This window comes from Nicotiana sylvestris, chromosome 7, assembly GCF_000393655.2.
Source record: "Nicotiana sylvestris chromosome 7, ASM39365v2, whole genome shotgun sequence".
NCBI lineage: Eukaryota > Viridiplantae > Streptophyta > Magnoliopsida > Solanales > Solanaceae > Nicotiana > Nicotiana sylvestris.
The window spans coordinates 159,320,673-159,464,851 of NC_091063.1; the positions used below are offsets into that span (position 1 = coordinate 159,320,673).

Here is a 144,179-nt window from a genome sequence, read left to right on the forward strand (position 1 = left end):
ACAGAAGAAAACCAGCTTCCTTTCCTCCCCATCTTCTTTTCATTCATCAATTTGCCCTATAACACAATTCATTACATTAATTATTTAATCTACATCAAAATGTATCACAATTTTTGTGAATTTTTTGTTATGACCGAGAAATCCATCCGAAGCCGACCCTTTGGGCTGACCACAGTCTTTGAAACTCGGGATCTTTACATGAATAGCTGACCATATTCACTGTTTACTTTTTCTAGCCATATACATAGATTATACACGATTATACATATATATTACACATATTATGCATATATTATACCTCCACTTACTATTTCTAGTTTAAGTGGTTGAGTGGGCGGCTATTTGGGTTAATTCTTCTTGAAACTCGGGGATGATCGGCCCGACCCTCTACCCTTCTCCACTTAAATATCAGAGCTAGTTACCTTGGTGTAGGGCTCACAAATTTTCTGAATAAATATAAATCAACTTTAATTGTGACTATCTATAGAGGGAATGGAGATTTGGGCTTACAATTTAAGATCTGTGAATTACTTTCATTGCTAACAAAAATCCCAACTGTTTAAAGTGTTTATATCAGCTCAATCTAATTCAAACGGTATAGTAACTACTAACTCAATTGGACAAATTAAGCTTCAAAGATTTATCTTTCATTGTAATTTTTCAGAAGATAATGCACCAAATTGCAATAACCCAACCAAAAATATACAAACTAAAAGACATTTGCATAACGTCACTACAATCAACTTCCTTTTCAATAATCGGCCAAAGATCAAACACACATTTATCAATTAAGCTAAATTATAGAGCTAAATTACAAGAAAACAAGAAAATATAGAGCTAAATTACAAGAAAGAAGCATACATTAAACTTGAAATTGGTGAAATAAGAAAAATATGCAGTAAAAACTGGAGCTTGACAGATCTAAGGAAGCTTACATTTCTTTGTTGTGCTCTTGAAAGAAGTTAACTTTATTTCAGAATATATCTCTAAGACCAAAGTAGAGAAACAAAAATATGAGAAAATAGCTTGAGGTCTTTGGTGTCACCCCTTTTGAGGTGACTACTTGTAGTGAGAAAAAGAAGAGAGAGAAAGCAGATCTATTCTTGGGTAAAAGAAGAATTGAAGATAATATGAAACAGCATATTTGAGAGAAAGAAACAGTTGGTTTGTGACCCCATCTTTGGGAGCTCGAAAACTGGACCCCACTTCATATTATCATATTAAATTAGTGTAATGACTGAATTACCAAAAAAAAAATAAAAAAAATGGGAAGTGTACTCACTTTTTTTTTCCATTCGGTGTTCGATGTCCGCATTGGAGCCCGATTATATCCGGATTTGCGCCGGGTAGGGTCTCATTTGGGAGGTAACGCTCCCTACCAAGAATTTTTTCATATCCAAGGTTCGAATCTGAGACCTTTACAGCTTGTTTGGATGGTTGTTACCTATTGTATCGTATCGTATCGTATTATTATTTTAAATATAATCTTTTGATTGTTACTTAAATTTTATGGTATCGTATCGTTAAATACGCTGTTACGTAACGATGAAATGTGTCACTTTATGTAACGACCGATTTGGTATGGTCGCGTCGTTTCCTTGGGTTTTTCTCTCAATCTCACCCTTCATTAGTATTAAATAATTTTATTCTATCATTTACCCTATCTTTTTATATACCCTATCATAATTTTTCTTTATAATATTGCAAGTTTATTCATCATATTACTGGTGCGTGATACCATGAAACGACGATAAAATGACACAATCCATTCAAATATTGTATTCATCAAACGATACAGTACAATACAATACAATACAATACAATACAATACGATATGACACATTATGAAACGATACGTAAAACATCCAAACAAGCTGTTAATTAAGGGAGGAACAGTCTTATCTACTGCACCACATCCTTTGGTGGTAGAGTGTACTGACTTATTACGTCTCTATAGCATCTCTTCATTCAAAGTAGAAGTATCTAATAGGGAGTATAATTTATACACGTACTATATTTGTTAATTTTATACGATATTTATTGGCGTGCGAACAGATTTCTACATATACGGTCTAGGAATTTTTTATAATGGAGGTCTTTGGAGAAAAAAAACATACAAATTTGGCATAAAGCTATATTAAGAATATTTGTAGGCTAATTGAGCCCAACAAGTCAACAACTGGTATTAGAGGTTGCCCAAGTTCGACGAGACGAGCATGGAAGAACCTTTGGTTGTGAGAAAACAAAATTTTGTTCTTTTTATTTGTTAATGGACAGTGACTTCTTTAAAGTGAATAACGTTCCAATCAGAGTGAAGCTGACGTTTTACCAAAAAAATATTTGGAAATGTCTACTCTGGGACAACTATAACAAAACATTAAAGTTTTTGAAATAGCAAGAACCAACTTATTTGGACCGTTAATAAATGGAAATTTTACCACCTATAGAATATTAAATAAATACCATTTTAAAATATTACATCCTATAAATATCTTTTATAGTTTATAGCAAAAAATCTAAATATAGTTTCATCCTACAATTAAGGCACCATATATGCTACAAAATATTTTTCTCTCATTTTTTATATTTTCTCTCACCTAATTAGCGTATATCTCCTCTGACCAGCTTTTCTCTCTCTTCTTCCATACACTTTACCCTCTTCTCCCACAAACCTACGTTTCATAAATCTTCTCCCACCCTAAATCTCTATTTCTCCGCCATTGTCACCTCTACTCTCTTCTCCCACATACCCACGTTACTCAAATTCTTTGTCCTCTCTGTATTTTCACAGCATAATCAATCTTTATTATTATTTGGCATACAAAAACAGATCCATAAAACAACAAATTTCAGCAAGAAAAACGGAAGAAATATAGAGATAGAGAAAGTAGAGGAGAAAGAGATCTAACCGTCAATCTCAACGATAGAGTTTTCAACCTTGATTTTGTCGAAAGCCATGTTTACAGATGAAAGAGGTGAAACTGTATTCACATGTATTCAGCAACATTCATTTATATATTTTAGATGTATTAAAAAGTTGTGATTATTCTCTTGTATTCAGTTTTAATCAGTTGTAATTAACTATTTTATTCAGCAGTAGTTAGTTGTATTCAAGTGTTTTATACAACTGTATTCAGTTGTAGTTAGTTATATTCAACTATTTTATTCAGCAGAAGTTAGTTGTATTTTGTTGCATTCAAGAGTTTTATTCAGCTGTATTCAATTGTATTTTATTGTATTCAATAGAAAAAAAGGAGAAGAGAATTGAGAAGTTCGATCAGATGTGTTGCTCTGGTTTTTCCTTCTTTTCATGTTTTTGAGTTGCTTTCTTTGAGCAAAATACAAATTAGTGTGTACTCGTTTTAGTTTTTTGAGTTAAATTAGGAGACTATCATGTGATTTGATTTTCTTCCGTTTTTAACAAGTTTAAGTTCCCAGAATTAGCGCAAAAAAGTTACTGTATTTCACTGAAATTTTGCTTGAATACAGTTAAATACAGCTGAAAATTCGCTTGAATACAGTTAAATACAGATAACACTTAGCTGAATTTCCCGTTTTTACGCCTATTTTTTTTCTTGTATTAATGAATATAACCGTTTAAATACATGAAATACATTGTATAAAAACATAAAAGATATCTATAGAGCGTAATATAGCAAAAGGTATCTATAAATGGCTAATTAGGACTAAAAGATGGTGCTTTGTGAAAAATTCTCTTAATAAATATAGACGTAAAATTGGAGTAAACCCTTTTTTCTTTGTTTTATTGTTTGGAAAAAAGGGAGCAAATGTGTGATGACCACTATTTGTAATGATATGTAAAATTAGTAAATATAAGTTAAATCATAAGTGATAACATTCAAATTTGATGATTAGTGAAAAAAAGAAAAAAAAAGAACTTAACACTCTGTTTGAATCATTGTTCCCCATCATTTTATAATGTATTGTGCTATTTTATAACGTTTTTCCTGGACTTTGCTAGAGCATTTGATTTGGTGATAGCAAACTCGAGTTTCCCAAAGAAGAGGGAGCACTTGGTCACCTTCCGAAGTTCGGTGGCCGAGACTCAAATTGATTATTTACTCTGCAAGAAGTCCAATAGAGGTCTTTACATGGATTGCAAGGTCATCTCGAGTGAGAACCTCTCAACCCTTTATAGGCTCTTAGTCATGGACCTTGAGATCACGAGAAAGAGGAGGAAAAGGGCGATATGTAGCCTGATAACTAGGGATTATAGTTTATTTTACACTCCTTCTTACTTGAGCTTTGATTAAAAATGTATACAAAATAATCCCAAAGGCTTACATGTTGTACTTGTTTGAATGGTTTGGTCAAAAAGGTGACAATTAGTCAAAACTAGCTCAAAAAGGAGTCCAAGCACAATGCAACAAATCCACTACGGCCGCATTCCATTTAGTGCGGTCCGCAGTGAGGAGATTCAGAGAGGTGCACATTTTGGAACCTCAAGCACTGCGGACGCAAAGCATTTTGTGCGGACTGCAGTGGCCTCATCACGGCCGCAATCAAGTTTGTGCGGTCCGCAAAAATGGGGTTCAGAGAATTGGGATTTTGGAGGTAATCGCCAATGCGGTCCGCGGTCCTTTTTGTGCGGACCGCAGTTGAAGCCACCGCGATCGTGGTGCATTTTATGCGGCCCGCGGTGGACAAGTTCAGAGAGCGGAGTTTGAAGCTAAAAAGCCTCACTGCGGCCGCACTCCATTTCTTGTGGTCCGCGGTACCCCCGCAAGGGTATTTTTGTCCAGAAAATTCGGCCTAGTATAAATACTTTTTTCCCCCATTTTTAGGTCATCTTTTGTAATCTAACTTTCAGCTGAGCACGTGAACGGTGGTTTTTGACTAGTTTGAGTAATTTTATAGTGGGTTTATCATTGAATCTTCAATTATTAGCTTGTAATTAAATCTTATGGGTTGTTCTTCATCTATTTCTTTATTTTCTTTCATTATTATGAGTAGCTAGACCCATTAGCTAGGGTTGTGGCTCAACCCTAGTGTGGGTATTTAATGGGTCTTTTAATTTAAGGCTTAGATGTTTATGGGTAGTTGGTATTTGGACTGATTTGTATTTTTCATGTTGAATTAGTGGTTGCAAACACTAATTTGTGCCTATTTGATTTGGGTTCTTCTTGAGAAAGAGAACTTGAGTCTAGGAAAATCATTCCAACAAGGAATTGGGGTGTAATCAAGAGATTGATAGCCCAAATTAAAGGGTTAAACCTAGAAATATTAATACCCAACTTGAGCCTATATTGCTTGCACAATTTGGACACTCAATTGGTCTTGATAAAGTCAATTAGGACAAGGTCACTCAAGCTACCGAGAGGTATAGAGTGAGTAATTCCGTGCATTGGCTATATTACAATCCCTAACATAACTTCTTTGCCTTAGGCTTTAGATCCCGTCAAGTATTCACCTAGGAGAAAGTCACTTCCCTAGTGCCTCTTTAATTAATTAGAAAACCCTACAAACAATCAATCTTAGTTTAATTTAGCCTATCATTAGCATAAATATTAGAATTAACAACCAACTAAAAGATGATTGGAATAGTAATTAAGAACACTACACATCTCTAGTTTAGATAGAAATCCAATTCTCACTTATAGCTCCCTGTGGATTCGATCCCGACTATCTCGGGTAAAACCTGCTTCGACCGCTCTCGCCACTTTGTAGTGGTGTAGGGTTGGCTCCGATCACTTTTTGGCGCCGTTGCCGGGGAGCTAACGGTTTTGGATATCTATCTAAATAGTTTTGTGTATTGTTATTCTTTCCTTATGCGTTACTAATTTGTGTGTATCGCAAACTCAGGTACAAAATGGCTGCAAACAACGCACCTCTTGGAGACCTTCCACCGGGGAAGGAGGTAGATGACAATATTGATGATGAGGTTCCTATAGTACCTCAAGGACAAAGGAGAGGCCACCAGGCCAATGACAATGTTCCAGACCCTCACCCGGCACCTCCAAGAGTGGCTCTTCGGGTGCTTCCAAACCAAGGCTATGTTATTGCAATTGTCCCACCCCGGATCCGGGCAGATAATTTTTAAATTACAAATGTGATGCTGACATTGTTGGAGCAGCGAGGGTATTTCACGGGTGCTCCTCATCAGAATGCTTACAAATATCTTAAGGGTTTCATCGGTACCTGTTGGGAGAGCAAGCAAACTAATGTGTCAGAAGATGCACTTCGGTCGAGATTATTCCATTTCTCACTTAGAGGGAAGGCATTGGACTAGCTCGAAAGGCTTCCCAACCATTCCATCACTACTTGGGATGAGTTGGCAGATAAATTCATTGCAAAGTTTTTCTTGCCGGGGTACATGGCGGCATTGAGAGATGAGATCTTAGCTTTCAAGCAGAAGCCCACGAACCATTACATGAGATATGGAGAGATACAGAACCATGGTAAAGGAATGTCCCAACAATGATATGACTGAGGCAATGATACAACAGACATTTTATCGGGGCATTAACACAACAAATCAGTACATAGTGAACCAACTTGTTGAGGGTAATTTCATGAAGCTGTCTTATGATGAGGCTTGTGACATTCTTGACGAGATGACCGACACGTCCTCCGCTTGGCAAAGTAGAGCCAATATACCACAGGGTGACCCCACGATCACTCACTTGCACAAATAGCTATATGATCATAGGCAGGCTATAGCATAGCTGACAACAATAATGAACCAACTAGCAAAGGCACAATTACAGCAGGTTCAAAATCCACGCCAAGTAAATGTTATGGAGGGTGTCAACATGCTAGTGAACAAAAGAAGACAAAGATGTCAACAGACCCAAAGGAATTCGGATCAATATGACAATGATTGTGGTAGATTCCAAGATGATGGTTATGATGGGCAGAATGAAGAAGTGCAATATGTGAAAAATTACCAGGGTCAAAGGGACAATTCTTCCAACCAACAACAATGGAGACCCCAAGGCAATTGGGACAATCAACAACAACAAGGGAATATTAATTGGCGAAACAACAATCGAAATTCCAATTGGGGCAATCAGAACAATCAGGGTAATTGGAATGACAACAACAACAACAACTGGAGTGGTAACAACAACCAGGGTGGTTGGAACAATGGCAATCAAGGAAATATGGGGTAAGGCTTTCAAAGGCCCCCAATGTATCAACAACCGAACAATCCACCTCCATTTCATCCCAAGGTCCTAGTTCTTCCAATAATAGAATGGGGAGAATTGAAAAGATGTTTGAACAGATATGAAAAAGAATGTGGACTCTGATGCTCAGTTGGCTTCCCATAATACTTTAATCAGAAACTTGGAGATTCAATTAGGCCAAATCTCACAATCTTTGAATACTCGCCCTAAGGGGGCTCTACCAAATGATACAGTAGTTAACCCGAAGGGTGGGAACAATCATGTTATGGCGGTAACTACAAGAAGTGGACGAGGCGGTGATTTGCATGCCTCCAAACAAAAAGAAATTTTGAGTGATGAAGTTGAATTGAAAGAGAATGAGATCCCTTTGGTGGTTGAAAATGTGATTGATAAAAACGTGAATGATGAAGTGAGGATTGATATTCAAGATGCCGAGGTGGAGACTCAGACGTGAACCCGTCTAGGGAACACGTAATAGACATGCCGGAAACGGTTGTGCCTAAAGCCAAGGCTCCTTTGCCAAGGCCACCTTTACCTTATCCTCAAAGGCTCGAGAAGCAGAAAAAGGAGAATCAGTTTAAAAAGTTTATTTACATGATGAAGAGCTTATCCATTAACGTGCCTTTGATGGAGGCTCTAGAGCAAATGTCGGGTTATGCTAAATTCATGAAGGACTTAATGACAAAGAAAAGATCCATGGATTATGAAACTATCAAGATGACCCACCAAGTTAATGCAATCGTGCACTCAATGACCCTGAAGTTAGAAGATCCCGGTGCTTTCACCATTCCTTGCACCATTGGGAGTGCGGACTTTGCAAAAGCTTTATGTGATTTGGGGGAAAATATCAACTTGATGCCTTACTCAGTTTTCAAGACTTTGGGTATTGGGCAACCGAGGCCGACTTCCATGAGATTGCAAATGGCAGATAGAATAATGAAGAGATCTTTGGATATTATTGATGATGTGCTTCTCCGGGTGTACAAATTTACCTTGCCAGATGATTTTGTGATCTTGGATTGTGAGGTAGATTATGAGGTTCCAATCATATTGGGAAGACTTTTCCTTGCTACTGGGAAGGCCTTAGTTGATGTGGAAGCAGGGGAACTCACCTTCCGGGTGGGTGATGAGAAAGTGGTCTTTCATGTGTGCAAGTCTATGAAGCATCCCAATAGTTCTAAAGTGTGCTCTTTTGTGGATCTTGTCATGGCGGTGATAGTTGATGATACTAGTGCAATGATCAATGTGGAGGACCCTCTAGAGGCGGTATTGTTGAATTTTGATGTCAATCAGGATGCAAGTCGGGTGGACTGTGTCAATGCTTTACATGGAATGGGCTCTTACTCTTATGAGCCTAGGAAACTCTCTTTGGATCTTGAGAATAGGAATACTCCACCAACAAAACCTTCAATCGAGGAACCTCCGGTGTTGGAGTTGAATCTGTTGCCTCCACACCTCAGGTATGAATTCTTAGGCCCTACTTCAACTTTGCTAGTTATTCTTTCCTCTTATCTTACTAATATGCAGGTTGATACCACATTGGTGGTGCTTCAAAAGCGGAAGAAGGCAATTGAATGGACCTTAGCTGATATTCGGGGGATAAGCCCCATATTCTGTATGCAAAAGATTATTTTGGAAGATGATGCAAAGCCTTCCTTGGAACATCAAAGGAGGTTGCACGAGGCAATGTAAGAAGTTGTGAAAAAAGAGGTGATCAAGTGGTTGGATACCGGGGTTGTGTACCCCATCTCTGATAGCTCTTGGACTTAGCCGGTGCAATGTATGTCGAAGAAGAGTGGTATGACCGTGGTTACAAATTCGCAGAATGAGTTGATTCCAACAAGGACTATCACCGGGTGGAGGGTAAAGGTGGACTACCTCAAATTGAATAAAGTGACCCGCAAGGATCACTTTCCATTGCCTTTTCTTGATCAGATATTAGATAGACTTGCTGGACATGCCTTTTACTGTTTCTTGGATGGGTATTCTGGGTACAACCAAATCTTGATTGCTCCGGAAGATCAGGAGAAGACCACATTCACTTGTCCATATGACACCTTTGCCTTTTCTAGGATGCTTTTTGGGTTGTGTAATGCACCGACTACATTTCAACGGTGTATGATGGCCATTTTCACCGATATGGTGAAAGATATTTTGGAGGTGTTCATGGATAACTTTAGTATTGTGGATAGCTCGTTTGATGAATGTTTGAAAAATCTTGATAGAGTGTTGGCCCGTTGTGAAGAAACCAATCTTTTGCTTAATTGGGTGACATGCCACTTCATGGTGGAGGAGGCATAGTTCTTGGGCATAAAATTTCAAAGCATGGTATAGAGGTGGACAAAGCAAAAATTGATGTGATGTCAAGGCTCCCTCCCCTACCTCTGTCAAGGGAGTTAGAAGTTTTCTTGGGCATGCGGGGTTCTATCAGAGATTTATCAAAGACTTTTTGAAGGTAGTGAATCCCTTATGTAAGTTATTGGAAAAATATGCCAAGTTCGTGTACGATGAGAGATGTATGCAAGCCTTTGAACTTCTCAAGCACAAGTTGACCACCACTCATATTATTACCACACCTAATTGGAGCTTGCCTTTCGAGCTTATGTGTTGTTAGAGATAGCTATGTAATTGTCCCACATTGGAATAGGAGTAGTATCCCCTTTGTATAGAGTAGCTACAAATAGCACCTCTTGTACTGCATCACACACAATATATATCAATATATATCATATTTTCTCCCGTGCCCTCTCACATGGTATCAGAGCTATCGTGAGAGATTTATCGTTGTGCATAAATTCCAGTGATTCCGGGAAGTAAAATCAGTCACCGGAACCCTTTTTCCGGCGACTTTCAAAGTTGTTTTGCGTCTGCTTTGTCTCGGTTAGTGTTGTGCACAAAATCCAACACTACCACAAGAGTAGTCACTGTCCGGCGACCAAATCCCAGTGAAAATCTCCGGCGGTACTGTAGCTGTCCAAAGAAAAATTTTCGGCAAAGTTCCAACGTTGCGTGGGTCACCTTCCGGTCATTTTTTGGTGACGACTCTTCAGGACAGATTGTTTCCCTTGCAATTCCGAGCCTACCCATCCAGGTTACACCAAATTCCGACCACTTTTTTATTTTTCCGGCGTGAATAGTGATTTCAAAAAAAAAAGATTGGACTTCCGGCCATTTTTTGAAAAAGTTCCTTCAGAACAGTTGGGTCTTCTGGTAATTCCGATCCTACCCCTACTATTTTTTATTTCATTCCGACCACTTTGAATATTTTCCGGCTGCAACAGTAACTTTCCAACTGCTACAGTAGTTTACTATTCTGGTTCAGTGTTCCTTACTCTATTTTCAGTGGATTACAGTTGATTATTTCTCTTATTTGGTAATAATTTACAAGATGTCTTTGGGAATTGATGTTTTTGGGTCTAAAAGCATGAGTTCTGGAAACTCTAATGTTATGATTACCTCGGAACCTTTAATGGGAGGTTCAAACTACTTAGCTTGGGCTTCATCTGTCGAGTTGTGGTGTAAAGGTCAAGGTGTGCAAGATCATCTGATTAAACAGTCTAGCGAAGGAGATGAAAAGGCGATAGCGCTTTGGGCAAAAATTGATGCTCAATTATGTAGCATCTTGTGGCGTTCTATTGATTCTAAGTTGATGCCTTTGTTTCGGCCATTCCAGACATGTTATTTGGTTTGGGCAAAGGCTCGTACGTTATACACTAATGATATATCTCGCTTCTATGATGTGATATCACGGATGACAAACTTAAAGAAGCAAGAATTAGATATGTCTACTTACTTGGGTCAGGTACAGGCAGTCATGGAGGAATTTGAGACATTGATGCCAGTTTCTGCTAGTGTGTCAAAACAACAAGAGCAGCGACAGAAAATGTTTCTAGTTATTACACTCGCTGGACTTCCTCATGATCTTGGTTCAGTACGAGACCAGATTTTGGCGAGTCCGACTGTCCCTACAGTTGATGAATTATTCTCTCGATTACTTCGCCTTACTGCAGCACCAAGTCACCTAGTGATTTCATCACAGATACTTGATTCCTCTGTTCTTGCATCCCAGACAGTGGATGTTCGGGAATCTCAAGTTGTGGAGAATAGACGAGGAGGCGGTCGTTTTGGGAGATCTAGACCCAAGTGTTCTTATTGTCACAAACTTGGACACACTCGCGAAATATGTTATTCCTTAAATGGCCGTCCACCCAAAAATGCCTACGTTGCTCAGAGCGAGACTACAAGTAACTAGGGCTTTTCTGTATCTAAAGAAGAATATAATGAGCTCCTTCAGTATCGAGCAAGTAAGCAAACATCTCCACAAGTAGCCTCAGTTGCCCAGACTGATACTCCTATTGCTGGTAATTCTTTTGCTTGTGTTTCCCAGTCTAGTACTCTTGGACCATGGGTCATGGACTCAGGCGCTTCTGATCATATCTCTGGTAATAAATCACTTTTGTCGAATATTGTATATTCACAGTCTCTTCCTACTGTTACTTTAGCCAATGGATGTCAAACTAAGGCACAAGGAGTTGGACAAGCCAACCCATTGTCTTCTATCACCCTAGATTCCGTTCTTTATGTTCCTGGTTGTCCTTTTAGTCTTGCATCTGTTAGTCGTTTGACTCGTGCCCTCAATTGTGGTATATATTTTATTGATGATTCTTTTATTATGCAGGACCGCAGTACGGGACGGACAATTGGTACAGGTCGTGAATCAGAAGGTCTTTACTACCTTAACTCGCTCAGTCCTTCCACAACATGTCTAGTTACAGATCCTCCAGATCTAATCCACAGACGTTTAGGACATCCGAGTTTATCCAAACTTCAAAAGATGGTGCCTAGTTTATCCAGTTTGTCTAGATTAGATTGTGAGTCGTGTCAGCTTGGGAAACATACCCGAGCTTCCTTTACGCGTAGTGTTGAGAGTCATGCAGAGTCTGTTTTCTCCTTGGTTCATTCTGATATATGGGGTCCTAGTAGAGTCAGTTCAACCTTGGGATTTCGTTATTTTGTTAGCTTTATTGATGATTACTCAAGATGTACTTGGCTTTTCTTAATGAAAGATCGTTCTGAGTTATTCTCTATATTCCAGAGTTTTTGTGCTGAAATCAAAAACCAATTTGGTGTCTCTATCCGCATTTTTCGCAGTGATAATGCCTTAGAATATGTATCTTCTCAGTTTCAGCAGTTTATGTCTTCTCATGGAATTATTCATCAGACATCTTGTCCTTATACCCCTCAGCAAAATGGGGTTGCAGAAAGAAAGAATAGGCACCTTATTGAGACTGCTCGCACACTTCTAATTGAGTCTCGTGTTCCGCTGCGTTTTTGGGGCGATGCAGTTCTCACAGCTTGTTATTTGATTAATAGGATGCCTTCATCTCCCATCAAGGGTCAGATTCCACATTCAATATTGTTTCCCCAGTCAGCCTTATACCCTCTTCCACCTCGGGTTTTTGGGAGCACATGTTTTGTTCATAACTTAGCCCCGGGGAAAGATAAGTTAGCTCCTCGTGCTCTCAAGTGTGTCTTCCTTGGTTATTCTCGTGTTCAGAAGGGATATCGTTGTTATTCACCTGATCTTCATAGGTACCTTATGTCAGCTGACGTCACATTTTTCGAGTCTAAACCTTTCTTCACAACTGATGTCACTTCTGCTGACCACCATGACATATCTGAGGTCTTACCTATACCGACTTTTGAGGAGTTTAGTAATCCTCCTCCACCTTCAACCACAGAGGTTTCACCCATACCAATTTTTGAGGAGTCTAGTGTTATCCCTCCTAGTTCCCCAGCCACAGGAACACCACTCTTGACTTATCATCGTCGTTCGCGCCCTACATCAGGCCCATCTGGTTCTTGTCCTGCACCTGACATGGCTCCTACTGCGGATCGTGCTCCTAGTACACCGATTGCACTTCGAAAAGGTATACGGACCACACTAAACCCTAATCCTCATTATGTTGGTTTGAGTTATCATCGTCTACCATCTCCCCATTATGCTTTTATATCTTCATTGTCCTCGGTTTCCATCCCTAAGTCTACAGGTGAAGCATTGTCTCATCCAGGATGGCGACAGGCTATGAGTGACGAGATGTCTGCTTTACATACAAGTGGTACATGGGAGCTTGTTCCTCTTCCTTCAGGTAAATCTACCGTTGGTTGTCGTTGGGTTTATGCAGTCAAAGTTGGTCCCGATGGCCAGATTGATCGACTTAAGGCACGTCTTGTTGCCAAAGGATACACTCAAATATTTGGGCTAGATTACAGTGATACCTTCTCTCCAGTGGCTAAAGTGGCATCAGTTCGCCTTTTTCTATCCATGGCTGCAGTTCGTCATTGGCCCCTCTATCAGTTGGACATTAAGAATGTCTTTCTTCATGGTGATCTTGAGGATGAAGTTTATATGGAGCAACCACCTGGTTTTATTGCTCAGGGAGAGTCTCGTGGCCTTGTATGTCGCTTGCGTCGGTCACTTTATGGTCTAAAGTAGTCTCCTCGAGCCTGGTTTGGTAAGTTCAACACGGTTATCCAAGAGTTTGGCATGACTCGTAGTGAAGCTGATCACTCTGTGTTTTATTGGCACTCTGCTTCAAGTCTATGTATTTATCTGGTAGTCTATGTTGATGATATTGTCATTACAGGCAATGATCAAGATGGAATTACTAATCTGAAGCAACATCTCTTCCAGCACTTTCAAACTAAGGATCTAGGCAGATTGAAGTACTTTCTAGGTATTGAGGTTGCTCAATCTAGCTCAGGTATTATTATTTCTCAAAGGAAATATGTGTTAGACATTCTTGAGGAAACAGGGATGATAGGTTGCTGACCTGTTGACACGCCGATGGATCCAAATTCTAAACTTCTGCCTGAATAGGGGGAGCCGCTTAGCGATCCTGCAAGCTATAGGCGGTTGGTTGGTAAATTAAATTATCTCACAGTGACTAAGCCCGACATTTCTTATCTTGTGAGTGTTGTAAGTCAGTTTATGAATTCTCCCTGTGATAGTCATTGGGATGCAGTTGTCCGCATTATCCGGTATATAAAATCGGCTCCAGGTAAAGGATTACTGTTTGAGGATCGAGGTCATGAGCAGATCGTTGGGTACTCGGATGCTGATTGGGCAGGATCACCTTCTGATAGACGTTCTACGTCTGGATATTGTGTTTTAGTAGGAGGAAATTTGGTGTCCTGGAAAAGTAAGAAACAGAATGTAGTTGCTCGGTCTAGTGCAGAAGCAGAATACCGAGCAATGGCTATGGCAACATGTGAACTAGTCTGGACCAAACAATTGCTCAAGGAGTTGAAATTTGGTGAAATCAGTCGGATGGAACTTGTGTGCGATAATCAAGCTGCACTTCATATTGCATCAAATCCGGTGTTTCATGAGAGAACTAAACACATTGAGATTGATTGTCACTTCGTCAGAGAAAAGATACTCTCAGGAGATATTACTACGAAGTTTGTGAGATCGAATGATCAACTTGCAGATATTTTCACCAAGTCCCTCACTAGTCCTCGCATTGATTATATATGTAACAAGCTCGGTACATATGATTCATATGCTCCGGCTTGAGGGGGAGTGTTAGAGATAGCTATGTATTGTCCCACATTAGAATAGGAGTAGTATCCCCTTTGTATAGAGTAGCTATAAATAGCACCTCTTGTATTGCATCACACACAATATATATCAATATATATCATATTTTCTCCCGTGCCTTCTCACATGTGTGACGTGAGCGATGTTGTGGTTGGGCGGTCTTGGGTCAAAGAGTGAACAAAATGTTTCATCTGGTGTACTATGCGAGTAAGACAATGAATGATGCTCAAGTGAACTACACGGTGACTGAGAAAGAGCTTTTGGCTATTATGTTCGCAATGGAGAAATTTCGGCTATATCTTATGGGTGCCAAGGTTATAATTCATACCGATCAAGCCGCACTCTGATACTTGATGACGAAGAAGGATTCCAAAGCTAAACTAATGTGATGGGTTTTGTTACTTCAAGAGTTTGATTTGGAGATTGTGGACCGGAAGGTTAGTGAAAATCAAGTGGCGGACCACTTGTCCCGCTTGGAGGAGGAGGGGAGGCCTCGTGATGGCCTAGAGATCAATGATTCATTTTTCGACGAACAACTCCTTTCTGTGTCGGTGAATGGTATGCCATGGTTTGCGTACGTTGCTAATTTTCTTGTGACTGGTATAATCCCGTGTGAGCTCTCTTCTAACCAAAGGAAGAAGCTCAAATGGGATAGTTTGGACTTCTATTGGGATGAGTCGTACTTATTCAAGATCTGCATAGATGGTGTGATCCGAAGGTGTGTCCCGGAGGAGGAGCAATTGAGTATCTTAGAGGCTTGTCATTCCTCACCCTATGGTGGTCATCATGGTGGGGTGAGGACCGCCTCGAAGGTTCTTAGTTGTGGGTTTTATTGGCCAACTTTGTACAAAGATGCGGGTGATCTTGTGAAGAGATGCGATGAATGTCAAAGAGCGGGTGAAATTTTGAAGAAAGATGAGATGCCTCTTAATACTATTCTCGAAGTTAATATTTTTTATGTGTGGGGCATTGATTTTATGGGCCTGTTTGTTAGTTCGTGTGGGAACACATACATTCTCGTAGCAGTTGATTATGTTTCAAAGTGGGTTAAAGCCGTGGCTTTACCCAACAATGAGGCCTGAAGTGTGTTGTTGCATTTCTCAAGAAGAGCATTTTTAGTAGGTTTGATACTCCTCGAGCAATTATAAGTGATGGGGGGTCTCATTTTTGTAATAGAGCTTTTGATACCTTGCTTTCAAGATATGGTATCAATCACAAAGTTTCTACTCCTTATCATCCTCAGGCGAGTGGCCAAGTTGAAGTCTCAAACAGGGAAATCAAGAGTATATTGTCAAAGACGGTCAATGCAAATAGGACCGATTGGTCAAAGAAGTTGGATGATGCTCTATGAGCTTATAGGACTGCTTACAAGACTCCGATTGGTATGCCTTCATACCGGTTGGTGTTTGGGAAAGCTTGCCATCTGCCGGTTGAGTTAGAGCAAAAGGCCATGTGGGCTTTGAGGAAGCTGAATCTTGAATGGAATGTGGGAGCAAATCTTTGTATGGAATAGCTTAATGAACTTGATGAATTCTGATTCCATGCCTACTCCAGTTCGTTCTTAAAAAGGGACAAGATGAAGTATCTTCATGACAAATATGCTCGCAGCAAGGAGTTCAAAGTGAGGGATTTGGTTCTCTTGTTCAACTCCCGGTTACGTCTATTTTCGGGAAAACTTAAGTCGAAATGGAGTGGACCCTTTGAAGTGGTGGTTGTGACTCCTTTTGGTGCATTTGATTTGAAAACCAAAAATGGAGAGGTCTTCAGAGTTAATGGGCACCGGGTCAAGCACTATGACAGCCACGTGGTGGCACTGATCGATCTCAAGTGATTTGATGGTAACCTGCGTCGTACCGCGATGTTAAATCAGGAGCTTCTTGGGAGGCAACCCGTGTATCTCTTTTTTTTTTTGTTTTTCTTTGATTTTCTTTATAGTATAGGATTTTCTTTGGACTAACTAGTTGTGAGATGTGTGTAGGATTGTTTTGATATAGTGCAGGACCAATTTAGGAAAAATGTGCACTTTCTGAAGTTTGCATTGCGGCCGTATTGCATTTTATGCGGACACAAAGACCTTAGTGCGGGGGCAGCATTTCAATGTGGTCCGCAGAGTTAATTGGTCAAGAATAGGGTTCTCTGAAGTTTGCCACCGCGGCCGCAATGCATTTTGTGCGGTCCGCGGTGGACCATTGCGGCCGCATTGCATTTCTAGATATCCGCAGTGGACATACCCTCAGTGATTCATACTTGTGAGTACCGCGGTGGGTAGGTGAAGCGGGCCCAGGTCCTTTTTCTATAAATAGGACTTGAGGCCCTCATTTAAAACTTTTCGATCCTTTGCTCTCAAATAGTAAAAAAAAATATTGTTCACCCAAGCCCTAATGGCACGAATTCAATCACTCACTCTCATTCATCTGTGTTGCATCTCACTACTGGTAATTTTAATTTTTTTTCTTAGTTTTTAACTTTGTTATTTTCTTTTAATTAGTTAGTTTTTGTTCTTTTTCTTCCTTGTTCTTTCAATCGATGCGTAGGTTTTACTTTATAATGTTTAAATTAGGGTTAGTTAATGAAGAAAGTTGATTAAACACCTAGGGAATCAATAATATGTGATTTTAGGCTAATTTTGAGATGAATATTTGAAACCCTAGGTTGGTATTACTGTTCTTGGCTTACCGCGGTTCGCAGTGGTATTTTGTGAGGTCTGCGGTGCTTCTTTGCGGTTCGCAATACCATTTTGTGTGGACCGCGATGGTATAACTTCAAAAAGTTGAAAGTTGAGGACCGCGGCCGCGGTGGATTTTGTGCGGTCCGCGATGCATTAATACGCACCACGATACCATTTTGTGCGGTCCGCGGTGGCCTTTATCAAAGAGTGGGTAGTCTGATCCCCACCTCAGTGCGGACCGTACTGTGATTTTGTGCGGTCCGCAATCTGCAGTCTGCAATTATTTTCTTCTGTGTCTGCAATTGTTTCTTTTCTGATACTGTGATGCTAACAAGCTTCAACTAAATTCCACTTGTAGACAATGGTTCAATCATGAGGCGGTGGTGTCACACCTCCTTTTTACACTCGAGAGGGGTATAAGGGAGTTTTTCCAATTAAAGTGACATTATTCGATATGAGATTATTTTTATTTAATTTTTTCAGAGTCGCTACTTGGAATAGTTTTTTTGGTGTCCCAAGTCATCAGTTTATTTTAAAATTCCAAATCGAGGAAATTTTGACTTTATTTAAAAGTCTGCAAACCAAAAATTTTAAGTAAGGAATTCTGTTAACCCGGGAGAAGATGTTAGGCATTCCCGAGTTCCGTAGTTCTAGCACGGTCGCTTAACTATTAATAATTGGTCTATTGTCTGATTTACTACATGTTTTAAACCTATTGTGTATTTTTAACTTTATCACCGCCTTTAATTGTTTAAGAGATTATTTCAAGGTTATTTAAAACACATCGTAAGCCACGCTACATGAAATGCGCCCGTGATTCACGACACGTTCTATTTAACCTTGTTAGAGGCAAGATTCGGGTCACATAAAATGTACACTACGATTTTATTATTAAAAATCACAACTATGTTACGGGAACCATACCCATAGCTATGATGAATTATTTAAATAACGCGCCCAAAGTAACTACGACGATTCAATTTCAATAGCAACATTCGTGAGGGCCATGGATAATTTAATTTATTTATGGCACACCTCAAAACCTTTTTCTATAAGTGTTAGTTCTTGAATCTAATCTTAAGAGGGCCATGGATTATAAATTTTGTTTGGTATGACACGCCTCAAATTATTTCAAAGGGTTTTATTATTCGAAGTTGTTATAATCGGGTTACATGAAATGCACCCCCAAATTTGGATTTATGTATTATGATTATGCCACGGGAACTGTACCCATAATCACGATGGTTTATTAAGCGCGCCTAAAGCATTTCTACAAATAATTGATTAAGGCGTAATTTTGAAGTGTACCTAGAATTGTAATTATGTCTCTAAACTTAGTACCATCTGTCATGTAATTAGGTACAAAGGTTCAATACTATGTGAGACAAGATATGTATTAAAAATGCAGATTATTAGGACGAACGTTACTGCCTCAAATTAGGCTGAGTACATAACCAAATAAATTTGATAATCCAAACCTTTCCTAAGGCGAATTATATCATGCTTATGCCGTGAAAGTACTATGTACTTCAATTCCAAGAGAATCATTTGGCTTTAACCTCAAATAATTGTTTTTCCTAGTGTTAGCGGAAACGTAAAAGAAAGAACACAAGATTTAACGTGGTTCGGATCAAAATAATCCTACGTTCACCAGAGAACAGTTGCCTTTTTAATATTAACAAAGGAAGAGAAGAGTTCTCAATTACACTTAAGAGAATTTATCTCTTAACTCTCTACTCACTACAATGTGTTGTATTATTTTTGGGATGATTTCTACAAGTGAATGAGTGCATCTATTTATAGAGGTAAAGACCTCCTCTTGATGTCATTGGTGACATCAAACTACCTCCTCTTGATGTCATGGGTGACATCAAAGGAGGAAGCTTCCTCCTAGTATCCACACCAACTCTTTCCACCAACTCTTCCAATTGGCATGCCATTGTTGACTAAACATAAATCAACATTTTCAGCATGCCATTGTTGACTAAACATAAACCAACATTTTCAATCTCCACATTGGTTTGCGTTTCGAGCGTGTGAACAACTCTGGCCAAAACTTCTAAGCTTACTGGGCAACCCCGTTGTAAGAAACAAGAAGAATCAAACTATTGTTGAACATACCACATCCACCTAGCAACTGTTCTCTTCGGAGTTGCATCAGTTGATGCACACCCCCGCCAAGTCCTTGCAGTGTGTAAACTTAGCAAGCGGGACTATCTTGGTCAACATGTCTGCAACATTATCGTCTGTGATAACCTTCACGACCTTGATAGTTCCCTTATTAATAACATCTCGAATAAAATGAAATCTGACATCAATGTGTTTAGTGCGCTCATGAAATCTCTGATTTTTCATTAGATGAATAGCACTCTGACTATCACATCTAAGAGTTGATTCCAGCTGAACCAAACTCAATTCCGCTACTAAACTTTTCAACCAGATAGCTTCCTTTACCGCCTCCGCTGCTGCCATGTATTCTGCTTCTGTCGTAGACAAAGCGACAATCGACTGCAAAGTCGACTTCCAACTGACGGCACTGCCAACGAGGGTAAAGATGTATCCAGTTGTGGACCTTCTTCTGTCAAGATCTCCTGCATAGTCAGAATCCACATAACCGAGAATTGAAATACCTGTACCACTTTTTCGAAAGGTCAGACCAACACCAGAAGCTCCTTTGAGATATCTCAATATCCACTTGACAGCTTCCCAATGCCTCTTTCCTGGGCTGGACATGTATCTACTTACCACACTTACAGATTGAGCAATATCTGGACGTGTGCATACCATAGCATACATAATGCTACCAACTGCACTGGCATAAGGAATCTTTGACATATGCTCCACCTCATCCTCGGACTGAGGCATTTGTAACTCTGAAAGTTTAAAATGAGGAGCTAATGGTGTACTTACAGGCTTGCACGTATGCATATTGAATCTCTTGAGAACCCTTTCAATATACCTCTTCTGAGAAAGATGTACAACACCGTCTTCTCTTGAAATCTCCATACCAAGGATTTTCTTTGCAGCTCCTAAATCCTTCATGTCAAATTCCTTACTCAACAGTTTCTTCAAAGCATTTATCTCTGTAATGTTGTTAGCAGCAATAAGCATATCATCAACATACAACAGTAAATAAATCATTGAGTTACCAGACATCTTCTTGTGATACACACAGCTATCAAATGCACTCCTTGAGAATTCATGTGTAGTCATGAATGCATCAAACCTCTTGTACCACTGTCTAGGGGATTGCTTCAAACCATACAAAGACTTCTTTAGTTGGCATACGTGATCTTCTTTTCCCTCAGCTAGGAAACCTTCAGGTTGATCCATATAGATTGTCTCTTCTAGATCACCGTGTAAGAAAGCAGTTTTGACATCAAGCTGTTGAAGCTCCAAGTCAAATTGTGCAACCAATGCTAGTAGCACGCGAATTGAGCTATGCTTCACGACCGGAGAGAAAATCTCATTGTAGTCAATTCCCTCCTTTTGGCTGAAACCTTTTGCAACCAATCTCGCCTTGAACCTAGCATCTTCCACTTCAGGAATTCCCTCTTTCTTTCGGTAGACCCACTTGCATCCAACTGTCCTCTTCCCCTTTTGTCTTTTCACTAAGACCCATGTCTGATTCTTGTGAAGAGACTCCATCTCTTCAGTCATGGCTAACCGCCATTGTGCGGCATCCTTGCAAGAAGTTGCTTCAATATACGAGGAGGGCTCCAGATCTTTAATCTCTTCTTGTGCAGCTACGAACGCATATGCAATCAAGTTTGCTTGATTTATAAGGCGTTCCGGTTCTCGTGTCTGCCTCTTCTCCCTCCCCTTCGCAATTGTGTATGGTTCATTGACAGCAAGTTCTTCAACGCCTACATCTTCTGACTCATCTTTAACCTGAGTCTCTTGATCCTTTTCCTTGGCAAGCTCCACCGGAAGCTCCACCTGCTCGTTGTTCTTGTTTCCTGAAAACTCCACGGAAACTTTACGGGGATCAAGTATAGAGGATTCATCGAAGGTGACATCTCTACTAACTATAAATTTGAGTAAAGACAAACACCAAAGTTTGTACCCTTTTACTCCATCCACATACCCTACGAATATGGCCTTCTTAGCCCTTGGTTCAAGCTTTCCTTCATTAACGTGATAATAAGCTGGACACCCAAATACTCGTAAGTATGAATAGTTAGAGGGTTCACCTGACCATACCTCATTCGGAGTCTTAAAGTCAATTGCCGATGCTGGAGATCGATTGACAATATGAGCAGCAGTGTGAACTGCTTCAGCCCAAAATACTTTGGACATTTTGGCTTGTAGGAGCATACAACGAGCCTTTTCAAGAAGAGTTCTGTTCATTCTCTCGGCAACTCCATTCTGCTGTGGGGTATGCCTGACAGTCCTATGTCTTGAGATCCCATGAACCTTGCAGAATTCATTAAACTCTTCATTGCAAAACTCCAAGCCATTGTCTGTGCGAAGATACTTGATTTTCCGCTCCATTTGATTTTCAACCAAAATCTTCCACTCTTTAAATGCTTCAAAAGCATCACTTTTTGCCTTCAAAAAATACACCCAAACCTTTCGTGAGAAATCATCAATAAAAATGAGAAGATACCTCTTTCCGCCCTTCGATGGAAGTTTAGAAGGACCCCATAAATCTGAATGGATGTAGTCTAGCACTCCTCTTGTCTTGTGTTTGCCAGTGCTGAAGCTGACCTTCTTCTGCTTCCCTAGAACGCAGTGCTCACAGAAGTCAAGCGTGCTGATCTTCTCACCTTCCAAAAGTTTACGATTGCTCAACATCTCCAGTCCACGTGCGCTCATATGACCCAGTCTCATGTGCCATAGTCTTGCCTTGTCATCATTAGATAACTGCACTGTAGATGCATTTGCAGAGCCAACAATGGTGCTTCCGGCCAATGTGTAAAGGCCGTTCTCCAGCTTGCCTTTCAGCATGACTAAAGAACCTTTAGTCACCTTCATAGTTCCTGCTTCGCTCATGTACCTGTAGCCTTGTTCATCCAGAGTACCCAAGGAGATCAAATTCTTCTTCAGATCAGGAACATGACGGACTTGTGTAATAGTCCTCACGATTCCATCATGGCAGCGAACCCGAACTGAGCCAATGCCAACTATTGCACAAGTTGCATTATTGCCCATTACTACGGTTCCTCCACTTTTCTCGTAGCTGCTAAACCAGTCTTTTCGGAACGTCATATGCAGAGTACAAGCAGAGTCTAACACCCATTTGTTTTCATAACTACTATTATTATTACACGATGTTGTTAGTACATAATCATTATCAAAATTATGTACCTGTTCAACTGTAGATGCACTCGCCTTTTCCTTGGACTTTGACATTGGGCAATCTCGTTCAAAGTGCCCCTTCTTGCCACAACCCCAACACTCTGTATTCTTCTTGTTCACACGAGACTTTGATCTGTGCTTTGATTTGGTCTTTCCCTGTTGGCTAGTCCGGCCTCTTACAAAGAGGCCACTTGCCTGGTCATCTCTATCTCCTTCAATGTGCCTCCGCACATCACTAGAGTTAAGTGCCTGCCGCACTTGCTCAAGCTTGATAGGCTCCTTGCTATACATCATTGAATTCTCAATATCACGATATCCTGAAGTCAATGAAAATAGCAAAGCACATGCAAGCGTCTCCTCCTCCCTTTTAATTCCTGCAATCTGTAAGTCCATGACAAGTTTATTAAACGCATCTAAATGATCTTGTAACGAAGTACCTGACCCCATCTTAAATGTGTGAAGACGCCGTTGTAACAACATTCTTGTTGTCACTGATCGGTCTTGGTATAGCCCTTCTAGCTTTTCCCACAACTGTTTGGCCGTCTCTTCGGTACCCGTACTCACTTCACAAAGCACGTTAGGTGCAAGGGATAGTTGGATTGCACTCAATGCATCCCCTTCAATCTTCTCCTTGTCGGGAGCTGATATATCCGTAGGATACTTTCCGTCAATAGCATGGATTGAACCTTCCCTCCGCAGTAACGCCATCATCTGGATCTTCCAGATATTGAAGTTGTTGCGTCCATTGAATCTATCAATTTCAAACTTCATGGAACTCATATTTGCTTGTTCTTTCTCCTTGGATCGTTAAAGAATCATGTCGCTCTGATACAAATTGTTAGCGGAAACGTAAAAGAAAGAACACAAGATTTAACGTGGTTCGGATCAAAATAATCCTACGTCCACCAGAGAACAATTGCCTTTTTAATATTAACAAAGGAAGGGGAGAGTTCCCAATTACACTTAAGAGAATTTCTCTCTTAACTCTCTACTCACTACAATTTGTTGTATTATTTTTGGGATGATTTCTACAAGTGAATGAGTGCATCTATTTATAGAGGTAAAGACCTCCGCTTGATGTCATTGGTGACATCAAACTACCTCCTCTTGATGTCATGGGTGACATCAGAGGAGGAAGCTTCCTCCTAGCATCCACACTAACTCTTTCCACCAACTCTTCCAATTGGCATGTCATTGTTGACTAAACATAAACCAACATTTTCATCATGCCATTGTTGACTAAACATAAACCAACATTTTCATCTAGTATATTAATAGATCTCAAAAAGTCATTCAAATTTTCAATTACTAAGTGTAGTTCAGTAGTAATTATTTAAAAATGGAAACGAATAAGACTGTATATTAGTACAGGTATACTATATATCCAAATCTTATTTTTACTGTGTCCATTTCAGTAGTGGTCTTCTTCACCAATTCACAAACACAAACAAATCAACCAAAATGAAAATAGCTATTGCACATGAACATGATTGCATCAACGAAAACTTTAACATAAATGAATGAAATCAAGAGTCTCAGACAAACAACAAAACATGCATAACAACTACACAACATACATAATTATCAAAACTTAATAACTAGGAAGCAGAGCGGAAATTAAGATTAGAAAGAAATTGACATCAAAGAGGATAGGTTTTCCAATTACAGCAGTCGTATATGAGTGAAAACCCGAACCGAAAAAATCTCGACTGAAAGTGCACGGGTTCGGAAAACCTCAACAATCGAGCAGCAAATTTCGACCTGAAAAACCTATTGGAAATCCAGATTTTTCAGAAACCTTTTCTTGGTTTTTGGATCTAATTGGTTTGTTTTCAAAAATGGGTGGCTGATTTCTCTGGCGTATTGCCTCTGTTGGTTTCCGGCGGGTGGTCGTTGGGTGGTGAGGTCTGGCTTGTGGCGGAATTGGGGGGAAGTTCGACGACTGGCCTCTCTTTTGAGAGGTTCATTCCTTGGGGTCTCTTCAGGGTCCTAAGCTTTTTGGTTTTTTGATCTTTTGATTTTTGGAAGAAAGAAGAAGGGGTCAAGGTTGTCGTTCTTTAGAAGTCCAAGAAGAAGTTTTTTGGTTCTTGGTTTTGTTTTCAAAACGAAGAAGAAGAACTCTAGCCTTGATGGAAAACGGCTGATGTCTCTTTTAGGGTCTAGGGGTTTAGGTTAGGGTGTAGGTCTAGATCTCTTTTTATAGTCAAAGTCTAGGGTTTTAGGGGTATTGGGTTTGGGTTATTATGGGCTAGGTCCGAAAATTAGGCCTAAAAATGGGTTGTTTGAGCCCAAATTTATTCTTTCTCGGTGAACGAGACTAAAAATACGACCTCATTTACTAATTAATCTTACTTAAGTAAAATAACCATTAAAATAAGACTAATCGTTAAAACAAACCTATTTTGTATTTTCAAAATATCATACTAAAAGATAAAAAATGGAAAAATCATTGTAAAATTAAGATAATATTCCCGAAACTATTTTTGTATTTTTGAATTTTGATAGACAAATTAAAAGTAACTAGATAAAAATATTAATTATCTAAATAAGAGAAAATATTTTTGTAATTTTCATTTTTTGTGATAAAATAAAGCAAAAAGAGTCAAAATTAGTTGAAATAACTGTATTAGGCCTAAACTAAATATTTACACGCTAAAATCTATAAAATCTTGGGGAGGGTCAAAAATCACATATCTACAGGTGGTAGAAAACAACAAGGAAAAGGAGAGTCCTCCCGGGGTAGAAGAAAAGGCATGATCAAATTGACTCCCCAAGTCCGACAAGCTATGAAAGATACCAGAAAGACAATAAGGGCTATTAATAGAGCTGCTTCCTATTCGGGAAGTGAATATGTGCCCTCTCGGGAAGCATCCAACTCAGACTACATGCCAAAATATGTTCTTGACTGGCCGGAGAGAAACATATTGAGAGATCCACCTCCAGGCACCCCTACTGCCCAAGCGTTAGTGCAAATTTCTTGTGAGTCATCTGAGGGCTCAGGTTCGGGTAGTGACAATGCCTATTCTACCTCACCTACAGCTTCAATATCCGGTGAGGATCCCATAGAAGAAGAAGGAGGGGGTGAGCCCTAAGTAGGAGGAGTAGAGAGAACCAGAAAACCGGAAGCATGGCAAGATAGATTCATGAGTGAAGTGGCCTACCACAAGTTCAAAGAATGGTGGCCCGAGAGGAAGTTGATACATGAGCGGAAATTCATTACAAAGGACCTTTTGCCTCATAACCCCAATGTGTTGAGGCAGTTCAGAGAGAGAGCCGACTGGGACTATTTCATAGGCCACGTGGAGGATGCCAATGAGCACTTAGTCAAGGAATTCTACACCAATATGGCCCACATCAAAAAGGGCACTACAGTGACTAAGGTGCGAAATTTGAAAATAAAGTTTGATAGAAAAATGATCAATGGCTACCTGGGCTTCCGAAGAAGGATGAGACATTGTACTTAGAGAAGGTAGCTTCGGGGAGGATGCCCATCCGTGGTTAGCAGAGTACTTGGCAATCTCAGGTACCACCCCAGCATGATTGACAGCGGGAGTAAAAATTCTGAGGAGAACTCTGACTTTCGAAGAAAAAGGATGGGAGACATTTGTTTGTAGCAGGCTAGACCCCACCACTCACGACAACTCTCTTCCTATCTCCCGGGCTATATTGTGGCGTCTATCATGGCGGGGTACCCGATCAACATCGGGAATGTGATGTCCAGGGTGATTACATGGGTGGTGAACGAAGGTGATAGATCCTACCCCTTCCAAAATTTTCTGACTATGTACTTCGAGGATCTAGATATAGAAAAAAGGAGATTTGATGTGAAGGTGAAGCCGAAGGAACCCTTTTCCTGGTACATCCTACAGGGTGGTGACAACCCTAAAGGCAAGAATCCCAAGGGCAAATCCACTACTTCTACTGGCTAGTCTGAAGAGCCAGTAGTAGTAGTAGTGGCTCCTACTCAGCCTCCTTCAGCTACCTCAGACATGGCCCCAGGACCCTCCACTTCTAAAGCTACAGATATTCCCTCATCTGCATCATATCTTTTGATTGCCTACCGCTTGAGACAAACCCTCACCAGTATCAACAACTGGATGCAGGCAGCCTCTTCTATGCTGTCTGTACTTTCTATGTCGATGGTAGGCCAGTCTGCACCTCCTCAGCCACAGGTCCCACAGTTAGTGAAGGACACTCTCAAGGAGATTCTGGAGAACTAGAAGAAGCTCTTAGTGAACCAGCAATTAATATTGGACACTGTGGGTTCACATGGAAAAGCATTGAAGGATTTGACCAAAGAAATAAAGAAACTGAGAAAGACTCGGTCATCCAAGGAGTTGATGAAATATTTGAGGGTGGAGGTGGAGAGATTAAAGGCTGATCACTTGCCTTTGGATCTTTTATTGCATGACCTGACTCCAGCAGCCTAGCATGAGCTGGAGTAGGAGACAGAGAGGCCAGAAAAGAGGAAGAAGGTGATTCCCTGTGCTGATGATGATGTGATAGAGTTGGAGGAGCCCGCATGGAGGTTCCTCTAGCCAGCCTCAGGCCCTAGTGCAGGCCCAGGACCCAGTACAGACCTAGGTCCCAGTGGAGACACGGGTTATAAGGAGCCAGTCACAGGTTCCCGAGCATTCCGAGGACCCAGGGACCCAGACTCATGATCCTATGCAGACGGAGGGCCAATAGGGAGTTTCTTTTTATCCTCTATCTTTTACTTTGAGCTATTTTCAATTAGTTAGCATTAAGGACAATGCTAGCTCTCATTTGAGGGGGTAGCCCTATTTGGATGATTTGGGTTGTATATATGACATTATTTTCTTTTATTATGCTTTCTTTTTACTTTGGTATGTACATAATTTTACCATTCTAGTTTACTTTTCGTACTTTGCAACTTTGGTCTATATATAAAGTTACTTTTTGATATATATATTCATTCCCCCTTATATATATTTATCTAAATTCCCTCTTGTACATATTCATTCTACTTTCCAAATTTTCTCTTTCATAGATTCTTATTTCATTTTGATAGTTTCTTATTTTGAGTTTTGCGTTCAATAAGCCTTTGGTTTTCTTAACGCCACGATTCTTTCCAAAGGTGGAATTTGTGTGAATCGGGTGGCTCTTCCCGATGATGGATGGCATGACTACCTTCTTAATGATTCAAGTCTATTTTCTTTTTGTTCTTTTTGTGTAAACAATAGCTAGTGAGTAATGGTGCCTCAAGCAAAGCTTCACTTGAGCCTAATACATTTGCCTTTGATCCTATGGTAAAAAATAAATTGTTGTGTATAGGATGGTAAAAGTTGTGACCTTGAGACTCTTGTGTTGGTCGATAATCATCAAGTAGTTTTTAGGACCATTGTATTGCTCAAATCTTAGCTAAAGTTGTTGTGGGCCCCCCACTTGATCTCTTTAGCAATCCTATAGCTTGTGTGGTGAGAATTTGAATTGCAACCCAAGTCCCGAGCCATTAGTCTAGAACTTGCCCTGAATATTTGTTTAGGCAAAATTTTAAGTGTAGTTTGACTCGAGATATGATTATAGGATCTCCTTGATCCGAATGATGTCTTGAAAACTTCTATAGCTTACCAATGTTAATATCCCTAGTCAATCTTTTTGAGCTATAGATCTTTTTCTTTCAAAAACCACGATACAAGGCTTTACCCATTCTAAAAATACCCTCTCTTGGCACCCTATCTTTCCTTAGCACACGGCAAAAGCATAAGTTTGGGGGGAGAGACGAGGAATGCAACAAATAGGTAAAAGGTACAAAATGAAGAAAAGGAAAGGTAATGAAAAAGAAAGAAAATCAAAAAGACAAAAAGAATTATCAATGTAGAAAAAAAATGAAGGGATTCAATAAAGTAAAGAGATGAAAGGTGTGGAAAGTTGAAAAAGGAGAAAAAGGTTTGAAATGAACAAGAAAGAGTGACAGTGTGTCTCTATAACCCCTAATAACTCAAAAAGTCAAGAGAATGTATGCCAAAATGAAGCAAATGAAGTTCTTAAGGGAAGATGGAACCTACCTAGACCAAATATTTCCTATCCTAAACCAAAAGCCTTCACTATATCTCCATAAAAGCCCTATATGATCTTGAGTTGAATGGAGCTTACATTAGTGGTGACTCACATAAGGGGCAAGTTTACGATACTTAGGGCCGGACTTGTGACCTTTCTTTGAGAAAGATGAGTGTGTTTCCACTATCCTCGTTCTGAGTGCTACAATCTAAAAGTGAAGTTTGCTTAGGGAGAGTTGATGAGTATGAGCTTGGGTTCCACAATGACCAAAGTAGTAGAAAGAGTTTCTTTGATGGGTTGAGTCAACTCTTGATGCTCTTGTGTCGCACTAAATCCATGGTGTTTAGAAGGTCGAATGTTGTTAATGATTCATTTGAATTGAGGACAATTGTTAGTCCCAATTGATGCTAGATGAGGTCACTTTAGATCAGTTGAATTCTCTTGGATTTACTCTTAAGGAGGTGAGTCTTATTTTGTTTGCTTGAGGACAAGCAAAAGCTTAAGTTTGGAAGAGTTAATAACTAGGGATTATAGTTTATTTTACACTCCTTCTTACTTGAGTTTTGATTAAAAATGTATACAAAATAGTCCCAAAGGCTTACATGTTGTACTTGTTTGCAGGGTTTGGTCAAAAAGGTGACAATTAGTCAAAACTAACTCAAAAAGGAGTGAAATATGCACAAGTACCAAGAACAAGTCTAAGCACAATGCAACAGATCCACTGCGGCCGCATTCCATATAGTGCGGTCCGCAGTGAGGAGATTCAGAGAGGTGCATATTTTGGAACCTCAAGCACTGTGGCCACAAAGAATTTTGTGTGGACCGCAGTGGCCTCACCGCGGCCGCAATCAAGTTTGTGCGGTCCGCAAAGATGGGATTTAAAGAGTTGGTATTTTGGAGGTAATCGCCAATGCGGTCCGCGGTCCTTTTTGTGCGGACCGCAGTTGAAGCCACTGCGACAGCGGTGCATTTTATGCAGCCCGCGGTGGCCAAGTTCAGAGAGCAGAGTTTGAAGCTAAAAAGCCTCACTGCGGCCGCACTGCATTTCTTGCAGTCCGCGGTACCCCCGCAAGGGTATTTTTGTTCAGGAAATTCGGCCTTATATAAATACTTTCTTTTATCATTTTTAGGTCATCTTTTGTAATCTAACTTTCAGCTGAGCACATGAATGATGGTTTTTGACTAGTTTGAGTAATTTTATAGTGGGTTTATCATTGAATCTTCAATTATTAGCTTGTAAATAAATCTTATGGGTTGTTCTTCATCTATTTCTTTGTTTTCTTCAATTATTATGAGTAGATAAACCCATTAGCTAGGGTTGTGGCTCAACCCTAGTGTGGGTATTTGATGAGTCTTTGATTTAAGGCTTAGATGTTTATGGATAGTTGATATTTGGACTGATTTGTGTTTTCCATGTTGAATTAGGGGTTGTAAACACTAATTTGTGCCTATTTGACTTGGGTTCTTCTTGAGTAAGAGAACATGAGTCTAGGAAAATTAGTCCAACAAGGAATTTGGGTGTAATCAAGAGATTGATAGCCTCAATTAAAGGGTTAAACCTAGAAATAGTAATACCCAACTTGAGCCTATATTGCTTGCACAATTTGGACACCCAATTGGTCTTGAGAAAGTCAATTGGGGCAAGGTCACTCAAGCTACCGAGAGGTATAGAGTGAGTAATTCCGTGCATGGGCTATATCACAATCCCCAACATAACTTCTTTGCCTTAGGCTTTAGATCCTGTCAAGTATTCACCTAGGAGAAAGTCACTTCCCTAGTGCCTCTTTAACTAATTAGAAAATCCTACAAGCAATCAATCTTAGTTTAATTTAGCACTATCATTAGCATAAATATTAGAATTAACAACCAACTAAAAGATGATTGGAAGAGTAATTAAGAACACTACGCATCTCTAGTTTAGATAGGAATCCAATTCCCACTTCTAGCTCCCTGTGGATTTGATCTCGACCATCTCGGGTAAAAACTGCTTTGACCGCTCTTGCCACTTTATAGTGGTTTAGGGTTGTATCCAATCATAGCCAATATAGGATCAAGCGGGGAGCCTTGACGGAAGCTAAAGCGCAGGAGTTGGGGGTCAAGCTGGTGACGATAGGGGCTTGAAGGAGTAGCACGGACTCAAGTGCTATGTGGACCACGACTATGCAGTGCATTAGGGAAGCCGCGAGAGAGGTATTAGGGGTCTTAAAGGGTTACTCTAGTGGTCACAAGGGAGACCGGTGATGGAATGGAGAGGTGCAAGGAAAAGTGAAAACCAAGAAAGCAACGTATTTGAAGCTAGAGGAAAGTGTAGACGAGGAGGAGAAGAGGGCGAATAGGGAGAATTATAAGGTAGCTAAGAAAGAGGCAAAGCTAGCAGTTATGGCTGCCAAGACTGCAGCTTTTAGTCATTTGCATGAGTAACTCAAGGGCCAAGGTGGGGATAAGAGGTTGTTCTGGTTAGCCAAGGCGCGAGAAAGGAAGGCACATGACTTGGACCAAGTGAAGTGCATCAAGGACGAAGAAGATAGAGTTTTGTTATATGAGGGGCTTATCCGTCGTAGATGACAGACCTACTTCCATAGTCTCTTGAAGAGGAGGGTGACATGAGCATTGTACTGGGTGATCTAAAACTCTCCGGGAGCCGTTGTGACTTTGGGTATTGTAGGCGGATTAGAGTTGATGCAGTTGAGGGAGCTATGTGTAAGATGAGCAAAGGCAAAGCCCGGGCAGGATGAAATCCCGATGGAGTTTTGGAAGAGTGCGAGCAAGGCAAGCTTGGAGTGGTTCACTAAGTTATTTAATGTCATTTTTAGAACGAAGAAGATGCCCGAATAATGGAGGGGGAGCATAATGGTTCATGTATACAAGAACAAGGGTGATATTTAAAATTGCAATAACTATCGGGGTATCAAGCTGCTTAGCCATACTATGAAAGTCTAGGAGAGAGTGGTAGAGCTAAGGGTGAGGAGGAGTGTATCTATTTTCGAGAGTCAGTTTGGTTTTATGCTAGGACGTTCGAAAACAAAAGCCATCCACCTTATTAGGAGATTGATAGAGTGGTATATGGAGAGAAAGAAGGACTTGCATATGATGTTCATCGACTTAGAAAAGGCGTATGATAAAGTTTCGAGGTAGGTTTTCTGAAGATGTTTGGAGGCTAGAAATATACTTGTTGCCTACGTTAGGTTGATTAAGGACATGTATGATGGAGTAAAGACCCTAGTGAGGACGGTGGGTGGAAACTCGGACCATTTCCCGGTTATGATGGGGTTGCATCAGGGGTCGGTACTCAACGTACTGACGCACCACATCCAAAGGAAGGTTCCATGATGTATGTTATTTGCAGATGATATTGTATTGATTGACGAGACACGAGACAGTGTCAATGCGCGATTAGAGGTATGGAGACAGACCCTGGAATCTAAAGGTTTTAAGTTGAACAGGACCAAGACAAAATACTTGGAGTATAAGTCATTGGCGAGACTCAAGGAGGGGAAGGGGAGGTGAGGCTGGACTCGCAGGTCATCCCTAGGAGATGAACTTTTAAGTACCTTGGGCCTATTATTCAAGGGGATGGGGAGATTGATGAAGATGTCACACATCGTATTGGGACAAGATGGATGAAATGGAGACTCACTTTTGGTGTTTTGTGTGACAAAAAGATGCTACCGAAACTTAAGGGTAAGTTCTACAGAGTGGTGGTCAAACCAACGATGTTGTATGTGGCTGAGTGTTGGTCAGTCAATATCGCTCATGTCCAGAAGATGAAGGTAGCAGAGATGAGGATGTTGAGATGGATGTGCGGGCACACCAGGTTAGATAGGATCAGAAATGAGGTTATTAGTGCCAAGGTGGGGTGTGGCCCTTATTGAGGACAAGATGCGGGAAGCGCGGCTTAGGTGGTTTGGTCATGTGAGGAGGTATGAGAGGTTGACATTGGAGGGCCTATGAAGAGGTAGAGGTAGGCCAAAGAAGAGGTGGAGAGAGGTGATTAGGCAAGACATGGCGCAGCTTCAGCTGACCGAGGACATGACCCTTGATAGGAAGGTATAAAGGTCGAGGATTAGGGTAGTAGAATAGGTAGTCTAGAGTGTTCATAATAGTAGTATTGGTACGCAGTCTCGCTTTCTGTTGGTAGTATGTTTTTATGACTAACTGTTATTTCCTTTATTATTGATCACCTTACTATCTTTTGGTTTTTATTCGGCTTTAAATATCCTTTTGGTACTGTCCCTTCTTGTCTATATTTTCATTAATGTGGTGCTTATGTTTTCCTGAGCCGATGATCTATTGAAAATAGTCTCTCTATCCTCACAAGGTAGGAGTAAGGTCTGCATACACACTACCCTCCCCAGACTCCATAATGTGGGATAATATTGGGTATGTTGTTGTTGTATTGTATTATATTGTATTATATTGTATCGTATCATTTTATGAATACAATGTTTGGATAGATTGTATTGTTTATTATTGTTAAATAATTTTTTGTTGTTTGGTTCAATTGTATCATACTGTACCGTAACTGATAAGTTTACTAAAATACTCTCAATTATTTAAATATTAAATTTATCAAAAATTATGCATAAAAATAATTTTAAAAAATAAAACAGAAGAAGGCAAAATACCTTAAGAAAGCAGAAGAAAAGAGCGAGACAGAAGAAGGCAAAACAAAGGAGCACAACTAATTAGAATTCAGTTAAAAGCAAATTAGGAGAAAAAATAAATAGAACGCGGCGAAACACCTTTAATGTCGGCGGCAGAAGTTCTGGAAAAAAAAAATAAAGTAGGTTATAGGTTGGAGATATGGAGTTAAAATAGCAAAAAAGGTAAAGGGTAAAATAGAATTGTGGAGTAATAAGTTAGGGTATAATTGAAAAGAAAAATAGGAAACAATCCCACTACACCAAATCGGTTGTTTAATAAAATAGTCCCTTTTATTATTCCAGGACAATAAATTTAACAATATAATACAACTAATTTTAATGAAACAATCAAAATAAATATTATTTTAAGATAACAATTTAATACGATACAACGGGGAACAACCATCTAAACAAGCTCTAAGTGAAAACTAATCGTTGAATGAGAGGATTATTTAAGTTCCCATATGGGGAGACTAGACTTTTGTTTTTTGGTAAATAAAAACTTTTCTATTTATTCTTTGCCATGCCAACAAATTGTTCCATATAGCACCAGTATAAGTACAAGTAAATAATAGTTGACTTTAATTTATTTTTAAGCAACAAGTTGGAATATTTAATTCTACCCTAGTGGGACTTAAAATGGGATGACTGCACTTTACATGATGTAATAAAATAGACATTTTTTTTGGTAAGTACAAAATGTCTTTTGGAACTAAAATCTTATATCAGAGTTTCTAGTTCTATCGTGTTTAATATCTTTTCAAGAAAATTCAAGTTATATATATTGACACTATAAATTTTTTTAGGAATTTAATCTGTGATAGTAGGTTAATTATTATTTTTATCATATTACTTAAAATATGTGGTTAATCACCTAGAACATTTTTTGTTAAAGTTAGCTTTTGTTAAGTCATGTAACTTAAATAGTAAAATAAGTGTCAAAAGTAACAATTATTTGAGAAGTTTCAATTGAAATGCCAGGAATGGAATGTATTTCTATATCTGAAACAAAATTGTAATTGACAAGAAAAAAGACGACAAAAAAAGGATAAAATAATAAATATTACAAGATAAACGAAAATTATGGCAAAAAAAATCCTGAATTGCTAATTGATTATTGTTTTCTCTTATTATTTTTCCTTGTGTTTATCAAATAACTCTGATTTATAATCATGTTGAAAGTGGGAGATTCCATAGCAAAATTTTGGAGCAATCATTTGGAGGAATTCCCATCAATTTAGTTTCGTCTTCAAGAACTTCCTTTCTCACAAATTTCAGAGAATCCTGCAAATAAAAAAAATAAAAATTAGCCACAAAAGGAATCAACATTTTCTTTTCTTGAAAAATTTTAGTCCTCAATAATTTATTTGATTTAAGGTTTTTTTATTTGTTTGGATAATGTTTATTGTAGGTTATTATTATTATTATTATTATTATTATTATTATTATTATTATTATTATTATTATTATTATTATTATTATTATTATTATTATTATTATTATTATTATTATTATTATTATTATTATTATTATTATTATTATTATTATTATTATTATTATTATTATTATTATTATTATTATTATTATTATTATTATTATTATTATTATTATTATTATTATATTTTCAAAATATTTAAGTCGATCAAACTTCGAAAATTGAAAAACCTTCGTACCAAACACACCCTAAAGAAAGTGACAAAATCATGAAGTTTAGTTGTAATTTAATTTTCAGAACTTATTGTTTATTTTTTGGTAGAGTTAATTGTTCTTTTATTTTCGCAAGCACTTATTTTTTATGACAAGTTTAGGTAGAATTAGTTGTCATATATTAGTAATTGTATGTTTAGGTGTATTGCCTGTGTTTGCTTATGTAGCACTTGGCTGTCTATTCTCAACTAATGATGGTGATTAATGGAAGCTTGTTGAGGTAACCACTTCAACTACTAATTTTAATTTTCTTTTTTCTTCTGCACACGCAGGACACTTGTATACAGGGGCGAATCTAGGTGGCCGGAAGGTAGTTTAGTCGAACCCTTTTTGAAAAAATTATACTTTATATATAAGATTAAATTTTTATTTCATATGTATATATTAGATGTTAAATCCTCTTTAGCTTCTTCACGTGTTCATCTTTTTTATTTTTTAAGTTCTTTTGGTAAATATTCTGCTTCCACCAATGCTTGCATATAGATGGAGGAAATGAAAATTTAGGTAGAAAAAAGTCATTTTTCATATTTCAATTTAGAAGAGAAATTTAGTGCAAGATATCTATTTTCTTAAAATGGAGAAGCAAGAATTTACATAGTCACCCCCAACTTGTTTGGTATTGAGACATAATTATTGTTGTTGATGGTATTATTCATTTTCCTTAAAAGAAAAATGGAACTCTAAATTGAGACCCAATTTTATCCTACTTGTTTATTTTAATTGGATTTCTTGAGACCTAAGAAAGTATTTTCGAATTAATATCACTGTGAAATCTTACATAAATAGCCGGATTGATTCTCTATTTATTTTTCTAGCTGGTATATACTGATTATACACGATTATACGCACATTATATATGAATTATACATATATTATATATCTGTCGGTTATTTTTGGTTTAAGTGAATGGGTGGGCGACTATTTTAGTTTAATTCTTCATATTTTATATTATAAAAATGACTTTTCCCAAAGTGAATTAACTTGAAAATTTGTGTAGTAAATACTAGTATTTACCTGAGAAGTGTCTTGAATAGAAGAAGTGCGACCCCATCTTTCTGGATCCCAAAGAATTGAACTGTTAAAAGCAACACTTGAAACTCTAATTGGAGGCCTTTCATCTGTTGAATTATTTGCTTTCTTCAAATGCCACCCCATAACTTCAGATGAATCACAAACTGGTCCCTCTATTATCACTTCCTTCTTGTTTGCAGATAATAATGCCATTGGCCATGTCCCAAATCCCCTACAATTTAAACCATAAGCCCTAAAATCAAATATTTACCTTTTTTGGTTCTCAAAAACCGTTATGTGAACCATACGCCCTAAATCAAATATCTTTTTGGGTTCTCGAAACTGTTATGTGACACGGAGACAACATGTTCAAGCTATGCAAACAACTACTAACAAAAATATAAGATAAAGTTACGTATAATAAATTTAATGTTGTCCGACCCTTTCCTGGACGCGTGTAGTTTAGTGCACTGAGTTATCCTTATTTTATTCTCAAACCAAATTTCTAATAAAGAATGTATTAAGAGTAATCAGACTAAGTGAACCATGTGTTTGTATAAGTTGTCAAAGATTTTCTTGGATTCTTCCTCTATAAAGACATATTATAAGATGCTTACTTGTTTTAAGAATCTCTATGTTAACACTTAGCGTTTAAAAAATTAACCAAAATAATATGAAATAAAAGAGTTTGGATTTGATAAACTTATTTTATTAGTTAGGCTTGATTTTAACAAATTAGATAATTAGCTAGCTGCCTATAGCTGTTATGAATTATGATGCTTGTTTAAGTAGTAAGACCTATAAGAGCCAAGAAAATGAGCCCACTAAGTTAGGATTTGGTCAAAGACTAGTACTATTTTTTCATGTTATTTAAATCTGTGGGGCAAAATTTCCACAACTAACACTTACTAAATGCCTTGAGATTATCCAAATGATCTGCATTTATCTTATATACACTGACGACATAAAAAAGTTTATATACTGTTAGTTCACTTAAATTTAATGGTTATAGATAATCGTCTATAAAAAGTGCGACTAAAAACCTAGAAATTAAGGTATATTACCTAGTATAATATGTTAAAACCTGAATGATTATTATTTTATTTCGAGAAAACTAAGTTAAATCAACAAATAGACTCCTACATACAAAAAATAATCTTGGAATATTTATAATGAAAAATGATTTTATATACTTTAGAGATTATCCAAATGATCCACGTTTAATTTATATACACAAATGATGTAAGAAACTTCTACACTGTCAGATCACTGAAAAATTAACCATAGATAACCGTTTGTAAAAAGTACAACTTGTACCCTGAAAATAAGATATGTTTCCTACTATAACATGTTAAAATATACTATCGTTATAATTTATATTATTTATAATGGAAATGATTTTTTAAAATGTGGAGGAGTGGAAATCAAGAATACTTACTCAATTGCTCGAAGTTGATCAAAGAAACTGAGATCATAGACATTTGATAGGCTAGCAAAATGAACAATCCCACTTAACTTGTGATGTTCAATGTGATTAAGAGCCACATTTCTTTGATGATCCACTTCTTCATGTATATTTGTGAAATTCTCCTTAAAAACCAAGTGTCTATACATAATTCCTGTTTTCCTAAGTATTTCTGATACATTTGAATCCTCATTTTGTTGCTCCACAACCACCCATAAAATTGGTTGTGGAATTAATCTCAATGTGTTTGATAATCTCCTTAGTAGCATTCCTCTATTTTGATCTTTCGCGCTCGTTGGAGTGACAATAATTAGTAGCCTTCTCGGATTCAAGAACTCTCCATTTGCTTCTTCTCGTTCTTGATCTTGATCTTGATCCTGATTCTGTTCTTGTTCATGTCGCTCTTCTCCTTCTTCTTCTTCTTCTTCTTCTTCTAAGACCTTTTCTGAATGTCTCGTATCGTTTAAGTTAGACCATTCTGATGCTATTGTTGTCGTTGCTATTGTTGTTGTTGTTTCGTCTAATAAAGGTTTATTGAAAGTCTCACTTTCTAATCTTGAATGGTACAACATATTTGGTTGTGTTTGATTTGATTGAGTAATTTTAGGAATAGCACTATTCCTAGTGGAAAACAATGAACCTTTGCCTGTTGGAGCAAAGCCAGTGAAAAATCCCATAACAAAACAAAGAAGAAAATGAACAATTGCTTTCTTCCATAGTTGCACTTTTTTCTTTGATCTTTCTATAGACACCATGATTTAAAATGTGAAGAATCTTGATTTTCTTCACTAAGATGAAAAATAGAAGGAAATGATGATGTAATGGGCAAGAAAATGTTGTAACATGGAAATTATATATAACTAGTATAGTTGAGAAATGAGAAGAAAAAAACCTTTTTTTTCCTATCTATTTGGTGGAAAAAAATTATATAGGGAGCTAACAAACATATAATTGAAGGTGTTGGTTGAATAAAACAAAGTGTTAGTTGTTTTCTCAATTTTATTTATTTTATTGGGTGAGGGTTTTTGCTTAAAGAAGTCATGCTTGAAGTAAAAGAAAGAAGAAATAAAGCAAGAAATCAATCATATGCAGAAGGAAATAAGTTGCTTTCTTTACCAAATAGTAGTTGAGATAGAAAGCTCATACACCTAAAATGTTAAGTTTTAGGAAGCAAGAAATGATTTTCCTATTTGAAACGGCATGCATCTGCTATTTATTTTATTTTTTAAATTGAATTGTTTAAGCAAGTCGGTGACCATATTAATTTCTCACACTCACCTATATCGTAAGTCACGAGTTCGAGCAGTAAAAACAACTACTAATATTGCATTAGGGTAGGCTATCTATAGGGGCGTCAAATGGGCGGGTTAGGCTGAATTTGGGCGGGTCAAGATGGGTTAAGTCAATAAATGGGTCATTGCCCAACCCAGCCCAAAATGTACTCGGCTAAAACGGGTTGGGTCAAGATGGACTAAACAATGGGTCATAGCCCAACCCGCCAACTTGATCCATGTTTTAGAACCATGCTCAAAAGCCTTTTAACTTAAAATCTTTAAGTTAAAAAATATTTTGCGGGTGGGGGGTGGGATTGGGTGGTGCAGAAAAACGAAAAATACCAAAAAAAAAAGAAGTAAAATTGAGGGGGTTGGGGGGGGATAGTGCAGAAAAACAAAAAAAAAAAACAGAAAAGAAAAAAAAAAAAAAAAAAAAAAAAAAAGTAAAATTGGGGCAATTAAGTAAATTTTAGATAAGTTGGGTTGAGATCTCTTTGTTTTGGGTGAGTTTCATGGGTTGTATTTGGCTGCTTAATGGGTCAGAATGAGCTATAACAAATAATGGGTAACTTGGGCTCAGCCCAAATAGACCCATGAGCTAAAATATTTGTAGCCCAACCCATTAATCTCTGGGCGGGTTGGATGGGATTGGGCTCAAATTGCCACCCCAAGCTATCTACATCACACCCTGGGGTACGACCCTTCCCCAAACCATGCGTGAACACAGAATGTTATGTTTAACTCACCTATACTATATATTTTTGAAGGAAACTATCAATTATTACTCACTTAAAGCAGTTGGTAAGTTTAGTTCATGAAGTCAAACTGATGTTCAATCTATAATATAGAATCGAATAAAATCCTATTTTGAGTTTGAAACCTGAAAAAAGAAAACTAGTTAAGGATTGGGCTCAAATTTCTGTATGGAATATAAGCAAATAAGGTGGCAAATATCAATCCTCTTGAAAGATTAAATCTTACTTATTAGGCTCAAACTTGGGTAGGCATTAATTTGGATCTTCGTTTGATTTGTTTACAGTTCCGAATGATTGAAATAAATTTTAATGTAGCAGTGTTTCTTTTGAAGCCAAAAAGAAGTAAAAAGATAATCCATTTAAGACCAATCATCATTAACAGATTAATTTTTTTTAATCTTATGTGTGTCGTGTATACCCAACTTCTGTTTGAAATCCATAGGATAGAAGTAAAACAAAGACGAAACATTTGATAAAGAATTTAACAGAAAGTTCTTGTTAAAGTATATCAACATTGATTCTCGTAAAATATAGAACTTCTATGGCGGCAAAGTAGGTGTTTCAGAGACTAGTGTGCGCTACTAATCCGACGGATACCTATTATCTTCCACCAATACAAGTATTGAGCATTGCCGGAAGCAGAATTTTCACTGAGAGAATTTGAAAAATAAATCAAAAATAAATACACGAAGAAATTAAGGGATTCAACATATAATATATGTGCAGGAAAAAAAATTGACCTTATATACACAATATAATTTCGAGTGAAGGGGGTTCAACTGAACACTCTTTCGCCCACCTAGCTTCGCCCCTGATACTAAGTAGCTCTCTCGCACCAGAGCTTAGGTGCAGATGAGAAGAATTCATCTAGCGTTGCCCCCCGGGAAGTCGAAACTTGGTTCCCAAGGTTGTTCCTTTGGAGAAACTTAGGAGACAATATTTATGTTGTAGCTTACTCCAATGTAGTAATGGTTAATGGAAACTGAAATACCCAATAATCTGACCCTGACAACTGCTCAAGCACATATATTTTACAACATTCATACAAAGTTACTCTATCCTTCGGGGTAGGGGTAAGGTCTGCGTACACTCTACCCTCCCTAAATCCCACTTGTGGGATCCTACTAGGTGGTTGTTATACAAAGTTAGATCTTTTTCGCCTAAGCTTCTCAAGCAATGGTTACTTGGTGTTACAAACAATCTCCTCTCTTTTCCTCAGCTCTTTTTCTGTGATCTGGAGCATGTAATAGGCAGAGCCCACAACTTTCTTAAAAGGATTAAAATGGTACTTTATTCTTGAAATGCTATTGTTTTGGTCCAAAAATCTCATATTCTTTAGCAGAAGAGTAGGGCTTCAATTTTGAAGTTGTAGGTCCAGTTAACTTCTAAATTGCTTCTGAGTAACAAAGCATTCTCCGAAAAGTCGCATATTCGGATTACCATATCATAATCAAAAGGTAGAATAATTTGAGCGACCAGACTTAACATACATATAGCCAATAGAGCCATTATGAAAAGGTCTACCATCTTCCAATAAAATCCTAAATAAACAACAATAATTTCAAAATATATTCAGACACGTCTAAAGTCTATACTCCAATGTCATTCAATCAACACAGCTTGCTTACAACAACAACAACCACCACCCTAGTGAATACCACAAGTGGGGTCTGGGGAAGCGAATGTGTACGCAGACCTCATCCCTATTTTATGAAGGTAGAGAGGCAATCACCAAATGAATCCTTTTACGTCGCTAATCATGTGTTTTTTCAGGAACTCAAATTACTTCCTCAAAAAGGCTGAAATGAAAGAAAAAGATTTCCTTTAATGATCATCCCTTTTGTTGAGCTTTGGTTCCCAAGTCGAGAAATTGTCTTATCATCTTGAAAAATCAGCTAGTGATATTCTGTACATGAAAAATCAGCTAGTGGGAAGTTGAATACTAACAACAACAACAAACCCAATGAGTTCCCATAAGTGGGGTCTGGGGAGGATAGTGTGTATGCAAACCTTACCCCTACCCTGGGAGGGAAGAGAGTCTAACCCCTCGACTAAACACACATGAAAAGAATTAGTGGCAACAAGTGGTTACAACAACAAGGTATAACTAAAGCGAAAGAATGCAATCAAACAATAGATAGTACCAGCAATAATAAAGAGATACCATTCTAATACTACTGCTATCGATCTGAGAAAGAAAATGGGGAACGCGTGGCTACCTACTAACCGTCCACCCTAATTTTCAACCTTAATACCCTTCTATCAACCCTGTCAATTATTGTGACAATGTGCTTGGCCGCATAGATTATTACTACTCTACTAGTTTTCTCTAACTTGTAGCAACTCCAAATCAATCAAGACAACTGATGAAAGTTTCATAATAATGAGGTTAGATTGACATTCAAAAACAAATGTCATTGTTTTACCAAACATCTCATTGCAATAATGTTTCTTGATAAAGCATGTAATAAATCTAATTAACCCACAGAATTCGAAAAAAAATTGCATGCAGAAATTTGGCATGGCATCAGAGCCTAAGTACGAGGAATCAACACACCGCACTGCTATTCTCAAACTACTATAATCAAGATCTTCATATTCACCAAAATCATAAAGAACAGTTGCGATGGCTAAGTATGAAGAATCAACAAACAGCACTGCTATTCCGAAAATGCTAAAATCAAGATCTTCATATTCATCAAAATCATAAATAAAAGATGCATAGGATAACAAAACTATCATAAGAAAGTGCTATAAGATGTACCATTATAGGAGAAAATAAGTACTTCACAAGCATAACGATAATGTGCTTCCCTCCACCTCAACACTGCTCAAACTTTAGGTGGCCAGGATTTGACTACACTGCACAAGGTCTACTGTTATAGCATCAAGATTCATGGAAACTTTACCTAAAGTGGAGTTGCTGCGTGACACGTTTTAGCTCTGGTTCATCTTGTAACTAGCACGTTGATCTCTCGACGGTGGCAACTGAGACAACACCCAATCTGGTGAGTTATCGACCCAAAGCCCTATACCAGTATTCTTGTGCTTAAAATCAGGTGCTTTCTGATTCGACTTAGTAGCTCTATTATCCCACCATTTATCAGGATTTTCCAACAAATCTTTCCAAGAATCCACCTCCTTTCCTACTCCTTTAGATTTCGGAACATATACATCAAATTCAAGTCCTTCAACTCCCTCAAGTACCCACCTCGGCGCATTCTCAAGCCACAATGCAATACTACTATTATCCTTCTTCTTGAAATCAGGGTGCCTTGCTTTTACAATCCCATCTAACTTCGCCTTCCGACAATCCCACCATTGTTTCGGATTCTTGATAAGGTCCCTCCATTCATCACCTCCCTCTGACTTGCTCCCACCCGAATTAACAACAGAATCATCATTTTCCAAAGTAGACAAGCAAATATCTTTCTCATTATCAGAATGCTGCTGCTTAGTACTACTTTTCGGATAAACAAACTGTCCCCTCTCCTTTCGGGGAGCTATTTGTTTCAGACCTTGAACAAAGTTAACATTTTCAGCAACAATATGAAAAGAGAACTCATATTTATCCATTATTTCACAAGGCAATGGATCCATAGAAAATTTCCCAGATACATAAACACAATCATTTTCCTTCACATGACAAGCCACAACATGAGCTAAATCACCAACAAACACAACAGGAATCATCAAAATAGAGTTATTATTATTATCATTATTCTCATGAGCAAGAACAGTACCAGCACAGTAATTCCCATCAGGGGAAGTTTCAAATTGAATTGGGGTTTGCACAAAACCAACAAGATTGACTAAATTAGCAACTTTTGATTGGTAAGGGATTTCACTAGGCTTTGGCCAAGAAGATACATTTTCAGCTTCATTAGTTTCAATTTTTGGAGGGGTAAGTGAGTAAGATGAAGAGGGTTCTTGGGGTTTTGGGATTTTGGATTTTCTTGGGGTTGTTGTTTTAGAGGCAAATCTTGAAAAAGATAGAAAAAGTTGGTATTTTTGGGGATATGAAGAGGAGGATAAAGCTCTATTTGCTATTGTTTTTGTTAAGAAATTCATGGTTGAAATTGGGTTTTAGAGAAATTTTGAATTTTTCATATAGTGATTAGGTTTTGTGTGAATCTTTGAAGATGGAAATGATTTTACGGGAAGAAGCAGAAGGGTTTTGGGGTGGCAATACTGGGGTTTAATGTTTTGATCCAGTGAATTGGATGGTTTGCATATTTATGATAGCCTCCCTTAAGTTGCGTATAATTACAATACTATTCCTTTTAGTTTATTTTCTTTTTTTCCTTTGAAACTATCAATTGTTTTTGTTTATAGTACTAATCAATCAAGTATTAAAATTTATATTCAAGATTAACAAAATTTTACGTATTCTAATCATAATTATTTGGGCAAGAAAACTTATGGTTGACTAATCCTGACATAAATAAATACAAGTTATGTCTGTTGTTGGTGAACATATTTCTTTTTTCACTTAGGATAGTGAACATATTTTAATTCGATGTTCTAATGGATTTAACGTTCAACTTCGAGCAAAGCGTATCGTGTTCTTCAATTATAACCTTCTATTAGTCCTTACCCTAACTACTTGCACCTTGTGTTTATATTAGCCCAATGAATACATGACATATGTATTACTAAACCATAGCTAATTAATACATATTCTTGCCTTAATTTATAACTTTAATCATGGTAATTTAATCTGGTTTGATATAAGCATTGGGAGTGGTTAAATTTTTGCTACCTCACAAGATATGCTCATTTCTTCATGTTGCATAGAATGGTTTCCAAGAGATGAAAGACAACTCACCGAGCTGTTTGTACAACATTTGTAGTTCGAATGGAAAAGAAATTATTTGAATTTGAAGTTGGAAAATATAGTTTGTGAAAGTTAAAATTACATAATTGAATTTTTTGGAAAACCAGAATTCTGTAGATAGAAGATATATGACTTGTGAGTGAAGTTGAAGATTTATAAAACTTCACTGAAATACACCTTCAAACCACTATTTCGAATTTTTCAACCTGGAGAATTCTTTTTACAAGTCTTGCTGGAAAAAACTCAAACACCAACTTTAAAAAATCATTTGCGAGCGAAACTGAAAAACTCCACACACTAACTTGAAGGAACTCCATTACTTAATGAGGACCAAGGACTAAAAGAGTTTTTTCGTCGACCAAAAAACTCAGCTCAACCAGCCAATAACCAATAAAAAAAGACAACATTCATTTCTTTACCATTTAAGTGAAGATGTAACAAGAAACACCAATCCAAATTCATACATAACATAAATTACAAAGAATCATACATCAAAATTATATAAAAAAATTAGGAGCTTTGATATAATGGTGTCAAAACTGGGAGGTTGCTTCATATATCTGGCTGAGTTGAAATGGTTTCTCTTTGTGGCCTGTGTTTCTTCCACTTTTTCTTGGTCATTGACATGATCCACTCGGGAACCTCACCACCAGAAGAAGTAATAACATTTGCTATGTTCCTCAAAAAAGGAATATCTGCTTCAGTATAAAATGTAATAGCCTCTCCTCTCCTTCCTGCTCTTCCGGTACGTCCTATTTACAAGAAACACAGTGTAGTTTTCAGTGAACAGTGGAAACTGTTGTAATTCATCGTAGGACTATGACGATTGATGATCAACATACCAGTGAGCCCACGCAAAATGTTTTGCGGAAGTCATGAATTTATTAATCACTATATAAAGTGGTAAAAGTGAAACGTAGATTGGATCTTTACCAATTCTGTGAATGTATGCTGCAGCAGCGTCTGGAAAATCATAATTTAATACGCAGTTGACCCCTTTGAAATCCATTCCCCGGGACACCACATCCGTGGCAATTAGAACCCATGTTTTTCCAGCTCTAAAGTTATCAACAGCATTTTCTCTCTGCATATAATTGAAGTGAGTAGGAACCAGAATTAGTGTCCAATACAGCAGCACACAAAATTAATCAAGCAAATATAAACCATGACCCTGCACTTAAAAATCCACATAAATTTTTCTATCAAACTTCATCAAATAAATAATACCAAAAAAAGGTCCTGCAGTTAAAACCAACCCCAGAAATATATAAAGAACTTAATTCCCATATTTAAATCAAAGGTCTAAGGTGGCTCATTTATTTGGAGCAATGCATCCATAAATAACTAGAAGTTCCTCCTACGTAGGTAAAATTGCAGAGCAGGTATCTCCATCTTTCCTGATGAAATCAGCTCTCTTCTTTAGGTGGTCAAGTCAACATCAGACTCTAAGCTCCAGTTTTCAACCTTGATTTCAAACAAGGAACCAATAAAAGCAACCAAAATAACACTCTTGTGATCCTGGCCATCCATAATCCAGCGGTCAAAGAACGAATAGACTGATAAATGCTTAGTTGAAATGAACATAATAATTACAGGCAGTCTCAAGATTATCTTCCTCTTAAAGTGTGTTCTGATTTTAGACTAAAACAGACATCCCCCTCTCCGTGATGAACCACCCGTTGATGTAGAAAATGCAGAAGACATGCCAGAATTACCTGTGTCTGAGAAAGATCTGAATGGATAACATCAGCTCGAAAATCTTCCAATTTTAGTTCGTCATATAGCTCCTTTGCGCGCTCCTTGTTTTGAACGAATACTAGCACCGGTGGATTCAAACTCTACAAATATAATAAAACAATAATAAGATGAGCTTGGTATATGTTATTACTTACCAAATCATTGTAGATGTTGATCATAGATCAGCTTAACAGAACAGCAAGAAGATAGCTACCTCAATTAGCACAAATGATAAGATTTCCCAAATGATCACAATATGATACCACAATATAGAAGTACCAAACTTAGCCGTGAAAATGCAATTGAGCATTGAATAGAATGTGATTCGAAGGAAACAAAAATAGAAGTACCGCATTGAGATTGCCCCTTGAACGCTGATATTGACAGTTTATACACAAATCCAACACACTTTGACGGCAAAAAGGACAATATTTGTAACTTAAAACATATATGTTTAGCTCCCTTAGCTTTTTGGTGTAAAAAGGAAAATGTACAAGTAGATAGGATGGTTAATTTCCTCGGTCCTTTTCACATGTAGATAGTCTGATAGTGTACCAAGATGCATTTTGTTGGGGTTATAGTACTTACTCATTGCACTCTCTGGGTGCTATTATCATTACTTTTTAAAAAAAATTAAAAAAAAAAACAAAAAAAAACAAGCACCTAGAAGGTACTGTTCAAATGTGTATTTACAGAGAATTCTAAGGTGAATCCCTTCCTATTCTTAAAGGGATTCTACAAGCTCTATCATTTGCTTCAGCTTCATTTACAGAGTTCATTTACTAAGAGGTAGAGGTAGGTCTAAGAAGAGGTGGGGAGAGGTGATTAAGCAAGACATGGTGTAGCTTCAGTTGACCGAGGACATGACCCTTGATAGGAAGGTATGGAGGTCGAGGATTAGGGTAGTAGAGTAGGTAGTCTAGAAGGTTCATAACAATAGTATTGACGCACAGTTTCGCTTCCTGTTGGTAGTAGGTTTGTATGACTAACCGTTGTTTTCTTTCATTGTTATCACCTTACTGTCTTGTTGTTTTTATTCTGCTTTTATATGGCTTTTTCGTACTATCCCTTCTTGTCTATATTTTCATTATTGTGGTGCTTATGCTTTCCTGAGCCGGGGGTCTATTGGAAACAGTCTCTCTATCCTCACAAGGTAGAGGTAAGGTCTGCGTACACACTACCCTCCCCAGACCCCACAGTGTGGGATAATACTGGCATGTTGTTGTTGTTTACACCAAAAGTGCTTCTGAGTAGATTTTCCCTTTGTCTTCAAAGCATCTGTCATTTCTTTCTCTCCAAATAGTTCACCATATACGTGCAAAAATAGTATACCACCACTTCTTCTGCTTTCTACTTCTTCCTTTAACGTTCCATCACTTTAAAAGTTCACAGTAGCTCTAGGCATAGTCCATTTAAGCCCCACCATGTTAAGGAACAGCTGCCACAATTGATCAGTAACATGACAGTGCAAAATAGAGGATTGACATTCTCAGATTCTTTTCCAGAAATATAACACTTTACACTGATTACTTCCTTCCATAGTGCATGTTCTTCTGAAGTGAATCTCCACAATCATTTCATCATTAAACTGCAGTTATGTTGTCTTAATTTCGATTCCAAAACCCCTTACTTCTAATTAAGTGTAAGTGAATTCCATTTAACAAAATGGGAAGTTTTATTATATATTGCCCTGCCAAAGAAATCCCTTCTTAGCTTGCCCAACCTCTTCTCCACTTTGTTAAGGGAAATAAGGACATCACACATGTGGGAAACGAATCAAGGACCTATTATCAGCAGCAACCAACACCCCCCCCCCACACACACACACACAAATGATAAGTATCAACTTTTCCACCTTGCCAACCTCTTTTCACATCTTTCTAAAACTCCCTGCCAAATGTCTAAAGCTTTGTTCCTAGATCCAACGGCAATAATCCAACACACCTTTTTTATTCTTTATAAGCTTTTGCCGCATCATATAGCCAACTGGATGAGCTTTGTTGCAAGCAATATATTTTTAGGCCGCTTTTGTGTATAACTCATGTATACGGGGATTTTATTCCTTTCAAGGTAGTAATACTCCTTTGCCTATCAAACCGAAAAAATGAGTCGCTTACGTAACAGTAGATGGTAGCAAAATGGTAATTTAAAAGCAGCAAAGAAAACAGGAGTTTCATATCGTGTGAGAAAAAAGAAGAAAAATGTCCAAATCATCAAACATTGAGATCCTCAAAATATTCAACAAACCAACTGGTGTCAGCTTAGTGCCCATCTTCTGGGAATGTAAAGATCAAATAAGCAGAAAAAAATATCATGAAAAGACGGAGGCACATAATGCCCGTACAATATACTGGAGTACTTCAAAAGTGATAATTAGACAGCAAATGTAATATCCATATGCAAATCACTCATGCCCAAGGACATGGCCCTTGATAGAAAGATGTGGAGGTCGAGCATTAAGGTTGTAGGTTAGGAGGTAGTTGAGTATTTTTCTACTTTGTAGAGGTGTTAGACTAGTCTGACAGGGTTGTCTTAGACGGCTAGTGGTTAATGTTGTGTTCACACTATTTTCCCATTTTTCATTGTGTCAGGCCTTATCTACTGATTGTTGTTAGTGCTTTTCATCTATTCTCTGGTCCTTATGTTGTTGTCATTATTTCTATTGTTTTCTGTTGATAGTACTGATATATTATCTCTCTTTTCGTCTTCTTGAGCCGAGGGTCTACCGGAAACAACCTCTCTACTCCCTCAGGGTAGGGGTAAGGTCTGCATACACTCTACCCTCCCCAGACCCCATTTGTGGGATTTTACTGGGTTGTTGTTGTTGTTGTTGCAAATCACTCATGTATTTTTGTTGTGCAATTATGGTGGAGGCAACCTCCAATCACTGCAAAAGAGGTATACAACCAATTCAGACAAATAAGCAGCATGAGGATCATACCTCTGCAAAGCTTTGACGAAGAGCTAGAAGTTTTCCTTCTTCACTCCCTACGAATACCAACTTTTGCTTTATTGTTTCGGAAGCAGAATTTCTGCAGAAATGCAAAGCAGCCAAGTAAGCATTCGCCAACACAGAGAGACAGAAATAGGAGAGAAAGGACAGAAGAGGCCGACGATTTTTCTTCTTCCTCACCAAGAAACAACAGAAAAAAGTGTACAAGCAGCCCAAAATAACTGTTCACTTCACTGCAGTTTTAAAATACATCTGACAAAGGCCTATTAGTACTTACTTCCTACCAATAATGACTCGAACAGCATCATGCATTATTGTACGCGCTCTGTCTTCAACTATATCAGGTAAAGTAGCACTGAACAACGACCGAAGAATTGAAGGATTTGTGCACGCGTTCACCACAAAATCAACCTGCTCTAGCAAGCCAGGCTCAAAAAGCTTATCCGATTCATCTAAGACAAGAAATTCAACCCTGCACCAAAAAGGAGTTGGTGAAAAGGCATACTAATGCAGATTAAAAAATGGACTATATTTAGCACCAAATTCTAAATAGCAACATTTTATACGTCTACACAGTAAAAGCCAAGGCATATACTCCTCTACATCTAATTCGGCATGCAAATATTCAAATCTCAGTGTGATTGTGCAAATATAGTAGTAAAACAAAGAGAAAATCTTTGAAATCATTGCATATCTACACTAGACCCTGAGCTTCACCAATTGGGTTTTATTATGAATTACAGTTCAAATTATGCATTCATCCTGGGATCTACCATCTCATCGCCCTCTAGAATCTTCTTTAACAAGACTCCAGACTGATCTAATATCAAGAAGATTATACTTTGAAATGACAACACTAGCACATGGGAGTTTGACCACTAGAAAATAAGGAACGTACCTTCTTTTTTATCAGAGAGGAACATACCTACTTAAATCAAGCTTTCCTTTGCGGATAGCAAACTGTAAGCGCAATGGTGTCGAGATGAGTATATCACATCGCAATTTAGAAAAGTCTCCACTTTTAGCGAGCTTTTTAGTCATCAACCTGATGTAGAACTTCTTCCCTTTAGCCAACTTTCTGCATTCTCTTGTAGTCTGAGCAGCTAACTCTTTTGTAGGGGAAAGAATTACAGCTCGGACACCATCATTTGAAGTATCCTGATCAAGAAAGATGGCTGTCAGATGTCCAACAACTTCTCATAGAAAATGATATTGATCACAAAATATCATAACAATGCCAATATATATACCTTGAGTTTCACAAGTATTGGAAAGACAAAAGCAAATGTTTTTCCAGAACCAGTAGGTGCACAAGCAAAGCATTCCCGTCCCTTATGAAAGTCAAATATGATAAAAGACTGTTAAAGGAAAAACAAGAAAGATATATAGTGGCGGGATCAAGGAAGATCATACAGATAAGAGGACTGGAATAGCCTGTCTTTGGATTGGTGTTGGTTCTTTGAATCCCAGTTCTGCCAGGTTGCGTAATAGATATAATCGACATTTATATCTGTATAACCATATACAAACAGAACATTGGTAAAAGAGAGGACAGAGGGAAAGTCAAGTGCAGGCAACAAGAAATAGACTGATAAACACAGAGAAAGCAACTTGCTCATCACAACAAATTTTGTGTAGAGTGTTAGTAGATAGTCGAGCATTCTTGTATTCTATTATTCTTAGATTTCTATTACTATGTCTTGTTTCTTTTGCTTCGTTTTCTTATTATTTTGTTATTGTTACTGCTTGTTGCTACTCCTTTCTTTTCATCTTCGTTGAGCCGAGGGTCTATCGGAAACGACCTCTACCTTCTCAAGGAATGGTTAAGGTCTGCATACACACTACCCTCCCTAGACCGGACTTGTGGGATTATACTGGGTTTGTTGTAGTTGTTGTTGTCTCTCATGAAACGGAATGTGAAACAAAGAAGGATACTCCGAAAGGAGAGTTAGGAAAGAGGTTCCATTCCAGAATTGCAGAATCCTACCTCATTTATCACCAATGGTCTATTCCCCCAAAAAAGCACAGTACACAGGTAAAGATGACAGGACGAAATAAGAGTAGCCCTTGAGAATAAAATCATCTAATCATGCATGATATATTTCAAAAACTCCTGCCATGTATGCTCTTTAAGATGAGCCTTCCAAATTGAGGCCTCTTCCCCAACCATTCCCCAGGCAAAATGAGAACAAAAATTGGAATGGAGAAGAACAGATACCATAATTGCAGGAGAAACAGCAAAATCTTCATTAGCCTACTTTATTTCGCATGCAAATATCAATTAAAAAGAGCTTAAAGTGTTCATCAACATCCTGTTACATCGTATTCTTGCTTTACACACATCACAACAAAATGCTTTAACTCACATAAAATTAAATTGAAGGAGAAATAGAAAGTGTCAACCAAAATGAATGGACTAAGGCTTTGTTGGGTGTTTCACTAAATGTAACTTCCTTAACTTGATCGAAGTATTCCACGATTAGATATCCTACTGTAAATAAGTAAGCATCTGAAATATTTGACCATAGTGAAATTTGAGACCATCAAGAGCAACAATGATGGTGGGATTAAGTGTCTCCAAACTAAAAATCAACAAAAAGCGTGACAGAGTACCTTGATCTTAATTCTGCAAAACTGTGCAATGGCGAAGGGACATTACTTCCAGAAACATGAATGCCGTGTAACTTCCGGAAAAGTGCATCCCTCTGAATCCAACAAAATCATAGGAACAAAGGAAATACATCTCTTAAATAAAAGTTCATAGTAATTCATGAACACAACAAAACAACTTCCTACCAACTGCCACTGTAACAAAATAGGAAGCAAACGAGACAAACCTCCAATTGCCGATGATATTCTTTTTTTCCCTCAAGCAGTTCATTTGCAGATTGATCATTCTCTTCACTGGCAGCTTCCTTTTTCAATTTCGAATTTTTGAAAACGGAGAATCCGTCCACTGAGTCTAAAACCAATGCCACGAATTAGGACAAAAGGCAAAGCAGCAAACTTTAGTACCCAATCTATACTGGGAACAAAGAAATAAATAAGAAGCTCAAATAGATGACAAAAAAGAAAATTACCAGGAACTGTTCCCTTCTCCTTTCTCTTCCTCTTCTTACCAACACAGGTATTTGTCGCATCTTCCATTTCGGATTTTTCATTCTCAACTAACTCCAGCTTCTCTAATGAGTTGTCACTTGTTTTATGCCCCTATTTTAAATATAAAAGAAATCTTCATTTGCAAAACATAACAGAGGCACACTATGACCCACAGATATACACAATAAGAAATAATTAAGCTCTCAAAAAAAAAAATGAAACAACAAATATGCAAATGCTATTGCTACATAGACACACTTAAGAGGAACTCGGAATTCCTTTTATTCTCTTAAAACACACAGTCAAAATTCGTTTGCAATGTAAAATCAACAAAAACTGGAACAAAAATATTAACTAGGTTTCTATTATATGCATAAGATTACACAAAAGTAAGAACGTTTTCAATGTAAAAATCAACTCAAACTCAAACGCACAATTGCAGAATCATATGTAACAAAAATTTAGCTCTTTTATTCGGATATTTAGGACGAAACTAAAAAAATTACCTTAAACCTGTCAAAATCGGTGGCAAACTTTTTACGATTGAAAGTGATGCCGCCGAACAAAAAAGATGCATCTTTTTCCATAACCCTAAACTGCGGAGAATGAAGCTATGAGTGAAACTCAGCAGGTGTTTGGTTGAAGAGGAAAATAGGACCTGAAGTTAACGAGGAAATAAAATAGAGGGGATGTAAATGAATTGCAGAATGAATATTTGGGGCAAACCCTACAACTTGTATTGGCAGCTGATAATTTGGGGACTTCAGTTCAGGGGTTTAGAACAGTAGTTTATTTAGATGCTAAAACCCTACGAGAGGAAAAGAGAGAAATAAAAAGAATAGAGTATAATTACAAATTTACGTAAATTTTCTCTTTACAGGAGTTAAAATAACTTACCAAACGTTCAAAATATACTTATTTTGAAACCACTTTTGGAAAAAATAATTCTTCATAAATTTACTTTGGAATAGAGCAGTTTATGTTCATCAATTCATTCATAAAACGCTTTTGAATGTTAGTTAAACGATTCGTATTTGGCTGATTTTCTCTAAAATATATTTTTAAATATTTAAATTATGAAAAGATGATACGAAAGCTTGGCAAAACAAGCTTATATTAATTTACGAGTAGAGAATTTTAACCTTTGTGACTTATTTTTTACTTATATTTTGTGGTAAAATTATATTCTCATTTCATTGTATTATGAATGTACTATATGATTCATGCTTCTTCAAATAGTTTTGCAAACTTATAAAATTAAATGGCTGGAATTATCCAATTAAACGAAAAGTGTTGATTAATTATGTAAAAAGTACTGTACTAAAGGTATTGTACATATCTTGGACAAAAAAGCTACAAGAGAAATGACTTTTAAAGTTACTTTCTAATATTTAATATTTTTTTCATTTATAGTATTACTCTTCATGTTGAGCCTTAAATTAAATGATTCAGTGGCATGAAAGAATTAGATCATAATATACTTTTGTCAAACAAAAATATAAAATAAGGGACACTCGCATAATATTTAATACAAGAAATGTTATGTGTTGCAAGTGGAATCTCAAATGATAAATGTATAATTGATAAGTTGATTTTTAGCCAAAGTCTCTTGTATTTTTATAGGATTTTATGCCCCATTTATTGGAAAAAGAGACTAATTATATTTTGAATGGTTCGATTTCATGTAATGAAGCATTAAGTACGCTTAAGGAATGGAAAGGAATCAAAAATATCAAGAAAAGGTCAAGTCCAAGTGAAAAATAAAAGAAAAGCTGAAGTTTGAGCTTAGCCTTGCGTAGGCAAACTTGTGTAGGCTACACAAAGGAAGAACATTAGAAGTGAAGCTTTAAGGGCATTATGTTTTTGCGTAGGCGGAAAATCTGAAGTGTTCAAGCTTGCGTAGGCTACGCAGTTAGCCTATGCTCTTGCATCCAGCCTATGCAAGTGATCGAAGGGCAATTTTGTCCACTTTTGGGACTTAGTATAAATAGTTATTTTAAGTCATTCTAGGATATCTTTTTGGCAAGAATATTTGTGCAGTAACTTTTGGGATTTTGGGTGACTGCACCACTGTTATATACAATCTTTCTTTCCTCTTTAGCTATTATGTTTAGATTTTCATCTCTTTTTGTATTTTCCTTCAGTAATATGTCTAGCTAAGTTTATAAAGCTAGGATTATGAACCTTAAGTTGGGTTATTAACCAACAACAATGGTTATATTGTTTATATTAATAACCCAACAATATAACCAACAACAATGGTTATATTGTTGGGTTATTAGTATAAATTTTAGGTTTGATTAAGCTTTGTGTTATCTAATTACTCTATGCTTTATTGATCGATTTTGTGATTGCAAACACAAAATCCATGCTTATTTTGTTTGTTCTATCTTGAAAAAGTGGAATTTAGCTTGGGTATAAAGTAATTAGCTAAGAATAAAATGGGTTAATCACTTGATTAATGAAATCTAGCTAAGAATCGTGTGATTTCTACTTGTGTTAATTAATTGCACATAATTGAGCTTTGGTTGTCTTGGAAGAGCCACTTGGGGTAGAAACCTCGTAAGTGTTGGAAAACATTAAGTTGGTAGAACAAAAATTGAAGTCATAACATATGCTTAATTAACTAGAGTTGAACATTTGTATACCCAAAAGCATAGCCTACACAAAGGGGAAGCAATCCTATCACATTTCTCTTACTTGTTACAACTACATCTTACTTGCATTATAAGTATTCGATAAAATTCCTAGACTAGTTTACATAATAATTTTAGAAATAATTGAACAACCATTCTTTGTTTGAAGATTACATTAAGAATCACCAAATTTATACATATTTGGACACTCTAGCATATACCTACTCCTTGTGGGATTTGACCCCAACCTTATTGAGTTTATTATTGCTAGCGATCGTGCTACGCTTCATTTAAAGGTGTAAGACTGGACGTCATCAATTTTTGGCGCAGTTGTCGAGGAGTACGGTGTTCTTGTATTACTTTATTATTATACGTTTTCTTGAGTTCTTGTCTTTTCTTCGTGATACCTTGATTCATGTGTGCTTGTTGTAGGTTACCAATAGCGAACAACAATGACCTTAGTGATTTTCCTCTTGGGGCCATTAATGAAGATATGGTAGATAAAGAAGCGGCTTCGGTTCAAGGAAATCGGCATGGTCGAGGGCAAAACCAATACCAACCTTCGCCGCTTCCACCACCACTACCTCCACATGGCCAGTCGTCTCAACAACTTGCCGCACTAAATGATGGCTATGCAAGTGAAATTATCCCACCTCGCATTAGAGCGGGCACTTTTCAAATTACAAATGTCATGCTCACCTTTCTTGAGCAAAGAGGCTACTTCACCGGAGCACCTCATCAAAATACATAAAGCACTTAAAGGGACTTGTATATGCTTGTTGGGGAAGTAAGCAAACAATTGTGTCCGAAGATGCGTTAAAGTTGAGGCTATTTTCTTTCTCCCTAAGGGAAAAAGCCTTGGATTGGTTAAAACACTTACCAAATCAGTCTATCAATACTTAGGATGAGTGGACGAAGAAGTTTATTGCCAAATTCTTCTCACCCGGGCACATGGCTATTTTGAGGGATGAAATCTTGCCATTTAAGCAAGAACTGAATGAGCCACTAGATGAAATTTGGGAACGCTATAGAGCTATTGTGAAAGAATGTCCTAACAATGATATGACGGGGAACATGTTGCAACAAACCTTCAACCGTGAGATTAAAATAATCAATCAATGTGTAGTGAACTAACTTGCCGGTGGAAACTTTATGACCATGCCTTACCCGGAAGCTTGTGCCATACTTAATAAGATGGCAGAGACATCATCTGCTTGGCAATTCCGAGCAAATGTGCCTCAAGGGGATCCGAATATGATTCACCTCAAGGATCTAGCCAAGAACTAATCAAAATCAATGAGGTAACTTTTAAGGATCTAGCCAAGGACAATAGAGGCCGAGTAATAACCAAGGCACTTGGGACAATAACAATCAAGGAAATTGGAGGAACAACAATCAAGGAAACCAAGGTTAGAGTGGCGGTAATCAAGGTAATTGAGGGGGTGGATCTTCCCAACAATATCAACAAAGATCCTACCAACTTCCTTCATACAACAACCAAGGTGACTCTTCAAATCATTACCAACTTTTAAGGATGATGAAAAGGATGCTCAAGAAACAAGAGCAATCCGATAAAGAAATACGAGAAATGAATCAAGTGGTGGCTTCTCATACTACTTCAATCAAGCAAAATGAAACTCAATTGGGTTAAATCTCTTCTCAATTGAATGTGAGACCACAAGGATCATTGCTTAGTGGCACAATCCCAAATCCAACGAGAGATGAGGGAATAAAGCGTGTGTTTGTCGTTTCCACAAGACGAGGCAAAATCCTAAAGAAAAGATCTATTGTAGTTGAGGATTATGATGGAAAAGGGGAGTTGCCACTCAAATATGCTTTTCCTAAGGTCAAGAGTCTCAAGGCTCCTAAGGTTTCTCTTCCCAAGGTTGATGATCCTCCTAAGTTGATGAAGTTCCTAAGCAAGATGTACCTCTCATGGTCAATGAGACACCTGAGGTGATGAAGTTCCCAAGAGTGAGGTACCAATAATAAGTCAATTATTATTGAAGAGGTGCACCAAGTACCTCTCAAAATGCAAAGGAAGTCCCTTGAAATGAGAATAAACAAATCAATAAGGCAAGCAAAGGAAGCACCTAAGGTGTACAAGCAATTACTGAGACCGCCTTCTCCGTTTCCATAAGATTTGGAAAGAAACAACAAGAAGGTCAATTATAAAAGTTCTATGATATGTTGAATCAAATCACCATCAACGTGCCTTTTGTGGAAGCTCTTGAAAAGATGTCGGGTTATACTAAATTCATGAAGGACTTGGTCATTAAGAAGAAGAATATTAATTTTGATATCATCAAGGTCACCCACCAATGTAGTGCAATCATCTCACAAACTGGGGTTAAGAAGATGGAAGACCCAGGGGCTTTCGCTATTCCTTGTGCTATTGGGTTGACAAGCTTTGCAAAAGCTTTGTGTGATTCAGGGGCAAGTAACCACTTGATGCCTTATGCCGTTTTCAAGAAGTTGGTCTTGGGTGGTCCAAGGCCTACATCAATGAAGTTATTAATGGCGGATCGCACTTTGAAGAGACTATTGGGCGTTATTTATGATATCTTGTCAAAGTGGATCAGTTTTACTTCCCCGTAAATTTTGTGATTCTTGACTGTGAAGTAGATGTAAAAATCCCAATCATTCTTGGTAGGCCTTTCTTGGCTACCGGGAGGGCCATATGTGATGTTAAAGCAGGAGAGCTCGAATTTTGGTTAAATGTTGAAGAAATGGTCTTCCGCATAAAAAAATCAATAACATCCACATGACCATGGAGTGATATCTGTGATTGATGTGGTTGATAAAGTGGTAGATGAGCATATGCAAGACATTTATATGGATGAAGCTTTGCATACTGTTCTACTCAATTCGGAGAATGATTCAATTGAGGGTTACATTGAAGCCGTAATGGCTTTGTAAGGACTTGGTTCCTATTCTTACAAGCCTGTAAAATTGTCCCTTGATTTGGAGAACCGGGTTACTCCTCTTACTAAACCATCTATCAATGAGCCACCAAAGCTTGAGTTAAAGCCCTTGCATTCATATTTGAGGTATGAATTTCTTGGCCCTAATGAATCTTTGCCCGTTATTATCGCATCATCTTTGTCTAGTGTGCATGTTTATTTATTGCTTGATGTGATCAAAAAGCACAAGTTGGCATTATGATGGACCATTGCAGATATCCAGGGATAAGTCCGTCCTTTTGTATGCACAAGACAACTTGGAGGAAGGGTGCAAGCCAAGCGGGAACACCAAAGAAGGCTCAATCCTCCTATGCAAGAAGTGGTAAAGAAGGAAATCATAAAATAGTTAGATACCAGAGTAGTGTATCCAATCTCAGATAGCACTTGGGTGAGCCCGTTATAATGCGTGCCAAAAAAGGAGGGATGACAGTGGTTCTCAATGATAAGAATGAGCTAATTCAAACAAGGACCGTCATCGGATGGAGGGTTTGTATGAACTACAGGAAGTTGAACAATGCTACCCGAAAGGGTCACTTTACACTCCCTTTTATTGACCAAATGTTAGATCGGTTAGCGGGAAGGTCCTTCTATTATTTTCTTGATGGTTACTCGGGCTATAACCAAATTCAAATTTCCTTGAAGTCCAAGAGAAGACGAATTTTACATGTTCTTATGGCACCTTTGCCTTTAAGAGGATGCCATTTGGTCTTTTTAATGCTCTGGCCACCTTCCAAAGGTGTATTCTCTTGATGGGTGTTTGGCTAACTTGGCCAAGGTGTTGAGATGATGCGAAGAAACAAATCTTGTTTTGAATTGAGAGAAATGCCACTTTATTGTAGAAAAACACATTGTGCTTAGGCATGATGTGTTCAAAAAGGGTATTGAAGTTGATTCGGCAAAGATTGATGTTATGGGTATTCATAAAATCTGAAAAACCGAACCAAACCGACCAAAAAAATCGATATTTTCTAGGTTTGGTATGGTTTTGGTTTTGAATATTAAAAATTGATCAAATTTGGTTTGATTTTGGTTTTAATCATAAAATAACCGGAAAAACCGAACCAAACCGACTATAAAAGTAGCTATTTAAATTTATTATTACACCTATATATATGTATATTTTTATATAAAGTTTCTAAAATTTTAGAGTACATATTAGTCATTTGTATTTTTAGTCTAGTTTTTTGCTATTATAATAATCTAATTCGTTGCATTTACATTCTAGTTTGATTGGTAGTTTTCTTTTGCTAAATACAAGAATTTATTTCATGTTACAAATAATCGATTTATAATTGAGTACTTAAATTACTCATCACTATTTGATTCAATTATCATTAATATATCTTGGTAAATGATAGATTTCTCAAAGAACAATTAATTTGTTAGTGTTAAGTTGAAAATATGGTTGCCGGAATATGTGTTTGGTAGTGTATGTATCATATTTAAGAAAAAAAATCGATAAATAATAGAGAAAACCGAAAAACCGACAAAAACCGAATCGATAAAAACCGACTTAATTGGTTTGGTTGGTTCCAATATTTGAAAAACCGACTTACTTGATTTGGTTTCTTTTTAGGAAAAAACCAACCCAAACTGAACCATGAACACCCTAATTGATATTATTGCCAAGTTACCTCCGCCAAATACCGTGAAGGGTGTAAGAAGTTTTCTAGGGCACACGGGATTTTACCTGAGGTTCAAAGACTTCTCAAAAGTGGTGAACCTATTGTGTAAATTATTGGAGAAATATTTCATGTTTCACTTTGATGAGGCTTGTATGGTTGCTTTTTGAGGAACTCAAGTGGCATTTGACAACCGATCCTATCATTCAAGCTCCAAACAGGGAGTTGTCGTCTGAGTTGATGTGTGATGCAAGTGATGTCGTCGTGGGGTTGTGTTGGCCCAAAGAGTAGGCAAGCTTTTCCATCCTATTCACTATGCTAGAAAAACAATGAATGTCGCTCAAATGAACTATACGGTAACTGAAAAAAAAACTTCTTGCAATTGTTTACGCTTTTGACAAGTTTCGTTCTTATCTTGTAAGTTCAAAGGTGGTGGTCTATTCTGACCATGTTGTAATCTGGTACCTTTTGGCAAAGAAGGAGTCAAAACCAAGGTTACTTAGATGGATATTACTCTTGCAAGAGTTTGACTTGGAAATCACGGATAGAAAGGGCACAAAAAATTAAGTGGCGGGCCACTTGTCTTGTCTTGAGTTGGGGGGAGGGAGACCTTTGAAGGTCGAGGAGATCAATGAATCCTTCCATGAGGAGCAAGTCTTTGCAGTCGCAATTGTTGTGGATGATGAGTTGCCATTGTACACCGACATGGCCAATTTCTTGGTGACTGGGTTACTATATCCAAGGATTCCTTCATACTAAAAGAAGTTCTTGAGGTACAGTGACTCCTACTATTGGGATGAACATTATTTGTTTAAGATATGTGTGGACAACATTATAAGGAGATGTATCCCAAAAGAAGAAGAGATAACGATCTTGATGGCTTGCCATGAATCTCTTTATGGTGGACATAATGGAGGACATAGGACAACGGCTAAGGTTCTTGAGTATGGATTCTATTGGCTCACTTTGTTCAAAGATTCCAACACCATAGCCAAAGTTTGTGACCAATGCCAATGTCAAGGCAACATCTCAAGAAAGAATGAAATGCCTTTGAATCCGATTGCAGAGGTGGAGTTATTTGACATGTAGGGAATTGATTTCATGGGACCGTTTGTGAGCTCCTACAAAAATAAATACATTCTTGTGGCGGTTGACTATGTATCCAAATGGGTTGAAGAGGTAGCTCTGCCAAACAATGACAAAGGAAAACGGAAGTGGAGGTAAAATGACTATACCCATCAGTAATAATTGCATGTGCATGCTCAATGAGTATGAACTTTTGCCAAATGGGATTGGGTTAAAAGCCCAAAGATTAAAGCTTTATTCATATTTGAGTATTCCTTTTGTGTTTGGACTTTTAAGGAAGAAGGGGGCTTAATTGGGGTTTAAGAAGCTCAAAAGCTTCTCCAAGAGAAATAAGGCAAAGCCTGTATTGAACAAGGAAATTCTCAAGTAAGGGTGTGTTTGGTATGAAGGAAAATATTTTCTAATTTTTCCATATTTGGTTGGCTTAAATGTTTTGAAAAATATTTTTCTTATAAACTCATTTTCCCCCAAATGGAGGAATATTTGGAGGAAAATGTTTTCCTTATCAAGAGAAGGGAAAACATTTTCCAAAACTTCTTCTCAACCTTCCCCACCCTATTCTCCATCCCCATCAACCCACCTCACACCCTCCCAGCCAACCCCACCCTTTCCATTACCACCTACCCTACTACCCCTCCACCCCACCCCACTGCAAAAAAACACCGCAAAAAAAAAAATATTTTTTTACCTTAATTATTTTTTGCAATTTCAAATTTCTGTTTTTCCGTTTTTGCACCACCCACCCCAACCCCCCACCACCCCGCACAATTTTTTTTTTACTTTTTTTTTGTAATTTTAAATTTCTGATTTTATTTTTTCTACACCCCTCTCCCTCCTTCCCCAATTTTTTCGAAAAAATTTAAATATATTTTTCAGTTTTTAATTTTTTATTTATTTATCAGTTTAAATGTTCAAAATTTTACAAGTTCCAAAATTATGAGTTCCGAGGTTTATGTGTTTGGAAGTTTACAGATTTAGAAATTATGAAGTTTACGGGTTCGAAATTCCGCAGTTTTGAAAGTTTAGCGGTTCGAAAATTTATAAAATTTGTGGGTTCGGAAGTTTGTTGGTTTAAAAGTTTATGGCTTCATGTTTGTTATATCTAAATTATTTATGAATACTCTTGAAAAGTCATTTTCCTTAATTTGGGTACCAAACACCGGAAAATGAATAAGATTACTACTTGTTTTCTAAGAAAATATTTTCCATGGAAAACATTTTCCTTTATACCAAACACACCCTAAATGTTTTTCAATTCTCAAAAGCTAATACTAAGATTGCTTACTCTTACTATTAACAATTGTCTGCATTTGAAACTTGGAACTGAAACTTATGAAACAGAGTAAAAGTCCAATCAGTTAAGACACATGAAATTCCAGTTGACTCACAAGTCACAACTAGCAAGTAAAAGTATATATAAAATGCTTTTAAAGCAAGGAACTAGGCTTATGACAGGCTGTTCTACGCCTATGTCCCGTATATCTCTTGTTTCTCCAAATCGAAGGAAGGTTCGGCTGTTGCAGGCATTATCTATCACCACAAATGATCCTTCTCTCACCATTACTGTGGAAACTCTGAAGGAGCAAAAGAGCAAGATGGTTATTAGAAATGGTAATTTAAAAGCTAGCAAAACGAAACACGACACCAGAACGTGCAGATATGCTTCGTACAAATGTGGATACATAGATTCAACTAACTCAAACATGACCTATTATTAGCACAATCTTTGTGCATACAGAGTTAGCATATGTATTTTATAGCACACTTATTTATGTCAACCAACAACTGAAGTAAAAATGACAGAAGCTCTATCTACCTAATTGTCCCGTAGAAAGCAACTAAAGGACTTCAGGTAGAACTTGAACTATGGCATGCCAAACAGAGGCGGATTGAACTTTGTGGGTTCGGATTTAGAGTTTTAACACATTCCATATAATTTATTGGGTTCAAAATCCATTATTTGTACTTAGTGATTTTTTAACACATAGGTTTTAAGTTAAGGCTATTGGGTTTGGATGAACACACCGCCGCGGGCATGTTTACCCAGAAATTGTTTAATATGTTATATAGTTACTTTAGCATAGTTAAATAGGTGAGCATGTTGTAGTTTATGTACTAATGTTCCATGTTGGGTAAATGCAGCATCATTAACTGAGCCTATAAAAGTATTTAGGGAGAAGACGATTATCTTCTGCGTTCACACAATCTCTTCACTCGTTGCTTATTTTTCACATGGCAGCAGAGAGTCTAGTCACCAACAACGTTCAGGAGAAAACATGTCTTCATCATGCAATTTTTCGGCAACTGTTGAATCAGTTCGAGGTTAGATTGTCCATGAGTGCTCTGCATAATAAGGACCACCACAGAACTGGATATCTTTGACACAGAACCCAAGAAGCTGTGCCGTCATCGGAGCTCGCATGCGGAAAATAAGTTCACACGTCTACACGCACTGCCACATGTACTCTTTTCATGCCACTTTCAGACAATTATCTTAGTTTTTTGGGATTTAACTCAACCTCCACACTTGTCTAATTTTAAGATATTCTGACAAGTTTTCAGAATATCGCGTTTGGCCAAATTTTCCCATACTCTGAAGATTGATCCCAGCTTTTGACTTTTTTTTCTTTTTGAGATGGTAACATATTTGTATATATTTAAACAAGAGCTACACAAAATAGTGTAATCCTTCATAATTACAGAGAGAAATTCAACCTGAGATCCTAGCCCTTAAACCAACTCATAAGTAATCTAAAACGCCAAGAATAGACTCAGCTTCTTTAAGGAACTCTAGTCTACACCAAAAATAAAAAAGCACTAAACAGTTCACCTTCAACTTCTGAATAGAGCTGCTATTGACCTTAGCTCACTAATTTCTGTTTCTTCCTTCTATGTCGGTTTTTACCAAAATCTCCCACGCTCTTAAGACTTGATCCGAGCTTTTGATATTAGCTCACTAAACTTCAGAACTTCCTTCCCATTTTTTTTTCTTTTTGGATTATGGGTTTTGGAGACTTCCTCAACAAAGAGAGTTCCGCCAGTAGTTTTCACGTATTTTTCTAGCAACTATTATTAAACCTTCAGGTTTGTCTCATCAAATTTTCAAACATTTTCTTCCCTTTTAAAAAAAAATAACACTTTCTTTTAAGGCTTTGTGGTACTTTCTTCAATTGTTCGATATTTGTCATTGAACTCTTTCCAATCCAATAGCATGTGGGCTGGATCTGGCAAATCTGATACCAAGAAGATGGGCTCCTGTTGTTCGAGTGGTTGGTTGGTTTTGTTATCTATTTATTATGAGCTCAGTATCAGGGAATCGTCTCCACATGCTGTTTCCTCGGGTAAACACTTTCTCTGATGTCTCCCCACCCCTGTTTTTGAACCTTGATTCCTAACTCATGAGCTTCCAAATCTGTACTATTTATTATTTTCAGTCTCTTCCCATAACCACATTGGCTAATGAATCCCAAGCCATAGCAAATTATCTCAAGCTATCACTTTTCGCTCTTTAACTTTCATTTCAACCTCACATCTATTATTCGGTTATCCTAAGAACTTAGCTGTTCAGTAACATTTTAATAATTCTATAGTCATACAGGATTGAGTACCGGATAAACAGTTAGTAAGCATGAGTCATATCAAATTTTTACTATCTTAAACTTCCATGATCATTCACAGCTTATCCTGTTGTCGATTCTCTTCAAATACTATGCATATGATGAAGACATCATAGTTTATCTAAAATTCAAATAATTGTACCTTCTTCCATCTCACTTGTCTTTGTCTACATTAAGAAAGATGGATATTTCTAGCTCTTAAAATTGAAGAAGGGCTCAAAAGAGAACAATATGTCTTCTACTCAAATACAAAAATGAGTCTCTGGTAGTATTTTTCAACTAGGTTTGTGTAGAGCTCAATGCATAAGGATAAGGGTCCTGATCTTTGAGAACAAAATTATTTCCCGACAATGTTACACATGATAATGCTCAAAAATATGCTTTCTTTCAAAAATGGCATTCTTTGGCTTCAAGACATAAGCTAGTGGTTCTTCCATGCAAGACCCGCCATGACAGAGCTTCCAATGCGTACTTTAATAAGTTGCGCAAAAGCTCTTTCTTATCAAGGACTAAAGTGCAAATATGCTTTTTCTTTGTAGTAATTCCCTAATGGGTCATTACTTCTATTCCAAATAGATCTCAAATACTTTATGAAGTTACACTAATTAGCCAGTGAAAGTTTTCCAAATATTTCAAAGCTCAATCTTCCATTTATTTCAACTCCCAATATTTTATCAAGTGTGTAGAAGATATTGAAAAGGTGTTAACGCATTGAATTATTTTCCAAGATTTTACAAGTCAGTTTAAATAATATCTAACTATAATATATTACAGTATGATCCTTTGAGGTCCCAGTCAAAGCAGCCATGACCACAGCTCAATAAAACTAATTTGTTAACTCATTGACACAATTAGTTATTTTTCTTAATTAATTCACATTTAACTAATTAATACCCAATAGAAAATCATGCTTTCTCATTGCAACAATCGACAGATCTAGATGACCATATAGCAACAGGTCAAGAGACTCAAGATCCCCCAGTACACTAGGATATGGAGGAGATACCAAAACCTTCCACGATATATTGTTGTGTAATCAAATCCCTCATGTCTTACGTCCCAAATGAGGTAAGTTTATTTCTCGCTAAGAAGGAGATTTTGCAAATTATTGAAGTATGCATTGGAAATCCTATCTATTCCCATTTGGATATAAGACATGAGGGATTGGATTATACAACAATTTGCAAATTATCGAAGTATGCACTGGAAATCCTATCTAGATAGATCTTGGAAGCAAGAACCACTAGCATATTCCTTAAAGATAAAGAACAAGAAAGCATTTTCTCTTAAGCACTTCTATGTGCAATAATGTCAAGGAATAATTGTGTTTTGCAGACTAAAACCTTACCTTTTTATACATGATGCATTTAGTTCTATATAAGGCTTAGTTAAGAAATACAACAAGAGTCATTGTTGTATTTGATGCCAGACTTGTTATTCTCTCTTGAGGCATTTGCTTCTTCCATCTTAAATGCTCAAAATTACATTGCTTCTTGGTGGATTTAGCTTGAGAGGGAGGACACTTGGACTCCTTAGAGACAGAAAATATTCATAATCTACAAGCTCGTAGGAGCAAAGGAAAGTTAGGTGTGTTATTTTAACTCCTTAATTTGCATATTCTCATGAGTGTACGATCCTTTCATGAGATGATGGAATTGTGAAATTTTTGAAATTCTAAATGCTTCTGTTTCTTGTTTACACCACCACTTCCTTCAAAAGGTTGTCACCTAGGCTTTCTTTTTTCTTTTTCTTTCCTTTTGGCCGGGGCAAAGGGGGAAGACTTAGACGGAAGGTATACGTGGACATAATTTTCCTAAGACTCCGCAGCATATTCCCCCCCCCCCAATCCCCCACCCCACCCCCCACCCCCCAAAAAAAGGAGGAACTTTTCTCTTAAGGCCAAAATAAACTCTAGAAGGATCACTATTTTGGGCGACCAAATCTAGGAAAATTCCTCTCCACTCCAATCCTAGATTCTTCTTGGAATGAAGCATCAGAGGGATGTGTCAAAAAACACAGTTTATTCGTCTGAAGTGGTTGGTGGAAGGCATTCCTTGAAAGTCCTTTTATAAGGAAATCTCCACACAAAAAAAGAAGTCTTCTTTTGGGATAAATTCAAAAACAGAAAATTTACTTGTTATTGAAAAAATTTCACCTGGAAGATCGTTGAAATTAGCTAAAAACCAGATCTCTCTCGTTCTAAAATGCTTTTGGAAATGAATCCTTCCAAGGACTTCTTTAGCAAGACTGAAGAGAAGTTAGTCTCAGACAAAACCAAGTCTTTGCTAGTGTTTTAGAACCTCCCAGTTGAAATATTCGAGAAAGCTACTTGAAACCTTTTTCCAGAAGATTTTTTGGGCTCATTTTAGGTAAATTAACTAGGTGTGCAAGTAAGCTTCCAACAAAGTATTGCCCTTCAACACTGCACAACTTACCTGCAAGAGACCCATCCTTTTTTATTTCCAGAAAGAGATCCCACCTCACAATACCTACACCTACGTAGTGGTTAAACAAAGTTTCCCACAAGCTTTGAGTGCTAAAGCATAGGTTTCGCTTGAACAAGTCCTTGAGGAAAGAACACGTTGAAGCCGAAACTTGATTTGTTCATTGTGTCAATTATGATCTTTTGTGCTTTTTTGTTATGCTTTCATGTCATATCAGCTTTAACTATTTGTGCTTTCTAAACATTCTTTTCAAGTTTGGTGAACAGCGCAGACAGAAGGAGGCTACGGTTTACTGTTCAATTCTATAGCATTAGTTTTGTATTAGTGAACCTGACACAACACTAGAGATCAGTTAAAACAATCTCTGGTAGGCCTTCTGTTTCTGTTTCCAGCTCCTTAGTCATAATAAACAACTTTTCTTGCTTTGAAGCAATTTCATCATTGTAGTTTCTCTCTACTCTACCTCGCCTCTTCACTTACAAGTGCTATCTTTATCGATTTTCCTTCTATTTCATAGTTCTTATAGCTTTTAAGCCCATTTCCTAACCAAATGATAACTTTGAAGTCTTAGAACAGTGTGGATTTGCATCATTGGAAACAACCAATAACACATCAGGAGGCAAGGTTGCCTTCCATTCAGTCATATTTGAACCTGCCGTAATACCCTTTTAAGATCCAAGGTAGTAATAATGTCATGTATTCGAAGATAGATGAATGTCAAGTTTCTTACAGAATGATTAATAAGGTACTTCGGCTACATTTTGGTTAACCTTAAATTCCCTATCATATTGCCTATTCATCCATAGACTAACATAGAGAGAAAAGAGTAATAAAGCAATTAACATATGATGACTAAAGTAGAGAGCCATAACATCAAAACGATCAGTTAAGTTCATCAAATTCTGTCATCAAATATATAACCAATTATCATTTAACCAAACACATTGTATTAGTAGTTAATTCACAAAACGAAATCAATAACAAAGTCATGTTTCCATCATGGTAAAATTTAAACTGACAACAGATTATCAAAGGAATAGGATTAATCCCTTACCAGTGGACAACTAATAAATCAATCAGCACGCTTGTAGGACACGTGTTTCCTCGCAGCACGTGCATTCTCGTACTCAAATTTCAACACATTAGGAAGATGAGAAGTGTCCTTGACGTAAAAGAACCTCCCAAAAGCACTCTCTTCAATAACAGGGAAAAAACCACTGAGCACATTGTTAACAATCCAAAACCAACCCCCACCAAGCACTGCTCCTAAAGTAGCTCCAGCAAATACCTGCACCAAAAGCCTAGTGATAAGAGCTCAGCTTCTGATGTATAGGTTAGGCGCACATCACAGGTTTGAACCCCATAACATACAAAAGCCTAGTATTAATAAGGGTTGAGGGGCATATCCATTATCCGCCGACAACAACAAATAACAAACCCAGAATAGTCCCACAAGTGAGGTCTGAGGAGGGTAGTGTGTACGCAGACCTTACTCCTACCTAGAAGGTAGAGAAGTTGTTTTTGATACACCCTTGGCTCAACGAAACAACCTAGTTTTGAATAAGAAAATAGTGTTTAAGTTACATACACCGTTAGTATAGAATACTATCATGTCACCTAAAAAAAATTTACATAAGCTTCCATAGAATAGTGAGGTTTGTAATAACTTAAAAATGAGTTTCGAAACGTTACTAGCTACAACAAGTAAATGTGAACTGCTAACATAAATTTATTTACAATGACCGTATATATAACTTAATTTCAAACGAAATGTACCTGTGCGACCGTATGATAACCCAAATAGACTCTAGAGTACAGAGTCAAAATCGCCATAGGCCAAACCAAAAGAAGCACAACCCATAATTGGTTTCTACAAATAAGTCCCAATTTTCTATAAGTCAACAGAGTAATATACACAGCGAAAAAGAACATGTACTGAGAATGACTAGAAGGCCAGCCATGAGAATCACAAACTTCAAGAAGAGCACAAGTTTCGGGTCGGGCTTGTTGGAATGATTTTTTAATAATTTCATTTATGAATTGGGAAATTAAAAGCCCAATAGCGAAGAAAATGCCCTGAAGTTCACGCCGGAAAATGAAATGAGAAACGAAACCGCCGAGGCTGATGAAAACAGGAACTAATGAAACCCATGCTAAGAAATGACCTAATTGATCTCCTTTTTGGTATCTAACGTGAGTCAATGTTACTGCTTTCAATGGATGTGGAGACATAGCTTTAGGATCTGATAATTGGTCAGATCTGTAATTGTTTGAGAATTAAAGAATGGGAAAAGGGGAAGGTAGAGAAGCCAAAAAACGTTGCCAGTATATGGGAAAGAGAAAAGAAGCTGGAACTAGCCATGTGTTTAACTACACGTGTGGAAGATCTGATATGCCGTTAACAATGTGGCAAGCAATAAGAGAATTGTCAATTCATTTTAATTATTGAGCATATAATAAATTTTCTAATATAATTATAAATTTTCCTAAGTGGTTTTGGTTTTGATGATTGACAAAGGAACACTTGCATGAACCAGGTTTATGGATAGTATACACAGGTTACAGAGGTATCCACGTGAAGGGTATAAGTATAAGTGGTTATATATGATACTTCCTGAATGAAAATGTTGCATGATTGAAAAGGAGCATGACTTCTTACTTGAAGAGAACTCTATAAGGAAAAAGTTAGAGTTAAAATTAACTAGAACTCTTCCACCTAGGAAGAGTAAATCATTAAAACTCTAGTTAATCCTAGTCCTACTAACTTTATATATTTCAGTTGTGTTCTCTTTTATAGGTGACGTACAAACGCTAAAGTTAAGCAAGAATTGAAAGCAAAATAGCAAGGCATTTTACAAGCAATTCATGTGTGTTTCAAGAGTGTGAACCTGAAGCTACATGAACCAAATAGAAGAACCAATTTCGTGTGTCTGTCTTTTATTCTAGTTCAATTATAGCAGGCTATTGAGTTGTACCTTACAGCTTTCTTTAGAAGCATTTGTACTAGGTACTTTGAGTTGTATTGTTCAAGTTAAAGTTAACTTGAAGCTCTCGCAATAGCCTGTGGCTGGTTGCTACAAGGGTTAGAGGTAATCTTTAGGTTTACAAGAGGTTTGTAAACATTGTTATTTTGGCTCAGGATTGTAGTGAAGTTTTGGGAAAAATCATACTGAGAAATAAGTCATGTTTTTTTTTTCACCTTTTGAGTCGGTGTTTTCCATGTAAAAATACTTGTGTTCTTTACTTTCTACATTACTTATTCTGCAACTGTAGTGTAAGGAACGCGTTCTATAAACCAGTGCACACAAAAATTGGACACGACACAAATCATCCCCCTCACTCTTGTGTGGTATTAAAGTATAAAATATCAATATCACAACTTCAGCTTACCGAGAACATGACCTTTAATATGAGGGTGTGAAGGTCGAAAACTAGGGTAGTAAGTTAGTGGGTAATCGAGCGTATTTCTATGCCTTACCAACTGCTAGTAGTATTAGTATTTTACTCTCTTATTCTTAGACTTCTATTACTACCTATTGCTTCTTTCTCTTAAGTTATCTTATTATCTTAATGTTGTTATTGCTAATTGATTCTGCCTTCTTTTTTCTCTTTTCCTTGAGTCAAGAGTCTTGGAAAATAGTCTTTATATTTTCACAAGGTAGGGGCTAATATTTGCGTACACACTGTCCTTCCCAAATCTCGAAATTACATTATGTATATTATTGTTGATGTTGTTAAATAACATTTAACCAAACATGTGTAATATGTTTAAACGACAAGCAAATGATGTGATCACTGTAAGTTATCCAAGATGTTGCATTCATGTCCAAACCTTTCGACACTGATAAATAGTTGGAATTGAAATGGTTGAAGTCATTCCTTAGTTTAACTGATTCATTAGTCTCTAATTCATAATTTGAGTTGCATATCATAGTTGTAGCAGAAGAAATTGTTGCATTTTTATGGACAAAACCATTTACTAATAGAGTAAATATTGATTTGTTTATTAAATTGGATTTCTTAAACTTGTGAAATCTCAAATCAAAATCAGTCATCTAATATTCAGCTTGTTAATAAGATGGCTTTGATATGTGAAGTCAAAAGTTGAATTTAACCTCAAATTGAGACATATAGTTCACGTTTGGCTATAGATTTTGGCTTTATTTTTTCAATTTTCTTTTAAAAATATTGTTTGTTTATGAAATATGAATATGTTTTGGAAAAAAAATAAATTTCCAAAAATTGGTTTAGGGCAGCTTTTAGGTGAATTTTTTTCTTTCAGTCACAAAACTTTAACTTTCTTTCAAATAAAATATATGTTCAAACACAACTTTAACTTTCAAAAATTATTTTTCATCACAACTTTAATTTTTTTTAAGTGTCAATCAAATCTATATCCAAACGCTAGCATAGATAAAGTTAGTGTAAAAGTGCAAGATCTCAATATGAATAGGCTAATTTTTTGTTACAACATAAAAAGTAGAGGCTTAGTTAAATTATGATCTCTAAAGCATAAGCAAAATAGTAGAAAAGCTCTTAAATCAGGAGCTATAACACAATAAATAAGACCTTATGCCATGATTTCTACTAAAATACCAAATATAGAACAACATTTTTGGTAGTACCACATTATTTTTATATCTAGACAACATCATAGATCAATTGATAGATTTGTTATTATTTGATAAATTGACGATGATGATTGTTCTTTATTATATTTGGAACTTATATTTCAAATTTGAGCTCGTTTGAAGAAGTTTTGAGCGGAATCATGTGCTGAATTATTGAAATTCAAATAACAAGTTACTATTTCTGGACAAAAATTTGTTCAGCTAAAAATCAAGCATAAGTGTCTAAACTTCAACAATATATGGCTAAATTGTACAAAACCACATCATAGAAGGTTATATATATATATACACATGCATTATCTTGAGTAATGCCTAAGTCGCAACATCAAGGTTTGAGCCAAATTAAGCAAGGGCGGCCACTTCGCGATATTATGCCAATTTTAGTTTTGAACTACTGCTGACTTATTTCATAGTTTTCAACTGAGTGGCAGACCCGACACGATTGACAGATAAGCCGACAAAAGCGTATTCAACACAGACATGATCAGGGAAAATATCCTATACTTGGGATAAGTGAGCACAAGAATTTGTAATGAATGCTTTTATTAGTACTTGAAACAAGCTTTACTCCTCATGGACAATTCACCACTTCTTACTTACTTACTACTTACTCAAACAATACCGGCTTGAACAAGGAAAGCGGTCCCTTACCTTCTCTATTTCCTTCCCGTAATCGAACCGGCTAATAAGATTTGAACATAGATTCATTCCCATCGACTGGATCTGTCACAGAGACCACGAACAAGGATTAAGAGTAATAGGGAATTGGGGATCAAAAGTATATATACTTTTCATTACACACGTACAAAGAACTCGTTGAAGCCTTGATAATGTATTAAGGAAGAGGCAAGAAAGTTGAGTTATACCTCTTTCCTTCCCTGTGGTTGACTACTTTTTCTTCATTTTTCCATACTCCAGGAGGAAGAGATCAACAGGTTCAACTTCCACTGGTGATGGCGATTTTTTCTTGAAAAACAGTATATCCAGTTGACTCTTCATATTCTAATAATAAGATCGAATCAATTCCTATTCGAAAAGAGGATTTCATCATACCTGGATTTCTAACCTTACAACTGATACTAAGACTTTACTTTATCAAGCTGGAAATAGGGAATTTCTTTTTGGAATTGCCTTTGATCTTAGGCTCGCGGCTACTACGTGCGTACCCTTAAACCTGACCCTCTTTTGGGTCACAGGTATTGAAAGACGCCTTTTGAAATAGGCTTTTTGGTACTAGCTTGAGGAAGAGAAGGGATTTACTATAACTATATAAGTAATGTTGTTAAGTAATGACTTGCACTAAAGGAACTGAGAGATGCCACGATCTTTAGTATTCCTGCTATCCCAAAGAGCATGGAAGGCTAGAAGGAAGGGATTGAGCTTGAAGGCTTTCATGCATTGATGCCAAGACAAGATTCGAAACTAGACTTGGGTAAGGCCGGGTATTCAATGTCTGGTTCGATAGGACCAGGAAGAAGAAGGTTTGGCAAGTGAATAGGAACTCCGCTATAAGAGAAAGAGTGCCTCGAGAATAGGTTTTGAGCGAGAATATAATTCTATTATACTATTGTCCTATATTCAATCCCTGACACTATTCTATTTACTCTCTCTCAAATGAGCGGTTAAGACCGGTTTCAACCCAATAAATGGGGATTGTCACTGGATGTTAAATTTCAGCTTCTGAATTTTGATTAATTGAATCTCCCGCCCCGGGTGTTATTTTGCGTTATTCCGTATATAAGCCTCTTCAAATTGGGCTTATTACAATTGATTGATCCCCCATAGGACGTGGTTAGCGAGAATTTATTATTGAGGACAGACATACCGGTATAGCAGCAGTAACCACTGATAGGATTCTCAATCAACAAGGTCAAAATATAATATGTGTTTATATAGCTATTGGGCAAAAAACTTTTAAACTACTTTACAGGAAAGGGGGAGCGATGGAATAGACTATTGCGATAACCGAAAGGGCGGATTTCCCTACTACATTACAATACCTTGCTCCTTATATAGGAGCAGCTCTATCTGAATATTTTATGTATCTTGAATGACACACTTTAATCATTTATGATGATCCCTCCAAACAAGCACAAACTTATCGCCAAATCTCTCTTCTATTATGAATATAATCTAGTTGTAAAGCTTATCCATGAGATATTTTTTATTTGTATTCATGACTTTTGGAAATACCGCCCTTCCTTATTATATGAATAACTTTTCGACTCTATAGGCATGTGAAGTGAAGTGATTCCCGAGTGGGGATCACGAAGGCAGTTGTCGTTCTTCTGTAAAAGCAAGGGAGTAGGGAAGTCACCTTTTCTCTAAGGATAAATAGTTAAATATCCCTGCTCTAAGTTCTTGAACCTGTTATCTTTTACCAACAAAAACTACTAGTGGGTCAACGGTTCTCTCGTCTATGGAATGGATAACACCTATACTCGATTCCTAAACTCTAGCTCCTACTCGTAAAAGTGAAGATTTTGATATCTACACGGTTGAAGGATCCAATAGTAAATTCTTATTTTCTTTACTCAATATTGAAGTTGGTGCTGAAGGATCAAATAGGTTATGTTATGGGGAGTCACTGAAACCAAGACTTTCGGTTTAGTGTATATTAAAAAGAACAGAGGAAAGAGGCTATATAGTAGAGTATTAGGCCCAACTCACAGGAAGATCTAAAGTCTATTAAATAGTCCCCTAAGTAGACGATGGACGAGACTCTAGCAGAGTGGCTTTCTGTTGAGGTTGTTTCTAACATGCTTGTGAACAATTCCGGAAAAAAACCCTAGTGAAAACTATGTATGTATAGTGTAACCGCCGTTTCAAATCAATTGAATCAATGCAAGCAATGTTGTTCCCACATGCCTATTCATTCATATTTGGTTGGATTCCTTGGTTAATCTTATGCCAGTGATGGAATAGACTCTTTTTATAGCTATTACTTTCCTTCATTCAGGTATGGGGCAGGGAATACGAAGGTCAAGTAAGCTTCGTCGGTTTGAGAAGGTGAACGATGAATCCGAAAGATCGAAGGTTCAAGTACTGAGCGAATATTCAAACGTCTATTCGTATGAGAACTTCTTTCCCCTTTGGTTGACACCACCTTAGCCTTAGTCAGTAAGAGAGGGGAGTGACTATTATATAGGGACTCCGGAAGTTCATGGGAAGAGATTCGTGGAAGAGGTCGTCTTTCCGAGGTTGGAGTCATTGAAGTGGATGCTAGGCAAGAAAAGATAGATAAGTAGACCTGACAAGCATAAGATTCATTTAATAGCCAAGTAAGAGAGTATGCACTACTTCAAGTACTAACAACTAAGTGTAAAAGAGAGCGGGGCAAGATATATACGAAAGTAAATTGTAGACTGAACTCAATCTGAACCTTTTCGATTATTAGTAGCAGTTTGTGAGGTCTCTTTCTTTACAAAAATGATACATTCCCCTTTACTTGATATTATAATAGTAAAGTCAAGCCTAAAGGCCATTTATTAATATAATAGAAGGTAAGGCAGTTAAGCCCTATATATTATATATTCACCAGTCATTTTAAGCCGACTGGTGGTTTTGAGCTCTAGCCTGTCATTCAGTAGTTTGAGGCCATGAGCAACTTCACTTCAGGTATTATGACTTGTACGCGTGGTCATAATTGAATTTCGGGAAGCTCATAGTTGATTTAGAAAGGGAATTCTCATTTCGGAAACTTTAAGTTGAAACAATTGACTGAGATCGGATTTTTGAGTAACGACCTCGGAATCGGAATTTGAAGGTTCCAACAGGTTCGTATGATGATTTTGGACTTGAGCATATGTCCGAATCGGGTTTTGGATGACCCGGGAGCGTTTCAGCGCCTATTATGGAAGTTAGCCTTTTTGGAAGAATTTCATAAGTTTGGGTTGAAGTGCATTTCAGTGTTATCGATGTCTGTTTGAGATTTCGAGTCTAGGAATAGCTCCGTATGGTAATTTTGATATTGGGAGCGTGATTGGAAGTAAATTCGGAGGTCCATAGGTCATTTTGGAGTCATTTTGCTAAAGTTAAAAATTTGAAGGTTTTTGAGAAGTTTGACCGGAAGTAGACTTTTTGATATCGGAGTCGAATTCCGATTCCTGAAGTTGGAGTAGGTCCATAATGTCAAATGCGACTTGGGTGCAAAATTTGAGGTCAATCGGACGTGATTTGATAGGTTTCGATATCAAATGAAGAAGTTTAAAGTTCTAAAGTTTATTAAGCTTGAATTGTGTTGTGATTCGTGATTTCAATGTTGTTTGATGGGATTTGAAGACTCGACTAATTCTGTAATGTGTTTTGGGACGTGTTGGTATGACTGGACGGGGTCCCGGTGGCCTCAAATGGATTTTGGGTTGTTAACGGATTGAAAAAGGAATTTGAGGAAAGGCTGAAACAGCTGGGCTTCTGGTGTAACCGCACCTGCGTGAAGAGGGCCGTAAGAGTGGGAAAGGACTCGCAGAAGCGGAATTTTGCTGGGGAGGCGTGGACCGCAGATGCGGTCGAGATCCGCAGAAGCGGACTGCACCTGCGTGCGTAGAGCCGCAGAAGCGGAGTGAGGGGCCTGGTGAAAGACCGCAGAAGCGGTAATGGGGACACACCTGCAGAACCACAGAAGTGGTCAAGTGACCACAGGTGCGAAAATCGGTCAGGGCAGTGTGTTCTTTTAAAAATGAGGGTTTGGCTCATTTTCACCTTATTTCCTCTATGAGAGCCGGTCTTGGAGCAAGTTTAGAGCTCATTCTTCGTCATCAATGGCAAGGTAAGCTATCCCCACCTATATGAGTTAAATATATTAATTATGTATAGATTTTAATATGGAAAGTAGTGGGAATTTGGGATTTCGAAGAAAAACCTAGAATTGGGTATTTTTTATTTTGACCACGATTTTGGACATGGAATTGAGAGTAAATTATATTTTTGAGCTCGTGAGGTATTGGGTAAACTTTATCTCCGAAGAATTCGAGCACATGGGTCCAAGGGTATTTTTATCGACTTTTTGACCGGAGTTGGGAATTGTTAATAATTGAATTGCTACAAGTATTAGAGTATATTTTCATTGGTTTGCCCATTATTTGTCTAGTTTTGGTGTGTTGGGCGTCAGTTTAAGTCGTCGGAAGGGATTAGAAGCCGATTATGGAACTCCGGAGCAAGTTAAGTCTCCTTTCTAACCTTATAAGAGGGAATTGTCCCCATAGGTGAAATAATCAATTATGTGCTACTATTTGTGGGGGCTACGTACGCACTAGGTGACGAGAGTCCGTGCATAACTACTATTGTGCTTAAGTCCGGGTAATCTAGGACCCAAAAACATGTTATACTTGAAATATTTGTAACCTTATTGACAATTTAAACTTCTTAAATCATATCGAATTAGTAAATGAATTTCTAAAAAAGTTAAACTTCATGTTCTTAATCATTTAAAAAGAGGATTGACTTTTCCTTGGATAAATGTTCCCCGATGAAGTCTTGATTCAATGTTTGAATGTGTGTATCTATGTGTGTCCGTGTCGCATATATGATTCACGAGCGAGGTGATTCTTTTATTTATATTTGACTGCATCGCATGTATGATTTGCGAGCAGAGTAATAGATGCATCTATGGTTCACGCCATTCGACCCTCTAGCAGTGCACAGTTTAAATATTGTTGGATCGGGCCGTACGACCTCGACATGATTTGTACATTCTTGTATTGCTTGCCTGAAAAATTTATAAGTAATGATATTGCCTCCCTGGTCTGAGATAAATTGATAAATCATGGAATACGAATTTGGAGACTTCTTAATATAAAAAGGATTGTTTACTTGCTTCTTGATTTACTTGAGTTTACTACCGTTTTTAATAAATCCATGACTGATTATATTATTGGACCACTAGTAAGTGTCGAGTCAATCTCTCGTCACTACTTCTTCGAGGTTAGACTGGATACTTACTGGACTTGTTGTGCATTTTTGTTGCACAAGCACATGTATGTCTAGTGGCCTAGTTGGGCACAATTGCATGGTTGATACGGAGACTTAGGTGAGTTGCACCTCTCGAGACAACTCGCAACCAGTACAGTCTCCTTCAGAATATTGTATTGTTCTTTCTTTACTGTCTAAATTTGTATTCCAGACAATTATTGTATTACAATTGTTTTCCTAGAAATTGCTCATATACTTGTGACACCGGGTTCTGGGATGACTATGGGATTATTCAGTAATTGAATTTGTTAAAGACATCATTATTTACTCAGTGGAGTTCATTTATTTATTGTTTAATGTAATTAAAAGAAATGATTTCAAAAATACTAAAATAAGAATTTAATTAATTTCTTGGTGTTAGCTTGACTAACAGTGGTGTCCGGCGCCATCACGACCCTTAGTGGATTTTGGATCGTGATAACATGGTATCAGAGCACTAGGTTCCCTTAGGTCTCACGAGTCATGAACGAGTCTAGTAGAGTCTTGCGGATCGGTAAAGAGATATCTGTACTTATCTTCGAGAGGCTACAAGGCTGTTAGGAGCAACTCCCTTCTTGATTCCTCATCGTGTAGTTTGATTCCCTTAAATCTTATGCTTTTTTTCCCTTCCTATTCAATCCCATGCAACATGAAGCGCTTTTTATCAATTGGGAACCAAGGAATTGTAATGATACTACAGATATGGTGCAGGCTATTGCTCCCTGCATAGTTGATTGGGCTATTGTCGTCGCCTTGCGAAAGGATGTACTGTCATTCGGCTCGATAGCTGCACTTCTGAGAGCTTTGAGGCTATGCACAGGTTACTATGATGCTCATGATTAGTTATTGCACGATATTGATGTGATGGTAGGATACTTGCTTGTGTGTCAGGGAAGTGAATGACTTGAAAGGAGGTCTACTCAGTACGTGATTCAGGGATTCAATATTTTATTTCCAGCCGAGGAAAAACAATCGGACTATGAATGTTCAGGTTTGGGTTGATGGAGTAGCGAGATTTGGTATTTTCGAGCATGGTGGAATTTTTGTCTGGGATGTGGTGTCTTCACCCTTTATTGAATGTGTTAAATTCACTAGTGCTATGGTCTTCTACAATTCGCCTTTTGGGCAGGGTATTGTGAAATGGTATCGGAGAAGCGGTCGCGGTGTGCGGTGGTTCAAGATTGAATCGGTGTTTCTAGTGCTGATGGTTCGATAAAGATGATCTTCGGGAATGTTTAAAGTTAATAGCGATCTATTGATTCAAGTGCTATAGAGATGGATTTTGATTTAAGGTAATAGTTGGGCAACGAAGGATGATGAAGGACATGCGGGAAGTGTCAGGCGGTGGTTAAAATTTCCTAGAAGGCTAGGTGTAAGAAGTGAAGGTCGAGTAGTTGCTTAAAGGAGTGAGTTTGGCCAAAGTGGGAGAGTAGCATATGGGTTCAATGGCAGGATAACCACACACCTTGAGGAACATTTAGAGTGATTTGGGAATTTTAGTGAACGGTGATTGGGTCTACGAACTTAATTTGAAATATTGTCTATTGTACGGTGGGAGATTTGATGCAACAGAAAGAAGTTGCTTGCTATGAAGAAGGATGCAACATAACTTTGAGTTGGAAGATATTGTCGTACATTCAATTGATGTCCACAGGGAGTGGATGAACTTTTGCAACCGGCGAACGAGAATAGGCTCTGGATGGGTTATTGATGTCGTAGTGATGGTACCCATTGCAGCGACGTTGGAGGATGTTGGCATGTAATTTCCACAGGTAGGTTATCTCCTGTGAGCAGGTCAGCGGTCTCGTGATTAGCGAAGTTTCTACAAAGGATTTCACTGACTATCTAGTAAGAGGTTGAATATGTGAATGTTTCTAGAGATTCAGGGTGTTCATGAAATGCTAACAAAAGGATTTCGAGGAATTTGGTGAGTTGGTTGTGCAAAGATCAGTTCAGCGAGGAAAACAAATCTTGGTGGGTTCTAGAGTTGTGTAATAGTGGCTTCAAGCTAAGTGGGAGAGTCCCACCGCCTATGGCTGGACTGCATGGTCATCTATTTGTGAGGTTTCAGGTTATCGGCGTATTGGTGAGTTATTATAGCTAAGGGAAAAGAACATAAGTGGTGATTTAAGCAAGGGATTTGATAAAGGTGTGCTATGGTTGGTCTTATTGGATCATGTTCAGGCTTTGGGAAGGTTTAGGATTTATGCTTCGTACAGAGGTGATTTACCAGGGAAATGATTCAGTCGGGTGCTTCATCGAGAGGGTATTCATGTGCTAGAAGAGCCTTGGAGTTGATTATATCAGGGACCAAGCCAGAGTAGGTGACTCTCAACAACGGTCCTAGTGAATTCAAAGGTTAAAATGTGGTGCCTAAGGATTTCAAGCCCGCGGTGTAGTTAAGAATAGAGCTTTTGCAGCAGATCATGATAAGAGGCTCGGAATGTTCTATGATATTTTCGGCTTGCAATGTAGCATTTGGAGGAATGAGATAAACATACTTTAGATTCGTAGAGGAATTATCGGAATGGGTGTATCAGTTGAGGATGCAAACATGCGTACAAAGAGGGTATGAGATGGTTTGTGGGACTTGAGACAACATGGTCTCATGATACAAGGCCACTCAGGATGAGTGCGGATTGAGTTCGTTATGTGTTGGATGGAGTTATTATTATTTCTAAGACAATTAAAGATAAATTAGAAGAAGTTGGATTTGTTAGCCATGGTTGAACTGGCATATTGGTGGCAGTGATCAGTTCCTTCAGTGTGGTTATGTTATGCATGTGATTTGTGACGGTACGTGCGAGACTTGACGACCGCTGTAATTGATTTTATTCGGAAGTATTCAAGTATTATGGCCTGTTATGTGTAGGCAGATCCTGGAAGGGTTATGGTGGTCTAGACCACTACTCGAGGAATTGCATGATCTACAGTTATGAGGATTCACTCGCGCGTTGCTATGGTTCTCCTGAAATGAGTTAAGTGAAAAGTTTCTATATGATGAAGTATTAATCTATTAGTGGTTCAGGAGATATGATGAAAATCGTGTACTATCGCATATTGGCATGTTAGGTGCAGTGAGTGGTATGGAATTTGAAAGTGAGAATCAAGGTTACGGTTCGGTGTTTACAAAGACGTCACGATCTCAGATGAGCAGGAAAGGAGTTTGGATGTTTAGAGTGAACTAGTATTGTCTTCCGTGCCACCTGAGATCAGTGCCTTGTGCAAGAGGCTTCATGTATTGATTTGCGGATTCTTGATTTGCTTTACACCCTTAGTGCGGCTGGTGGTTTGAATGTACAGACTTGTTACCTGGTGCGAAAGGTCGTGGGGGAGTATCTCACAGGAAGTTTGCATAAGTGTGGCATGTAGTCACTTGACTGATTGAAGAATTAAACCAAGTATGAAGATTGTGGTAATATCACTAAGTTGAGAATTTATGCCTGGAGGGTGTTGATACCTAATTTTTCCCTATATATTTTTAATATGTATAAATACTTTCAAAATAGCATATATATGCATGTATAAGCATGCAAAAGATTTTTATAATTTTTCTATAATTTTAAATATTTTAAATTAATTTATTTCCTTCCCTTTTACTCATAAAATCCCCAACAATTATTCCTCAAATTGTTGTTGTGGTAATTTAGTCATCTAAATACTATATATATGCCAAAATATTGTTAAAATATTTTTTGTGCATTTTTATAATTGCATTTTGTATTTTTAAAGCCAATTTGCATATAATTGCAATACTAGCCTTATTAGGGTACAATTACGTTTTACATGCACAAAACGACCTTCTATATTTTTAAAATATTGAATATCTATTTTAAATCATTTTAGTACATGAAATTATTTTATAGAAATTATTTACTATTTATTATAAATTATATAGGTATAAATTGGCTATTCAAAATATAGCCAGATTGCATTTCAATTTTAGCCTCAATTTTAACCCAACCCCAGCCCAATTCCTAATTGAATTACCTAACCCAAACCCTAAACCCACCTACCCGACCCAGAACCAATTAAATCATGGCCGTTGATCTGAGAGATCAACGACCCGTAGTAACTCTTGCCTTCTTAAAATCTAAACGACCCCTAACCCTAACTCATCCTCCCAAACCCGCCGCCTCTGGATTCTCTCATCTCCTCTCCTCACCTTCAAACTCTAGCCCTTCAACCTCTGATCTCTCTTCTCCGGTCTTCTCCGGTGATCTCTCATCGACTCTTAAGCCTCCAATAGCTTCTCTCATGCCATGCCTGCCTTCTCTAAGGTCTTCAAGGGCCCAGGGCCATGCAGACTTGCATCTAGGGTTCGTCACTTGTCTGTTCTTGGCTACTCTAGTGTGATTTCGAGCAAAATCATGCTGTATTTGTTACGATCCTTGGGATTCTAGACAGGTTCTTTCATCTCTATATGGATTTCTTCTGAAACCCGAATTTCCGCCTATATCTCCTAGATCTGTATAGATCTAAAACGATTTGAGTTTGTTTCTTTAATATTTTACACTGTCCTTGGAACTCTTTACAAGAATCATGTGATTTCAAGTGTTTTCGTCTTCTTCTAAAAATTAGGGTTTCAAAACTTTTTTTAAAACTTTGTTTAAACGGATTCTTTATGTTTAAACTTCTATTTGTTGCATATTTCTACCGATTCTATGATTTTACTACCTCTTCAACTCTCCTATGTCGAAAGCCCTAATTTTCTAGATTTATTCATTTGGTTCTGTGTATTAGCATGACATATCGTTGCTTGTTTGAGTTTCTGTGACTATCTTGCCTCGAATATGTTCTTACCGAGTTTTTAGCCTAACTTATGTCACCTCTACATGCTGGGGTTCATCTTGACTGGTCAATACTTGCCTCTTTGCTTGTTATGTTTGGTTACTCTTATCTCACTCTATTTAAATGCTAAAATATTAACTCATGACTCTTTCTTTGATTGACTTTGAGCTCCTTGTTTCTTGGCTTGATTTGAAAACTTCCCTTTAGACCTTCAATTCTCCTGTTTAAACTTGGTTTATTTGCTTATTCATGGGAACCTATATTACTCTCCTTAAATCAGTAATTTCGAGTCCTTGATTCACTGATTTACTGTATGCTGATTTTCGATTATTTCCATATTCTGCAACTTTATTTGTTTTCTTACCTTATTTGGTTAACCGAGTATTTTACTGATTCTTCACTAGCTATTTCCTTAATTGAACCCTTATATACTTACCCCTAATTATCTATTTTGTACCTGATTCCCTACTTGATTTCTTTCCTTAAACATTTTCTGCCCATTACCGTTGGTTGATTACCCCTTAATTAAAGGAGTACTTGCATTGATTTGATTCTAATTAGTACTTGGTTCCATAATTACTATACTACTATGATTCTTGCCTTATTTTATCTAATTTCGAACTACTATATATACACACTCTCTCATTAACACACACACACAAACATTGGTTCAAAAACTCTCTCTTTCACACTAAAAAGCTTTCTGCTCTCTTTTGTGTCACTTACTACTGTCTAAAGTCAGCCGGCTACAAGCCAAGGCTGACTACTAGGTTCTCTTTCACTTTGTGTTTACTATCCCCTTACTGGTATGTTCCAATTTTAATTGAAGTCCCAAAAGCAATATGCTTCTCATATTACTTCAATTTGTCATGTTTCTAATATGCTTCTATCTATGGTTTTGATGTTCAACCTGCAATTAGCATGTCTACTTCACTGTCTTGTTTACTGCATGCTATATACCCCCTTAGGATCCCTTTCTAGTATGTCCCAAAGTGACTATGTTTCTCTGATCCCTGGCATGCACCTTCTTGTATGAAGTAATTGGCTATCCTAAGCCTATTGGTTTTGTATTAACTCTACATTTCATGCTATACTTTAAAATCCTTGACCTCTTTTTAGGCTCCTCTGATTCTTACTATGTGCCCTATGCTTACCCCAAATCCCCATTTACCCCTAAGTGGATGTGTGCACCTGTTTGATTCCATGTATTGAAGTGCTGATGAACTTCTTCTGGTTCTTTACTTGGTTTGATTGATTGTTAGTCACCTTATCTTTCTTTTAAATTGTCTTATGTGTTTTTTACAAAACCATCTCAAACAAATCTCTTTTTAATACTGTTTTCCTACTAAAACCTTTCAAACTGTGTCAAGCACTCTCACTCTACTCCTAAGTCACTAGGTTCTGCCCCCTCCAGTGTGTGTACTACCTTGGGATCCTCTTGATAACCCTCTGAACTCTAGCACACTAAGGCTGACCCTTCCACACTGCACTTACTTAATTTGGTTACCAAGTCTAGGTGTGAGCACTGCCCGGGATCCTTGAGATCCTTAGGGAACTCTGACGCACCTAGACAATTATATTGTCTATGAAACTGGCATTTGAGGCTATTGGAGGTTTTGGGAAATCACTTGGGCCTACTTCAAGCTCCCTATAGTGTAACTTCTTCTTTTCCTTTTATCTATTTATGTAATTCATTCATATGAGCTGTAATAATTTGTAAAAAATATTGGGGTAACTAGTGAAAAAGGTGGGTAGTTACATATTTGTGGGGTAATACGAGTAGAAACCATGCCTATAGGACTTTATATTTTGCTGTGTTTGCCTTGCCATGTTAGAAGTCATGCCTATGGATCTCAAGTGGTTCCAATAATAGAAATCATGTTTATAGGTCTTAAAACCAACTTCACAAATAGAAACCATACCTATAGGACTTTATATTTTGCTATGTTAGAAATCATGCCTATAGGTCTCAAGTGGTTCCAATAATAGAAATCATGTTTATAGGTCTTAAAATCAACCTTACAAGTAGATACCATGCCTATAGAATATGATCCAGTTCAACTTTTGTTATAACAGATATTTATATGTGCTTTCATTTGTTATCATGCCTACCAGTTTCTAACATCAGTTTTTTTTTAAAACAATTAGATATCATGCCTATAAGAAATAACACCAGAAATTCTGCCTATAGATTTAAACTAGTTTAGTTTAAATAAATCAATCCAGTCTACGATTAGTTCACTTCGAAACTAGTTTAATTAGTGGTTTATTTTCCCTAAAATGAATTCTTTCAAAAAACTGCCTTAATATATCATTAGACAACATGCCTATTGGTATTCAAGAGTCTGTTTTAAAATCTACCCTGTTTACTATATAAAACGTAGTTATCATTATTTCGCATGTAGGCTAGCCTATAAGGTGTTTTCAAATCCTGTAACTCTAAAACTGTTTCTATTACTTAATGTCGTTCTGATTTTAACATGCTTAAAAAATCAGTAGGCAAACTGATAGGGCCATTACTTCTGAGTTTATAAAATAAATAAACTGCCTATCTTCTGTGTCTTGATATTCATTGAGACATCATGCCTTAGGATACTATTTAACAAAGGCCCTTATCTGTGTTTGAGTCGTGCTGCTTATGTGCATTGTTTGTGGAGGTAAACTTGAGCTCTAATTGCTTCTTTCTTGTCTTATGTGCTAAGGTCCTATTTGTTGTTGCCTGTCGCCTTAGTATTTTCTCCTTTAAACCTTAGGGGTATGTCTAGAACTACCTATAGGTAGAGGTATTAAATTTCCTCTAGGACCATTAAGAAGGGACGGGTAACAACACGCAATAGAGATCGCTGACCAACACTCGCTTTAATGACCACTAAGGGGATGGGAAGGGTAGATATGGGATATGATGACTACGCGCTAATGTCATGTGTAGCCCCTCATTGAGGAGTGTTTACCGGATATTGTGTGGGGTGATCCTATAGGCTGACCAACCTAAGACTCCTCCTTTCCCAAAATTCCTTTTGTTTAAAACTTTGTTTTATTTGTATACAACTTGTTCAAAATCTTTGCCTTGTTATTTGAGTTATATAACGTCCAACGTGCTTTACTTGCAAAAATATTTGATTCAACTATTTATTTGTTAATGGACTAATTCGTAAGTGTAAGTTCGGCCGGGACCCATAGTTGTGGACCGAGAGGGGTGCCTAACACCTTCCCCTCAATGTCATTTTGAGCCCTTACCCTAATCTATGGTAACACAAACCAATCCAAGAGTTAATCACTCTAGGTGCCCTGACGCACCATAACCCGTTATGTGGAGACTCTTCAAATACCCAATTCCCAAAAGGAAACGAGTTATTACCCCCATGAATGTCGAAACCCAGACTTTCTCTGCGAAGGGAAAAAAGGGGGCACGACAGAGGGTACTCGGTTCATTGGGTTGTGGACTTTAGAGGTTTACCTCGGTTATGATGGTTGTTCTTGTGAGTCATGGGAAGAAGGGGTTATTATGGACCCTTGAAAGGTTATTAGCCTAGTACGGTGTGATCAGAATCGGCTTGAGATATGTGAATGGATTTAAATATGAAAATGGGCTCTATATCATACCAGATGTGTTCATTTCAGCATAGCGCTCCCAATGGAGGAGTATTCGAACGTTGGATGTTATTTCGTCGTTGGCTATTTCATGTAATATTATATTGTGCTGTGTGAGTTGTGAAACAACTTGATAAAATTCTTATGTTTTGAGGTTCTGCGTAGCGATAGTGTTATGTGAGCAGGATGGCTCTTGAGATTCAGATCATATATCGCACCTCAGTTGTGCTTGAGTTTTGTAGTTTATGTCGCTATCTGTCTCCCTAGGGATGGTATTATGCACTTAGCGTGCTTGTGACTGATATTTGGTATTTTGTAGTAATGAGCAATTTAACTTGGTGTATATCTCCATATGTGAATTTTATGTGTGGATCGGGTGGCACGCCACCACGGGTATGTTATTTGGATTGGGTTGCACGCTGCAATAGTGTGATGTTGAGTATATTTTTCTATATTCTATTTTTGTGTGTTTTGTTTACCATTTTTTGAGGGAAGTTCATATTAGTTGTGTAAGTTCAGTAGTCCCTTCCAAAGTTCATTTTCTTTATGTATCACGTTCAAGTTTGTAGCCTATTGGCACATTGTGGCATCATATGAGACTATTGGTCATGTCCGGGGTGGCTTATTGCCTGAGGAGTTCGTATTGGGTAAGATAAGATTATTGGATCTAGGATCGCTGCAATCGGATTATATGAAGTGTATTAATGAGCAAATACCATTATTTGATTTAGAATGGGGTTATGGTTCTTGTTAGGAGTATAGACTCAATGATTTGTTGACTCGACAGTTGGTTATGAAATTCTACACATCTCTTCCATCGTGGCGGTCATGCAAAAGTTGGAGCAAGATGTATATAGGTCATGAGATGCATTGGGAGCATCAGATTCGTGGAATTTTGGCTACTATGATCAGAGAATGTTATTATGGTCCTGTGAATAAAGTGGTGCAAGGTGTGAATTCAACAAAGGTATGCAGTCATGTTCTGGTACATCGTGTGGTGATTGATACGGTGTTCGTATGATGGAAGTAGGCTTGGAAAAGGATTTCGGATGTTGGAACTGGGCTCTAAGGCTTATTTGCCTAAATGGAAGAGGATATCTTCAGATTTGATCGAAGTTGATTTAGAAAGAAATTCTCATTTCGGAAGCTTTAAGTTGAAAGAATTGACTGAGATCGGATTTTTGAGTAACGACCTCAGAATCGGGATTTGAAGATTTCAACAAGCCCATTGATGATTTTTGGACTTGGATGTATGTTCGGATCGGGTTTTGGATAACCTGAGAGAGTTTCAGCGCCTATTGTGGAAGTTAGCCGTTTTGGAAGAATTTCATAAGTTTGGGTTGACGTGCATTTCAGTGTTATCGATGTCCGTTTGGGATTCCGAGTCTGGGAATAGCTCCGTATGTTGATTCTGGTATTAAGAGCGCGATCGAAAGTAAATTCGAAGGTTCGTAGGTCATTTTGGAGTCATTTGGCTAAAGTTAGAAATTTGAAAATTTTGAGAAGTTTGACCGGAAGTGAACTTTTTGATATCAGGGCCGGATTTCGATTCCAGAAGTTAGAGTAGGTCCGTAATGTAAAATACAACTTGGATGCAAAATTTGAGGTCAATCGGACGTGATTTGATAGGTTTCGGCATCAAATGAAGATGTTTGAAGTTCTAAAGTCCATTAAGCTTGAATTGAGTTGTGATTCATGATTTCGATGTTGTTTGATAGGATATGAAGTCTTGACTAAGTCCGTAATGTGTTTTGGAACGTGTTGGTATGACTGGACGGGGCCTCGGGTGGATTCCGGGTGGTTAACTGATTGAAAATGGAATTTGAGGAAAGGTTGAAACGTTTAGGCTTCTGGTGTAACCGCACATGCATGAAGAGGGCTGCAGGTGCGAGCGGTAGGAGCGGGAAAGGACTCGTAGAAGTAGAATTTTGATGGGGAGGTGTGGACTGCAGATGCGGTCGAGATCCGCAGAAGCGGGACCGCACCTGCGTGCGTGGAGCCATAGAAGCAGAGTGAGGGTCCTGGTGAAAGACCGCAGAAGCGGTAGTGGTGCCGCACCTGCGGAACCATAGAAGCGGTTAAGTGACTGCAGGTGCAAAAAATCGGGCTGGACAATGTGTTCTTTTAAAAACGAGGGTTTGACTCATTTTCACCTTATTTCCTCCACGAGAGTCGGTCTTTGAGCGAGTTTGGAGCTCATTCTTCGTCATTAATGGCAAAGTAAGCTATCCCCACTTATTATGAGTTAAATACATTGACTATGTATAGATTTTAACATGGAAAGTAGTGGGAATTTGGGATTTTGAAGAAAAACCTAGAATCATTATTTACTTAGTGAAGTTCATTATTTATTGTTTAATGTAATGAAAAAAATAATAATTTAAAAAATACTAAAATAAGAATTTAATTAACTTCTTGGTGTTGGCTTGCCTGATAGTGGTATCCGGCGCCATCACGACCCTTAGTGGATTTTGGATCATGACAATGCAGCTATTAAAGTAATTCTTCTTCCAAAATCGGATATATTATTTGGGAAAAATGGCATGGTATGACAAAACATAAGGAGAATTGGCAATTTTTTGGCCTTATATTAGGTTTGGCAATAGAAGCCCAAAAAAATTGGCGCCAAATACCCAAAGTTATTTTTTTTTTAAAATAGTAATAAAATATTTAGAACCGATGTATACACATTATCTAATATGTTATACACAACGATTTTCAAATAATATAATTATTTTATAATTATATATTCCCCTTATTAATAAGCGACAGTTTGAGGAGCTTGGGGTCGTCCGAGGGTATTTTTGGAAAACTACAAATATTTTGGCATAAATCACATGTTAACCCTACTTTAGTTTTGACACGTTGCTTTACACTACTCAAACGAACATATCTATTTCCACCTAATTTGCCCAGTCTTTACGCTTGGTTTCTTCCTCAAAATTTCCGCCGCCGCTCACCTCTTCTTACAATTTCCCTTGTTTCTTTTAGTCTTCTCTCTTCCCGGACAGTTAATTCGCCTTGATTATGCAGTATAAAGTGAGTTTTACTTTCTTGTTTTCTTGATTTTTGGAATAGCTGCTGCATATAAATTGTTTAAGCTGATTAAATTATTCGTGCATCATTCTTTCTCATCCGTCCAGAAAATCCTGGGATATTTGAAGTTGTTGATGATGTTGTTCTTGAATCATTTGGTGGGTTCAGTCATGTTGATGTATCTGTTTATGCTTTTAAAAGTGTTGGAATGATTTTACCTTTATGAAGCGATAACTGTAGATTCATAGTTGGATTTAATAGTTAGTGTCATAAAACTGATTATAAAGGCTAACAATTTGTTTCCTTTAAGAGCAATGTTGATATAAATACGATCGTGAACAATCCTATGATAAAAAAAACGATGTTAACAGAATTCTTCTCTATGAACCAAACCGATGAAGAAGCTATTGAGCTGAATTTACTATACAAGGAATTCTCTGAATACTTTGTGTGGTCCTCGAGTGACAAATTCTGGGCACTTCGAAAACAACGCTCTGCAATTGGTCGAATCGTAACGTGTCATCCAACAGAAGGTGAACGGTATTATCTCAGATTACTACTATTGCATGTGCGCGGACCGAAATCATATAACGATCTTTTGACAGTAAACGGAGAACTTTGTAGTATTTTTAGAGAGTCCGTGGAGAAAAGAGGATTGTTACATTATGATAATAGTTTGATAGAATGCATGTCTGAAGCAGCAAGTTATCAGATGTCATACAGCCTAAGGCGTTTATTTGCTACATTACTGGTCTATTGTAATCCTACCAATCCAAGACAATTATGGGAGCAATTTGAAGAGTCGATGACCGAAGACTATAAAGTACTACAAACTAATGAAAGAAAAGAAATACGATACCAAGCTTTGAATCATATCAACGATATTTTACATTCTATGGGCCACGATGTGAATGAGTATGAACTCATACCAGAAACTATTCGGCCTTTAACATCAGCAAAAAAGGCAAAAGAAGTTCATTTTAAAAAATCTATTACTGTAAGTGAAGAAGACATATTATTACATATGAGATTAAACAAGAAACAACTGATAGCATATAATATGATTACTGATAGAATATTTTCGAACAAAGCAGGTGCTTTCTTTGTCGATGGTCCAGGAGGAACCGGAAAAATATTTTTATACCGTGCTTTATTAGCAACTGTACGATCTATGGGATATATAGCTTTAGCAACAGCTACTTCAGGTGTTGCTGCATTTATTCTCCCCGGTGGACGTACTGCACACTCGCGCTTTAAAATTTCTATTGATATTGATGAACATTCCAGTTGTAACATTAGCAAACAAAGTGCACTAGCAGGTTTAATACGAGATGCAAAATTGATTGTATGGGATGCAGTATCTATGGCAAATAAAAGAATGGTAGAAGTTTTTGATTTGCTTCTAAAAGATCTCATGACTACAAATGTTTTATTTGGTGGGAAAGTCGTTGTCTTAGGAGGTGACTTTAGACAAACTCTTCCTGTTATGTGAAATGGAAAGAAAGAAGATTTCATCAATGAAAGTTTGTTATATTCTAGAATTTGGTATGAACTTGAAAAATTATAATTGTCTGAGAATATGAGAGCAAAAATAGATTCTCCATTTTGTGATTATTTGATGAGAATTGGAAATGGACAAGAACAAACTAGCTCAACAAACAAGATTAAATTTCCTGATTCTTTGGTTATCCCTTTCACAACCGAAAGAGAATCTTTAGATAAGCTATTCAAAGTGACATATCCAAATTTGAATTCGTTGAACTCCAACACATTGTGTACAAATTCTCGTGTAATTTTGACTACAAAAAATGATTTTGTTATGAAATCAATGACATACTTATTGACCAATTTCCAGGGAAAGTAAGAACATTTGTCGGCATTGATGAGACCACTGAATTGAATAATCAAACACAATTTGAAGATTTATTACACAGCTTAAATCCTCCGAGTTTGCCTCCTTATAAATTATCTTTGAAAAAGAATTGCCCAATTATGTTATTGCGTAACTTAAATCCATATGAAGGTTTATGTAATGGCACACGACTAACCATCGACCACAATTGTTTTAGTATTTGGACCACTTGATTTACCTGAAGTACTTGATGTCGAACCTGGTTCAAGATAGTTGTTGATTAAATGTTTGCGCGTAGTAAACGAAGAAAAATAAATGATCATAACAGATTTATAGGCTTACCCTTTTCAAAAGTAGAAATAGAATGAATCACATTTTCCTTTTGTCAAGAACATTTAGTGGCGTAAAAACCTCACGATCAGTTGCAACTACAGTAAAATATAATTTGTAAACATAGAGGTTTCAGGAGCGTAACCATTGTGCACACATAGTCATATAGAAGACACATATGTGAGGAAATAAGGAATAATGAATTTGATATTCTAACCTCTTTTGGAAATAGAACAAGAGCCTCAAACAATAACATTATCCTGAATTGCACACATTGATTCAGCAAAATTGATAGATTTTATACTTCCAAGAAGACGATTAGTTGTTGCCTCTTTCTTTTTGAGGCGGCGTTGCAGCAGAAGTGTGTTCTTTTTAGCCGTGGCCATGTCACACCAAAATTTGAAAGTTCAATAAACTTGGAATGTGTATAGTAACTCAAATTCATTTCTCTTTCGATCCAAAACAAAATATTTCTTTTTCGAACAAAATTTTTGTGCAAATTTGTGGAAAGTTTGCTTGATTTCGTCCATTAATACTAAGTGAGAATGAAAAAAACTTATGCCAACTTTAAAGACAGGCCTCCATTCCTTTGGGCATGTATTTATGCCAATTTGTCACGTACTTAGTATTTGACTAAGTACACGTGCGGCACTTGACAACTCGCTCACGATTTTGCACAACTTGCTCATGTTCTTGCTGTGCCAAGTCAGCCTTACTACACTAAAGATCGCTAAGGAAATGTTAGAACACAAGAGAAATGCCAAAGGAAGCTTTTGTATCAGAGAGAACTTGATTGTTTTGCTTGGTGAATTAAAAATGAATGGCTCCCCTTTATATACTAGTCTCCTAAGGGCTAGTGTGTAAATATTAATTGTTATACAAGTCCGTTATTATTTACAAGTAAGTCCCTTCTCTCGAATTTTTTACATAGACAGAATCTTCTAAGGACTTTTCTAACAAATCTATAGGGATAAAGAAATGTCCATACTTCTCTAAAATCTTCTCACAAATGCTAGCCTTCCTCCTATATAAGCTTCCACATGGAATTAATTTATGTCAAAAGGTGCCTATGTGGCATGATGACATGGCGGGTCATCACACTCTCTCCCACCTAATGTTGCGACGACCGCGGCGCAATGCTGCTGCATAAACTCTCGGATCTTATCTTTGAATTTCCATTAGTCTTCATATCGATACCACATGGCCTCCTCCGGTGATTGCCCCTTCCAATGGACGAGGAACATAGCGGTGGCTTTTTGCCCTTGTTTTTGCCTGGCCTGGTAATCCATGATAGCCTCAATCTCGCAATCATGCGAGGTGGTGATAGTAATAGGTGCTCGACTTGATTGGCCCTTACTTGGATCATCCTTGTCTTCATGATATGGCTTAAGCATGCTGGCATGGAAGACATAATAGATCTTAAGATATGATGGTATGTCAAGCTTGTATGAGATCTTTCCTACCTTGGCGACGATCTTAAATGGCCCATCATACTCACGAATCAGATTTTGATGCATGCCCTATAATGCCTTGAACTGTCTCAGGTTAAACTTCACCATGACCATGTCCCCAACTCTATAGTCCGTGGGATGCCGCTTACAGTCTACAAACTTTTTCATCTTCTTAGCTGCCTTATCCAAGTAGGACTTAGTAGTATCAAGATGCTCCTCCCATCCTTTGGCCATATGATAAGCCCCTAAAGTCTTTCCCTCGAACGCAACTGGTAATGAATGTGGAGTTTGTGGTTGTTGTCCTGTGGCTAGCTCAAATGGTGTCCACCCCGTGGACTCACTCCGCTGCAAGTTATAAGAGAATTGGGCAATGTCTAGTAGCCTTGCCCAATCTTTCTGATGCGCACATATATAATGCCGCTAGTAAGGCATTGACCCGTTTTATTTGTCCGTCCGTATATGGGTGGAAACTAGTGAAAAAGTGTAGTTCCGTGACAAGTATGTCGAATAACTCTCTCCAAAAGTTCCTAGTAAAATAGGGGTCTCAATCATTAATGATATGCCTTGGTAAGCCCCAATACTTCACCACGTTCTTAAAGAATAGCTTGGCAGCTTCCTTGGCTGTGCAACCCAGTGAGGCGTACATAAAGGTGGTATATTTAGAAAATCTATCTACGACCACCATAATTGTACCATAATCATCGAAATTCGCTAGGCAAGTGATAAAGTCCATAGTTACGCTCTCCCATGGACGCTCTGCAACTGGTAGTGGCTCCAAAAATCCTCCGAGCTGTTGTTGCTCAGCCTTGTCCTGCTGATATACAAGACAAGTCTGCACATAACACTTTATGTCATCTTGTATGCATGGCCAATAGTAGACTGACTCAACCAAGGCCCTAGTGCGATGTTAGCCTGGATGACCAGCCCACATTGTGTCGTGACTCTCCCTTATGATCCGCCGTCTAATGTCTCCAAACATAGGCACGTAGACCTGCCGACCCGTGGTAAGTAATAGGCCGTCTTCTACCCAAAAACGTCTTGTCTTCGCCCTGGTTGGCTAAATCTATAAGCTGTTTGTCTACTGGATCATGTTGCATGCCTTCTTTTATAGCCTTGCAAATGTCCAACTTGCTGAAGTGATGGCAGCAAGCTCGGCTTTTCAGCTCAAAGCATCGGCTACAACTTTACCTTTGCCCGGCTTATACTCCAGCACATAATCAAACTCGGCCAAGAAATCCTACCACCTAGCCTGTTTTAGTGTGAGATTCTTCTGCGTCTGAAAGTAACTAGATTGTTAGTCTTGACCATGAACCTAGATACGAGCAAATAATGTCTCCATGTACGAAGGCAATGCACAGTGGCAGTCATTTCCTTATCTTGCACTGTGTAACGTCACTCCATCTCATTTAACTTGCACTCTCAAATGCTATGGGATGCTTATCCTGCATCATGACACCCCCAATGGAAAAGTCTGAGGCATCTGTATGCACCTCAAATGTCTTGGCAAACTCAGGTAACGCCAAAACTAGCTCCTCTATTACATCTACCTTAAGGCCTTTAAATGCCTTTTGACAATGTTCCGTCTAAACCCATGGCTTTTCTTCTTTAGCAACTTAGTCAATGGTGCGGCCTTTGTTGAGTAGCCATTGATGAACCGACGATAGTAGTTCACAAGGCCAAAAAAGGATCTCAACTCAGTTACCTTTGTAGGTGCCTCCCACTCCTGGATAGCACGTACCTTAGCCTCGTCCATACGTAGCTCGCCATTGCTAATAACACAACCTAAGAAGTGCACCTTTGATTGTGCAAACTCGCATTTCTCCCTCTTGATGTATAGCTCGTTCTCCCGCAAGACTTGGAAAACCTTCCTTAAGTGCTCCATGTGCTCCTTTAAGGTATTGCTGTAGATGACTATGTCATCTAGGTACACTATCACGAACTAATCAAGGTAGGGATGAAAAATCTTGTTCATAAAGGTGCAAAATGTGGCTGGTGCATTGGTTAAGCCGAAAGGCATCACCAACCACTCAAAGGCTCCATATCTCGTCACACATGCTGTCTTTGGCTAATCCCTTTATGAAATTCGAACTTGGTAGTAACCCTTGTAAAACTCCAACTTGGTAAAGTACTTGGCTAGCCCAAGTCTATCGAACAAGTTAGTAATGAGTAGGATCGGTACTTATTCTTCATTATGACATTATTAAGTGCATGATAGTGTATGCATAAGAGTAGCGATCCATCCTTCTTCTTCTAGAGTAATACTGGTGCACCGAAAGGTGCCTTTGATGGGCAAATGTGACCAATATCCAACAACTCTTTCAATTGTTTCCTGAACTCCTCTAGCTTGGGCAGTGCTATACGATATGGGGCGAATGTGGGTGGCTTGGCCCCTGGATCCAACTTAATCTTATGATCAACCTCTCGCTTAGGCGGCAAGTGCTTAGGCAACTCCTCAGGCATTCCATCTTCGTTTTCCTTAAGCAACTCCTCAATGCAAAGTGGTAGTGTTTCTTGAAAACTTTTGTCTTCCTCTAGACTTGCAATGGTTGCCACAAACATCAACTCCTTTTTCTTGTTCCCCTTGACAACTTGCAGAGCTGAGAGTTGTGCTTGGATTTGTCCATGTGGCATAGTCACTGTAGGTACCATGCAAGCTCCTTCTTGCTCCTTAACCAAGAGACGTTGGAGGTAGGGGTCGATCAAAGTATGAAAATGTCTAAAGAACTCTTGCCCCAGTGTGATGTCAAAGATATCCATAGCAGTTACGGTAAAGTTTATCATACCTTTCCAAATTCCCAACTTGACACCAACTCCATTAGCTTCCCTATGAGCATTTTGTACCTCAACATTCACGGTCTTGATGTGAGAGTTAGTTGGAGCAAGCTTTAATTCTAGTCTCTTTGAGGCAGCCTCAGTCATGAAATTATGAGTTGCTCTAGTATCCACCATTGCACAAGCGAGCTTGTTGTTAATGGTGAGATCCACGTACTGATTGCCATTCTCGGTAGGTTGGATAGCTTACTTCGGGACAACACCACATAATTCGATCATATCCCATTATGCGGTTCCCGAACTCTCTCCTTGCGGCTTCTCCTTCCGTTCATAGACCATGGCACTGAGGCTCTTTAGGTCGGGATAATTTCTGAACCCATGCGGCCTTCCGCATATGTAGCATACCTTCTTCTCAGCCTGCGCATTCTTCTCGGTGTAGCCCTGACGGCCACTCGACTTTCTAGAATCTTGAGTCTTGGGGTATTGTTATTGTATCTCCTTGCCCTTGCCACAGTCTCCCCCACATCTAACATTGTTAACCTTTGAATCCTTTCTTTTGCCTTTGTCATGCTTGTCATGCTTGAAATCCATCAATGATTCAGCCTCCACTATGGCTTGGTCTATATCTGTAACTTGCCGGCGTTGCAACTCCTGCTTAGCCCAATTTTGCAACCCGTCCATGAAGTGGAACAACAACTCATTGTTGGTCAGGTTGGGGATTTGAAGCATAAGGCTAGTGAACCCCTTGACATAGTCACTTATGCTCCATGTTTGCTATAACTCCCTAAGCTTGCGCTTTGCCTCGTACAAGACATTGTTTGGAAATAACTGTCGCTTGAACTCGGCTTTGAACTGATCCCACGTGCTAATATTACATAGACATTTATCCATGTCAGTCATCTTCCTTCTCCATCATAGCATGGCAGTCTCTGATAGGTACAACACGCAGTGCTGATCTTGGCATCGTTGTCCCTCACTTTGCTGTGCCTGAAGTAGTTCTCCAAGTGCCAAAGGAAATTTTTCAGTTCTTGTGCATCACCGGATACCTTTGAACATCTGGGGTTTGAGAGCCTTGATCTTGGCCTCCCTCGCCATCACAACATTGTTGGCTGCCTTGGTCATGCCAGCATCGACATGCTCTTCGAGTGACTCTATCTTTGCCTTCAGAACATCGATAGTACTTAAAGACTCTATGAGTCTGCACTCTAAGGTAGTGATGGTTTGCCTTAGTTCCATCTCGGTCTGTGTATGTCCCTCCAAGTCATTTCGAATACTCTCAATCTCTTCAAGAGTGTGCCCCTCAAGAATGCTAAGGGTGCCTTCCACCTTCCTCAAGCGTTGGCCAAAGATCTCCATGACATCCATCACCACGTTCATTTTCATCACCCACTGTTTACCGAGCGAGACGTCCTCGGGCAGTACCTCCACTTTATCCTCGCTCGCCTCAGTAGTAGATAGTTCTTGGGGATGTAAGCCCTTCATTGGACACAACATCAGGTGACACCTCCTAGCTCTTGTTGGCGACATTCCTCTTTTTGTTATGGCCCTTCTTACCAGCAGCATCCTAGATGACATTGGCTTGGGTGTTGGCAGTGTTAATTTCTCAATCGTTCGACATTCCCTTAGTTACAACCTTTTCTCTGATACCACGTTGTCACGTCCTTAGTCTTTGACTAAGTACGCGTGCGACACTTGACAACTCGCTCACGATTTTACACAACTTGCTCACGTTCTTTCTATGCCAAGTTAGTCTTACTACACTAAAGATCGCTAAGGGAATGTTAGAACACATGAGAAATGCCAAAGGAAGCTTTTGTAGCTTCTCATTTTTTGGCATTATACAGCCATAAAACTGGAATTCTGCCCGATTCCTATATTTCCATGTGCTATAGCCTAAGCCTTACGCCGTGGGCCCAGGACCCTGACTAGAATCATCTAAAATTTTTAGGGACATCAAATACGACCTAAGGAATCATAGTCACTGCCCTTCCATGACCAAATTACATTTTTGGCGTCTTACGACCATAAAACCTAAATTCCACTCGATTCCCATATTTTCGTATGTTATAGCCCATGCCCCACACCCAAATCTCCTAAAAATTTTCCGTGACATTAAATACAACCTAAGGAACCATTGTCAACACACAACCATGATTTTTTTAATTTTTTGCATTTTACGGCCTTAAAACTGGAATTCCGCCTGATTCCAATATTTTCATATTCTATATCCCTCACTTTCCGCGGTGGGCCCGGACCCCCGAACCCAAATCACCTAAAATGTTTCTAGGATATCAAATATGACCTAAGGAACCATAGTCACCGACCCACCATGACCAAATTATATTTTTTAGCATTTTATGGGCATAAAACTTGAATTTCACTCGATTCCCATATTTTTTACTTATGTGTTATAACCCACTCCTTCCACCGTAGGCCCGAGCCCCTGGACCCGGATCACCTAAATTTTTTTGGCACATCAAATACGACCTCAGGAACCATAGTCACTGCCCTACCATGACTAAATTTTATTTTTAGCATTTTACGGCCATAAAACTAGAATTCCACCTGATTCCTATATTTTCATGTGCTATTGGCCACGCCTTTTACCGTAGGCCAAGCCCCCCAGCCCGGATCATCTAAAATTTTTTTGGGACATCAAATACGACCTAAGGAATAATAGCCACAGCCTCGTCATGACCAAACATCATTTATTGGCGCTTTACGGCCATAAAACTAGAATTTAGCCCGATTCCCATATTTTCGTCTGTTATAGCCCACGCCTTCCGCCATGGGACCGGGCCCCCTGACCCGGATAGCCTAAAATATTTCTGGCACATCAAATACGACCTAAGAAATAATAGTCATAGCACCACCATGTCCAAATTATATATTTTTGGCATTTTACGGCCATAAAACCTAAATTCCGCTCGATTCCCATATTTTCGTATGTTATAGCCCACGCCTTCCGCCGTGGGCTCTGCCCCCAGACCCGGATCACCTAAAATTTTCATAAAACATCAAATACGACCTAAGGAACCATAGTCACCGCACCACCATGACCAAATTACATTTTTGGCATTTTACGGCCATAAAACCTGAATTCCGCTCAATTCCCATATTTTCGTATGTTATAGCCCATGCCTTCCGCTGTGGGCCCGGTATCCCGGACCCGGATCGTCTAAAATTTTTTCAGGACATCAAATACGACCTAAGGAATCATAGTCACTGCACCTCCATGTCAATTTTTTTTTTTTTGCATTTTATGACCATAAAACCTGAATTGCACTCGATTCCCATATTGTTGTGTGTAATAGCCCATGCTTTTCGCCGTTGAACCGGATCACCTAAATATTTTTTGGTACATCAAATACAATCTAAGGAACCATAGTAATCTCCCCACCATGACTAAATTTCATTAACCTTGCAGGGGGGCTGCGTATAACATTCTAAGATCTCAATACGAGAAAGAAATTATACCTATAACCTCACTACAGTGGCTTGTAGACTTGCTTTGCTGCAGAAAGCTCAAGTGAAAAGCTATTAGAACTGTGGGCCTCACCCGTTTACTACTCGACTTTAAGTAAGTACAGTTAGGAGGATCCATTAGCTTAATGACTTGCTTGGGTCATCTAAGAGGTAAGGCCCGAAGTGGTATACTATTAACTTTCGTACGGGATGTAACTCCTATGTCACATAATGGCTGTAGACCTCCGAAAGAAAAGACATGTGTAGAACTAAAGATTGAAGATATCTCAATAGAAATAAAAGATTCGATGATCTAATTAAATAATAGCACTATGGTTCGAGAAAAAGTAATAATATCTACTCGGACACTAAAGCAGAAGTGTGTTGAATCAAGAACACTTGTCGGCAAGCGTGACAAGAGGGCGAGGTTCAAAGGAGGAAAGGCTTAGGGATCATTGGCTACCAGAAAGACTAGAACTCAGGAACATAAATATGGTTAAGGATCATTAAGGTACGACCCTTAGCCTATTCTTTTCTGCCTTTTGAACGAATCTAGAACCTCAATTACCAGATTCATTAGAAACCTTTCTTGGAAGACTCAATTCATTAGATAACCCTAGTTGGTGCAGCTCTGAAAACTGAGTGACGAGAATCTGTCTTCACAAACCTGCGAAACTTCCCCTTAAACTGATCAAGCTGCTGATCACTCTAGTCACCCCAAGAGCTCACGTCGATAGGAAGGTTTGGCACCTCGATGTTTGAACTGTCAAGGCTTTCAAACCAAGACTAATAAAGCTCAATCAATAAAGAGTATTTTAGTGGAATGGCTTAACTTACTCCCCATACGAGACCGGAAAGGAAGCTAGCAAACCTAGGGTCAACACCAAGGTGGGGGAAAAAGGGTAAAGAACGATGTTTGATGTGAACAGAAGCAAGCATTTTGCTAAGAAAGCGAGGCCAAGGGTCCATTCCCTTAACTCATACTGATGAGAATTTGACTCCACGAGAAATTGAACAAAAGGCTGCTGAATTAGCCTATTTCTTGCATGTACCAATTAGGTAAATCCATGAACTCCATTGGATTATTCCTTCTGACTAAGCATATGAACCATGAATTATCCTAATAAGACGATTCAATCAATCCTTTGTTTTGAAAGAACTCTTCAAGGACCAAGCGATCCCTTGAATGGAACACTGTTTCGCTCTGTTGGATGCGTCAGATCCCGTATAACAAGCGAGCTTTTTACCCTCAAATTCAAACATGTGGGCGCATAAGGATGTTGTGCTAAGCCTGGAATACAATCATGAAATTGAAAGTACCAGAGATTCTTGGAGGCATACCCAACAAGGCAGCCGCCATGGTAATGCGATATTGTGGTCACAACGACAGAACTATCCCATCAGAAAATCATTGGATAGATCAGTAGGCAATGAAGGTCCAACATACCCGAAATACATAGGACCAAACTCTTGTTGGTACTTGATTTCCTACATGGAGCGGAAAGCAGCAATAGATGAGATTGAATCAGACAGAAGGTTCACCCCTTACCATGGGGGATTGGGGAGTGCACGGTTTTGAATGAGAGAAAGAAGTGAGGAATCCCCTTTTCGACTCTGACTCTCCCACTCCAGTCGTTGCTTTTCTTTCTATTACTTTGAAAATAGCTGCTTCAGCTTCAGTTTGGCATTTTACGGCGATAAAATTGGAATTCTTCTCGATTCCCATATTTTCATACGCTATAGCTCACGCCTTCTGACGTGGGCCCAGCCCTCGGACTCGGATCACCTAAAGTTTTTCCAGGATATCAAATACGACTTAAGGAACAATAGTCATTGCCTCACCATGACCAAATTACATTTTTGGCGATTTACGGCCATGAACTAGAATTCTGCTCGATTTATATATTTTCGTGTGTTATAGCCTACACCTTCCGCCTTCTGCCGTGGACCGGGGCCCCCGGACTCGGATCGCCTAAACCTTTTCTGGGACATCAAATACGACCTTAGGAATCATAATCTCTGTGATGACACAATTATATTTTTTGGCGTTTTACAGCCATAAATCTTGAATTCAGCTCGATTCCCAAATTTTTGTCTGTTATAGCCCGTGCCTTTCGCCGTAAGCCTGAGCCCTCGGACCTGGATAGCCTAAAATTTTTCGGGGACATCAAAATACGACCTATGGAACCACATTTATCGCCCCGCTATGACAAAATATCATTTTTTGGTGATTTACGACCATGAACTTGAATTTCGCTCGATTTACATATTTTCGTGTGTTATACCCTACGCCTTCCGTCGTGGGCCCCGACCCCCGAAAGCGGAACGCCTAAAATTTTACCTGGACATCAAATACGACCTAAGGAATCAGAATCTCCACCCCGCCATGATCAAAAAATATTTATGAGTATTTTACAGGCATAAAACTGGAATTCTGCCCGATTCTCATATTTCTGTGTGTAGTCCACGCCTTCTACCGTGGGCACGGGCCCCCGGACCCAGATTGCCTAAAAATTTCCGAGACATTAAATTTGCTTATGGAACCATAGTCACCACCCCACCATGACCGAATTCCATATTTTGGCATTTTATGGCCATAAAAATTGAATTCCACCTGATTCCCACATTTTTTGTGTTATTGCCCATGCCTATCGCCGTGGGCCCAGGCCCCCGGGCTCTAATCGTTTAAAATTTTTTGGAGACATCAAGTACGACCTATAAAAACATAATCTCCACCCCACTATAATCAAATTATATTTCTAGGCGTTTTATGGCTATAAAGCTGGAATTCTGCCCGATTTCCCATATGTCCCTTAGGTCGTATTGGATGTCCCTAAAACATTTAGGCGATCCGTGTCCGAGGGCCCGGACCCACGGCGGAAGGCATGATATAGCACACGAAAATATGGGAATTGGGCAAAAATCCAGTTTTATGGCCGTAAAATGCCAAAAAATGAAATTTTGGCATGGAGGGTGGTGACTATGGTTCCTTATGTTGTATTTGATGGTACAAAATGTTTTTAGGCGATTTGGGTCCGGGGGCCCGGGCCCACAGCGGAAGGCGTGGGCTATAGCACACATATTCACCACCCCTCCATGACCAAATTTCAGTATTTTTCATATTGCGGTCATAAAATTGGAATTTTGCCTGATTCCCATATTTTCATGTGCTATAGCCCACGTCTTCCGAGTGGGCTCATGCCCCCAGGCCCGCATCGTCTAATATTTTTCCGGAACATCAAATACGACCTAAGGAATCATAGTCACCACCTCGCCACAAATGTTTTTTATTTTGTGGCATTTTACGGCCATAAAACTGGAATTTCGCCAGGTTCCCATATTTTCGTGTGCTATAGCCCACGCCTTCCGCCATGGGCCGGGCTCCCGGACCCGGATCACATTAAATTTTTTCGGGACATCAAATACGACCTAATTAACCATTGTCACTGCCCTGCCTTGACTAAATTTCGTTTATTGGCATTATATAGCCATAAAACTGGAATTCCGCCTGATTCCCATATTTTCATGTGCTATAGCCCATGCCTTCCGCCGTGGGCCCAGGACCCCAGGCATGGATCGTCTAAATTTTTTTTGGGACATCAAATACAACCTAAGGAATCATAGTCACTTCACCTCCATAACCAAATTTCAATTTTTGGCATTTTATGGCCATAAAATGGGTATTTTACCTGATTCCCATATTTTCGCATGCTATAGCCTGTGCCTTCCGTTGTGGGCCCTGGACCCCGGATCTGTATCACCTAAAATTCTTCTAGGACATCAAATATGACATAAGTAACCATAGTCACCACCCCACCATGAACAAATTTTATATTTGGCGTTTTATGGCTATAAAACTAGAATTCCACATGATTCTCATATTTTCTGTGCTATTGCCCACGCCTTCAGCCGTAGGTCCAGGCCCCCTGGCCCGGATCGTCTTAATTTTTTTGGGACATCAAATATGACCTAACAAACTATATTCTCTATCCTGCCATAATCAAATTATATTTTAGGCATTTTATGGCCATAAAATTGGAATTCCGCTCGATTTCCCATATTTTCGTGTGCTATAGCCCACACTTTCCGCCGTGGGCCCAGGCTTGCAGACTCGGATTGCCTAAAATATGTTCAAACATCAAATACAACCTAAGGAACCATAGCATCGCCCCTCCATGACCAAACTTCAATTGTTTGGCATTTTACGTCAATAGGAATTTAGCCCGATTCCCATATTTTCGTGTACTATAGCCTACACTTTCTGTCGTGGGCCCATGCCCACGGACGTAGATTGCCTAAAAATATTTTGGGACATCCAAAACGACCTAAGGAACCATAGTTACCGCCCTTCCAAGACCAAATTATATTTTTTGGCATTTTACGACCATAAAACCTAAATTCTGGTTGATTCCTATATTTTCGAGAGTTATAGCCCATGATTTCCGTTGTGGGCCCGGACCCCAGAATAGAATTACCTAAAAAAATTTTGGGACATCCAATACAACCTAAGGAAGTATAGTCATCGCCCTGCCATGAAATTTTTTTTATTTTTTGGCGTTTTACGGCCATAAAACTAGAATTCTGCCCGATTCTCATATTTTCGTGCTCTATATCCCACGCCTTCCGTCGTGGGCCCAAGACCCCGAAACCGAATCACTTAAACTTTTTCTGGGACTTCAAATAGGACCTATAGAACCATAATCACCTCCCCACCATGACCAAATTATATTTTTTGGCGTTTACGGCGATACAACCTAAATTCCGCTCAATTTCCATATTTTCGTGTGTTATAGCCCACGCCTTCCTCCATGGGCAGGGGCCCCAGACTTGTATCACTTAAAATTTTTCCAGGACATCAAATACGACCTAAGGAACTATATCACTGCCCTGCCATGATCATATTTTATTTTTTGGCGTTTTATGGCCATGAAATTAGAATTCCACCCGATTCTCATATTTTCATGTGCTATAGCCCACGCTTTCTGCCGTGGTCCTAGGCCCAGCCCGTATCTTCTAAAAGTTTTTCAGAACATCGAATACGACCTAAGGAATCATAGTCACCGGCCCTCCATAAACACATTTTATTTTTGGCATTTTACGGCCATAAAACCTAAATTTCTCCTGATTTTCATATTTTCATGTGCTATAGCACACACCTTCCGCTATGATGTCGCGTCCTGTTTTCTCCTAAAAGCGAATTTTAATGTTGGTGTGACAACCCAGTTAGTCATCTCATCAGTTACCACTCTGTTTTCCCCATTTATGCTTCTTATTTCTTTATCTATCGGTTCTATATATGATCGGGTTGGTTGGCTCGGGTTCGGAAAGGATTTGATAAGGTTTGAGACACTTAGTCTCTTTTGAGGAAGCTTAAGTTGGAAAAATCAACCAGATGTTGACTTATGTGTTAGAGGGCTCGGATGTGAGTTCCGATGGTTCGGATAGCTTTGGGAGGTGATTTAGGACTTATGAGCGTGATCAGAATAAGTTTTGGAGGTTCAGAGTAGATTTAGGCTTGAATTTGCGAAGTTGGTATTTTGGCGAATTTCGGTTGATAGGTGAGATTTTGATATAGGGGTCGGAATGGAATTCCAAGAGTTGTAGTAGTTCCGTTGTATTAGTGGGATGTGTGTGCAAAATTTCAGGTCATTTGGACTTGGTTTGGTTGGGTTTTTGATCAAAACCGTAATTTGAAAGATTTTTGAAACTTAGGCTTGAATCCGATGTGTTTTGGTTGATTCGATGTTGTTTGAGGTGTTTTGAAGATTGGTATTAGTTTGAATAAGGTTATGGGATATGTTTGTGCTTTTGGTTGAGGCCCTGAGAGCGTCGGGGTAATTTCGGATGGTTGATGGAGAGTTTGGAATTTTCGGAGAAGCTGCAGATTTTTCTGCTTCTGTTGTTTCCGCACCTGCGGATTGGGGACCGCAGGTGCGAGGAAGAAGGCTGCAGAAGCAGAAAAGGGGCTAGGAGAGCAGAAACCGCAGAAGCGATCGAGGAGCCGAACCTGCGATGGCGCAAGTGCGGATATTGCATCGCAGATGCGGAGTTGGGCAACTTAAGTGGAAACTGCAGAAGTAGTTCGTTGACCGCAAATGCGGTACCGCAGAATCGGGAATTTGGCCGTAGATGCAAAATCCCTAGGCCAGAAGGTATAAATTGTTTCCTTCGTGATTTTTGCGCTATTCCACCATTTTTAAGTCGACTTAGGAGCTTTTTGGACGATTTTGAAGAAGGATTTCAAGGGGACTTCATTGAGGTAAGGATTTTGGACCTAAAACCCGTTCCTATGGTATTATTTCACGGATTAGAGCTGTAATTAATGGAATTTAAGGGTTAAAATTGCAGAAACTAGGGCTTGGTATTGGAGACCTAGACTTGAGGATTTGAAGGACCATTTATGGTCGGATTTCAGAACTTTTGATATGTATGAACTCATGGGGAGATGAGGAATCTATTGATGTGAGTTTATCAAATTCCGAGACGTGGGCCCGGGGGTTGGGTTTGGGTAATTTTGGGATTTATGTTGTAAATTGATTATTTTCGCTTGGGCTTTGTTCCATTAGCATATTTTGACGTCGTGATTCTGATTTTGGATAGATTCGACGTGAGTTGAGGCCGATTCGAAGGGCAAAGGTGTCATGGGCTAGAGTTTGGACCGGATTGAGGTGAGTAATGATTGTAAATATTGTCCTGAGGGTATGAAACCCCGGATTGCACATCGTTGTGCTATATTGAGGTGACGCACACCCTAGATGACGAGTGTGGGATCGTTCACTGTTGGGGATTATGACTTAGTCCATCCCAAATGACTATTTTACCGCGTATTTGACTGAAATCTATTTGCTATCATCATGTTTTGGGCTGAATGCTATATTTGAACCCTTAGGGGACTTTTATTGATATTTCCTCACTGTTTTGACTTTATACTTGAACTCAGTCATGCTATATTCTACAGTTTTCACAACTCAGCCATGTTTGCACTATTTTAACACTTAAACGATACTTTAAATGATATTTTGGGCTGATCATTATGTTTTACTGTTGCCCGAGTGGCTGTGAGATTCTGACTGAGTAAGGCCGAGGGCCTATATTGTAAGGAAACACTGATTATGAGGATGAGGGCCTAACTTATGTACGCCACGAGGTGTCTTGTTGATATGAGGCTGAGAGCCTAGTGATTATGCCACGAGATGGCTTGATATTATGCTTGGGCTGTAAGGTACCCATTGTGACGTGAGATATAGCCCGAGGGGCTAGTATTGTTCTGAGATATTTCCCGAGGGGCAGATTTGTTGACATTGTGCCCGTGGGGTGATCCTTTATGTGGTTATTTTTCCTATTTGCCTGTCATTTGATTTCTTAAATTGTTAAAAAGGCATTTTTATGAACTTTAAACTGAACTCAGTAATTTTTACACATCTTTACTGCTTCACTATTTTTACTGGCTTTTACTACTTCTTTATAGCCTGTTGTGTGCCTTACGCGATTTCGTATTTCTCAGTCTTTATTTATGATTATTACTCACTGAGTTGGAGTATTCACTTTACTCCCTGCACCCCGTGTGCAGATTCAGGCACTGCTAATCCTGCTTGCGAGGGTTGAGAGCTCCCGGCAGATTTTGGAGTTAACGAGGTAGCTGTTCAGCGTCCACAACCCCGTGTTTATCTCCCTTTATCTCATTTCCTTTCCTTTATTAGTGAATCTGTAGTAGCTTTGTAGACCTTTCTTGTATTATCTGGATTGGTAGTTGCTCATGACTAGTGACACCCCGGTATCAGGCTGTGTTGGTTTTACTTCCGCAATTGTACTACATTATCTACCTTGTTTTGGGATTTATTATTATGATTTATACCTAGTTTTATTACTTAATTGCTTTAAAATGAAATGGGAACGTGTCGGCTGGCCTTGTCTTCACGAGATGCGCCATCACGACCAGGTTCGGGTTTAGGGTCGTGATAGTTGACAACTCTTTTAAAGGAGGGATGAAAAGAGAAGAGTCACCATTTAACAATTTTTAAGGTGTGTTAGGGCATCTATTTGCAAATGACTCAGGTTGAACTAGTTTATGTCACTAAAGATCGGGTAAGGGGTCAAAATTACCTCGAAAAGAATGTGTTAGGCATTCTTCGAGGTCCACAACTGTGGGTCCCGGCCGAACTTGAATTATATGGATTAGTCAAATAAACAAAGAGAGAGAGAGAGCACAAAATTTGGGAATTTTATTATTATAAAAGACTTTGAGTAAATGAATACAAACACTTGATAAGGTAAAAGGGAAATAAGATAGGTGGGTCCTAAGTTTTTTAGCCTAAAGGAACTCCCCGTGCAATATAAATAATACTTCATAACTCCTTCCAAATAGGGTGTTACTCATATTATTCAGCAGGCACAGACTATCATCTCCTGCTACTCGATTACTATCTTTAAGTTGTTACCTAAAGCGCACTAGTTCAATTATAAGTCGTACCTTATGCGTGCACTACCCGTCCCATGCCTATGATCCAGGAGGCGGTGGACCTCTATTTGGGGTGGTCATAGACTTTACTTAGGCTGCTCAGAAAATGTCAAAAACTAGGCGACATACAAAACACATTGGACTTCACATACGTTGCAATCAAAGGCTCAAACTAACCTTCACAATTAAACAAAAATGCACGTGAAAAATAGATTTTTCATGTTAGGAAATTCAATATTAAGGAACCTAAATCCCTATTGACATGATTTCTAGGTGAACTTGGATTCAAACACGCATATTTAACATTATTGCCTTTAGTGGCTTAGACAAGGATGCAATAGACTATTTGCTGTTAACGGTGGTTTTAGATACCAGTTTTTAGAAAAGTAACATTATCCTATAAGCATGATATCTTATAGTGGCATAATTAAACAAATAAAGATAATTCTGGGAACCCAGCCTTGACAAGGGGATAAACAATGTTAAGCGAATGACAATATCCTATTGGCAGGATCTCTAGCAATTGACAATCAAATTTTGATTTTATAACCCATTACCTCTATAAACATGTTATCTAGGCGTAGCAATATGATAACCATAGCAGTAGATGATTGGTTAATTAAGGTCTTATAGACATGATGTCTTGGTGAAAATCAATTGAATATAAACTAGTGAGATCCTATTGGCATGATATCTAATGAATATGCTATATTCATACAAATCGAAAGAATAGTTCATTGGCATTTATTTCCTGCATGTCGTCTAGTAGAACATAGAAGTAAAATAAATATAGTGTTTACACCCTACTTTGATGGTGAATAAGTTATGTATGTGTGTGAGTTTCCTAAAGGCATGGTTTCTACTAGTGGGAGTTAAACAACATATACAACAAGTCAAGTAAATCACATGAATCTTATAGGCATGTTTTCTACCCTTGCATATTAATATTAGAATCTACCCATTCCCTTTTACTAGTACCACAATCGTTTATACAAAGATATTATTACAGACCCAAGTTAATAAGTAGAGTAGTAATATTACATGACAATAAACAGGACTATAGTAGGCCCCAAATAAAACAACTAAATACCCAGCCTTGCTGGGCCTTCAATACTTCAGACATAGTATAATTAAGCCGTCAACAAAGAATCACGTGATCACAGGCCCATAGGGAAGCCCAAGCCCAAGTCCATTTCAATGAACCATAACACCAAGTGTTGCACCACTTGGAACAACCAGTATAAAATGCAACACATGATAGGGAACTGAGTAGTAGAGACAATTTTGGAGGTTGAGGAAATGACTAGAACCTAGCCCTAGTGTGTCAGAGTTTACAAGGGCTTTAATTGGACTCCGAGCAATGCTCACACTAGGGAGGCCAACAATAGAACCTAGATAGCCTTGGCTTTTAGCCGGGTAAGAATAAGCATTTAGAATGTCATAGTAACAAGTAAGAAGGTAGATAGAGATCACTGAACTGAGCATACAACACAAATGGTCAAGCAAGCCAGTAGGTTCAGCAAGGTTCACATAGCAAAGTATCACCTAAACAACCATCATAGGAATTAGGAGAACAAACAAGTTTGTAAGCATACATAGCTTGCACTAGTGGATATCTAAGAGTCTAAATTAAGTTAAGTCTAACCTAATACCACATTAATCAATACTTGAAAACAATAGAGGGAAAGACATATTGATAACCACAGAAAGGAGAGAACAACAGATGAACCAAGGCATGCTGGAAAACGTGTTAGCATAAAAGTCCTAGAAAATAGAGTGTTTATCTTTTGGAAATACAGGATAGCATGAAACAAGTTTAAGCAGACTTTAGGACAACATTAAAGAGAATTCCAATATACACAGGACTTAGTACCAAAAGGTTCATTCAAGTAAAGGGGTTTCCATAGAATTAGGGTAGTATCTAAACACAATATATGTAGAAATTGGCAATTTAACAGCATACAATCACAATAGTCAAGCTCATATGGGAATGGACTACTTTTGAAGTCCAAAATGAAACATGTTAAGATGCTACAAGGTGCAGAACCAATCTCAGGTGAAAAGAGATCAAATAGTGCAGGTCATGGTGAAGTATAACACAAATAATAGACTATTCCCGTGCGTGCAACTAATACAAAATGACATTGAAATTGAACATTATCATAATTGAATCATGCTCATACAAGTTCAAATACATATGCATAAAGAAGGAAAGAAATTAAGCATTGCAAGGGTTTAAACACTAACCAGTAGCAGAATCAAAAGAGTGAAGAGTGTAATAGTAAAAACCCCAAATCCCCGATGCTTCAGAGTTCACAAAAACCTTGAGAGTGGGCTACGAGCAGTGCTTGCAGCGGAGGAGGTTCTTCAACAATTTAGAGAGTGTTCGAGTGTTCCAGTGAGTAAGTAAGAGAGGAGAGTAGTGAAAACAATAGCAAGGATTTGAAGATTTAAATCCCGTTTTAGGGGTTTTAGCGAAGGGGTTTATATAGTAGCAAATTTGATACATAAAAAAGGTAAACACAATAAAATTAAACATGGAATAAGGAAAATGTGACATAATCAATTAGAATCAATTGTAGGGTAAATAATACATAAAACAAGGGAGTTCAGTATATTAATAGAGAATAAGGAAAAAATAATCATGCAAATAACACTTAAAATAAAGTAATACAACAGAGAATAAGGAAAATATCATACGAAAATCAATTAGAGTCATACTTAGGGCAAAATAAAGTAATAAAAAAGGGAAACACAGTGGGTTAGATAGAAATAAGGAAAATGTTAGTCAAACATGGGAAGGAAGAGTATCAATCAAGAATCAATAAAGAATAAGGGAAAATCTCAAACCCTAGTTGGGACTGACGGCTTGAATCGAACAAAAAATGCAAGAATCGTTCAATATAACATGTATATGGACGAAAGATCATCCAAATCTTCACAGAACCAAAGTAAATCGACTCGTTCTTGAGAAGTAGCTCTTGCCAAAAATAGGTCAAGAACTAAGTAATACCATAAACATGTGTGTAATATTTGATTATCACAAAATAAATAAGTAGATCATGGATTGATTCCATGTTTGAGGCAGAATCGGAGAGGATTAGGGGTTACAACGGTTAGAGTTTGATAGAAAAGAAGAGAAGTGAGAGGGTAATGAAGGCGGCGGGTGAACGGGAAAATGGGTTAGGGTTTTTGGTGAAGGAGGGTAAATTAAAGGGGTTGGGTTATTATGGGCCGTTGATCACTCGAGATCAACGACCAGGATAGTAAGGGGAAGGGTAGGTTATTTAAATGGGTATGGGTAGTGGGTTGCTGGTTCTGGGCTTGGGGTAATTAGACCAAGGTTTGGGGTAATTGGGCTGAGGTCTGGGTAGTTTTAGGTCCGAAAATAGGTAGGAAATTAGGCTATTATTTAAATACCCCAAAATTTATCAAAATAATTATAAAAAATGCTTAATAAATAAATAAATATATTATTTATGCACTAAATAAGTTCAAAATAATAATTTAGCATTATAAAAATATAAAATACAATTTTGACACAAATAATATAAATAAAGAGCATTTATGTATGAATATAGGCTATTACTACGAACTTGTACAAATAGCTTACAAATATTAATGTAAATACGTGAAAATAAAGTAAAAAATATTTGAAACATGTATTATAGGTGCAAATAATAATTTTAGGCAACTAAGTCATCACAAAATAAGTTAAAGGATAATTTCTAGATATTTAAAAATAAGAAAATTAATTTTAAAGATCTAAAAATTATGGAAAATTATACAAAAATGTTTTTATAGATTTGTAAACTAAATGATGATGCAAATTGATGTTTTGAAAGTATATATACTATTTGAGAAAATATGAGGGCAAAATTGGGTATCAACAGTTGCCCCTCTTTACCCGAGAATGATAGAAGAATTGTCGAGTAAAGAAAATGATGACCAATTTTGGCCGAATAGAGTGAGGAATGATGTGATTAAAAAATGGGGGCCGAACCCTAGTTCCTGAGTTGCGTACATATCCTTGGTGTTACGGGAATCATGCCGTGTGTAGTTCTGGATCCAATTGTGAACAAAACTGATGGAATTGTTGTAGGAATGGTCGTATGTTTTGGAAAATGTTCTTTTGGGAAGGATAGTATCGGATGGATTTACGCAAAGTCATGAATGTGAATTTGAGACGTTATGGATGTATCACAAAACAAATATCAGAACGGTCATGGAGTAAAAGGTGGGAAATTACTGGTGGTCGGTTATGTTTGAAATACTTGCAGGATGTGAATGTTATGAATAGAAACCAGGGCGAAGATTGCTTTCGTTTGAAGGACGGTTACTTCCTGGATTACCTGCAAAAGTTAAAATACAATGCATTCAAATATATATGGATTATTGCGAGAATTTAAACATGATGAAAATTCCCTTTGGACCATGAAGGTTGTCTTTGAACGGTGAGGATTATGTTCTTAGACCGTGACGTCCTGGACCATGAATCATGATAAGGGATTCCTAGGCCATGAAATGATGTCCTCGGGATATGAGAATGATTTCTCTAAACCATTACGCCTTTGAATAATGATGTGCAATATTGAGAGATCCTTAGCTCATGGAATGGTGTCTTCCGGCTATGAGGATGATGCCTTTGGACTATGACGCCTTTGGATAAAATGGTAGTATTACAACCCATGAAATGCAAGAATATGATGCTTGGTCATATACTAAACAAGATAAAGCTTAGTCTTGTGTAAGATTAGGAGAGTGCTTAGCCCAGGTGAGTAGATGATAGTAAATAACGTAATGGATATAACATTCTGTCTTATGCGGGAAAAGACATTGCTTAGTCTCATGCAAGAAGAGAAGACAATGCTTAGTCTCGATGCAAGGAAATGAAGTGCTTAGCCTTATGCAATTGGGGAGGCAATTCTTAGCCTCATGCTAAGAGGAGACAATGCTTAGTATCATGCAGGGAAAGGTAGTGCTTAGCCTTATGCAATTAGGGAGGCAATGCTTAGCCTTATGTAGGAAGAGGAGACAATGCTTAGTCTCGATGCAAGGAAAGGTAGTTCTTAGCCTTATGCAATTGGGGAGGCAATGCTTAGCCTCATGCAGGAAGAGGAGACAATGCTTAGTCTCGATGCGAGGAAAGTCAGTGCTTAGCCTTATTTAATTATGGAGGAATGCTTAGCCTCGGGCAGGAAGGGGAGACAATGCTTAGTATCGATGCAAGGAAAGGCAGTGCTTAGCCTTATGCAATTAGGGGGCAATGCTTAGACTCGTGGAGGAAGTGGAGACAATGCTTAGTCTCGATGCAAGGAAAGGCAGTACTTGTCCCTATGCAATTAGGGAGGCAATGCTTAGCCTCATGCAGGAAGGGGAGACAATGCTTAGTCTCGATGCAAGGAAAGTCATTGCTTAGCCTTATGCAATTAGGGAGGCAATTCTTAGCCTCATGTAGGAAGGGGAGACAATGCTTAGTCTCGATACAAGGAAAGGTCGTGCCTATCCCTATGCAATTAGGGAGGCAATGCTTAGCCTCATGCGGGAATAGAAGACAAATGGAAAAGTATAGTATTTCTTAGATGAAGAGTTCATGCTACATAGTTTGTTGTCTTGAAGACAATGTCTTGATGTATCTACAAATACCGTTGTCTTATGGTTCCTGTATTCAAAGAAGAATTGTGAGTTATGTGGGGGAAGGTTGGTTCACGCTTTTGTCTTCTGCCTTGTCTGTGCTCCTGTCTTGAGATCCTGTTTGAGTTACCCTGGGTAACATCTGGCTGTCATAGGAAATGTTTTTTTGAAAAACAAAATGCATGCATTTGATAAATATAATTATTTGAAAAAATATAGTAGTATGCGATATCAAGTAAGTTAGACGAACCAATGACTGTGACATATTCTAGAGGCATTGGGACCTCCTTGTTTTAGACTTTTGAGGGTCCACCTCAAAATTCTGCCCCAGTTTCTAACCATGGCAAAATGAAAATTTTATTAAGATGTGACCAAACCCACATGGCTGCCAACGTATCCTCTCTTAAACGGGAATCATGTCAAGCATAGTTCAATTACATCAAATGAAGAAATATAAACAATCCTAAACATAGTATCTCTTTACTACGTCTGAGTTGATAGGTTTTGGCCAAATTTCTCCGTCTATTTCTGCGAGTATGAGTGATCCTCCTATTAGTACTCGATGAACCATGTAAGGACCTTGCCAGTTGAGTGAAAACTTCCCTTTGGGTTCATCATGATGTGGAAGATTTGCTTCAGCACTAACTGCCCTAGTGTGAATTATCTAGGCTTGACCCTTTTCTTGAAAGCTCTGGATATTCTATTCTAGTAAAGTTGACCGTGCCATACCGCATTCATTCTTTTTCCATCAGTGAGAGCTAGTTGTTCATAATGACTTTGTATCCATTCTGCATCACTGTGTTCAACCTCTTATATGATTCTCAAAGAAGGAATTTCTACTTTGGCGGGAATGACGACTTCAGTACCTTAGAGCAGTAAATAAGGAGTCGCCCCAGTTGATGTGCGAACCGTGGTGCATTATCCAAGTAGGGAGAATATCAACTACTCATGTCATTGTTTGTGATTATCTACCATATTCCTTAATATCTTCTTGATGTTCTTTATTGGTGGCTTCCATAGCTCCATTCATTTGCGGCCTGTATACCGTGGAATTTTCATGCTTGATCTTGATGGTTTCACATATATATCTCATCAAATCACTGTTAGGGTTGGCGGATTTGTCGGTGATGATTGATTCTGGCACTCCGAACCGACAAACAATGCAATCCCGAACAAAGTCTGCGACGACCTTCTTAGTTACAACTTTGTAAGATACGGCTTTAACCCATTTTGTGAAATAGTTTATGGCTACCAGAATAAATCTATACCCATTTGAAGTAGCGGGTTCGATTGGACCGATGACATCCATGCCCCAAGCGGAGAAACACCAGGGTGCGCTTGTTGCGTTGAGTTCATTGGGTGGCACTCTTATCATATCAACATGTACTTGCCATTGATGGCACTTCTGGATATACCTGATGTAGTCTATTTCTATAGTCATCCAAAAATATCCTGCTCTTAATATCTTCTCAGCTAAGATAAACCCATTCATGAGTGGTCCGCAGGTTCCGGCAGGTATCGTTTCGAGCAATTTGTATGCTTCCTTGGCATCGACACACCGTAACAACCCCAGATCCAGAGTCCTTTTGTACAAAATTCCTCCACTTTAGAAGAAGTGATTGGATAACTTTCGAAGTGTACATTTCTAAGTATGACTTGCGTGTTCCGGGTATTCCACTTTTGCTAGATATTCTTTGATGCCGTGGAACCATGGCTTTCCATCGGTTTCTTCTTCAACATGAGCATAATAAGCCGACTGACTTTGGATTCCTACCAGGATAGGGTCGATGAAACCCTTGTCTGGGTGTTGTATCATGGAAGATAAAGTATCCAATGCATTGTCGAACTCATTCTGAATCCTCAAAACATGCTTGAATTCTATCTTTGTGAATCTCTTCATCAACTCTTGCACATAGTGCAAATATGGTAATATCTTGGTATTCTTTGTAGCCCATTCTCCTAGAACCTGATGTACCAAAAGGTCTGAATCTCCAATTACCAGTAGTTCCTGAACATTCATGTCAATGGCTAACCTGAGTCCTAAGATGCAGGCCTCGTATTCTGCCATGTTGTTGGTACACGAGAATCTGAGCTTTGTAGATACTGGATAGTGTTGACCTATTTTTGATACTAAGACAGCTCCAATACCTACTCCTTTGAAGTTTGCCTCTCCATCGAAGAACATTCTACAACCATCATATGTTTCGGTGATATATTCTCCTACGAAAAATACCTCTTCATCGGGAAAATACATTTTCAGTGGTTCATATTCTCCACATACAGGATTTTCTGCAAGATGATCCGCCAATGCTTTCTCTTTAACCGCCTTCTGAGTTACATAGATGATGTCGAACTCACTTAGTAGTATCTGCCATTTTGCTAACTTCGTTGTAGGCATGGATTTTTGGAAGATGTATTTTAGAGGATCTGTTCTTAATATGAGGTATGTGGTGTAGGCACAAAAGTAATGCCTCAACTTTTGAGCTATCCACATTAAAGCACAGTAGGTGCGTTCCAACAAAGAATATCGTATTTCGTATAGTGTAAACTTTTTACTCAGATAGTATATGGACTGTTCATTTCTTCCCGTCTTATTATATTGTCCCAAGAGATAGCCGAAAGCCCCATCTAGTACAGATAAGTAGAGTAAGAGAGGTCTCCCAAGTTCTGGTGGGACAAGGACCGGTGGTTTGGACAAATATTCCTTGATTTTGTGAAAGTCTTTCTGGCATTATTCAGTCCAGTTTGTTGCATCATCTTTCTTCAACATTCTAAAAATCAATTCACAGATCACAGTTGATTGTGCTATGAAACGACTGATATAAATAAGATGCCCTAAGAAACTCATCATATTTTTCTTGTTCTTTGGAGGTGGCAAGTCTGGATAGCTTTGACCTTTGACGGATCCAATTCAATCCATTGGTGACTGATGATGAAACCTAGCAATTTTTTGGCAGGGACTTTGAAGGCACACTTTGCAGGATTCAGTTTCAGATTGTACCCTTCGAAGCCAATTAAAGAATTTCCTCAAGTCTTCTATATGATCTGTGATTCTTCTGGATTTGATGATGACGTCATCCACGTACACCTCTATTTCATTATGAATCATGTCATGGAAAATGGTTGTCATGGATATATTGTAAGTGGCTCCAGCATTCTTCAGGCCAAATGACATCCTTTTATAGCAATACATCCCCGATGGAGTGATAAAGGTTGTCTTTTCTGCGTCCTCTTCATCCATCCAGATTTGATGATATCCTGTGAAGCAATCCACAAAAAATGGAGCTCATGCTTGCATAGTTGTCTATCAGTATGTGTACATTGGGCAACGAAAAATCGTCTTTGGGACTTGCTCTGTATAAATCTCGATAATTGACACATACTCTGACCTTCCCGTCCTTCTTCAGAACCGGCACAATGTTGGCTAATCAGGTTTGATATTTAACCACTCTGAGAACCTTGGCTTTGATTTGCTTAGTGACTTCCTCTTTTACCTTCAAACTCATATCTGGCTTGAATTTTTTGAGCTTCTGTTTCACTGGTGGGCACATGGGATCGATGGGTAACTTGTGGGCCACTGTGGATGTGCTCAGACCAGTTATATCATCGTAAGGCCATGCAAATATGTCTCATACTCTTTCAGGAACTGTATGTACTCTTCCTACTCTAATGGTGATAGGTGAATACTTATATAGGTTTCCTTGACTGTTTTGGAATCTCCTAAGTTAACTGTCTCGATTTCGTCCAAGTTAGACTTAGGCTTGTTTTCAAAATTTTCCACCTCTCTGACAATTTCCCCAGGTATTACATCATCTTCCAAATACTCTGAATCACTATCCTTATGATGCGTTGTCTCATTACATGTCACAATCGTAGATTCATCGAGATAATTAATAATAATACTGTAGAGAAAAATGTAAAGGATAATAATAAATACTAAAAATAGCAATTTATTAAATAAATATTGAAAACATCAAAAGAAGTATGGCTCGATGACTCGAGCAATCATTTCAAAATAGAATACGTTCAAAACGAAAATAATGAAAAATTCTTAGATGCTCATAAAATTACTTTCAAAATAAATGATGCTAATTGTCAGGCTACCCAAGAACTCGATGGGCCCGGGATTTTGCAGCAGTCAAATTTTAAGAATAGTTCCTTTCTCCATGGTATGAATAGTAAGGTCTTCCTCCTCCTCCTCAACGATCACACTGTAGTCCATGTTTTAATCATCCAGAAATAGATTCCTTAGGCCAGCTAAAGCTTCGTATTCTTCAGACCCCTATATCACGTCATTTCACATGTCTGGTGCAAATGTGATACTGGTTGTTCCAGCGGATAACAAAGACCACGCCATGGCGGAGACCAATTCTGGTATTCGTGCCAAGTGTATTAATACCCAACCCCAAAATTTGTACCATGACACTTCGGTTGCACTAGTTCGGTGATACCCTGGAGATTCTTTCCGAGACCCTTGCCAGGCTCATACCCTGTCCATAGCAATATACTTTCTATCTTGTTACTCCACCATTTGTCTTTATCAATTGTATTGACGCGCTCGATGCGATGGTACGTTTCTCCACCTAACTTCCTTCTATTTTCGACGACTGGAACAATCTGATTGGACTAAATGGGATTACTCCCGTCTCCATGGATGATTATTTCCTGGTGTTTCCATTCAAACTTTATAGCCTGATACGGAGTAGAAGCTATATCCCTAGTGGCGTGTATCCAGGGTCGTCCCAATAGTAGGTTGTAGGTTGCAGATATATCCAGCACTTAAAACTCCAAATCAAACCAGGTCGAGCCTATCTACGGGCTGAGGTTGATCTCTCCAATTATGGTCCTTTGACACCCATCAAATGCTTTCATTTTCATACTCTCTGCTCGTATCTCATACAGACCTTTACCCAACCTCTTAAGAGTAGTCGACAGACATATGTTGAGACTTGAACCCCCATCTATCATTACCCTTGTCACTCCCCGAACCTGGGGGGCAAGACCAATGCCCGGTACTTCTCCTATCCTTGCATACCAACTTGCGACTCGGGGACTTTGAATATATAATATCATATTTTGGCCATGGGCCACATTGCAAGACAATTTGTGAATGCTGACTAAACATCGATATAAAGCTGGGACGACAAGTCTGGGATGACAAGGCTGTCATAACTACTACAGCTGGCAAACCAACAATATATACATACAAGGCCTACAAGCGCAATATACTGCACTACTGACAGGATATGTCTACTAGCCTCTACCGATGGATGTACTGTGATCAGAATAGGGCCCTGACCTACCCATAACATATATATATATATATATATATATATATACACACACAAGATGGACATAAAACTTTAGACCCGACAACTCCGAAGGACGTGAAGCTTACTGATCAAGCTAAACTTGGGCAACACCTATTGATGAGGTCTACCCGTCTATCTGTCTAAACCTTCACGCATGAAATGTAACGTCTCTGGCAAAATGGACGTCAGTACAAAATAATGTACCGAGTATATTAGGCAACAAAATAACTTAAAGCTGAAACTAAACTGATAATATAATAACTGAAAGTAACTGGGAGTCAAAGATAATCTTAAAAATATGCTTACCTGGTGATAGTGACTCAACTCTTTCAATATAGTAAGTAAAATGGTTGTCCGGCCTTGTAAGGCTCGGTATATATAACTGCTCTACCGTAGTAGGATCACTCATAGGTTCTCGGCCAAACTAGACTCTGTATCTCGGCCATTCTGGGCTCGCTCATAGGCGCTTGGCCACAGTAGGCTCGGTATATAACTTACCATCTGATTAGAGGTTGCCCAATAGGGGCTTGCCTACCGATTATAGCTCGATGGTGGTGAAAATACTGTAATAATATATATATATATATATATATATATATATATATATATATATATATATATATATATATATATATATAGACCCTCTGATCTCTTGACTAGAAGAAGACAATCCTCAATTGAATATAAAGTCCCAATAAGGGAAAATACTATAACTTCTCTTTATGCTTTGTTATCAAACTCATGTAGTTACGAGATTATGCCAAAATTAAGGAAGGTCTTAGCCTTAATATACATGATACATTATTTCGTATTGACATCCCTTTTGCTAGGGACGCTGCATTTCATGCGTGCAGGTTCAGATAGATAGACGGGTAGACCTCCTTAGTGGGTGTTTCCCGAGTTCAGCTTGATCGGTAAGCTCCACGTCCTTTGGAGTTGTCGGGTCTAGAGTTTTATGTATATCTTGTGTATATATGTATATATATGTTATGGGTAGGTCAAGGACCTGTTCCGATCACAGTATATCGATCCGTATAGGCTTGTAGACATATCCTGTTAGTTAGTGCAATATATTGGGCTTGTAGGTCTTGTATGTATATTTTGTTGGTTTGCCAGCTGTAGTAGTTATGACGGCCTTGTCGGCCCAGCTTTATATTGTTGTTTAGTTAGCATTCACAAATTGTCTTGCAATGTGGCCCATGGCCAAAGTATGACATTATAAGTTTAGAGTCCCTTAGTCTCTAGTTGGTACGTAATGATAGGTGAGGCACCGGGTGTCGGTCTCACCCCCAGGTTCGGGGCGTGACAACCCTGGAGATGAATTTGTCCTCAAATTTCACTGTGATATGTAGTGCCCTATTGTGACTCAGTCCTTCCGGCGGCAACTCGTCTTCATGGAAAGTAATCTTATGGCTTTCCAACACTTGTCCTACCATATTGCCCATTTCTCTACTAGTGGTGTTATTGGGGACATAGGCTTCATTTAATACCTTTATCAGGGGATTCTTGTATGCCTTGGAGTAGTGATAAAATGGATATTTGAGTGGAGGCTTTGTTCAGATAATCAACCACATAATATTCTCTCGCTTGTACCTTTCTCCAAAGGTCATCCGGTCCAGTCTTAATGATAGGCAGTTTAGAGGCAGCTTCTTTGCTTGTTCCTCCCAAATGCTCGGGTGTATAAACCCTACTGGATCTGGTCTTGCCTTGTGCTACACCTGTTTCTTCCATTTTTGCCTTTCCTTTCCTTCTTGCCTCCACAACATAATCCTATGGTATAAGATTAGACTTATAAGATGGCGTGGGTGTTACCATCACAGTGAAGGCTGTTGTTACTTCAACCTCAAATGGAGTAGGTACGGCTACCTCAACTTCAATTGGTGCTTGTGTTTGCACTACAATGGGTGTGAGGGTAACAGGAGATTTTTAGGATCATCCACCTCTTGAATGAGTCCAACTGACCTTTCTGGATCCCATTCTTCATCGGTCTCTATCACATTCACTCCCTCATCTCTGTGATCTGGGAGAGGATTGTTACGAACATTGGATTCAGTCTCCATTGACTGTATGACTTTAGTGTCAATCAATGTATGGATCTTGTCCTTCAGAGTGCAACATTCATCAATGGTATGATCCTTCATGCCCGAGTGATAGGCACACCTCTTGTTTGGGTTAATCCATTGGGAGGAGTTTTCCATAGCAACAACGGGGATGGGCATGACATAACCGACAACCTTCAGTCTATCGTAAAGTTAGTCTATGGGTTCAGCAATTGAAGTGTATTGTCTGGGTGGTCTGCGGTTGAAATTTGGTCTTGGTTTTTGGTAGTTTTGGCATGCTGGTATGGTGAGTGGTATATGCTGGTTGGGTGTTATAACTATAGTAAGTGACTGCAGGCTGTTGGTATCTAGGGGTGAAGGCTGGTATGTGGGTGAAGGTGTTTGGTATATGAGAGGAGACTTCGGACCTTGGGCTACCATTACTGCACCAACTTCTTTCTTCTTAGATATACCTCCCGACTGCAAAGCTTTATTTGTGGCTTGGAGTGCTTCGAAATTCGTCACCATTCCACTCTTAATTCCTTCTTCTATTCTTTCTCCCAGTTTGATGATATCAGAGAACTTATGGTTTTCAATAACCATCAATCTTTCATAGTATTGCGGATCCTGAGCCCTGATGAAGAACTTATTCATTTGTTCTTCTTCCAGCGCTGGCCTTACCTTTGCGGCTTTAGATCTCCACCAAGTAGAATACTCGTGGAAAGTTTCCATTGACTTCTTTTTGAGATTCTGAATGTAGAAAACGTCTGGTGCATTTTGTATTGAACCTGAATCGGTCCATGAAGTCTGATGCCATGCTCACTCAATTAACCCATTTCTTTGGGTTTTGACTGAGTTACCAAGACATGGCATCTCTAGTGAGGCTCCTCATGAATATCTTCATGCGGATCCATTCGTCCTTGCCAACCCCTACAAGCTTGTCACAATATGTTCTTAAATGCACCTTTGTCTCACCTGTTTTGTCAAACATTTTCAAACTTAGGAGGTTTGTAACCCTCTGGCAGTTCTACATCTGGCTGAATACACAAATCCTCATCATTCAAAACCTCAATTCCTTTACCACCTTAGACGCTTTGAACTCTACCAATAAGTTTTGTGAGTTATTCTGCCATGTTCTTGATGAGCAGGTCCTTCTTAGCGGATTTAGGTATGTATAGGGTTTGTTATGGGATGAGGGATAAAGTGTCCATGTATATAGGATTTCTTTGGTAGACTCCGAGAATTTGGGCATAATAATGGTCATTGGTTGAGTTTTGTGGATCATGAATAAGTTGTTATGAATTCTAGGGAGTGTGATATATAGTCGTTTGTGGCTACTGAGTCGGGTGATGATGGTGTTGTTGAGTGGTAGGTACCGGTGGTGGGTTCTGGTTTTGAGGAGTTGTGGCGTATTGATGTGGTACGGGAGGATTTTGTGGATTTTGGTTTTGTGTGTTTTGGGGAGGTGCTAGGTTTTGGGCGTTTGTGTTTTGTTGGTTGATACCGGGGATATTTAGGGTGAGGGAAAGGTTTGCCAAGTTTTGGACCTGCTCAAGCTCTCTTTGTAACTCCAGTATTTTCTGTTCCAGACGCAGGACCAAATCGTTCTGTGCTGGAGGACTTCAGCCATCTGAAGTTTCAACGTTTTCTGCATTGTCTCTCCTGTTACCACTTAAATCATTCGTCTTTCCTTTCTCTTTGCTTTTGCCTTTAGGATCACTTGGTGGAGGACATCTGGATCTAGTGTGATACGCGGATAATGCCAGTATGCACGAACCAACCTTGGGGAATGGGAATAAATAAAATAAAATAAAAACAAAATGCAACCAAATCAGTAAGGGGTATTGAAAGAATGCTTGAAATATTAAACATACCTTGCAAAATAAATTCGTGTCCTATTTTGGGGACCTCGGTGTGCTCGAAGTAGGCCTAACGACACATAGACTTGGAGAAAATTGATGTCATAATGACATATGCCTTATTACACTTGAAATATAAACTAAACTAGAAAGCAGTAAAATAGCATTCCCCTAATCTACTCTGTCTCAGAAGGACCTTCCCCGTACTTGGATCTTTTGACTCCATTGATTAGATCTCCTATGTTTGATAGGAGCCCTCCTTCATTGCCAAACATGTTTTGACAGCCTGCAATCCTTTTTCTCATTTTGCCTTCACGTTCCATCAACCCTTCCTCTAAATATTCCAATCTTTTTGTTGACTTGGTGGCAATTTTCATCCATTCATTGATTGCTGCCATATTAAATTTGTGTTGCTTAAGATGCATAGCTTCATATTCAAAGACCCTCTTGCGTAACATCATGTACTTGACTTGTGCTTCAGCAACATCATCTATGATCCTATTTTTCAGATTAATACCTGACTTGATGTCTCCTATTATATCATCCACTAGCCATGATGATTAGAAGTACGCATGACTAGCATGATATCTGTCTGGCTCAATACTATCCTTTTCCACAATGACTTTCTAATTCCATATATGCTGTGCCTCGAACTTGAATGGTATAATGTCCCCTTTAAAGTCTACTTTGTACTGGACCATGTTTGAAACTTGAGGTATAACCTATTTTCTTCCCATTTGTCTCATTACCTTATGGGAGCATAAGGATCAATTCCCCTCAACCCGATCAGTACTAGATGAGTAGTCTCTCTTGACCTGATGATGAACTCGCTGCTAGGAAACTATTCGAACATCCAATGTACTTGCTCGTCCGTCAGATTGCTGAAGAAGTGCACCCATCTCATAGCATTTCTAGGTTCTGCAAACCTATATGGGATAAATATCATTCTCTTTTGGTGATGGTGAGCTATGTGGTCATTCAATGGTTGATGCAGGAGATACTGGCAATATAGTCATGTTTGAAAATGTTCTAGTAACCAAACTTGCAGTAGCAAATTACAACCCTCAAAGTACCCAAACCCCTTCTTGCACCTATCTAGAGCGTGGTACATTTCAGCTAAGATCATGGGGATGATAGTGTAGGTTTGACCCTCAATGCCTTCCATTAAGGTCTTGGCGACCATGACTAGACGGGTGTGGATCCTTCCCCCTTTCATCGAAAATATCAGCAACCCTAAGAAGCAGATTATGAACCCGTAGACTCTACGGTGCGGCCAACCCAAGGAAGTAATGACAAGTTCATCATGATGAAGGTGGTATAACTTACTATTCCCATAACGTTCATAAAGGAATTCAAATGGGATGTATGGCTTCTTCAAACAAAACAACTCATCATTTTTCTTGAAACCTAGCATTTTCAGAAAACCACGAGGGGTGCGATTCTTTGGTGCCAATAATCCAGGACTATCCCATGGCAGATTAGCAAATCCTCCTATTTCCTCCAAGATAGGAGTCATCTCTATGTCACTGAAGTGGAAGACAACCCTCTTCTCATCTCAAAATATAGTAGCGGCCTCAATCAATGCTCCATTCGGTCTGATGTCTAACAAAGATGGCAAATTACCCAGGACCCTTCTTACATGATTCTTGTCGCAAGGTGCGATATTTTTCCACCAATCCAGCAACAAAGGTGGGATGTTTTGGACCATGCCGAACCGGGGAACTTCGTGCTCATTTTCTGCAAACAAGTAGAGTTAGCCTTTTCCCCCTCCAGATTCGACTATTTACACACTAATGATCAACATATTGGCATATCTTTTCCAAGTAATGCACATAACGTGATGGTGTCTATTGGGATTGTGGGGATCCCGTTGGACTTTGGATAAGGCTTATCTTAGCGGGATATCATGTTAAAAATGTTGTAACCCGTACTAGGTTTAACATGATGCATGTACATTTGTTATTGTTGTAGGGTTTCTAGAATGGTCTAGACTGGTACTCTCAAGTGGACAACTTGAGAGGGAAAGGCACGGGACCATCGATTGCACCGCCGGTTGACTAGTCTACTGCTAAGAAGCCTTTCCGATTTAAAAAAGGGTAATTTCAGAAGAGCGCGGATGCTCATCAAGCGCTGCTATGTTGATAATTGAAACGAGTGGAATGTGATGTGGAGCATAATTTATGCAGATATAATATCACATTGCCAAGTATTTGCATGATAAATGTGTAGAAAGCAGTAAATACAATGTTAAGGTAAAACATAAAGAATATAAGAGAAAGACAAAGGAAAGAAGTTAGTTCCTGGAATATATCAGAAGCTAATAAAGCAAGCAAGGGAGTAGGGATGGGAGAGGCATGATGTAGAAATCTTTAAACAAATGAAGAGCAGTTATAGAAATAGGGGTGAATAGGGAAGGGATTTGCATATTACAACGAATTTAAACAAGTAAAGGGAAAATAAAAGAGGGATGTGCATGTAACAAGGAAAATAGAAGAGGGAGGTTCATGTAACAATGAATTAGACAAATAAAAGGGGAACATGAGAGGGACGTGCATGTAGCAGCAAATAATAATAAAAAAATGGAAGAGGGAAGCACGTTTTTATCAAAGAAGACGTGCTGTCGTGCTCGATTTTCTCGCGAAAGTGGGTTTTGACATTGACAACTCTTTTAAATGAGGTATTAAAAGAGAAGAGTCGCCACCTAACGAATTTTAAGGTGCGTTAGGGCGCCTATTTGCAAATTACTCAGGTTTAACTAGTTTGTGTCACCAAAGATCGGGTAAGGGCTCGAAATTACCTCGAAGAGAAGGTATTAGGCACTCTTCGAAACAATTGTGGGTCCCGACTGAACTTGAATTATATGAATTAGTCAATAAACAAAGGGATAGAGAGCACAAAGTTTGCAAATTTTAATATTATAAAAGACTTTGAGTAAATGAATACAAACACTTGATAAGGTGTAAAAGGGAAATAAGATTGGGGGGGGGGGTCCTAAGTTTTTTAACCCAAAGGATCACCATGTGCAACATAAATAATACTTCATAACTCATAACTCCCTCCAAATGGGGTGTTACTCATATTATTCAGCAAGCACAAACTATCATCTTCTGCGACCCAATTACTATCTTTATGTTGTTACCTAAAGCGCACTAGTTCAATTATAAGTCGTACCTTATGCGTGCACTACCCGTCCCATGCCTATGTTCCAGGAGGTGTTAGACCTCTATTTGGGTGGTTCTATACTTTACTTAGGCTACCCAGAAAATGTCAAAAACTAGGTGACATACAAAACACACTTGACTTCACATACAATGCAATCAAAGGCTCAAATTAACCTCCACAATTAAATAGCAAATGCGCGCGAAAAATAGATTTTTCATGTTAGGCAATTTAAGATTAATGAACTTAAAATCCCTATAGACATGATTTCTAGGTGACAATGGATTCAAACACGCATATATAAAATGACTGCCTTTAGTGGCTTAGACGAGGAGGCAGTAGACCATTTGCTATTAACGGTGGTTTTAGATACCAGTTTTTATAAAAGTGACATTATCCTATAGGCATGATATCTAATAGCGACATAATTAAACAAATAAAGATAATTCTGGGAACCCAACCTTGACAAGGGGATAAATAATGTTAAGCGAATGATAGTATACTATAGGAAGGATCTCTAGCAATTGACGATTGAATTTTATTTTTATAACCCATTACCTCTATAAACATGTTATCTAGGCGGAGCAATATGATAACCATAGCAGTAGATGATTAGTCAATTAAGGTCCTATAGACATGATGTCTAGGTGAAAATCAATAGAACATAAACTAGTGAGATCCTATAGGCATGGTATCTAATGAATATTCTATAGTCATACAAATCGAAAGAATAATTCATTGGCATTTATTTCATGCATATCGTCTAGTAGCACATAACAGTAAAATAAATAGAGTGTTTATACCCGTGCTTTGATGGTGGACAAGTTATGTATGTCTGTGAGTTTCCTAACGGCATGGTTTCTACTAGTGGGAGTTAAAAGGCATATACAACAAGTCAAGTAAATCACATGAATCTTATGGGCATGTTTTCTACCCTTGCATATTAATATTAAAATCTACCCCATCCCCTTTTGCTAGCACCCCAATAGTTTATACAAAGATATTATTACAGACCCAAGTTAATAAGTAGAGTAGTAATATTATATGACAATAAACATGCCTATAGTATGCCCTAAATAAAACAACTAAATACCCAGCCTTGTTTGTTCAATACTTCTGACATAGTGTACTTAAGCTTTCAATAAAGAATCACGTCATCACAGACCATAGGGAAGCCCAAGCCCCTTTCAATGAACTACAATACCAAGTTTTGCACCGCTTGGAACAACCCGAATAAAACACAATACATGATAGGGAAGTGGGTATTAGGGACATCTTTGAAGGTTAAGGAAATGACTAGAACCTAGCCCTAGTGTGTCAGAATTCACAAGGGCTTCAATTGGACCCCGAGGAGTGCTCACACTAGGGAGGCCAACAATAGAACCAAGATAGCGTTGGCTTTCAGCCACTAAGAATATGATTTTAGAATGTCAAAGTAACAAGTAAGGAGAGTAGATAGAGATCACTGAACTGAGTATACAACACAAATGGTCAAGCAAGCCAGTAGGTTCAGCAAGGTTCACATAGCAAAGTATCACATAAACAACCATCATAGGAATTAGGAGAAGAAACATGTTTGCAAGCATACATAGGTTGCACTAATGGACATCTAAGGGTCTAAATTAAGTTAAATCTAACCTAATGCCACGTTAATCAATACTTGAACACAATAGAGGGATACACATATTGATAACCACAGAAAGGAGAGAACAGCGGATGAACCAAGGCATACTAGAAAACATGTTAGCATAAGAGTCCTAGAAAATAGAGTGTTTATCTTTTGGAAATCTAGATTGCATGAAAAAAGTTTAAGCAGACTTTAGGAGAGCACTAAAGAGCATTCCAATATACACAGGATTTAATTCTAAAAGGTTCATTCGAGTAAAGGGGTTTCCATAGAATTAGGGTAGTATCTAAACACAATATATGCAGAAATTGGCAACTTAACAGCATACAACCACAATAGTCAAGCTCATATTGGAATGTACTACTATTGAAGTCCAAAATTAAACATGTTAAGATGCTGCAGGGTACAAAACCAATCTCAGGAGATAAGAGATCAGGGAGTGTAGGTCATGGTGAAGTATAACACAAATAATAGACTATTCCGATGTGTGCAACTAACACAGAATGACATTGAAATTGAACATTATCATAATTGAATCATGCTCATACAAGTTTAAATACATATATAGAAAGAAGGAAATAAATTAAGCATTGCTAGGGTTTAAACACTAACCAGTAGAATCAAAAGAGTGAAAAGTGTAATAGCAAAAACCCAAAATCCCCATTGCTTCAGAGTTCACAAGAGCCTTGAGAATGGGCTCCGAGTAGTGCTTGCACCAGAGGAGGTTGTTCAAAAATTTAGATAGTGTTCGAGTGTTTCAGTGAGTGAGTAAGAGAGGAGAGTAGTGGAAACAATAGCAAGGATTCGAAAATTTAAATCCTGTCTAAGGGGTTTTAGGAGAGGGGTTTATATAGTAGCAGTTTTGATACATAAAATAGGTAAACACAGTAAAATTAAACACATAATATCATTTAGAATCAATTTTTAAGGTAAATAATACATAAAACAAGGGAGTTTAGTAAATTAACAGAGAATAAGGAAAAAATAATCATGCAAATAACACTTAAAATAAAGGAATACTGTGATGACCCGACGGTCGTCTTAAGAATTAATGCCCCGATACCCAATTAACTGCTTTCCCCGTGTTTATTTTTGCTAGTGTGAGTTGCCGAGAGGGTTTATTTGGAGTTTCGGAGAGTTTTGGGACACTTAGTCCCTAAATGAGAGCTTAAGTTTTGGAAATTTGACCGTAGTCGGAACAGTGCAAAGACGGCCTCAGAATGAAATTCTGATGGTTCAGTTAGCTCCATTGGGTGATTTTGGGTTTAGGAGCGTGTTCAAATTGTGTTTTGGAGGTCCGTAGCTAATTTAGGCTTGAAATGTCGAAAGTTGAATTTTTGAAGTTTCCGGTTCAATAGTAAGATTTTGATCCGAGGGTCGGAATGGAATTCCGGAAGTTGGAGTAGCTCCATAGTGTTTAATGTGATGTGTGTGCAAAATTTCAAGTCATTTGGGCGAGGTTTGATAGACATTTGATCGGAAGCGTATTTTTAGAGTTTTTGAAGTTCTTAGGCTTGAATCCGATGCTAAATTGGTGTTTTGATGTTGTTTTGAGAATTTCGAAGGCTGGAACAAGTTTGAATGATGTTATGGGATATGTTGGTAGGTTTGGTTGATGTTCCGGGGGCCTCAGGTGTATTTCGGATGCTCAAACGGGCACTTTTGGCCTTTGAGAGATTGCTGGTTTTTTGGTATTTTTGCAGCAGTGATTTGTTCACTACGATCGCTTAGGGTAAGTTGAGGTCAGGCATATGTTGTAAATTGTGGTCGTATAGGAAGGACTGCGATCACATAGGGTGAACTTGTTGGTCACTGCATTCGCATAAGGACCCTTGCGTTCGCGTAGAAAGACTTGGTGTGGCAGTGAGGTGATGGAATTTGCTCTATGCGATCGCATAGAGCTGGTCGCGATCGTGTTTCTTGAGGAATTTGTCTTATGAGATCGCATAGGTATTTCTGCGATTGCATAGGGTTAATCTGGGCAGTATTTAAATAGCCCATCCGCGACCCTTCTTCATTTTTCCACCATTTTTGAACAGGATTGAAGCTTTTGAGGGTGATTTTTGAGGAAACCAAAGGGGAATCACTTGGAGGTAATATTTTTAACTTTATAACTCGTTTATATGTGATTAAAGACCTAATTAGTGGTAAAAAAATTGGGAAAAATGGGTAATTAGGGCTTGAGATTATGAGGCCTTAACATGGATATTTGAGGGGTCAATTGAACTCTGATTTCAGTGTTCTTGTTATGTATAGACTCGTGGGAGTACGAGATTTCTGAAAATGTAAATTTCACCCGATTCCGAGACGTGGGCCCAAGGGGAGTTTTGGTCAATTTACCTAATTTCGTGTATTAGCTTAGAATTTAATTGTAGAATCAGTTATTTGAAGTGTTATTTACATTACGCAATTGAATTGAATAGATTTGTGCTATTTGGAGACGAGTACTCATGGCAAAGACGTGGTTTCGGGTTGATTTTGAGCTGGTTCGAGGTAAGTGGCTTGCCTAACCTTGTGTGGGGGACCTTCCCCTTAGGATTTGGTATTATTGATAATTGAAATGCCTTGTACGTGAGGTGACGAGTGCGTACTTGTGCTAATTATTAGAAATCCAGTTTTCATTAAGTAATTACTAGTATGTTTCCTTTCCTGTTTTATTACTTGCACTATTAAGCCTGTTGTTAGCTTAGGAAAGCATGTCTAAGTGATTTAATTGCTTTATTCACTCAAAATATTTTTACCTGAATTCTGTGCAGCATGTTAGGCTAGAATTACTTTTTTGGCTTAATATGAAATTTGACATTTCTAAATATTTTCCTGTTGTTGCTGTGTATTTACATTGGGACTACAGATGTGGGATTCTGGTAGCTCCCCCTTGTCTGTTTACATTTGGGACTACAGATTTGGGATTCCGGTAGATCCCCCTGCATAGTTATATGGAACTACGTGACTGCACTCGGTAGATTCCCCCAGTATTGGGTATTTACATTTGGGACTACAGAACGGGATTCCGGTAGATTCCTACGTACTATGAGTTGGACTACGGGACGGTATCCCGGGAGATCTATTGGATATGTATATTTGGGACTACATGACGGTATTCTGGAAGATCCCCGATTATTAGTATTTGGTGTTAAACTGTATTTCCTTCTGTTTTTACTTTGCCTCCATAATAGTTGTTGTTGTCCTTTATATCCTGTGTTACTTTTACTATTGTACTTATTTATACTATTCTATTCTACATTGTCGAACTTTATATTTTATTTAACCTCAGTAGGGCCCTGACTTTCCTCATCACTACCTAACTGAGGTTAGGCTTGGCACTTACTGAGTACCGCTATGGTGTACTCATGCCCTTTCTGCGTATATTTCATGTGCAGATCCAAGTACTTCGACTCAGACTTACCATCCTTGAGGCAAGGCGATCCTTCGGAGACTTCGAGGTATATCTGTCGTGTCCGCAGACCGAGGAGTCTCTCTCCATTCTCTCTTATAGTTACAACCCTTCTGTATTTACTTTGCTTTAGACATTCTGGAGTTAGAGCACTTTTATTATATTTGTAGCTTGTGATTTCATGAGATTCCGGGTTTTGGGAAAAGTATTAGTTTTGAGAGTTGATATTGTGTATGCCAAGCGACACTATTAAACACTGGTTTATTCACTATTTCGGTTTTTATTTATTTTCTTCTGCAAATTGGTTTATTTTTTGCATTATTAGGATTACCTACCTGTAGGGACTAAGTGCCGTCATGATGGTTCACGGAGGCCGAACCGGGATCGTGACAAATTGGTATCAGAGCTCTAGGTTCATAGGAGTTATGAATCACAATCCGATTTATTAGAGTCTCGCTGATCGATACAGAGACATCTGTACTTATCTACGAGAGGCTGTGTAACTGTTAGGAAAATTCTACTTCATTTGATACAGGAATAATCTCTGGCACCTGATCAACATGCACTCGCTGCTTAGGAGTACGGGCGGCGGGAGTCTGTGCTCCTCCCCCAGCTTGAGATGTGGTTGCAGCAAGGGGAAGCAACCCTGCCTGAGCCAAAGTGGTGTACATACTCATGAACTGCGCAAGAGTCTCCTGAGAAACTGGAGTAGTAGTAGCAGTAGGCGTATCAGGTGCCTGGACTCCAGCTAGAACTATTGGTGGTACCTCGGCGGCAGCTCGCGTGGGTGCTCTGGCTTCACCACATGCGCGTCCTCGGCCTCTACCACGGCCCCGGCCTTTAACGGCTGTAGTAGGGGGCATGGGTGCTTGATCATCCCGGGTAGCACGTGTCCTCACCATTTGTGGGAGAATAGAAGACAGAAGTTTAGAATTGTGACATCAAAAATCTCGCATGACAACTATCGCCTGCAGTGCCAGTTCAGCCCAAGGACAGGGCAGCAGCTTCAGAGGATGAGTAGTGGAGACTTGAGAGGTTCAAAAAGTATGATCCTTCGGTGTTCAGTGGGTTAGCATCAGATGATGCCTTGGGATTTCTGGAGGAGTGTTACCGTATTCTCCGTACAATGGGTATATCAAGATCGAACAGGGTTTTCTTCACTACTTTCCAGCTTCGAGGAGCAGCCTATGAGTGGTGGCGCACCTATGAGTTAGACAGTCCAGACGAGGCTGCTTCACTGACTTGGGCCCAGTTTTCAGATCTATTCCTAAGAGAGTTTGTTCCTCAGAGCCTCAGGGAGGCATGGCGCACAGAGTTTGAGCATTTGCGCCAGGGTGCTATGACTGTCTCAGAGTATGCTGTCTGTTACACTCGCTTGGCTAGACATGCCCCAACCTTGGTTTCTACTGTTCGTGGGAGGGCTCGCCGGTTTATTGAGGGGCTTATTCCCAGCATCAGGTCTAGCATGGCTCGTGATTTGGAGATGGATATTTCTTATCAGCAGGTGGTGAGCATTGCTAGGAGGATTGAGGGTATGCATGCTAGGGAGAGAGAGGAGAGGGAGGCCAAGAGGTCTCGAGAGTCGGGCCATTATTCTGGTGCCAGTGCCCCAGCTGCAGGTCGTCATGGTAGGGGTTATATGAGTCGCCCTATTCATTCAGCTCTTCCAGCAACCAGTGGTATTCCGGCTCCACCTAGGCCTCGGGAGCCTTATTATGCACCTACAGTTTCTAGCGCGCCTCCTGCGCGGGGTGCTTTTAGAGGTCAGTCCAGTAGACCTGGCCCAAGCCAATCATAGCTGCCACATCCTCCTAGAGCTTGTTTTAAGTGTGGTGACACACGCCATATGGTGAGGGATTGCCCTAGACTTGGGAGGGGTACACCTCCATAGACTTCTCAGCCACAGTGTGCCCCACAGAGTTCTTAGGCTATGGTTACAGCTCCAGGTGCTACCCCACCTGCTCAGCCAGCTAGAGGTAGAGGTCGGGGAGCTAGAGGTCGCCCTCGAGGGGGAGGCCAGGCCAGATACTATTCCCTTTTTGCCCATACCGAGGCTATTGCCTCCGATTCTATCGTCACAGGTATTATACTGGTTTATCACAGAGATGCATAGGTTCTATTCGATCCAGGCTCCACTTACTCTTATGTGTCTTTCTATTTTGCTCCACATTTGGGTGTACCTCGGGATTCTTTGAGTTCCCCTATTTATGTTTCTACTCTTGTGGGAGATTCTCTTGTTGTGGACCGCATTTATCGGTCGTGTCTGGTTGCTATTAGTGGTTTTGAGACTCGAGCCGATTTATTATTGCTCAGCATGGTAGATTTTGATATTATCTTGGGCATGGACTGGTTGTCGCCCTATTATGCTATTCTTGATTGTCATGCCAAAACTGTAATGCTGGCTATGCCAGGTGTACCGCGTGCTGAGTGGAGAGGTACTTTAGATCACACTCCTAGTAGAGTTATTTCTTTCCTTAAGGCTCGACATATGGTTGAGAAGGGGTGTAACACGTATTTAGCTTATGTGAGAGATGTCAGTATTGATACCCCTTCAGTTGATTTAGTCCCAGTAGTACGGGATTTTCCCGATGTGTTTCCCGCTGATCTTCCGAGCATGCCGCATGATAGAGATATTGATTTTGGCATTGATCTGTTACTGGTCATTCAGCCCATTTCTATTCCTCTGTATCGTATGGCTCCTTCCAAGTTGAAGGAGTTGAAGGATCAGTTATAGGAATTGCTTGATAAAGTTTTTATTCGGCCCAGTGTATCACCTTGGGGTGCTCCTGTCTTGTTTGTGAAGAAAAAGGATGGTTCTATGTGTATGTGTATTGATTATCGCCAGTTGAACAAGGTTACAGGGAAGAACCGTTATCTTTTGCCTCGTATTGATGATCTGTTTGACCAGCTTCAGGGCGTACGAGTGTTTTCAAAGATTGACTTGCGCTCAGGTTACCATCAGTTGAAGATTTGAGAGCCAGATATCCCGAAGACTGCTTTCAGGACTCAGTTATGGTCATTACGAGTTCCTTGTTTTATCATTTGGGCTGACCAATGCCCCAACAGCTTTTATGCACTTGATGCACAGTGCGTTCCGGCCGTATCTTGACTCGTTCGTCATTGTCTTTATTGATGATATTCTGGTATATTCCTGGAGTCGGGAAGATCAAAAGCAGTACCTGGGGACAATGCTTCAAACCTTGAGAGAAAATAAGTTATATGCTAAGTTCTCGAAATGTGAGTTTTGGTTGGATTCCGTGGCATTCATAGGCCACGTGGTGTCGAATGAGGGTATTCAGGTGGATCCGATGAAATTAGAGGCCGTGCAGAGTTGGCCTAGACCATCCTCAACTATAGAGATTCATAGTTTCCTTGGCTTGGCGGGTTACTACCGTCGCTTTGTTGAAGGGTTTTCATCGATTGCAGCCCCTATGACCAGACTTACCTAGAAGGGTGCTCCGTTACAGTAGACGGAAGAGTGTGAGGCGAGCTACCAGAAGCTCAAGACAGCTTTGACTACAGCCCCAGTTTTGATATTGCCTACAGGTTCGGGGTCTTATACTATCTATTGTGATGCCTCGAGGATTGGCCTTGGAGAGGTTTTGATGCAAGACGGTAGGGTTATTGCCTAAACATCCAGACAGTTGAGGTGCATGAGAAGAACTACCCTGTCCATGATCTAGAGCTTGCTGCCATTGTTCACGCCCTGAAAATCTGGCGCCATTATTTGCATGGTGTGCCTTGTGAGATTTATATTGATCATCGGAGCTTGCAGCACCTGTTCAAGCAAAATGATCTTAATTTGCGCTAGAGGAGGTGTTTAGAGTTAATGAAGGACTATAATATCACTATTTTGTACCACTTGGGCAAGGACAATGTGGTGGCCGATGCTTTGAGACGCCGGACATAGAGTTTGGGGAGTTTGGCTTATTTACCATCATCGGAAAGGCCTATGGCAATGGATGTTCAGGCCTTAGCCAGCCAGTTTGTGAGATTGGATCTTTCGGAGCCCAGTCAGGTTCTAGCTTGCGTGGTTTTGCGGTCTTCCTTATTTGATCATATCAGGGAGCGTCAACATGATGACCCTTATTTGCTTGTTCTCAAGGACAAAGTTCAGCACGGTGATGCCAGAGATGTGACTATTGGTGATGATAGGGTATTGAGGATGAAAGGTCGGATTTGTGTACCCAATGTTGATGGGCTTCGGGAGTTGATTTTGGAGAAGGCCCATAGTTCGTAGTATTCCATTCATCCGGGTGCCGCGAAGATGTACCAGGATTTGAGACATCACTATTGGTGGACACAGATGAAGAAAGATATAGTTGGATTTGTAGCTCGGTGCCTCAACTGTCAGCAGGTGACGTATGATCACCAGAGACCTGGTGGGTTACTTTAGCAGATAGAGATTCCCGAGTGGAAGTGGGAGTGGATTACCATGGACTTTGTAGTAGGGCTCCCACAGACTTTAAGAAAGTTCAATGCTATTTGGGTGATTGTGGATCGGCTGACCAAGTCCGCTCACTTCATTCCTGTGTGTACTACCTATTCTTCGGAGTGGTTGGTAGAGATTTATATCTGTGAGATTGTTCACCTGCATGGTATTCCAGTTTGCATCATTTCAGATAGAGGTACTCAGTTTACTTCACGGCTTTGGAGGGCCGTTCAGCATGAGTTGGGTACTCGGGTGGAGTTGAGTACAACATTTCACCCTCAGACGGACAGGCAGTCCGAGCACACTATTCAAATTCTTGAGGATATGCTCCGAGTGTGTGTGATTGAGTTTGAAGGGTCTTGGGATCAGTTCCTGCCACTGGCGGAGTTTTCTTACAACAACAGCTATTAGTCTAGCATTCAGATGTCGCCGTATGAGGCTTTATATGGCAGGCAGTGTCGATCCCCGGTGGGTTGGTTTGAGCCGGGTGAGGCCAGATTATTAGGCACAGACTTGGTTCAGGATGCTTTGGAGAAGGTTAAGGTGATTCAGTATAGACTTCGCACAGCCCAGTCCAGATAGAAGAGTTACGCGGATCGGAAGGTTCGTGATGTTTCTTATATGGTTGGAGAGGGGATTCTGCTTTAGGTTTTGCCTATGAAGGGCGTTATGAGATTTGGGAAGAAAGGAAAGTTGAGTCCAAGATTTATTTGCCCTTTTGAGATATTGAGGCGTGTTGGGGAGGTTGCTTACGAGCTTGCCTTACCTCCTAGCTTGGCAGGAGTTCATTCGGTATTTCATGTTTCGATGCTCTAGAGGTATCACGGTGATCCGTCGCACATGTTGGATTTCAGTTCAGTCCAGTTGGACAAGGATCTATCTTATGTTGAGGAGCTAGTGACATTATTGGACATGTAGGTTAGAAAGCCGAGGTCAAAGAACATTGCATCAGTGAAGGTATAGTGGCGGGGTCAGCCAGTCGAGGAGGCAACCTGGGAGACCGAGCAGGATATGCGCAGCCGTTACCCTCATCTTTTCACTACTTCAGGTATGTCTCTATGCTCGTTAGAGGACGAACAAATGTTTAAGTGTAGGAGGATGTGATGACCCGGCCGATTGTCTTAAGAATTAACGCCTCGATCCCCTATTAACTGCTTTCCCCGTGTTTGTTTCTGCTAGAGTGAGTTGTCGGGAGGGTTTATTTGGAGTTTCAGAGAGTTTTAGGACACTTAGTCCCTAAATGAGAGCTTAAGTTTTAGAAATTTGAACGTAGTCAGAACAATGTAAAGATGGCACTGGAATGGAATTCTGATGGTTCTGTTAGCTCCGTTGGGTGATTTCAGGTTTAGGAGCGTGTTCGGATTGTGTTTTGGAGGTCCGTAGCTAAATTAGGCTTGAAATGCCGAAAGTTGAATTTTTTAAGATTCCGATTCGATAGTGAGATTTTAATCCGAGGGTTGGAATGGAATTCCGGAAGTTAGAGTAGCTCCGTAGTGTTGAATATGACGTGTATGCAAAATTTTAGTTCATTCGGGCGAGGTTTGATAGACGTTTTGATCGGAAGCGTATTTTTAGAGTTTTTGAAGTTCTTAGGCTTGAATCCGATGCTAAATTGGTGTTTTGATGATGTTTTGAGCGTTATAAAGGTTGGAACAAGTTTGAATGATGTTATGGGATATGTTGGTAGGTTTGGTTGAGGTCCGAGGGCCTCGGGTGTATTTCGGATGCTCAAACAGGCACTTTTGGCCTTTGAGATATTGCTGGTTTTCTGGTATTTTTGCAGCAGTGATGTGTTCACTGCGATCGCGTGAGTCCATCCGCGATCACGTAGGGTAAGTTGAGGTCAAGCATATGTTGTGAATTGTGATCACATAGGAAGGAGTGCGATCGCATAGGGTGAACTTGTTGGTCACTGCGTTCACATGAAGACCCTTGCGTTCACATAGAAGGACTTGGTGTGGCAGTGGGGGTGATGGAATTTGCTCTATGCGATCGTATAGAGCTGGTCGCAATCGCGTTGCTTGAGGAAGTTGTCTTATGTGATCGCATATATATTTCAGCGATCACATAGGGTTAAATCTGGGCAGTATTTAAATAGCCCATTGTGAGCACGTGATTTTTGTCCTATGAGCACTACTCCCAAAAATTCAAAATAAAACAATTTTCCTTTGTGTACAATTTTGAGAATTTTTGTGGCATTTTTGGATAATTATTTCTATTTGTCTGTGCATGTTTATTTATTAGATTAATAAAAAATACAAAATATGTCGCATTTGCATTTAGGATTTTGTGAGCACGTGATTTTTGCCCTATATATGAATAATTCCCAAAATTCAAGCAAAATAATATTTCGTTATTTTTACAATTTTTGTGCATTTTGATATCATTTTCTGATAATGGTTGCCTTTTATTTGTGCATGATAATTCATATAAAATACAAAAAAAAATGCATTTTGTATTTAGAATAGAAAATAGCTCACTTCCGCATTTTAATTGTTTTAATCGTAAATTTGGCGTAAAATAGGGTTTAAATAGTTTTAGAATTTAACTAGTCTAGTTTTGAAATATATTGGGACTTTATTTTAATTGTTACAATTTTATAATATCAGAAAAAATAAATACAAAATACAAATTGGATAAAAGAAATAAAAGAGAAAAAAAATAGAGTTTAAAAGGGGTGGCCTTTCAAAAGACCAATCTGGGCCATTTTTGATCCAATTCCCTTAGCCCAATACCCATTTCCACCGGCCAAACAACCCAGGCCCAATCCCTTACCCGGTCCTCCTCCCAGTTGATGAAACGACGTCGTTTTCCCAGCCCTCAATCACGACCGTTGGATCTCATCACTACAATGGTCCGGATCTAACTAGAATGTTTGGTATATAGGTGTCCGAAACACCCCCCTACCCCATTTGTATCGTCTCCTTCACCCTCACAAACCCTAATCCACGCCGCCCCAAATCCCTCGCCGGCAGCGAACGTCAACTACAACAACGGTCACCCAATTAACACCATCAACTCCCCTCTTCCACCTCTTTTCAGTCCTGTATTTGCTTTTCCTCGAATCCGGCCAGAACTAGTCGAATATCGATTTTAATTTTCCGGTCAGTTCGTAAGTTTGTCCAAACCCGTCCAAAATCACACCACACAATCCCTAGACTTCCCTCAAACCAAGTCCATGACTATTTTCCTTCGAATCCTGGTGAAGTAGCTCGGATTTCAAATCTGAAAATTTTCGGTCAAAACCCTAACACAAAATCTTGTGATTTTGGACTGTACTATCCTTAACCATGTGTTTATTGTGAAAACACATGGTTAGGGATGTTACGAGTCAAAAATCTGTAAAGATTCGGATGATAGCAATCGGCCTGAATTTCTCGTGCTTCAGTGAGCTTTCTTGTTTCCTTTTTACTTGCGTAGTTACAGTTTTTGATTTCATGAAAATGTTCTGTTAATTTTTAAGATTTTGTGTTTGTGTGTATTAGTATAGTTTAAACCTTCTTTGTTCCTTGCTCCTTGATCAGTAAAGCATCTTCGCATTTGTAATTTAGATCGAAACATGTGTCGTTTATTAGTTAAACACAATTTCAATTGTAGAATCGGCATAATTCAGTACCATTTTTTTCCCATTAATATTGATTGATCCTGTTTTTTTAAGTTGTTTGGGTTTGGGTGATTGAACAATTGGGATTGGTTAGTTCAATTGGTTAATTTCTGACTTCTAATTAATCAATCCTAGTTAGTTTTGAATTAATTCAGGGGATTGGTTATAGCTGTTGAGAATATAGGTAGAATCAGTAATTTGGAGGAGCTTTCAGGGGTAGTTTAGGCATGGAAAAGGTCAGTTTCTTTGGGAGTAGTAATTTCAAAATAGGGGTAAGGGTAGTATAGGTAATTTAAGGGTAGAAGAGCATCCTAGGGCCTTCTAGAAGGGTATTTTAGTGTAGATTTCAGCCAGCTTAGGAGATTAGCTTGGGAAACAAGTCAAGAAATGAGGGACTAAACTGAAAATAGGGAGGGGCTAAAAAGAAAACCAAAAATCTGATTAACCCTCTTGGATCACCTATAAGAAGGCATGAAGTGCCTTGAGGAAAGGAGGAAGAATTTTCAGCCCTAAAGAATTCCACTAAACATGTTCTTCAGTTTCTAGATCTGAAATTCTATTAGCTGAATTACAACACTTTTCCTAGTTTAATTTCGAGTGGTTTCTAAAATCAAACAAGTCAAATTTGGAATCATTTATCTAGGATTATTAATGGTTGGTATGCCTGAATGTGTTTTGGGTTGATTATTTGAGTTTGCTCTGCATTTTCAACTCATTTTTGCTGAACTGTTGAACCTGGGTGGACTGAAATGCTCCTTCACTGACTGTGACTGGGTTATTACCTTTGTTTCTGAGCTGCTGAGCTGTTACTGCTGCTAACCTCCCCTTCTCTATTTACATTCCAATTTCCAGGTACACTTTCAAAATCACTTTGATATAATCACAATTTGGGATGAAATGTAATCACCTTGGTCAACCTGTGCTCGCTGGATGTATATAGCTGTAATCAGTTGATTGATAAATGATTATATATATCTGATTCGTTTGGATTGAACTGTATTAAGGATTGTTAATTCAAACCATTTCTAGACTGTTCAGACTGTTGCATTCCATGTTTATGTAGTTGTAGCTTTTGGTTTTGTTTAAGCTTAGTAGTCTGTTGAAGTTAAATTTGCAAAGTTACAATTGATTTCGAGTTCAATACACGTGATTGGTTTCAATTTTGGTTTTAATCTGAATTGCATATTCAATAGCTTCGTACTGGGCCAGTTTTCCTAGGCGTGTTAATAGGCAGCCTAGATCTGTCTTGGTTAGGTGATGATTTGAATGGGCCTAGGTACATTGAAAGCCTGAAGCAATTAGTTAAACCAAAGTGTGCCCCAAGGGCTCGATCCCTGGGCTTTACAGATGCATATCATTGGGTTTAAAATTTTGGCCTGCGTTAGGCCCAATGCCCGGAGCTGTAGGAGTTTGAGCTCACAACATATGCAATTACCTGATTTGGGCCTTATGGGCTCAAGACCCATTTTCTCTGTTTTTTCTAGATATTTGAACTCGGATTTGAAAAGTATGGCATTAACCAATCAGGATTTTTAGGGACAAATTAAGTAGATAACAGTAGAATTATTTAAATGACTAAGTTTGGAAAGGTTGTTTAGTACATTCCACCGCCTTCCCCAAAAATAATACGTTAGAATCTTTAGGCACGATTTAATTAAATCACTTTCTTAAAATTCGGGTGCGCATTGATGTGGCCCAAATCCCAATCTCAACGAAGTTGAAGTGTGTTGACAACCACGGGTGCATTGATTGCGGTGCGGTTCGAAACGCATTTTCAAGACGTTGCAATTCTTTTAAAAATAATTATAAAAAGCACATAAGCTAGCATGTATTAAGATCAGATAAAATTAAATACAACAGTTAAGCGACCGTGCTAGAACCACGAAACTCGGGAATGCCTAACCCCTTCTCCCGGGTTAACTGAATTCCTTACTCGGATTTCTGGTTCGCAGACTGTAACAGAGTCATATTTTTCCTCGGTTCGGGATTCAACCGGTGACTTGGGGCACCATTAATCTCCCAAGTGGCGACTCTGAATAATTAATAATTAAATCCCGTTCCGATTGTCCTTTAAATGGAAAAACTCTTTCATGCCCTTTGCAGGGTATAGTGAAAAAGGGAGGTGTGACAGCTCTGGCGACTCTGCTGGGGATCGAACCCAGAATCTCTGGTTCAGGGTTCAGAATTCGAGCTTAGATAAATTATTGTATTTGATTGTATCTGATTTTCCTACATGTTTTATGCTGAATGTGCTAAATGTTACCGCTTTTGGCATTATCTGAACTGTATATAAATTGTGCCGACACCCTTCTCTCTTTACCTCCGGGGATGTGCTTACTGGTTGAGACTCTCTATTCTGTTAGTGTCATACCTTGAAATAAGAAAGAGACCGGACAAGTTACGAAGCCGGATGGCCTTTTGGTTCCCGATAAGTTGCCCCCTCCTCGACTCGAGTTGTCCGCTCGGGTACACAGTCTAGAACACTGACCCAGATTTTGAACATAGAATAACGTGACTTCATGCCGGATCCCTAGTAGGAATGCTTATTTGCATCACGTTGCATTTGACTTAGGGGACTCAACACAAGGGTTGGATCCGTGTAGGACTAGCAACCTGAAATGAAAAGACCATCCTGATGGATTCTCTTGTGCTGTGCATTTATTTGTTCCTAACCTGCATGTTGACCGGTCCCTGAATATCGGAAATGCTGGAAAATTGAAAAAAAATAAAAAAAAAAGAAAAAGAAAAAGAAATAGCAGTTAGGGAGTTAATTGATTATCCTAGAAAAACCCAATGCCCAAACACTGTCGAAACTCTGCCGAAATTTTGAGAAAATGAAAAAGAAAATGCTTTATTTCTAATAGTCTGTTTTACTAAAAGCAAAAGAAAAATAGAAAAAAAAGAGTCTTTTATTTTGGAAAGTGTTTGTTGAAAAAGAAAGTCTTTTATTCTTAGTTTGGAAAAATAGGTTGTTTATTGTTTGTTGAAAAAGAAAAAATGAAAATGGAAAAGAGTATTGTTTTAAAATAGTTCGGTCAATTCTCCCGAACTACGCCGGTTTGATTCTCACAGGGTGTGGGATACGTAGGCAACCCTCATCGGGTCCAACCTTTCCTTTGCAAAAATAGCCAAAAAAAATGTCAGAATTTTTATTTTTCGTTATAACAAAATTGGGTGATGCTGTTTTGTCAAAAATAGCCGAATGTCCCCAAAAGGGACGCTGGAAGGCTGACTTTGCAAAAACAGCCATCTTGGTCAATTTTTGATGTGTGACCGGTTGACTTCCGCGGCCTTAAAATCTTTGTTCCCGAAGTGCTGAAAGGCCGCGTTTGAGAATTGAGTTCTTCATTTGAAAATATATAGGTAATTTTGAGTCGATAATATAGATAGTTTTTTTGGAGTTGACTAAAAGTTTTTCTTTTTTGCTTAATCGCCTTAATAAATGTGCAGGATGAGCACGATGATAAATGAGCCTTTTTCAATAATGACCAAAATCCCTTTTGAGCTGCAATTATGGTGGAATGATTTAGGCAAAGAAGGGCAAGACGAAGTGAAAACATATTTGAAAGATCTTCCGGATTTATTAGACATTCAGCCTTGGGGGGATATTATCAGGGCATTGGTCGCTTATTGGGATTCGACACATAATGTATTTCATTTCTCGGACTTTGAGCTCACCCCGACATTGGAAGAAATAGCGGGGTATATCGGAAGTGATCAAGCTCTATTGAGGTTCAAATACTTAATTGCTCCCAGGGCCATTACCATAAACTGGTTCTTGGATTCCTTGAAAATACCCCGAACGGTTCATCATCCAGATTTTGCAAAGGGTTTCTGCAGTTTCCGCTTCATATATGATAGATATGGCCACGTGGGCGGGTTCAATAATCCAGACTTTAAGCTATGCAGTAGAAGTAACCGACAAAAATGGGAGGAACACAGACGGGTGGCTTTTATGATAGCCTTTTTGGGCCTCATAATATTCCCAAGGAAAGATGGTAATATTGATTTGAAAGTAGCGGGGGTCGTCAGTACCTTGCAAACCATGAGGAAAAGCACTTTAGCACCTATGATCGTGGCTGATATCTTCCGGGCTCTCACTGCGTGCAAAGCTGGGGGCAAATTTTTTTAGGGATGTAACCTGTTGTTACAAATGTGGATGACTGAGCATTTGTGCCCTCGCTCTCAACTATTGAGTTATGGTTCGTTCGAGAAAACTTGTATAGGAGAATTTTACACAAGAATCAAAGGGGCTAGTCTACCTGAAGGAGTCACGGCCTGTACATCATTATTTCTGAACCTCACTGCTAGCCAGATACAGTGGGTGCTTGGATGGTTGCCTGTCGAAGAAGTCATATATATGCCAGCAGCCCGACCGCATTTTTTGTTGATAGGACTCAAAAACATCCAGCCCTATGCACCACATCGGGTTCTGAGGCAACTCGGGATGTATCAAGTAGTACCAAGAGATGAAGATCTGAGTACCCAAGTGGTCGAAATTAGTCCTGACGGTCGGTTCCCCGAGGAAGAGGTTCTCCAAATCTGGAGTGAGTGTCAACATTTGATGGCGAACACTTATGTGTCTGATAGGGTTAAAGGGGAAGTTGCCCCAGGGTATCATGATTGGTTCAAAGGTGACGTGGCATGTGGGAGACCGGCTAAACGACCTTATCTCGAAGATTTCGCCAAGTCGTCCCAAGAGCAGTGGGACTGGTTAGCAAAGGAAGAAGGCTATCGAGTTGAGATTGGTAAACTGAAGCAGCAAGTTGAGAGTCTAAAATTCGAGAACAGTGTACAGGTTGCCGCGGATCAAGGTGAAAAGAACAGATTGGCTCAAGAAAATGAAGCGCTTAGGGCCCAAATCCGACAATTGAAGATAACCGTCGATAAGCAACCGAGGAGCCAATCCGATGAGCAATTGATAAAAAGATTGGAAAACGAAGTCAGGGAATGGCGGGATGAATTAGATAAATCCAAAAATATCATGGCAGAGCTTAAAGCACAGTGGGCTACCAGAACAAAGGAGCATTGTCAGTACTTGAATCAGTTGAAAAGGGACCATGAGAAAATTGTTGCCGATTTAAGGAGAAAAGTGGTCGCTCTTAAGGGTAAAATGGTTAGGCAGGCTAGAGATTTTGGAATTGAAAGTGGACATTGTTACGATCTGTTGGCCCAAATGGAGGTAGAAGTGCATCAGTTGCAAGATCAACACCTGCAGGACTCTCAGGTTTTAAAGACATGCAGTGATCAGATAAGATGATTGCTTATAGAAAAGAAGCAAACAAAAGACAGAATTAGAGCCATTGCGCATGCCATTTTCAGGAGATGCCGGGTTTGTGAAGACATGACACCTACTTTTGTCTCCGCAGTGATGATCTATGTGAAAAGAACCATGAATGAATTAGAGCAGCTTGAATGGGATTTGGATCCTAGGCCCGCGGCGAGGCCGAACGACGCCCCGTGGACACCTAAGTTTGAAGCGCTAGAGTATGCATAGGCCATGTTTGTAATTTTCTACCATTTTGAGTCTGTCTTTCGTCTGTCCGTTATCTTTTCAGGTCAAGTATGTTTGCAGTCTTAGAGTCCGTGTTTTCTTTTATTTTGCGTCTGTTAGTTTCATTCCGGAAAATGTTTAGTTTGTAATAGTTTGTTTTACTAATGAAAAATGAAATTTTAAAAAAAAAAAATTTCTTATTTCCACCCTTTATTTTGTATTTATTTTTCACGAACTACGCTTGGTCTGATTCGTCCGAGGTCACGATACGTAGGCAATCTCCATAGGATTCGACCGTAATCATAATGTAAGAAAGAAAGAGAGATAAAAAGAAGGAATCGAAAAAAAAAGATGAGCGAAAACACAAAAGAGAAAGAAATAGGAAAAAGAAAAGAGCACAAAAAATGTGAAAGCAAGGTAAAAAGAAACAAGGAACGAAGTGCCGGGATGACGCATGCAATCGAGCAAACGCATAATAGAAATGATTAACTGTATATGTGCATTCATGTCAACGTGCGGTTGTCAAATCTGTTAAGACTTAATCGCTAACAAAGTGGTTGTCTAAATGTGTGAGTCCAGGCAGGTGGTTAGTTGATTGGCAATTTTGGCAACTCACCCGTACAACACCCGGTCGAAAGATAAAGTAAAAATGACAGGGCAGGACTTGGAAATCAGCATCGTAGACCCTTCAAATGAAGTTGAGGTAACA

General features: G+C 38.7%; 11 protein-coding genes across 12 annotated transcripts in view; 2 read left to right on the forward strand and 9 right to left on the reverse strand.

Moving 5' to 3' along the window:
* LOC104237414 (protein IQ-DOMAIN 2-like) overlaps positions 1 to 1,112 on the reverse strand; it is a 3,756-nt gene extending 2,644 nt beyond the window's left edge. Inside the window, exons 1-2 of the mRNA XM_009791568.2 lie at positions 936 to 1,112; positions 1 to 56 (exon numbers count right to left, since the gene is read on the reverse strand). The exon at positions 1 to 56 is cut by the window's left edge and continues 43 nt beyond it. Coding sequence (XP_009789870.1) covers positions 1 to 47 — 47 coding nt within the window. The 5' untranslated portion in view covers positions 48 to 56; positions 936 to 1,112. The remainder of the gene's footprint in view (positions 57 to 935) is intronic.
* A 6,516-nt stretch (positions 1,113 to 7,628) lies between these two features.
* On the forward strand, positions 7,629 to 16,582 carry LOC138874022 (uncharacterized). Its single transcript, XM_070152523.1, has 4 exons — positions 7,629 to 7,977; positions 8,251 to 8,414; positions 8,676 to 8,836; positions 16,306 to 16,582. The coding sequence occupies exons 1-4, from the start codon at positions 7,629 to 7,631 to the stop codon at positions 16,580 to 16,582; spliced, it is 951 nt and encodes a 316-aa protein (XP_070008624.1).
* A 17,771-nt stretch (positions 16,583 to 34,353) lies between these two features.
* LOC104237482 (beta-1,4-xylosyltransferase IRX9) lies at positions 34,354 to 38,482 on the reverse strand. Its single transcript, XM_009791635.2, has 3 exons — positions 37,541 to 38,482; positions 36,106 to 36,334; positions 34,354 to 34,668 (listed from the first exon to the last, which is right to left on the reverse strand). The coding sequence occupies exons 1-3, from the start codon at positions 38,320 to 38,322 to the stop codon at positions 34,555 to 34,557; spliced, it is 1,125 nt and encodes a 374-aa protein (XP_009789937.1). The 5' UTR covers positions 38,323 to 38,482; the 3' UTR covers positions 34,354 to 34,554.
* Positions 38,483 to 41,007: 2,525 nt separating this feature from the next.
* Positions 41,008 to 43,785, reverse strand: LOC104237483 (protein OSB2, chloroplastic). Of its 2 annotated transcripts, none has more exons than XM_009791638.2 (2): positions 42,506 to 43,785; positions 41,008 to 41,395 (listed from the first exon to the last, which is right to left on the reverse strand). In XM_009791638.2, the coding sequence occupies exon 1, from the start codon at positions 43,665 to 43,667 to the stop codon at positions 42,534 to 42,536; it is 1,134 nt and encodes a 377-aa protein (XP_009789940.1). In that variant the 5' UTR covers positions 43,668 to 43,785; the 3' UTR covers positions 41,008 to 41,395; positions 42,506 to 42,533. The 2 variants fall into 2 exon arrangements, with proteins under 2 accessions (XP_009789940.1, XP_009789939.1); XM_009791637.2 differs by lacking the exon at positions 41,008 to 41,395 and adding an exon at positions 41,404 to 41,502.
* Positions 43,786 to 44,817: 1,032 nt separating this feature from the next.
* LOC104237485 (DEAD-box ATP-dependent RNA helicase 57) lies at positions 44,818 to 53,013 on the reverse strand. The gene is made up of 12 exons (XM_009791640.2): positions 52,729 to 53,013; positions 52,204 to 52,333; positions 51,961 to 52,085; positions 51,737 to 51,828; positions 50,537 to 50,633; positions 50,374 to 50,454; positions 50,049 to 50,281; positions 49,401 to 49,595; positions 49,112 to 49,202; positions 46,149 to 46,271; positions 45,367 to 45,517; positions 44,818 to 45,185 (listed from the first exon to the last, which is right to left on the reverse strand). The coding sequence occupies exons 1-12, from the start codon at positions 52,807 to 52,809 to the stop codon at positions 44,986 to 44,988; spliced, it is 1,599 nt and encodes a 532-aa protein (XP_009789942.1). The 5' UTR covers positions 52,810 to 53,013; the 3' UTR covers positions 44,818 to 44,985.
* Positions 53,014 to 61,816: 8,803 nt separating this feature from the next.
* Positions 61,817 to 68,958, reverse strand: LOC104237486 (lipid phosphate phosphatase gamma). Its single transcript, XM_009791641.2, has 3 exons — positions 68,367 to 68,958; positions 67,645 to 67,878; positions 61,817 to 62,103 (listed from the first exon to the last, which is right to left on the reverse strand). The coding sequence occupies exons 1-2, from the start codon at positions 68,820 to 68,822 to the stop codon at positions 67,663 to 67,665; spliced, it is 672 nt and encodes a 223-aa protein (XP_009789943.1). The 5' UTR covers positions 68,823 to 68,958; the 3' UTR covers positions 61,817 to 62,103; positions 67,645 to 67,662.
* A 19,991-nt stretch (positions 68,959 to 88,949) lies between these two features.
* LOC104237487 (uncharacterized) lies at positions 88,950 to 90,080 on the forward strand. The gene has a single exon (XM_070152524.1). It carries the CDS (start codon positions 88,950 to 88,952, stop codon positions 90,078 to 90,080), a length of 1,131 nt encoding a protein of 376 aa, XP_070008625.1.
* A 1,868-nt stretch (positions 90,081 to 91,948) lies between these two features.
* On the reverse strand, positions 91,949 to 92,287 carry LOC138874023 (uncharacterized). The gene has a single exon (XM_070152525.1). It carries the CDS (start codon positions 92,285 to 92,287, stop codon positions 91,949 to 91,951), a length of 339 nt encoding a protein of 112 aa, XP_070008626.1.
* Positions 92,288 to 92,290: 3 nt separating this feature from the next.
* LOC138874024 (uncharacterized) lies at positions 92,291 to 94,103 on the reverse strand. The gene is made up of 4 exons (XM_070152526.1): positions 93,924 to 94,103; positions 93,712 to 93,804; positions 92,904 to 93,032; positions 92,291 to 92,566 (listed from the first exon to the last, which is right to left on the reverse strand). Exons 1-4 carry the CDS (start codon positions 94,101 to 94,103, stop codon positions 92,291 to 92,293), a joined length of 678 nt encoding a protein of 225 aa, XP_070008627.1.
* Positions 94,104 to 94,471: 368 nt separating this feature from the next.
* Positions 94,472 to 95,170, reverse strand: LOC138874025 (uncharacterized). Its single transcript, XM_070152527.1, has one exon. It carries the CDS (start codon positions 95,168 to 95,170, stop codon positions 94,472 to 94,474), a length of 699 nt encoding a protein of 232 aa, XP_070008628.1.
* A 19,025-nt stretch (positions 95,171 to 114,195) lies between these two features.
* Positions 114,196 to 114,948, reverse strand: LOC138874026 (uncharacterized). Its single transcript, XM_070152528.1, has one exon. It carries the CDS (start codon positions 114,946 to 114,948, stop codon positions 114,196 to 114,198), a length of 753 nt encoding a protein of 250 aa, XP_070008629.1.
* Positions 114,949 to 144,179: the final 29,231 nt, after the last annotated feature.

Bases quoted from the DNA above. Each gene is read 5' to 3' on its own strand.
- LOC138874022 (XM_070152523.1), top strand. From the start codon at position 7,629: ATGCCGGAAACGGTTGTGCCTAAAGCCAAGGCTCCTTTGCCAAGGCCA. The intron at 7,978-8,250 runs GTGATTTGGGGG...ATGTGGAAGCAG, and splicing joins GGACTTTGCAAAAGCTTTAT to GGGAACTCACCTTCCGGGTG. The intron at 8,837-16,305 runs GTAAGAAGTTGT...TGCCTACTCCAG, and splicing joins AGGAGGTTGCACGAGGCAAT to TTCGTTCTTAAAAAGGGACA.
- LOC104237482 (XM_009791635.2), bottom strand. From the start codon at position 38,322: ATGGTGTCTATAGAAAGATCAAAGAAAAAAGTGCAACTATGGAAGAAA. The intron at 36,335-37,540 runs GTAAGTATTCTT...TTTAAATTGTAG, and splicing joins GATCAACTTCGAGCAATTGA to GGGATTTGGGACATGGCCAA. The intron at 34,669-36,105 runs GTAAATACTAGT...TTTTATTTGCAG, and splicing joins CTATTCAAGACACTTCTCAG to GATTCTCTGAAATTTGTGAG.
- LOC104237483 (XM_009791638.2), bottom strand. From the start codon at position 43,667: ATGAATTTCTTAACAAAAACAATAGCAAATAGAGCTTTATCCTCCTCT.
- LOC104237485 (XM_009791640.2), bottom strand. From the start codon at position 52,809: ATGGAAAAAGATGCATCTTTTTTGTTCGGCGGCATCACTTTCAATCGT. The intron at 52,086-52,203 runs GTAATTTTCTTT...CATTGGTTTTAG, and splicing joins GGAGAAGGGAACAGTTCCTG to ACTCAGTGGACGGATTCTCC. The intron at 49,596-50,048 runs GTATGTTCCTCT...TTTTTGGTGCAG, and splicing joins GGAAAGCTTGATTTAAGTAG to GGTTGAATTTCTTGTCTTAG.
- LOC104237486 (XM_009791641.2), bottom strand. From the start codon at position 68,822: ATGTCTCCACATCCATTGAAAGCAGTAACATTGACTCACGTTAGATAC. The intron at 67,879-68,366 runs GTACATTTCGTT...CTTTTGGTGCAG, and splicing joins GTTATCATACGGTCGCACAG to GTATTTGCTGGAGCTACTTT.
- LOC104237487 (XM_070152524.1), top strand. From the start codon at position 88,950: ATGTTAACAGAATTCTTCTCTATGAACCAAACCGATGAAGAAGCTATT.
- LOC138874023 (XM_070152525.1), bottom strand. From the start codon at position 92,287: ATGCATCAAAATCTGATTCGTGAGTATGATGGGCCATTTAAGATCGTC.
- LOC138874024 (XM_070152526.1), bottom strand. From the start codon at position 94,103: ATGGAGCACTTAAGGAAGGTTTTCCAAGTCTTGCGGGAGAACGAGCTA. The intron at 93,033-93,711 runs GTGCATACAGAT...GTATATCAGCAG, and splicing joins AGTTTGCCAAGACATTTGAG to GACAAGGCTGAGCAACAACA. The intron at 92,567-92,903 runs GTGGTCGTAGAT...TATAACTTGCAG, and splicing joins ATGATTATGGTACAATTATG to CGGAGTGAGTCCACGGGGTG.
- LOC138874025 (XM_070152527.1), bottom strand. From the start codon at position 95,170: ATGGTGGATACTAGAGCAACTCATAATTTCATGACTGAGGCTGCCTCA.
- LOC138874026 (XM_070152528.1), bottom strand. From the start codon at position 114,948: ATGCCTACAACGAAGTTAGCAAAATGGCAGATACTACTAAGTGAGTTC.